The sequence below is a fragment of the Molossus molossus genome, unplaced genomic scaffold, assembly GCF_014108415.1.
Source record: "Molossus molossus isolate mMolMol1 unplaced genomic scaffold, mMolMol1.p scaffold_m16_p_2, whole genome shotgun sequence".
Classification (NCBI taxonomy): Eukaryota; Metazoa; Chordata; class Mammalia; order Chiroptera; family Molossidae; genus Molossus; species Molossus molossus.
The window spans coordinates 47246218-47390396 of record NW_023425355.1 but is presented as its reverse complement, the minus strand read 5'-3'; positions in this window follow the sequence as shown (position 1 = coordinate 47390396).

Sequence of the window (144179 nt, the reverse complement as noted above, 5' to 3'; positions counted from 1 at the left end):
AGCTCACAGATCTTAGAACACTTGGGATTTTCTAAGTGATGAAAATGATAAAAGTCTTTTGTGTTGAGGTGGCATTTGAAAAACACTTAAGTATGGAGGCTGGTTGCCAGGGAACCAACTATGTGATTAGATCTCTTCCTCTGACATCTGGGGAGGGTAGAGGGGCTGGACATTGAATCTGTCACCAATAGCCAATGATTTAATCAACCATATCTATGTAATGGAGCCTCCATAAGAAAACAAAAAATATGGCATTTGGAGAGCTTCCAGGTTGGTGAACATGTAGATATTTGAGAGTTGTACACCTGGAGAGGGCATGGAAGCTCTGCACCCTTTGAATCTCTTCCATTTGAATGTTTCCTTATAATATTATCCAGTAAACCGGTGAATGTAAGAAAATGTTTTTTTGAGCTCTGTGAGCCAGTCTAGAAAATTAATCAAACATAAGTAGGGGAGTCATTGGAACCTCTGCTCTATAGCCAGTTGGCCAAAAGCACAGGTGATAACCTAGACTTCAATCTGGCATCAAAAGTGTGTGTGGAGGAGGGGTAGTCTTATGGGACTGACCCCTTAGCTTGTAGAATCTGACACTATCTCCAGGTAGATAGTGTCCAAATTGAGTGAAATTGTAGAACAACACCCGGCTGTTGTCATAGATAATTGCTTGGTGTAGGGCAAAACCTTCACACATTTGGTGACCAGAGTGTTTTGTTTGAGTAGCAAAGAAGGCTCAGGTGAAAAAACTGAGTTTTTCTACTACAGCAACCTATAAAAGTAAACAAACTGTGCCACAAATATTTTCAAGAATATTTCAGTTAAACTTTAGGAATTTTCTGGCTATATGGAAACACCTGGGAGTCTTCAAACACTTACTGTTACCTGGGTCCCACTTCTAGAGATACAACTTTAATTGTGATTCTAATGTGCAGACTGGGTTAAGAATTATGAACTTGTAAATAAGCCAATCAGAGAAAGACAAATATCACATGATGTCATTTATTTATGGAATCTAATGAATGAAATGAAATGACCAACAAAATAAGTCTTGAGGCACAGAGGCATGGAGCAGACTGACATATCTTGGGGTTGGGGGAAATGAAAGGACATAAACCAAAGAACTTATATACTTACACACAGCCCATCTACAGACAATAGTGTGGTGAAGGTCTGGGAGGTAGGGGGTAAAGTGGGGGAAATGGAGGACATCTATATGTAAACAGAATTGTAGATGTGATGTCATATAGAATGTCATATGAAGTGGAATCACACACAAAAAAAGCATGAGCGTGAAGGTCAGGAATATTAATTCAGGAAGTAGACAAAGTAGGGTTCAAATGATCTCTCTCATTTATTAGCTGATATGATTTTGGGTAAGTTAATTTTTCTGAGCCTCAGCTTCCCCATTTGTAAAATGAAGGTAATCAATCTGATGGCAGTCTTGCAGGGATTAAATGAGATAAGGTTCATAAAGCATATAGCATTTTGCCTAAACCACATAAGCACTTGCTAAATAATAGCTGCTATTATCATTATTATTATTACTAGCAAGCCAAATAATATTTATTTATTTAAATAATAGTTATTTATGATTATGCTGAATAATGATTTTCCCCTCTGTATTTAAAAAATTGTGACTTTAAGAGTGTTGTAACCCAGGAGAGTCATCCTCACTCAGACATCAAGTAATTTTGAATATTAGGAGCTTTATTACCTGCGCAGAGACTGCAGCCAACCTACACAGAGGAGAACTGCAACCCCGAGCTCAGGGGGAGGGTTGCTTATATAGGACAGGGGTTACTCAAGAGTTTAGCAGAGCAAGCAAGCTGCGTGTACAGAAGCAGATATCAGCAGGTAGTAACTGCACAAGTTGTATATTTTATATTTCTTAACATTTACTAGACCCCAGCCTTGAATGTCTCATTGCCCTGTCTGGCATCCCCTGATTAGTTAAGCTCATGGTCAATACCCTTGTGGTCATGTCTGATGCATACCTTCTTCTTCAAGAATTATTGCAAAAACAACTCGGGTTCAAGGAACCCAGGAGAGGTTCCTTCTTCTAGCGGATGGAGAATTACTGGGTTATAACAAGAGTGTATAAGGATCTGTGAAATGGTACAAAGTGAAACTATGGGACCATCTTGATGCAGCTGTGTGTAGGATGACCTTTATAAAATGGATGAAGACTGACAAAAAAGTGAGATATTTAAAAGAAGCCTGCCAGGTGTGTTCAGTGCAGACCTGGTACCTCTTTTGTGAAGCAGCTGAGGAAACTCCGGTGCTCACCATGGCCCACCAAAAGCCCAGGGAAGGAGTCAAGACTCAGAACAATGATCATATTAATTTGAAGGTAGTGAGAAAGAATGGTTCTGTGGTGCAGTTTAAGATTAAGAGGCATGCCCTGGTCAGTTTGGCTCAGCGGTTGAGCATCGGCCTGCGGACCAGAGAGTCCTAGGTTCGGTTTCTGCTAGGGGCATGTACCACACACACAAAAAAAGATTAAGAGGCATACAGCACTTATTAAACTAATGAAAGCCTATTGTGAATGACAGGGTTTATTAATGAGGCAGATCAGATTCTAATTTGATGGGCAGCCAATCAACAAAACAGACACCCTGCACAGTTGGGAATGGAGGATGAAGATACAATTGATGTGTTCCATAGCAGACAGAGGGTGTCTACTAAAAGGAGAACCTGCTACTTTACTCTAGAACTGTGTTCCTCCAGAACAAGAAAACAGTCTCAATTAGAAAACCACAATTTGGTTCCACCACATCCTGTCTACCACAGTAGTTTTTTTCTATTTTTTCATTTTCCCCTATCCCATTCCTTTATTGTATATAAAACAACTGATGTATGTGCACGAGAATTTGCATTCTTAAAAATTAAATGGGGAATGATATCTTTTGATTGACATCAAATAGAGATGAGATGGGGAAAAACACTGGTTCTTGAAAATACCCCCTTTCTCAATTAGTGGCATGCTCATTCAGCTCTTATCCTTATATTCCAGTAAGTTATTTTGCTCCCACTGTCTAACCAAACCAAACCAAACAAACAACATTAAAAAATCCATACATACATTGTTCCATTGGAGAATTTTAATATTTTTCATTTATCATTGTAAAACCAAAGACAATTTTATAACCTTTTTATATGTAGCTATTAGATGTAGGGCAATCTGTCTACCAGTAGGAATAAATTACTCTAAAAGATATGAATCCTAGAGAGTTTTGCCTTCTAGTCAAGCATCTTGTTGTTTAAATAAATCTCTTGTTTTAAAAAATATATAAAATAAAACAAGCCTGCCATATAGTAATGTTATAGAAATCAGAACTGTGAATTGTGTGGGAAGCAAATTTGTATATTGCTTCCTGTGTTACATTCCATAACAGTTGAAAGTGAGGCAGTGATCAATGTTTATGTTGTCTCAGGACAGAGTTAAGGCAGCTCCACAGCCAGAACCAAGTCACTGAGAAGCAGCTGGGTACTGCCAGTCTGGAACATGGAGTAATGGAGCAGTTGCATCATTGTGGGGTAAGTTGGATAAGGTCAGACAGAATGTGAGGGGAGACTTTGAAAAATCCCTTTCTTTCTGCTTTCTCTCTTGTGAATGTTCTTGGAATATGAAAAAGAAAACAACAACAGAGAAACTTTCTGCATGATAAAAAGCAGTCATTTGACCATCAACAACCCAAATATTCTACCCATGGGAAGCCTGCTTTGCTTTGGAGCAAGAGAGCATTTAGGTAATATTTCTCTCTCTCTCTCTCTCTCTCTCTCTCTCTCTCTCTCTCTCTCTCTCTCCTCTCTCTCTCTCTCTCTCTCTCTCTCTCTCTCTCTCTCTCTCTCTCCAATTAGGGTAGCTTCAGACTCAAACAAGAGCTCTATGAAATGTGGGGCAAAACATTTTAGAATGTGCAATGACTCACAGTCTAAAATGTGCATTTCAATGAAGGCAATAATCTTAAATGTGAAAAGCAAGCACTGCCATACTTATTTGTATTTGATAAAGAATGCATGCACCAAGATCTCAAAAAGTTGGAGTTGGCTAATGAAGAGTGAAAAGCAACACAGGATATCTGTAGATACCTTTGTAAAAACAGATCCTTTATATGCATCAATTATTTAAAAAATAAATTTCAATTAACATTTTATTCTGTTTTTAAGAACACAATGTAGCAGAATCAAATTCTAAATGAGTGTATCATCTTAGTTTAAAAAATAATTTCTATTAAAATGACTTGAAATTTATTTTGCAAATTAAATTATGCAAATTATGCTTATTATGATATTAGACCTTTGCCTGCAGAAATGTTGAAAGAGTAGTCCTTCCTAGTCTAATGAAACCAATTTTCTTAACAGTGCCTCTCATAATTTCCCATAATTATCATTCAAAATGGACAAACGTATACACATTGCTGAAAGTAAGTCTCAAATAGGATGGAAAGGAGCTTATACATCTTCCATGTGGGTGAGCACATATTTTTCAGATGCCTTTGTGGAACTGAGACAGAAAACTTTGTGAGCCTGTTTTACCAGAGATAAGTTGGAAAGCTAACTAAGACCTTAGACACTCCTAGGGGGAGTATTATACGGCACAAAAAGCTTTTAATTGGGTCTTGCTTCACTTATAACAGATAATCATTTTCACTTCCATGTTCAGGTGATCATTTCTTCAGCTTCTTTAAAAATGGTGCTTCTTTGATCTTAGTTAAAAATGATACATGACAAAGAGTCTTTATGTGCCAAATAAAATTTAAAAGTTGGGAGAAGTTGACAGATCTTTTATTAAGTAAACACTCTAAATATGCATTAGTGGTTTATTTAAACCCAGCTACCAACGGCTGTATTGTTCATTGCTAACAACATCCTATGAGACCTTTAGCCCTCTTTCGATTTAAATATTTTTTTCTTTAATTTAATAATTTAATTTTTCTACAGATGTTTCTCCTTTTCCCCCACTGATACCACCTCCCCAACACTCCCACCCTGTCCCCAGCTTTGTTGTCCATGTCCATTGTTCATTCATACATGCATATAAGTCCTGTGCTTTATCTCTCCCCCTGACCCCCTCTTCTGAGGATTGTCAGTCTGTATGCCACTTCTGCATCTCTGGGACTACCCCATTCCTCAGACTGTTATATTTATTATATTCCACAAATAAGTGAGATCAAGTGATATTTGTTTTTCTCTGCTTGGCTTGTTTCTCTTAGAATAATACTCTCCAGGTCCCTCCATGTTGTCCCAAAGGATGAGATCTTTCTTTCTTAGAGCTTCATAGTACTCCATTGTGTACATATACCACAGCTTTTTTATCCATTTGTCTACTGATGGACACTTGGGCTGTTTCCAGATCTTACCTATTGTAAATACTGCTGCTATAAACATGGGGGTACATATATTGTTTCTGATTGGTGTTTCAGGTTTCTTAGGGTATATTCCTAGAAGTGGGATCACTGGGTCAAAAGGCAGTTCAATTTTTAATTTTTTGAGGTAACACCATATTGTTTTCCGTAGTGGCTGCATGAGTCTGCATTCCTACCAGCAGTGTACTAGAGTCCCCCTTTCTCCACACCCTCGCCAATACTTGTTGTTTGATGATTTGTTGATGGCGGGCATTCTGACAGGTGTGAGATGATACCTCATTGTTGTTTTAATTTGCACCTCTCTGATGATTAGTGATGTTGACTATTTTTTGATATATCTCTTAGCCATTTGTTTGTCCTGTTTGGAGAGGTGTCTATTTAGTTCCTCTGCCCATTTTTTAATTGGGTTCTTTGTCTTACTTTTGTTGAGTTGTATGAGCACTCACGTATATTGGAAATTAACCCCTTATCTGATGTATCATTGGCAATTATGCTCTCCCATACAGTGGGTAGCCTTTCCACTTTGATGATTGTATCTTTTGCTGTGCAGAAGCTTTTGAGTTTGATGTAGTCCCAGGTGTTCATTTTCTCCTTTGTTTCTATTGCCTTAGGTGAGGTATCAGTGAAAATTTTGCTGCGTATGATGTCTGAAATTTTGTTGACTACAGTTTCTTCTAGGATTTTTATGGATTCATGAGTCACATTTAAGTCTTTTATCCATTTTGAGTTTATTCTTGTAGGGTGTAAGTAGATGGTCTAGTTTCATTTTTTTGCATGTAGCTTTCCAATGTTCCCAGCACCATTTATTAAAGAGGCTGACTTTACTCCACTGTACGCTCTTGCCACCTTTGTCAAATATTAATTGACCATATTGTCTTGGGTCCATTTCTGGGTTCTCTGTTGTGTTCCAATGGTCTATATGCCTGTTCTTGTGCAAGTACCAGGCTGTTTTGATTATGGTGGCTTTGTAGTATAAACTGAAATATGCTAATGTGATCCCTCCTACTTTTGTCTTCTTTTTCAAGATTGCTGTGGCTATTCGGGGTCTTTTTTGGTTTTATATGAACTTTTGAAGTATTTGTTTTAGTTCTGTGAAGTATGTTGGTATTTTGATGAGGATTGCATTGAATCTGTAGATTGCTTTGGGTAGCATGGATATTTTAATGATGTTAATTCTTACAATCCATGAACAGGGTATGTGCTTCCACTTTTTTATATCTTCCTCTATTTCTTTTTTCAATGACCTGTAGTTTTCTGCGAATAGGTCCTTTATTTCTTTGGTCAAGTTTATTCCTAGGTATCTTAATTTCTTTGCCACAATGGTAAATGGGATTGTTTTCTTAGTTTCTCTTTCTGTGAGTTCATCATTGGTGTATAAGAATTCCATCGATTTCTTCACGTTAATTTTGTATCCTGCTACTTTTCCAAATTCATTTATTAAGTGTAGTAAATTTTTGATGGAGTCTTTGTGGTTTTCTACGTATAGTGCCATGTCATCTGCGAATAATGACAGTTTCCTTTATTCCTTTCCAGTTTGGATCCCTTTTATTTTTTCTTCCTGTCTAATTGCTGTGGCTAAGACTTCCAGTACTATGTTAAATAAGAGTGGCAAAAGTGGACATCCCTGTCTTGTTCCTGTTCTTAAGGGAAATGCTTTTAGTTTTTGCCCATTGAGTATGATGTTGGCTGTAGGTCTTTCATATATGGCTTTTATTAAGTCAAGATATGATCCCTGTATTCTCAGATTGCAGAGTGTTTCTATCAGAAATGGGTGCTGGATTTTGTTGAATGCTTTTCAGCATCTATTGATATGATCATATGGTTTTTATTCTTCATTTTGTTTATGTGGTGTATCACATTTATTGATTTGTGAATATTGTTCCAGCCTTGAACCCCTGGGATGAATCCCACTTGGTCATAATTATCCATGGTGGATAATTTTTTTTGATGTATTGCTAGATTTGATTTGCTAGTATTTTGTTCAGGATTTTGGTGTGTATGTTCATCATGGATATTGGCTTGTACGTTTATTTATTTGTAATGTCTTTTTCTGGTTTTGGAATTAGAATTTTGCTGGCCTCATAAAGTGAGTTTGGAAGTCTTCCTTCTTCTTCAATTTTGAAATAGTTTGAGAAGAATGCATGTTAGTTCTTTGAAAATTTGGTAAAACTTCCTCATGAAGCCATCCAGGCAAGGCTTTTGTTTGTTGAGAGAGTCTTGATTACATCTTCAATTTCCTTACTTGTTATTGGTCTGTTCAAGTTTTATGTCTCTTCCCAGTGCAGTTTTGGGAGACTATGTGTTTATAGAAATTTGTCCATTTCACTAGATTATCTAATTTTTTTTTGCCATAATATTGTTTATAGTAGTTGTTAATGATATTTTGTATTCCTGTGGTGTCAGTTGTTACTTCTCTTTCATTTCTGATCTTGTGTATTTGGATTCTCTCTCTTTGTTTCTTGGTGAGTATAGCTAAAGGTCCATCAATCTTGTTTATCTTTTCGAAAAACCAGCTCTTTGTGTCATTGATCCTTTGAACTGTTTTTTTGGACTCTATGTTGTTTATTTCTGCTCTAATCTTTACTATTTCGTTCCTTCTGCTTGCTCTGGGATTTTCTATTTGTTTACTTTCTAGTTCTTTGGGTTGTGAGGTTAGATAGTCTATTTGAGATTTTTCTTGTTTCTTGAGGTAGGCCTGTAGTGCTATGAACTTTCCTTTCAGAACTGCTTTTGCTGCATCCCATAGATTTTGTGTTGTCATGTCTTCATTTTCATTGGTTTCCAGGAAGTTTTTAACTTCTTCCTTGATCTCCTCGGTAACCCATTTGTTGTTTAATAAGATATTATTTAACCTCTATGTGTTCAAATGTCTTTGCATGTTCTTGTTGCAATTGATTTCTAGTTTCATGCCATTGTAATCTGAGAAGATGCTTGATATGATTTCAATCTTCTTGAACTTGTGGAGATTTAGTTTGTGCCCTAACATGCGGTCTATCTTTGAGAATGTCCCATGTGCACTTGAGAATGATGTAAATTCCGTAGTGTTGGGGTGTAATTTTCTGTAGATATTTATTAAATTCATTTGGTCTAGTGCTTCATTTAGACTGTTTCCTTGCTAACTTTTTGTCTAGATATTCTATCCAGTGATGTCAGCAGTGTGTTGTAATCCACTGCTATGATTGTATTTGTATCAATTTCTCCTTTGAATTCTTCCAGAAGATTTTTAGTATATGTTGGTGCTCCTATATTGGGTGCATATATTTTTATCAAGGTTATATCTTCCTGTTGGATAGACCTTTTTAATATTATGTAGTGGCCTTCTTTGTCTTTATTTATGGCCTTTATTTTGAAATCTATTTAATCAGGTATGAGTATTGCTACCTCAGTTTTTTTTTTTTTTTTTCATTTACTTGAAAAAAATTTTTTTTCATCCCTTCACATTCATCCTATGTTAGTCTTTTGTTGTGAGGTGGGTCTCTTGTTAATGACATATAGATGACTCATGATTTCTTATCCAATCAGCTTCTCTGTATCTTTTTATTGGCGTATTCAATCCCTTTACATTTAAGGTGATTAGTGATATGTACTTATTTATTGCCATTTTCTTTTTTTTTTAGTTTGGTTATATTTTTCTTCCTATTATTCCTGCTAATTACAGCAGTCCTTTACCATTTCTTGCAGTGCTGGTTTGGTGCTAATGGATTCCATTAGCCTTTTTTTTGGTCTGGGAAGCTCTTTATTTAACCGTCTATTTTGAATGACTGCTGTGCTGTGTATAGTATTCTTGGATTCATATCCTTGTTTTTTATTACCTTGATTACCTCATGCCAGTACCTTCTAGCCTGTAGTGTTTCTGTTGAGAAGTCAGCTGAGAGCCTTATGGGGTTTCCTTTGTAGGTAACCTGTTGCTTACCTCTTGCTGCCTTTAGGATTCTCTCTTTGTTTTTAGTTTTTGGCAATTTAATTACTATGTGTCTTGGTGTGGGCCTCTTTGGGTTCTTCTTACTTGAGGTTCTCTATGCTTCTTGAACTTGGATGCCTTATTCCTTCACCATGTTAGCTAAGTTATCTGTCAATATTTCTTCAAATATATTCTCTAACCCTTTCCCATTTTCTTCCTTTCAGGGACTCCTATGATGTGAATGTTATTATGTTTTCAGTTGTCCCAGTTCTCTTAAGCTCTCTTCCTGTTTTTTAATTGTTTTTTCCTTTTGGTTTTCTGATTTGTTGATTTTTTCTACCCTGTCTTCTAATTCACTGATCCGGTTCTCAGCTTCTTCTACTCTGCTGGTTTGTCTTTCCAGTGTGTTCTTAATTTCTGCTATGTCATTCTTCATGTCCACTTGGTTGGTTTTCAGTGTTTATATATTTTTACTCATGGTGCTTATGTCCTTACTCATGCTGTTGAGCTTCCTCAAGATTATGGCTCTGAACTCAATCTCTGATAATTTGCTTAACTGCATTTCATTTATCTCACCTTTGATAGAGTTTTCTTGTTCTTTCATTTGGAATTTGTTTCTTAGTTTTCCATTTTGGCTATCTTAGTGGGTTTTGTTGCCTACCCAATTTTCCCTGTGGGTGTTGGTGTTCTGCTGTTTGTGGCTCCCTCTACTGGGTTTAGATGGGCCTTGGTGGGCCCACGTTAAACCCCACTGTCAAGTCTTACTTTCCTGGGTAGATTTTGTAAACTCAGGAAAGGTTCAGTTATCCTCTAGCTTTTTCCTGGAGGCTAGTAGTCTCAGTTACTCAGTGCCTTGTATTGTAGCCCTGGTGTTCTGTGTAAGAGGATTTCCATAGGTTGGGATAGATGCTGATTGTTAATGAGCCTCAATTTGCATTTCTTTGCCTCATTGGGAAAAGCTGAATCTCTGAGCTGGGGGGTTGTCTGCTCTTCCCTACAGCTGTGGGAAGGAGCACACTGTCCACAGTTCTTTGTGGCTGCAAGTAAGCAAAAACTCTGAGTGCCCTCCAAATCCCTGTTTTCCTCCCAGAGTTCCATTCCAGTCTGCTCTCTTTCTGCCGTGGCCCCCAGGTGAGTGGCTGTGGCTCTTTTAGCACTCTATCTGGCTCTCTGAGCTGTGGAGCGGGCTTGGTCTTTATTGTCCAAGAGGGCTGCTCACAGCTAAGACTGCTACTTCCCATGGGCTCCCAGCTTGCCACCCTCTTGGGCCTCCACAAATCCTTCCATTGTCTATGGTTAAATGGTCTTGTCCTGCTGCCTTTCTGTTGCTTTTTTCAGAGGATTTGTCTTTATTTTAGTTGTAATTCCCGTTTGTTCCTGGGAGCTTGTCTGTGTAGCTTCTATTCACTCTGCCTCTATTTTCACATCCTCTATGCCTATTTTGCGTGCAGCGGGGTCGCACAGGCCTCTCTGGTACCTGGCATCCTGCAGGTCCCATGTATAACTGGATCATACTGTCCCTTCGGGGACTGGGCTCTATGCCTATGTTATTGGCTGCTGGGTCGCTCAGGCCTCTCTGGTGCTTCAGCACTGTGCAGGTCCCAAGGGTGACTGGATTGTGCAGTGCCTGCTGGGTCACACAGGTCTTTCTGGTGCTTCAGCACCCCCAAGGTCCTGCTGGTACCTAGATCACACAGTCCCTGCTGGGTCGCACAGGCCCCTCTGGTGTTTCAGCACCCGCAGGTTCCTCACATAACTAGATCATACAGTCCCTGCTGGGTTGCACAGGCCTTTCTGGTGCCCCCGCACCCTGCAGGCCCAATGGTGGGTAGCTGGATCGCACCAGTCTCTCAGGCTTCAGCTTCCCACTGCTCTTGTGGGCTACTGGACTGCACAGGTCTCTGTGGAGTCCCAGGTCCTGCAGCTGGAGGATGGGTAGTGCTGCTGCCCTGTGGGGCTCAACTCCTGCTCAGTTTTGCTGTAGTGTTGGGGGATGGGTCTCAGCTGCTGGTCTGTGCTTCGGTTGCCTGGGGATGGATGTCTGCTCTCTAGCACTGTTTCTGGGGGTATATCTTGACTCTGATTGGGCTGCTACTATTGGGGATGGTGCTGGGCTCCAGGCTGTCTGCAGCTTCAGGGACCAGCACTTTGGGAGCTCCACTACTGTGCATAGATCTGGGTTGACACTGAGTGTCCACTGGTCTGATGGTGCCAGGTGCGCTGGTGGGCTCGGGTTGCTGGGCCCTAGCTGCTCTACTGCTTCCTCCCAGGGAAGATCAGGGATCTTCCAAAATGGTGGGACCTCCCAGCGGTGCAGGGAGAAGTGCCCTAAAGAGCTGCTTACCGAGGTAGTTGGCTGCTCCTGTCCACACTACAGGAACCTTCTGCTTCGTGTCTCTGCACTGCAGGGGTTTGGTCGTCCACCTTCATGTCCACTGACACTCTCTCACACACTAGCTCACTCTCTCACACACTCACTCTCCCTCTGGTCCTGCCTGCTGCCTTCTCCTGAATATTTTCAATTATAAACCACTCAATGCCCTCATGCTCTGCTTCTCTCTCCATGACTTCAGTTGAGGATAAATATCTTTCCTTATATGGTGTCAATGAAACTTTGCAGGTTTGAGTTATGTTCAGCACTTACAATACTATAACTAACTCCTGTCATTTTCCAACACCCAGAAGAATACCTTGCATAGGCATAATCACTCTCAGCCCACTCAGTAACATGATTAATGATCTTTAATTGAAACGTATCAAGACTGTAAGGGCTTTGTATAATTTAGACGAGAAAATTGGAATAAGGGTGCATTTCTCTAACAAAAAAAAATATGTCACTCTGATTTCCTGCTTGGTGAGACTACACAATCTGTTAATGCAAAAATCTTCTCAGAGGGCTAGAAACTATTTTCCCCTACCAAGCCAGGGAGAGTGCATGCCTGTGTGCTTATGTGGTGTGTATTTTCTTGTGTGTGTGTGTGTGTGTGTGTGTGTGTGTACATATGTATATCTCCAGAGATTAGAATGGTAGACCAGCAGTTTGCTTTCAGAGTTATGAATAAAAAATACTGGACAGAGTAGCAAACATGATAATGTATCTGAGATGACTGTTCCTAGCCCGAAACAGCTTCTCAAATTAAAACCCTTTAGAATGAAGGATATTTGTTCTGCTACATTGATTGACAGCCTACTCAGCATCTCTGTGACAAAGGGAGGGAACTACATTTTTATTATTTTTATTTTACACTGAATCATTCTAGAATAAAATATTTCAAGCCCCAAAGAAAAAACCAGTAACAGAGGCAGAAGATCTTAATAAGAGGGGAACAAGAGAGAGAACATTAGTTATGTTCTTTTTTAAATCTTTATTGTTGACAGATGTCCCCCATTTTTTCCCATGGTCTCCCTCCACCATGTTCACATCTCTCCCCAGGCCTTCATCACACTATTGTCAGTGGATAACGATATGTGTGTATAAATTATTTGGTTAATCTCTGCCTGTCCCCTTTCCCCCACAAAATAATGTATGTGTACTCTGGTTTATTTTTTTACATTTTTTTGACCAAGAAGGACGAGACATTTAGTTTACCTCCATTACCTCATTCTTTTCCCTGATTTTTATTTCTTTATCAGTGTGTAGTAAGCAGTAATATTTCCAGACTTCCCTGTACTGAGCTGCAGTTTTCTCATCTGTAAAGTGACAGTTGGGTCAGATGCTCTCAAAGTTTCCTTTCAGCTCTTTTATGACTAATTAAGAATCAATGGGCACAGGCTCTGAATCATTTATACAGTATCTGGTTGCTTTTGCTACACAGTTATTACAATGGAACTATAAATGTCTGAATATGAATCAGTGAAGAGTTAATGCTTAAATTTGGACCTCATGGGAGCATTTGTGACTTGTGCAAGGGAGAACATTCAGGTTTCTTTGCTCAATGACCTGCATAAACACAAGTGATCCAGAAAGCTGCTGCTCATGCTACATTTTGATGGGACTGCCCATCACCAGTGATGCTAAGCCATCATGTTAATCACTGAAGGAAAAATAAAAGCACATTTGTCCCTTCTATCTATAATTGGCCTGATACTGATTCCCAGACACCATGCACATTATGTCTCTCTATTGGTAATAAATGCTGCATATGTCGTCATATCAGGTCATGATTAGGCTGATGGTTTTTTTTTTTGGTTTAGGATTATTTTAGTCATATTCACTTTCAACCTTTATTTCCAGGTTGGACAGATTGCATTGTACCTGGGCTGAGTTAACAAAGATTTGTTGTCCTTTACAAAAGCCGGATAGGCAAATATTCATTTGTTAGCCACTTGTATGCTTAAGACAAAAGAAAAAAGCCTTTTGGCTAATAGCCACATCATACATGGGTAGTGTGGTAGGATGGAAAAAGCATAAGTTTAGAGTCAGACATTCCTGGATTGAAATTCCAGCTCTGCCACTTACAAGTTACTTGACCTTAAGCAAGCTACTCAACCTCTCAGAGCTGTAGTTATCTCATACAAAAAATCATGATTTTCATTTGGTATGCTACAAAAAATTTTAAAACATGTAGTACCTGACTATTAGGTCAGGGGCACTGATGTCTTTTCCCTTAGATTGTCATATACAAAACTGACAACAGCCAACACCACAGACGTCTGGTGTGAATGAATAAAAATTATACCTATTTTTGTCTGATTAGCAAAACATATTTTTTGGTGTGCCACAGATTTTATTAATTAGTGTACGTGTGCTGTGACATGAAAAATGGTAAAAATTGCTATGTAAAATGAATATGATAATGACATTTTTAAAGGGATGTTATAATTTATGAAGAATTTCTAACACTGTACCTGCTATGAAATAGTGCTCAATAAGTGGGAGATATTTTATTCAGGGAGATAAAATGTTATCATGATAGTGTTTCTATTTATACATGGGTTTCAAAGGCTGGATATAAAAAGAAGCCCAGGGCTTGTTTTATTTCTGTTTCTTCTCATTGCCTAGCATCTGGGATATTAATATTGCAGAATATGGAATATATACAGCATTCAAGAATTATTAAACCATTGACTGATTAAATTAATGAATAAATGAGCAACAGAAATGGTAAATAACTGGCAGCAAAGTGATCAACTCCAAGAACTTGTGATTTGCTCAACTATTGAGTAAGTAGGTAAAGACAAGATGCACCCACAACTTCTCATTCCAAGGCAAGTGCTTGTCAGCAGTATTTATCTACCTTATTAATTATAACTGTTTTGTTCCTCCAGATTTAAGAATATTTGTGAGTTTCTAAAGTCTTGTTAATCATTTCTTTGCTCTATTATGTCCCTTTTCTAAGTATGGTAAGTAGGATACTACTATTCGTTTATTCATTCAACAGTTTTAAGTAGGAGAGCAGAAAGTTTAAGGAAAAGCACAGGTTGGAGGGGCCATAGCCTCTGCTAAGTGCCTTTATTCTATATGTTATACTAATCTATAGATACTTCTAGGATAGTTTACTGTATTACATACAATACTGAGGCATCTACCTTATATTCTTTGGTAAGCTCGCTCTCACCAAAAAGGACAAATAACATACATTCTCTCTCTCTCTCTCTCTAACCTCCTTGCTAAGATTCATGTTCTTTATTAACAAAGCTCACTTTTCCTACTGGTAGGAATAAAGAAAAGGGGTTCTTTTGGAGTACATGGAGTGGGTCCTCACTTTGGACTTCATATTGGATAATTTCTACTAGTTATTCTGTTTCCTCTGAGTATGAAAACAGGCAGGTCTTACCTACTGATGCCACCTTTGTTCTGACCATTGCTAACACTGCCATACTGTGCATCAAGGACCTTACACTACTTTCCATGGCCACTTGGTGAGTTAGCAACAAGGTCCAAATTAGAACTCAGAATTCCTGAGGCCTGATCTTGTACTTTCTGTAGTATTGTGAGTGATGACAGCTGAGAATAACAAGATTCATTGGAAGATTTTTGGCACTGAGCTTTCAGACCCTTAAGGTAAAAATAATCCATTAGATAAACTAGATTTATTAAGATAAAAAGTGGGAGTGACTTTTCTGTGTTGAATTCAGAAATACTTGATTTGGTTTCCTAAAACCAAATGCTTTTCAAGGTTTATTTTCCAGGCTAACCAGCCACTCTGAAACATTTTAGCCAGTTGGGTGACTTGCTATTCAAATAGATATTTTTCTAGTTAGTTTTCATATTTCAAGTACTTGTAGGCTTCAGAAATATAGAGACCCCATCACACACACACACACACACACACACACACACACACACACCCCATAACCACATAACTTATGTTTTAGAGTTTCTGCTCCACCTGTCTTGAGAAGAGAGAGATTTTGTCTGTACAAGCATGGAAAAGTTTTATTAGGTCAGAATTTATGAAGCTCTAAAGGACATATGACACCTCTTGATTGGAGGCTAAGAAGGTCCCTGGATTCCCATGTCTGTAAAAAAAAAACAAAAAACAAAAAAACTTTCAAGATTTCTTGAGGGGTTAGAGAGAAAAATGGTGGCAAAGTGAACAGAAGTTACACATACTGTCTCCCAGGATCAAACTGGAATTACAACTAAAATAAAGACAAATCATTGTGAAAAACCAACTGAAAAGCAGCTGGAGAGAACCCTTATAAACAGTGACATAATGAGGACAAAAAATCGCTAGAAACTGTGAATGCAGGAGAGGGCAGACTGGGAGCCCACAGACAGCAGCTGATGGCTGTTTTAGCTGTGAGCAGTCAGTTCCCTGAAGAGCCAATGCATTAAATTAGATACAGACACTCACCCTGAACTCCCACAGAGGGATAGTGAACAGGACTGGAACTGTGTGAAGAGAGTCCAGGGCTCCTGGCACAGGTGGGAGCTGTAAAGGACACTGGGAGTTTTATGAGGAATTACTCCCTCATACGACACCAGCCATATTACTCAAAGAGCCCATTCCCAGAGCCCTGGAGAGAATCAATGTTCTCTCACCCAAGATTTTAACACCACCATGGCAGGCCAGAGAAATGCAAATTGAGGCTCATTAACAGCTACAGATAGGCAGCAAGCAATTGCCCCACCCACTGGAAATCCTCTTATCTTGTACACCAGAAGGATTTTTCATTCAGCTGAGGGCTACCTGAGTTTCATCAAGTAACAGAGAATAAGAGCGTGCAGGCAAAAGTTAGAGGATAAAAAAGACCTTTGCATGGCCTGCAAATCATTGCAGGAAAGTAAGACTTGACAGTGGTGTTTAAAGTGGGTCCTGTCACACTTATCCAAATCCAGTAGAGGAAGCCAAAATCAGCAGAACACCAACACCCATAAGAAAAATTTGGCACGCTACAAAACACACTGAGAAAGCCAAAATGGTGAAACAAAGAAAAAATTCCCAAATGAAAGAACAAGGGAATGCTACAGAAGATGAGATAAATAAAATGGAATTAAGCAAGATATAAAACATAGTTCAGAATAATGATAATGAGGAAGCTGAACAGTGTGAATGAACATATAGAAACATTGAAAACCAACAAATTAAAAATGAAAAACCACCAAGCGAAAATGAAAAATCATATGACAGAAACAAAGAACACATTGGAAGGAATAACCAGCAAAGTAGAGGAGCTGAGGATCATATCAGTGAATTAGATGAGAGGGTAGAAAAAAAATCACCCAATGGAGAAAAAAAAGAAAAAAAGAAAACAACAAATAAAAAACAGGAAGACAGCCTAAGAGAACTGTGGGACAACATGAAAGGTAACAACATTTGCATCATAAGATTTCCAGGAGAAGAAGAACATGAGCCAGGGCTAGAGAATATATTTGAAGAAATAGTGACAGAAAATTTCCCTAGGTTAGTGAAGGAAGAAGGCATACAAGTTCAAGAAGCACAGAGAGCCCCAAGTAAGAACACAAGGAGGTCCACACCAAGACACATAATAACTAAAATGCCTAAAATTAGACAAAGAGAGAACCCTAAAGGCAGCAAGAGAAATGCAACAGGTTACATAAAAAGGAGCCCCCATAAAGGTATCAGCTGACTTCTCAACAGAAACAGGCCACAAGGGAATGGCATAAAGTGATCAAGGTAATGAAAAACAAGAATTTGAATCCAATACTCATCTAGCCAACAAGGGTATCATTCAAAGTAGAAGGTGAAATAAAAAGCTTCCCAGACAAAAAAAAAAAAAAAAAAAAAAGGCTAAAGAAATATGTTAGCACCATACCAGCACTCCAAGAAATGTTAGAAGGACTGCTGTAATAAGCAGAAGAAATAGGAAGAGAAACATAAACATAACAAACAAAAATAGCATTAATAATTACATATCAATGATAACCTTATATGTAAATGAATAAAATGCTCCGCTAAAATGAAACAAATAAGTTGAATGGATAAGAATGCATGACTCATATAAATGTTGTTTACAAGGCACCCATTCCAAAACAAAAGACTCACATAGGTTGAAAGTGAAAGGATAGAAAAAAAAATTCCAAGAAAATGGAAAGGAGAAAAAAAAAGCTGGTGTAGCAAACTCATATCCCAAAAAATTGACTTCCAAATGAAGGCCATAACTGGAAACAAAGAAGGCCACTACATAATATTGAAAGGTTCTATACAATAGGAGGATATAACCTTGGTAAACATATATGCACCCAATATAAGAGCACCAAAATACCCACTGTATGGGAGAGCATAATTGCCAAAGATATATCAGATAAGGGGTTAATTTCCAATATATATATAGAGTGCTCATACAGCTCAACAAAAGGAAGACAAAGAACCCAATTTAAAAATGGGCAGAGGAACTAAATAGATACCTCTCTACACAGGACATACAAATGGCTAAGAGACATATGAAGAAATGCTCAACATCACTAATTATCAGAGAGATGCAAATAAAAACAACAATGAGGTATCACCTCACACCTGTAAGAATGGCCGCCATCAAAAATTCATCAAACAGTCCTGGCCGGTTTGGCTCAGCGGTTAGAGCATTGGCCTGCGGTCTGGAGAGACCCGGGTTTGGTTCCCGTTAAGGGCACGTAACTTAGGTTACAGTTTGTCCCCGGCCCTGGTTGGGTCGTGTGAGTGGCAACCACTTGATGTGTCCCTTTCATGTTGATGTTTCTCACTCTCTCTCTCTCCCACTCCATCTGAATAAAATATTGGAAAAAAAAATGCATCAAACAACAAGTGTTAGTGAAGGCGTGGAGAAAAGGGAACTCTAGTTCACTGCTGGTGGGAATACAGATTGCTGCAGCCACTATGGAAAACATATGGTGTTACCTCAAAATATTAAAATTTGAACTCCTATTTGAGCCAGTGATCCCCCTTCTAGGAATATACTCTAAGAAGACTGAAACACCAATCAGAAAGAATATATGTACCCCCATGTTTATAGCAGCACTATTTACAAGAGCTAAGATCTGGAAACAGCCCAAGTGTCCATCCGTAGACAAATGGATAAAAAAGCTGTGGTACATATACACAATGGAGTACTATGCAGCTGTAAGAAGGAAAGATCTCTTATCCTTTGAGATTACATGGAGGGACCTGGAAAGTATTATCCTAAGTGAAACAAGCCAAACAGAGAAAGACAAGTATCATATGATATCACTTATTTGTGGAATAAAATGAACATATCAGTCTGAGGAATGGGGTAGTCCCAGAGACGTGGAAGTGGGGTACAGACTGACAATCCCCAGAAGAGGGGGTGGTGAGGGAGAGATAAACCACAGAACTTATATGCATGTATGCATGAACAATGGACATGGACAACAAAGCTGGGGACAGGGCAGGGAGGGAGGGGGAGTGGGGAATCAGTGAGGGGAAAAGGAGAAACATCTGTAACAAAAATTAATTAATTAATTAAAAATAAATAAATAAAAAAATAAAGGCAATGAAAAAAAAAGAAAAGAAAAGGAGGAATCACCAGAAAAGGAACTACAGTAAATGGAAGAGAACAATTTATCAAATAAAGAATTCAAAGCAAAGATTTTAAGGGTGCTCAAATAATTTATTGAGAACCACAAGCAACTTAATAAGAATTATGAAGAGCTCAGTGGTAACTACATCAGCTTAAAATAGGTAGAAGCTATGCATAAAACTTAAGAGGAAATAAAAAATGACATAGCTGTTATGCAAAATATCTTAGAAAGATTCAATAGTAGATTAGAAGAAGCTGAAGACTGAATCAGTGACTTAAAAGACAAGGTAAAAAAAACAAACAAACAAACACCCAAATAGAGCAGCAAATAGGAAAAAATAAATTAACAAACAAGAGGAGAGTTTGAGGGAGCTTTGGGACAATACAAAATGTAACAACATTTGGATTATAGGGGTACTGGAAGGAGAAGAATCAGATGAAAGAATAGAGACACTGTTTGAAGAAATAATGACAGCAAACTTCTGTAAAATGGTGAAGGAAATAGTCACATAAGTCCAGGAAACACAGAGTCCCAAGCAAGATGAACCCTGAAAGACCCACAGCTAGATATATCATAATAAAAATGGCAAACATTAAAGACTAAAAAGAATCTTAAAGGAAGCAAGAGAGAGACAGAAAGTTACGTACAAGGGAGCTCCCATTAGACTGTCTGCTAATTTCTCAGTAGAAACACTGCAGGCCAGAAGGGAATGGCATGAAGTGTACAAAGTAATGAATGGCAAGGGTCTAAATCCAAAACTACTCTATCCAGCAAGGCAATCATTCAAAACTGAAAGTGAAATAAAGAGCTTCACAGACAAAAAAAAAAAAAAAAAAAAAAAAAACCTAAAGGAATTTACCACCACCAAACCAGCACTGCAAGAATTTCTGAAGGGACTGTTGTAAGAAGACGGAAGAAGAAACAGAGAAAGAGAGAGAGAAACATAGGCATAAAATAAAAAAGGCAACTAATAACTATCTATCAATAATAACCTTAAATGTAAATTGCTTAAATGCCCCAATCAAAAGACATAGGGTAGCTGATTGGATAAGAAAACACAACCAATATATATGCTGTCTACAAGAGACCGACCTCACAACAAAAGACTCACACAAGATAAAAGTGAAGGGATGCAAAAATTTTTTCCAAGCAAATGGAAATTTTATTTTATTTTTTAAAGATTTCTTTTATCTTTATTGTTATCTTTATCTTTATTGTATTACATATATTCCCCCTTTTTTTCTCCCATTAATCCCCCCTCACCCCTCCTGCCTTCCTCACACTATTGTCTGTGTCCACTGGTTATGCATATATATGTATAAATTCATTGGTTTATCTCTTCTCACCGCCCCCCCCCCAACCCCCTACCCTCTGAGGTTTGTCAGTCTGCTTCAAACTTCCATGTCTCTGGATCTATTTTGATTATCAGCGTATTTTTTTTTAATTAAAATTTTTTTTTTTATTAATTTTTGTTACAGTTTTTTCTCCTTTTCCCCCACTGATTCCCCACTCCCCCTCCCTCCCTGCCCTGTCCCCAGCTTTGTTGTCCATGTCCATTGTTCATGCATACATGCATATAAGTTCTGTGGTTTATCTCTCCCCCATCACCCCCTCTTCTGAGGATTGTCAGTCTGTACCCCACTTCCACGTCTCTGGGACTACCCCATTCCTCAGACTGTTATGTTCATTATATTCCACAAATAAGTGAGATCATATGATACTTTTTAAAAAGCTGGTGTAGCAATAGTCACATTTGATAAGATAGACTTCAAAACGAGGGCCATGATAAGAGGGGAAAAGGTCACTACATAATATTAAAAGGCTCAATCTAGCAAGAGGATATAACCCTGGTAAACTTGTATGCACCAAATATGGGAGCACCAAAATATATTTTAAAACTTCAGTAGGACATCAAGGGAGAGATCAAGAGCAATATGATCATAGTGGGTAATTATAACACCCCACTGACATTAATGAATAGATCTTCTAGACAAAAAATTAACAAGGACACAGAGTCCTTAAATGATGAACTAGGTCAGTTGGACTTAATTGATATGGAACATTTCACCACAAAACTGCAGAATATACATGTTTCTCAAGTGCACACAGAAATTTCTCAAAGATAGACCACGTGTGAGGACACAAAGTTATGTCTGTACAAATTCAATAAGATTGAAATGGCATAAAGCATCTTCTCAGATCACAATGACATGAAACTAGAAAACAATTACAACATAAACATGCAAAAACTTTCAAATACTTGGAGGCTAAATAGCATGTTATTAAATAATGAATGGGTCACCAAGGAGATCAAGGAAGAAATTGACAACTTCCTGGAAAACAATGAAAACGATGACACAACACAAAATATATGGGACGGAGCAAACGCAGTCTTAAGAGGGAAGTTCATAGCAGCACTACAGGCACACCTCAAGAAAAAAGAAAAATTTTGAATTGATTTTCTAACACTACAACTTAAAGAATTAAAAAGTGAATAAAAAGAAAAACCCAGAGCAAGTAGAAGGAAAGAAATAGTAAAGGTCAGAGCAGAAATAAATGACATAGAGACAAAAAAATAATAATAATAATTCAAAAGATCAATAAAACAAAGAGCTGGTTCATTGAAAATATAAACAAGATTGATGGACCTTTAGGCAGACTCACCAAGAATCAAAAAAGAGGACCCAAATAAACAAAATCAGAAATGAAAGAGGAGCAATAACAACTGACACCACAGAAATACAAAGGATCATCAGAACATACTATGAATTGAACAATTATATGCCAACAAACTGGAGAATCTAGGAAAATGGACGAACATCTAGAAAAATACTGTCCCCCAAAATTGAACCAAGAAGACATGGAAAACTTGGACAGACCAATAACAACTAAGGAAATTGAAGATGTAATCAAGAAACTCCCAGCAAATGAAAGGCCAGGCCCGGACAGCTTCATGGGGAAATTTTACCAAACAAGCAAAGAAGATTTAACAACTATTCTCCTCAAACTATTCCAAAAAAAAAAAAAAAAATTCAAGAAAATGGAAGACTTCCAAATTTATTTTATGAGGCCAGCATAATTCTAATTCCAAAAAATGATAAAGACTGTACAAAGAAAGAAAACCACTGGCCAATATTCCTGATGAACACAGATGACAAAATCCTTAACAAAATAATAGCATATAAGATCTAGCAATGCATCAAAAAAATTATTCATTATGACCAACTGGGATTTATCTCATGGATGCAAGGATGGTACAATATTTGCGAATCAATAAATGAGATACAACACATAAACAAAATGAAAGGTAAAAACCATATGATTTTATCAATAGATGCTGAAAAAGCATTTGACAAAATCCAGCACCCATTTCTGATAAAAACACTCAGCAATGTGGGAACAGAGGGATCATAACTTGACATAATAAAGGCCATATATGAAAAATCTACAGCCAACATTATACTCAATGGGCAATAACTAAAAGCACTTCCCTTAAGAACAGAAATAAGACTGGGATGCCCACATTCGCCACTCTTATTGAACATAGTTCTGGAAGTCTTAGCCACAGCTATCAGACAGGAAGAAAAAATAAAATGTATCCAAACTGGAAAGGAGAAAGTGAAACTGTCATTATTTGCAGATGACATGATATTATACATAGAAATCTCTAAATACTCCATAAAAAATCCACCAGATTTAATAAATTAATTTGGCAAAGGAGCAGGATACAAAATTAACATCAAGAAATCAATGGCATTCTTATACACCAATGATGAACTCAAAAAAAGAGAAACTAAAAAAACAATCCTATTTACCATCACAGCAAAAAAATTAATATAACTAAGAATATTTAACCAAAGAAGTAAAAAACCTATTCACAGAAATCTACAGGACCCTGACAGAAGAAATAGAGGAAGATATAAAAAAGTGGAAGCATATACCTTGTCCATGGATTGGAAGAATTAACGTAATTAAAATGTCCATACTACTCAAAGCAATCTGTAGATTCAATGCAGTCCCCATCAAAACACCAATAACATATTTCACAGAACTGGAACAAATACTTCAAAAGTTCATATGAAACCAAATAATACTTTGAATAGCCACAGCAATCTTGAAAAGAAGAACAAAGTTGGAAGGATCACATTACCAGATTTCAGGTTATACTACAAAGCCACTGCAATCAAAACAGCCTGGTACTGGCACAAGAGCAGGCATATGGATCAATGGAACAAAACTGAGAACCCAGAAATGGACTCAAGACATTATGCTCATTTAATATTTGACAAAGGTGGCAATAACATAAAATTAATATTAGACAAATGTGGCAATAGGGCACAATAAAGAACACGTTTTTAAAAATGGTGTTGGGAAAATTGGACAGCTACATGCAAAACAATGAAACTAGACCACCAACTTACACCATACACAAGAATAAACTCAAAATGGTTAAAAGAATTAAATGTGACTCATGAATCCATAAAAATCCTAGAAGAAACTGTAGTCAACAAAATTTCGGACATCATACGCAGCAGAATTTTCATTGATACATCACTTAAGGAAACAAACAAAGGAGAAAATGAACACATGGGACTACATCAAACTAAAAAACGTCTGCACAGCAAAATAAACAACCATTAAAATGGAAAGGCAACCCACTGTTTGGGAGAGCATCAATGCCAATGATACATCAGATAAGGGGTTAATTTCCAAAATATATAGAGGACTCATACAACTCAACAAAAAGAAGACCACAAACCCAATAAAAAAATGGGAAGAGAAACTAAATAGACAACTCTCCAAACAGGACATACAAATGGCTAAGAGACATATGAAGAAATGCTCAACATTACTAATCATCAGAGAGATGCAAATTAAAACAACAATGAGTTATCACCTAACACCTGTCAGAATGGCTGCCATCAACAAGTCATCAAACCAAAAGTGTTGGCAAGGATGTGGAGAAAAGGGGACTCTAGGACATTGCTGGTGGGAATGCAGACTGGTGCAGGCACTATGGAAAACACTATGGTGTTACCTCAAAAATTTAAAAATTGAACTGCCATTTGACCCAGTGATCCCACTTCTAGGAATGTACCCTAAGAAGTCTGAAACACCAATCAGAAAGAATATAGGTACCCCCATGTTCATAGCAGCACTATTTACAATAGCTAAGATCTGAAAACATCCCAATTGTCCATCAGTAGATTATTGGATAAAAAAGGTGTGGTACATATACACAATGGAGTACTATACAGCTGTAAGAAAAAAAAGATCTCTTATCCTTTGAGACAACATGGAGGGACCTGGAGAGTATTATCCTAAGCAAAACAAGCCAAGCAGAGAAAGACAAATATCACATGATCTCACATTTTTGTCCAATAAAATGAACAAAATAAGCTGATGAAGAAAATTGACCCAGAGGCATGGAAGTAAGGTTTAGACTGACAATTATCAGAGGAGGTAGGTGGTGGGGTGGGAAGAAGAGATAAACCAAATAACTTATATGTATATATGCATAATCAATGGACATAGAGAACAATGGTGTGAGTGGGTTGGGATCGGGAAGAGGGTGTCAATGGGGGGAGAAGGAGAAACATCTGCAACAAAACTAAATTCATTAAAAAAAGAAGATTTATTGAGGGTAAAAGTCAATGTGTCCTGATGGTTGAGTGCCACTCCTGATTAAAACAAAGTAATGAAAAATGTAGGTTTCTAATGAAGACAAGATACTACCATATTTTTGTATGCAGTGGCTAGAAATTTGTTATGCAGAAAGTAGATAAACATGAGAACAAAAAAAAAATGTTATCCTTTCTCTTCTAGTTAATGATCATCCACCTCAGGAGAGGGGGTTGTAGATGAGCAGTGAGGGATCAGCATGAGAATTACAGAGAATGTGTAATGTAGAGTTAGAGAAAATTGAATTTGAGGAGAGCAGGAAACAAAACTGTGATTTTTCTGCAGCCCTATTGTTATAATCTATAAACAAACTTAATAGTAATCGAGAAAAGCAGCCTGGAGGACCATATAACGAGGGACACTGACTCCATCCCGGTAGGCTTGAGAAGGCACGAGAAGGGGGCTGGGAGCCCATGGTCGGCAGCTCGGCGGTGGCCTCGGCTGGGAGCAGCGCCCTCAAGTTACACTCCCAGGCGGCTCCACAGCGCAGCGCCCAGAAAGAGGCTGAAACAGCCACAGCCACTCACCTTGGGCTCCGGCGGAGGGAGGGCAGACTGGACTGGAACTGTGTCAGGACACTCGGGATCTGGAGGGCGCTTGGAGCTTTGGCTGAGTGCAGCCACTCAGGAGAGTGGCCACATTGCTCCTTCCCAGGGCTCTGAGAGAGGCAGCAGCCCCTCCCTCGGAGATCCAACCCCACCCTTTGGGCCATTGATGTGCTCATTGAGGCTCACTAACGACCAGCATCTGCCCCACCCTCAGGAAATCCCCTTGTGCTAAGCACCTGAGGGAGCTTTTCAATCAACTGACAACCCAAAACTCATCAAGTAACCTCTACTGCTAGCCTCCAGGCAAAAAGCTAGAGGATAACAGTCGCTTTCCTGGGCTGGCAACTTTAACCAGGAAAGTAAGACTTGACAGTGGTGTTTAACGTGGGTCCTCCCTCGCTCATCTAAACACAGGAGAGGGAGCCACAAACAGCAGAACACCAACACCCACAGGGAAAACTTGCAGGCTCCAAAGCTCACAGTGATAGCCAAAATGGTGAAACACAGAAACAGAAGCCAAATGAAACAGCAAGAGACCTCCACCGAAGATGAGATCAATGTGGAGCAATTAGGCATGTTAACAAAGTTAGAATTCAGAGCCATGATCTTGAGGAAGCTGAACAGCATGAGTAAGGACATGGAGACACTGAAAATAAGCCAATTGGAAATTAAAAACCAACAAGAAGAGATAAAAAATGACATATCAGAAATGAAAAACACATTGGAAGGTTTAAAAAGCAGAGTAGAGGAAGCTGATGACCGGATCAGTGAATTAGAAAAGAGGGTAGAAAAAATCAACCAATCAGAAAAACAAAAGGAAAAAACTATTAAAAAACAGGAAGACAGCTTAAGAGAACTATGGGACAACTGGAAACGTAATAATATTCGCATCATAGGAGTCCCTGAAGAAGAAGAAAATGAGCAAGGGATAGAGAATATATTCAAAAAAATAGTGACAGAAAACTTCCCTAATTTGGTGAAGGAAGAAGGCATTCAAGTTCAAGAAGCACAGAGAGTCCCAAGTAAGAAGAACCCAAACAGGCCCACACCAAGACACATAGTAATTAAAATGCCACAAATTAAAGACAAAGAGAGAATCCTAAAAGCAGCAAGAGATAAGCAACAGGTTACCTACAAAGGGAACCCCATAAGGCTCTCAGCTGACTTCTCACAAGAAACACTATAGGCCAGAAGAGAATGGCATGAAGTAATCAAAGTCATGAAAAACAAGAATCTGAATACAAGACTACTCTACCCAGCAAGGCTATCATTCAAAATAGAAGATCAAATAAAGAGCTTCCCAGACATAAAAAAAAAGGCTAAGGAAATACATTAGCACCAAACCAGCACTGCAAGAAATGTTAAAAGGACTGCTGTAATTAGCGGTAGAAATGGGAAGAAAAATAGAACCACACTAAACAAAAATGGCAATAAATAAGATAAATCCATTTACCTTAAACATAAATGGATTGAATGCTCCCATAAAAACACACAGAGTAGTTGATTGGATAAGAAAGCATGACTCATCTATATGTTGTTTACAAGAGACCCACCTCTCAACAAAAGACTCACATAGGTTGAAAGTGAAGGGATGGGAAAAAATTTTCCAAGCAAATGGAAAGCAAAAAAAAAGCTGGGGTAGCAATGCTCATATCTGATGAAATAGATTTCAAAATGAAGACCATAACTAGAAACAAAGACGGCCACTACATAATATTGAAAGGATCTATCCAACAGGAAGATATAACCTTGATAAACATATATGCACCCAATATAGGAGCACCAAAATATATTTAAAATCTTCTGGAGGACTTCCCAGGAGAAATCGACAACAATACAATCATCGCAGGGGACTTCAACACCCCGTTGACAGCACTGGATAAATCCTCTAGGCAAAAAATTAGCAAGGAAACAGAGACTCTAAATGAAGCACTAGACCAAATGGATTTAATAGATATCTACAGAGAATTATACCCCAAAACTGCAGAATACACATTCTTCTCAAGTGCACATGGGACATTCTCAAAGACAGAACACATGATAAGACACAAACTAAATCTCTACAAGTTCAAGAAGATTGAAATCATATCAAGCATCTTCTCAGATCACAATGGCATGAAACTAGATATCAATTGCAACAAGAACATGCAAAGACATTTCAACACATGGAGCCTAAATAGCATGTTATTAAACAATGAATGGGTCACCGAGGAGATCAAGGAAGAAATTAAAAACTTCCTGGAAACCAATGAAAATGAACACACAACAACACAAAATCTATGGGATGCAGTGAAAGCAGTTCTGAGAGGGAAGTTCATAGCACTACAGGCCTACCTCAAAAAACAAGAAACATTTCTAATTGACCGTCTAACCTCACAACTTAAAGAATTAGAAAGCAAACAAAAAGAAAACCCAAGAGCAATTAGAAGGAAGGAAATAGTAAAGATCAGAGCAGAAATAAATGACATGGAGACCAAAAAAACAATTCAAAGGATCAATGAAACAAAGAGCTGGTTTTCGAAAAGATAAACAAGATTGATGGACCCTTAGCTAGACTCACCAAGAAACAAAGAGAGAGAACCCAAATACACAAAATCAGAAATGAAAGAGGAGAGATAACAACTGACCCCACAGAAATACAAAAGATCATTAACAACTACTATGAATAACTATATGGCAACAAATTCAAAAATCTAAGCAAAATGGACAAATTTCTAGAAACACACAGTCTCCCAAAACTATTCCCGGAAGAGATAGAAAAGTTGAACAGACCAATAAAAACTAAGGAAATTGAAGAGGTAATCATGACTCTCCCAGCAAACAAAAGCCCAGGCTCAGATGGCTTCACGGGGGAGTTTTACCGAACATTCAAAAAAGAAATAATACCCATTGTCCTCAAACTATTTCAAAAAATTTAAGAAGAAGGAAGACTTCTAAACACGTTCTATGAGGCCAGCATAATTCTAATTTCAAAACCAGAAAAAGACACTACAAAAAAAAGAAAACTACAGGCCCATATCCCTGATGAACATAGACGCCAAAATCCTGAACAAAATATTAGCAAATCGGATCCAGCAATACATCAAAAAAATTATTCACCATGACCAAGTGGGATTCATTCCAGGCATGCAAGGATGGTGCAATATTCGCAAATCTATAAACGTGATACACCACATAAACAAAAGGTAGAATAAAAACCACATGATCTTATCAATAGATGCTGAAAATGCATTCGACAAAATCCAGCATCCATTTCTGATCAAAACGCTCAGCAATGTAGGAATAGAGGGATCATATCTCGCCATAATAAAGACCATATATGAAAGACCTACAGCCAACATCATACTCAATGGACAGAAACTAAAAACATTTCCATTAAGAACAGGAACAAGACAGGGATGTCCACTTTCGCCACTCTTATTTAACATTGTACTGGAAGTCTTAGCCACAGCAATCAGACATGAAGAAAAAATAAAAGGGATCCAAATTGGAAAGGAGGAAGTGAAACTGTCATTATTTGCAGATGACATGATATTATACATAGAAAACCCTAAAGTCTCCATCAAAAATCTACTAGACTTAATAAATGAATTTGGCAAAGTAGCAGGATACAAAATTAACATCAAGAAATCGATGGCATTCTTGTACACCAATGATGAACTCACAGAAAGAGAAACTGAAAAAACAATCCCATTTACCATCACACCAAAAAAATTATGATACCTAGGAATAAACTTAACCAAAGAAGTAAAGGACCTATTTGCAGAAAACTACAGGTCATTTAAAAAAGAAATAGAGGAAGATATAAAAAAGTGGAAGCACATACACTGTTCATGGATTGGAAGAATTAACATCAATAAAATGTCCATACTACCCAAAGCAATCTATAGATTCAGTGCAATCCCCATCAAAATATCAACGACATATTTCATAGAACTAGAACAAATACTTCAAAAGTTCATATGGAACCAAAAAAGACCCCGAATAGCCACAGCAATCTTGGAAAAAAAGAACAAAGTAGGTGGGATCACAATACCAGATATCAGGTTATACTACAAAGTGACTGTAACCAAAACAGCCTGGTACTGGCACAAGAACAGGCATATAGACTATTGGAACAGAACTGAAAACCCAGAAATGGACCCAAGGCAATATGCTCAATTAATATTTGACAAAGGTGGCAAGAGCATATAGTGGAGTAAAGACAGCCTCTTTAATAAATGGTGTTGGGAAAATTGGACAGCTACATGCAAAAAAAAATGAAACTAGACCATCAACTTACACCATACACAAAAAAAAAAACTCAAAATGGATAAAAGACTTAAATGTGACCCGTGAATCCATAAAAATTCTAGAAGAAAATGTAGGTAACAAAATTTTGGACATCATACGGAGCAGAATTTTCACTGATACATCACCTAAGGCAACAGAAATAATGGAGAAAATGAACACATGGGACTACATCAAACTCAAAAGCTTCTGCACAGCAAAACAAACAATCATCAAAATGGAAAGGCAACCCACTGTATGGGAGAACATCATTGCCAATGATGTATCAGATAAGGGGTTAATTTCCAATATATATAGAGTGCTCCTACAACTCAACAAAAGGAAGACAACCCAATTAAAAAATGGACAGAGGAGCTGCATAGACACCTCTCCAAACAGGACTTACAAATGGCCAAGAGACATATGAAGAAATGCTCAACATCACTAATCATCAGAAAGATGCAAATTAAAACAACAATGAGGTATCACCTCACACCTATCAGAATGGCCCCCATCAACAAATCAGCAAACAACAAGTGTTGGCAAGGGTGTGGAGAAAAGGGGACTCTAATACACTGCTGGTGGGAATGCAGACTGGTGCAGCCGCTATGGAAAACAATATGGTGCTACCTCAAAAAATTAAAAATTGAACTTCCATTTGACCCAGTGATCCCACTATTGGGAATATACCCTAAGAAGCCTGAAACACCAATCAGGAAGAATATATATACCCCCATGTTCATAGCAGCACTATTTACAATAGCTAAGATCTGGAAACAGCCCAAGTGTCCACCAGTAGACGAATGGATAAAAAAGCTGTGGTACATATACACAATGGAGTACTATGCAGTGGTAAGAAAGAAAGATCTCTTATCCTTTGAGATGACATGGAGGGACCTGGAAAGTATTATCCTAAGTGAAAGAAGCCAAGCAGAAAAAGACAAATACCACATGATCTCACTTATATACGGAATATAATGAACATAACAGTCTGAGGAATACAGTAGACCCAGAAACATGGAAGTAGGGCACAGACTGACATCCCTCAGAAGAGGGGGTGGGGGGTAGGGGGTGGGAAGAGATAAACCACAGAACTTATATGCATGTATGCATGACCAATGGACATGGACAACTAAGCCAGGGACGGGGCGGAGGTGGGGTGGGGTGGGGAGTACCAATGGGGTAAAAAAGTAAAATATCTGTAACCAAAAAATAAATAAATAATTCATTAAAAAATAAAAATAAAAACTTAATAGTAATCACCTTCACATTATTGATGTGAGAATTCAATATAACATATGTAAAATAGCCCAGCACTATCTCTGTCACATAATAGAAGCTCAATAAATGATATCTATTATTGCAATCTGGGCTGCATTATGGTTATTTTGCACCCTACACTACAATGGAGCAGTTTGAATGAATGTGAAGTGTCTGGAGAGGAGCCTGGTGCAGAGCCTGTGCTCAGAGGTTTCATGGGTTCTGAAGTCAAACTGACCACATATTTCTAAGTCATACCTATGCCACTTTTTAGCCACATAATTTTGGGCCAGTTTACTTTACTTCCTGAGCCTCGGCTCACTCAGATGTATAATGGAGATATCAGTACCCACCTCATAGAGTTGTTTGAGGATTTAGAAAGTCAATACAGCCCTCGCCCATGCAGTGCAGTGATTAGAGTGTTGGCCTGTACACTGAAGGGTTGCAGGTTTTATTCCAAGCCCAGTCTGGGTGCATGGGGGAGGCAACCAATCAACTGTCTCTCTCACATTGATGCTTGTTTCTCTCTCTCTCCCTCCCTACTTTCTACTCTCTAAAAATCAATGAAAAACATATCCTCAGTGATGATTAAAAAAATAATAGAAAGTCAATACATATTTTTAGAATAGTATAAGGCACTAAACATTCAATATGTATTAGCTATTATCTTATTGTTATAAAGTCTAAATAATCATCCATCATTTGTATCTCAAATATATATATTTTTATATATAAAGCATTTAAAACTCTCTAGTATGTAGTGGGCACTTGGTAAATGTTATTTGCATTTTTTGGTCACATATTTATCTCTTTTATTGGTGAAAAAATTTAAGTTCTACTTTTATCTTTATTAATTAAAATGTTATCTGATTTTATTTATTGAGTACATATTTACATCAGGCACTATGTTAAATGAAAACTACTCTTTGAAGCAGTTATTATCATTCTCAGTTTAGATGAAGAAATCAAGCACTTCTATGCCCATGGTCTTTATTTGGTTTCAATATCACAGCTTGTCTTGTCTTTTCTCGCTAGTTTGTGGCAGCTGGTATGTGGCAGAGTTAGGACCAGAACCTGGGTTTGTTGGACTACAAACCCCGTGTTCACTATACTACACTGCTTAGTACACTTCACTGAATGGAGAAATATAGGATTATCCAAGCTTGGATCAAAGTTTGAAGTGAAATGGAATTATTTTCTGAGTGCTAAGAATTGCCTTCCATGTTCTGTCAGTTGATAAAGAAAGAAGTAAAACTTTTGAAATCTCCAGATTGAGTCCTTGGTATGGTGGCACATTCTTCTTATCAAGTCTTCTATATACAGAACTGGGTAAACAGTAGATTTGTAAGGCTTTTGCAGTTGTTACTTCTTTTGAATCATCCTGAATTTGTACCATATTTGCTCTTTTATGTTTTATTCAGAGAACTAAAGAGAGCTACTAATTCTGTTTATCATTTACAAAAGAAAAATAGCTTGAATTTATGGACCTGAACAAGTACACTGCACACGTAATTGTGAAACGTTCACTCTGTTACTTTACTGTAATGATATTGGTTTATTCCTTAATGTGTCTCAATGGATTGGCTACATCTGAATAAAACCAAGGAAATCCTTTAGGATTTTGTCTGTAAAGAAGGTGGAGCTCTAAGGATTAAAGTAGATTGTACCAGTGTTAGTTCCTAAAGGAACCCTGACATTGGAAAATACTGACCTTGGAAGATACTAAATCTCTGACCTATACAATGATGGCATAGTTGTTGAAGGAAACTACATGTATGAGTCTCTAAGAGTGGCAGTGTCAAGGAGTTGCCTAGGTGATGGGGGAGCTTTCATCGTCACACTACCACAAACTATGCTATATGAAAATCCAAGCAATGCATAAACAGCATATAATCTCAGCTTCAAATCAATGTTCCTAACCTTCCCCTTTCAACCAGAATGTTACCTGTGAGCCTGTAGAAGATCTGGAGTGGCCACTGGTTCCCAACTATGTGCCAGGGCAGTGCCATGTGTTTTTCATATATTATATCCATTTGTTACTCATAAAACCCTATACTATGGCTAGAATCTTCATTATCTTTATTCTATAAAAAAAATTGAGATTCAGAGAGGTTGAGTGACTTGACCAGATCACATGGGTAAGACATAACAGAACTGGGATTTGAACCTGGACCCAGCTGACTTTCAAGTACATGCTTGTTCTACTGTACCGTGTTGGTGAAGGCTATCCAGGAGGCTAAAAGTCAGACCTACTTAAAAGTTTTGAGGATGATCACTTACTCTGTTGTGTCCGTGAAATGGCTATTATTGATAATAGACCACCATTTAGAATTCATCACCACACATGATCATTTTTAACTGGTTGATGTAATTGTGAAAAATAAAATAGTTTGTGTGATGGGTCCACTTTAGCATCCTGTCAAAAGATTACAGGTGTTCAAACCCTCTTGAATGTATCATTAGCCTATAAGTGATCATTAACAAACCAAATAGCTCTAATGTTATCACAAATGGATGACTATAGAATTTTAAGATCACCATGACTACTGTTTGGTCTGTGAGGTGGAGTGTCTTTCCTAACTCAGGAATCAAAGACCAGTGAGATTAACTTTCTATCCCCAAGATGGAACACTTAATTGAAGTATCAGATGTGTATATATGATATTTTGTTTGTTGTGGACAAGAGTAATTTTGTTCAAAATGGTCACCATTGGAAGTAACTTCTTTAGTCCTACAGAATCCATAGACTGTTGTAGACACTTCTGAGTTAGTAAACAAGCTCAACTGGAAAGAGAGAGGGTGTCTCGAAGCATAGCAGGAATTGCTAATGTCACCTCTTTCACCTATCTTATGGGTCCTTCCAGAGAAATCTAAAGTATGTCTTGAATATCTCATGTTTGAGAACACTGTTTGGCCACATTTATGGATCACAGTGCCAAGATTGGGAATTTGGGGTAGGACCCATGGGTGGATTGGAGATATTTTCCTTGGTGTACTAAGATAGGAAGTGGAAATAAGAACTGCATGAAGGTATACAGACAGTTATGAAAGTCATCGCCTGTCTACTTTTGTTAAAAGTTCCATTGAAGTTTCTTTCTTTTTTATCTCTACTTGATCACTTAGATTTCAAAGTAGAATAGGTTTTTTGAATATAGATAATCAATCCTCTGAAATTTTTATTTCTGTTTATTATTTAAGTTTACAGAATTTCCTTTTTTGCCTATGACTCTTATTTATTTTTTACTTTTCTTGTTTCTATTGTATTTTTCTCCTTGTATTATGACAAAGTGTTGTTTTTTGTTTGTTTGTTTGTTTGTTCGTTTTCAGTGCACAGTCACCCTACTACATACCTCAGATTTTACCAGTTCCTTTAGGTCTGTAAAAAATTCACTGCATAAAATTATATTTCATCTGTTGATGAAAAAGGAGCCTTGTTATACAGATGTTTTCTATGATGAAGTGGCTAAGCTCTGCTTTACATCAACATCATGCATTTCTACACTGTCTTTTCCTTTGAACACTGAGGTGTCTCCTTCTTAATAAATCTTATGCCAGAGCCATATTGAAGCAGAATTAGGGGCTTGACAAAGAAGAAAGAAATACTTGTGGTCATAGAGCCTGAAATAGACCAACTCACAAACTTCCTTTCCTTTGGAGTGAGGCCAATGCCCTCTTTTCACTGAGGGGTGGTTTACACAGAGAAGCTACAACTAAAGTCTTCACCGAGCTGTGAGCATAGTTTGCATAGTTTGCAGCCATGGGAAAAACCCCAGTCCCTTCTGAATTTTGTTTGCTCCTAAGTGGCAAATTTGTGGTATGTTTTTATTTTGCTCTCATCTTTCTTTAGAGCCTGTGTAACAGCTATCTAGCATAGTTTAAACTCTCTATCAATGTGGTGACCATATTTTCCAATTACAAGTCAGGACACATGGTCTGAAAAGTTCCAGTACTTAGTAAGATAATAGAATAACATATTTAAAGTCCAAACTGTTGCAGAATGTACAGACACCATTGATAGGGGAACAAGCACGTTCAAATTTTGTCAACATGGGAATGTTAGTTAAAGCTATTTGTGACAGAGAATGTTGAGTTTGACCTATTGATTTTTTTCTCCTTTGAGATACTGTAGTTGTCTTTGCTGAAATTTAGGTAAGATTAGACTAGTTTTAACCCTAATAAAGCCCTGCTGAGTTTTGGCTGTTTGTTGTTTCGGGTACCATAGCCACTTTGCTACAGGAACTGCACATTGTGGCAATAATGAGTTTGTGTGACGATAATGTGAATGAGATGCCTTATTGAATTACTATTCACATAACCATGAAGATCCTGGCATGTGGCTTGTGTAATCAGTGTCTTTACTTAATGCTCTTACTTCATACATGACATTTTGGAAGATATGTAACTTTTAAGAATTGTACAAACTCCTTCTAGACTGAGGGAACAAAGTGGCCAAAATTTGTGAGAATGTGGAATAAGGAGCTTATCTGTAAATCCAGGGAAAATGCTTTATTAGGGTAAAGACATTAATATTATAGAAAGAGCTCTTTTAGCCTCAGGATTGAGGTCACTCAGACCCTTAAGAGAGCCTTGAGTGCATAAGAGGTTTAACTGCATAGTTGGACCTTATATCAATGTTGTGAATGTGTCTTGGAAAGCAGTGTGATTATTTGAAAATTTTAATGTAGTCTGAACACCGAATGTAAAACAGATTTTTTTTTTTCTATTTAACAAAGTAAACTCTCTCACATCTCACTCCCAGGAACATTTCTTTGTCTCTTTTAAAACCAGGAACTGTGCCCTGGCCTGTTTGGCTCAGCGGTTGTAGCTTTGGTCCGCAGACCAAAGAGACCCAGGTTTGGTTACCGCAAAGGGCACGTACCCCGGACCCGGATGGGTTCCTGTGGGTGGCAACCAGTCGATGTGTCTCTCTCATATAGATGTTTCTCTCTCTCTCTCTCTCTTCCTCCCTCCCTCCCACTCTACCTAAAGATAAATGCAAAAATGTCCTTGGGTGAGAATAAAAAAAAAAGTCTTGCCGTAGTCCTCCTTTTATCCCTACTGATCCCCTCTTGCCTGCTCCCACCCCCCCCCCCCTGCTTTCCTCAACCTAATGCCTGTGATCCATTGGTTGCGCATCTATGCATATAAGTTCTTTGGTTTATCTCCCCCCCCCCCCCGCCCCCCGTCCCTCTGAGATTTGTTAGTCCGTTCACTACTTCCATGACTCTGGATCTATTTTGGTTGACAGCTTAAAAAGGCAGTTGTTGAGAGTACAGGACACAATGTGAGTGATATTCCTAGTATTTAAATGAATGTTATTTTTTTCTGTCATTTTGTTTCCTTCCTTCCTTCCCATCTCTGCAGTCCCACCCCATCCCCTTTTCCCAGTGTGTTCTAGTCAAACTGATTTATTTATATTTCTTTACGAATAATTTATTCTTTCTAATCTGCTTGTCTTGATCCCTTCACTTTTTTACCCATACCCTCAAGCCCCTCCCATCTGGCAACCATAAAAATGTTCTCTGTATCTGAGTGTGTTTCTATTTTGCTTATTTTGTTCTTTAGATTTTACATATATGTGAAATCATATGGCATTTGTCTTTCTTTTACTGACTTATTTCATTTAGCATAATACCTTCTAGGTCCATTCATGCTGTCACAATTTTTTTATGACCCAGCAATATTCCATTGTACACATGTACCACATCTTCTTTATCTACTTGTCTATTGAGGGACACTTGGGTTGCTTCCATAACTTGACTATTGTAGATAATGCTGCAATAACATAGGGGTGCATATATTTTTTTTGTATTAGTGTTTTTAATTTCTTCAGATAAATACATAGAAGTGAAATTGCTGGGTGATAAGGTAGTAAAACTTCTATTTTTCTGACAGACCTCCATACTGTTTTTATTTTTTTCTAGGTTAAACATTTTATTCTTTTTAAAAATTTATTTTATTATTGAGAGTATTACAGATGTCCTCCATTCCTCTGACTTTGCTCCCATACACCCATTTCCCATCCCACCCCAGGTCAATTGTTTCTGACCATGGGATACACATATATGCATATAACTTCATTGGTTAATATCATCTCACCCCTCACACCCTTCCCCTTTGAAATCTGTCAGTCTGTTCCATGACTCCATGTCTGTGGGCCTATTTTGTTTGTCAATTTATTTTGTTCTTAGATTCCACATAAAAAAATCATGTGATATTTCTCTTTCACTGCCGGGCTTATATCACAAATATATAAAAAACTCATACAACTCAACAAGAGGAAGACAAATAATCCAATTAAAAGGGGCAGGAGATCTGAATAGACACTTCTCCAAAGAGGACATACAAATGGCCAGGAGATATATAAAAAAAAGGTCAACGTCATTAATCATCAGAGAGATGCAAATTAAAACCACAATGAAGTATCACCTCACACCTGCCAGAATGGCTACCATTGATCAATCAATCAACAATCAACAAGTGTTGGCAAGGGTGTGGAGAAAAGGGGACTCTAGTACACTGCTGGTAGGAATGCAGACTGTGGCTGCCACTATGGAAAACAATATGGTGTTACCTCAAAAAATTAACAATTGAGCTGCCATTTGACCCAGTGATCCCACTTCTAGGAATATACCCTAAGAAGCCTAAAACACCAATCAGAAAGAATATATGTACCCCTATATTCATAGCAGCACTATTTATAATAGCTAACACCTGGAAACAGCCCAAGTGCCCATCAATAGATGAGTGGATAAAAAAGTTGTACATTTGCACAATGGACCACTGTGCAGTTGTAAAAAACAAGGATCTATTATCCTTTGAGAAAGCATGGATGGATCTCCACACTAAGTTTAAATGGGAGCATACTCTTATTCATTCAGTATATATCTCACTGTTGGTTTTTCCCTCACACCAAGACTCCTTTATGGTTTTTGCTGGGCTTCTAAAGGCATTTCAGTTAGAGTAATCCTCACCCCAGTTTTTTTTTTTTTTTTTTTTTTTTTTTTTTTTTTTTTTTTTTATCTGTAACTAATTCTTTAGATTTACTTTTTAAAACTTTTGAGCTTTTTCACTAACAGATAAAAAGGAATTGAAAAGGGAAATATATATATTTTTGAAACTTTTTGTTGAATGTATTACAGATGTCCCTCCCCCCACCAAACCTCCTTCTCCCCACTACTACCCCGCTCCTGCCTTCCCCACACTATTGTCTGTGACTATGGATTAAGTGTATATGTAAATAAGTTCTTTGGTTTCTCTCTTCTCACCCCTCCTTCCCCCTTCCCTTAGAGATTCTTCTTCTTCTTTTTTTCCTAGGTCAAATGCTTTTTTTTTTTAATTTATGTATTTTTTTATTAATTAGTTTTTGTTACAGATGTTTCTCCTTTTTCCTGCATTGATTTCCCTCTCCCCCACCCTCCCCGCCCTGTCCCCAGCTTTGTTGTCCATGTCCACTGTTCATGCATACATGCATATAAGTTCTATGGTTTTTCTCTCCCCCACCACCCCCCTCTTTAGGGGATTGACAGTCTGTATCCCACTTCCGCGTCTCTGGGACTACCCCATGTCTCAGAGGGCTATGTTCATTATACTCCACAAATAAGTGAGATCATATGAAACTTTTCTTTCTCTGTTTGGCTTGTTTCACTTAGGATGATACTTTCCAGGTCCCTCCATGTAGTCTCAAAGGATAAGAGATCTTTCTTTCAAACAGTTGTGTAGTACTACATTGTGTATATGTACCCAGCTTTTTTATCCATTCGTCTACTGATGGATACTTGGGCTGTTTCCAGATCTTAGAGATTGTAAATAGTGCTGATACAAACATGGGGGTACATATATTCTTTCTGATTGGTGTTTTAGGCTTCTTAGGGTATATTCCTAGAAGTGGGATCACTTGGTCAAATGGAAGTTCAATTTTTAATTTTTTGAGGTAACACCATACTGTTTTCCATAGTGGCTACACCAGTCTGCATTCCCACCAGCAGTGCACTAGAGTCCCCTTTTCTCCACACCCTCGCCAACACTTGTTGTTTGATGATTTGTTGATGGCGGCCATTGTGACATGTGTGAGGTGATACCTTATTGTTGTTTTAATTTGCATCTCTCTGATGATTAGTGATGATGAGCACTTCTTCATATGTTTCTTAGCCATTTGTGTGTCCTGTTTGGAGAGGTGTCTATTTAGTTCCTCTGCCCATTTTTAATTGGATTCTTTGTCTTCCTTTTGTGGAGTTGTATGAGCACTCTATATGTATTGGAAATTAACCCCTTATGTGATATATCATTGGCAATTATGCTCTATCATACAGTGGGTAGCCTATCCGTTTTGATGATTGTATCTTTCGCTGTGCAGAAGCTTTTGAGTTTGATGTAGTCCCATGTGTTCATTTTCTCCTTTGTTTCTATTGCCTTAGGTGATGTGTCAGTAAAAAATCTGCCGCATATGATGTCTGAAATTTTGTTGCCTACAGTCTCATCTAGGATTTTTATGGATTCATGAGTCACATTTAAGTCTTTTATCCATTTTGAGTTTATTCTTGTGTAGGGTGTAAGTTGATGGTCTAGTTTCATTTTTCGGCAAGTAGCTGTCCAATTTTCCCAGCACCATTTATTAAAGAGGCTGTCCTTACTCCACTGTATGCTCTTGCCACCTTTGTCAAATATTAATTGAGCATATTTCCTTGGGTTCATTTCTGGGTTCTTTGTTCTGTTCCACTGGTCTATGAGCCAGTTCTTGTGCCAGTACCAGGCTGTTTTGATTACAGTGGCTTTGTAGTACAACCTGAAATTTGGAATTGTGATCCCTCCAAATTTGTTCTTCCTTTTCAAGATTGCTGTGACTATTCGAGGCCTTTTTTGGTTCTATATGAACTTTTGAAGTACTTGCTCTAATTCTGTGAAGAATGCCATTGGTATATTGATGGGGATTGCGTTCAATCTATAGATTGCTTTGGGTAATATGGACATTTTAATGATGTTAATTCTCCCAATTCACGAACAGGGTGTGTGCTTTTTTATATCTTCCTCTATTTCTTTTTCAATGACCTGTAGTTTTCTGCGAATAGGTCCTTTATTTCTTTAGGTTTATTCCTAGGTATCTTAATTTTTTTTGCCGCAATGGTAAATGGGATTGTTTTCTTAGTTTCTCTTTCTGTGAGTTCATCATTGGTGTATAAGAATGCAATCGAATTCTTGACATTAATTTTGTATCCTGCTACCTTGCCAAATTCATTTATTAGGTCTAGTAAACTTTTGATGGAGTCTTTGTGGTTGTATATGTATAGTATCATGTGAACTGGAAATAATGACAATTTCACTTCCTTCTTTCCAATTTAGATCCCTTTATTTTTTCTTCCAGTCTTATTGCTGTGGCTAAGACGTCTAGTACTATGTTAAATAGGAGTGGCGAACGTGGGCATCCTTGCCTTGTTCCTGTTCTTAAGGGAAATGCTTTTAGTTTTTATCATTGAGTATGATGTTGGCTGTAGGTCTTTCATATATGGCATTTATTATGTCTAGATATGATCCTTCTATTCCCACATTGCTGAGCATTTTTCTCAGAAATGGATGCTGGATTTTGTCGAAGGCTTTTTTTAGCATCTATTGATATTATCATGTGGTTTTTATTCTTAAATTTATTTGTGTGATGTATCACATTTATGGATTTGTGAATATTGTACCAGCCTTGCATCGCTGGGATGAATCCCACTTGGTCATGTTGGATAATTTTTCTGGCGTATTGCTGGATTCGATTTGCTAGTATTTTGTTCAGGATTTTGGCATCTATGTTCATCAGGGATATTGGCCTGTAGTTTGCTTTCTTTGTTGTGTCTTTTTCTGGTTTTGGAATTAGAATTATGCTGGCTTCATAAAATGAGTTTGGAAGCCTTCCTTCTTCTTGAATTTTTTGAAATAGTTTGACAAGAATGGGTATTAGTTCTTCTTTGAATGTTCGGTAAAACTCTCCCGTGAAGCCATCCAGGCCTGGGCTTTTGTTTCCTGGGAGAGTCTTGATTATATCTTCAATTTCTTCTGTTGTTATTGGTCTGTTCAAGTTTTCTATCTCTTCCTGATCCAGTTTTGGGACACTATGTGTTTCAAGAAATTTGTCCATTTCGCTTAGATTTTCGAATTTGTTGCCATATAATTGTTCATAGTAGTTGTTAACGATCTTTTGTATTTCTGTGGTGTCAGTTGTTATCTCTCCTCTTTCATTTCTGATATTGTGTATTTGGGTTCTCTCTCTTTGTTTCTTGGTGAGTCTAGCTAAGGGTCCATCAATCTTTATCATTTTGAAAAACCAGCTCTTTGTTTTATTGATCCTTTGAATTGTTTTTTGGTCTCTATGTCATTTATTTCTGCTCTGATCTTTACTATTTTCTTCTTTCTACTTGATCTGGGGTTTTCTTTTTGTTTGCTCTCTAGTTCTTTAAGTTGTGAGATTAGATAGTCTATTAGAGATGTTTTCTTCTTTTTTGAGGTAGGCTTGTAGTGCTATGAACTTCCCTCTCAGAAGTGTTTTCGCTGCATCCCATATATTTTGTCCCACCCCAGTTTTAATCCGGCTCATTTTTCAATGACAATCTCAAATTCCTTGTCTCTCGTGAAAGTTTTCCATTATCTGAACATAATCTATAATTTCTTGCTCCCCACTTTTTCCTCCTGAATTGATGAAATGTACATCATCAGCTTTGTGTTGATGGTGTGTGCAAGTCTTACTTATGCATTCTCTAAAATCTAAGCTCCCTAAAGACAAAGGTTTTGTCTTTATATATTTTTTTTATCCTCACCCGAGGACATTTTTCAATTTTTTGTTCAGAGAGAGCAGGAGGGAGAGAGAAGAAGAGAGAGAGAGAGAAACATCAACGTGAAGGGGCACATCGAGTGGCTGCCATCCACACGACCAAACAGGGCCCGGGACAAACTGCAACCGAGGTACATGCCCTTAGCGGGAACCGTACCTGGGTCTCTCTGTACCGCAGGTCTACGCTCCAACCGCTGAGCCAAAACGGCCAGGGCTGGGATTTATTTTTTTAAAAATTAATTAATTTATTTTTGTTACAGATATTTTTTTTACCCCACATATTCCCCCTCCCCAACCCTCCCTGCCCTGTCCCAGCTTTGTTGTCTATGTCCATTGTTCATGCACACATGCATATAAGTTCTGTCGTTTACCTCTCCCCCACCACCCCTCTTCTGGGGATTGTCAGTCTGTATCCCACTTCCACATCTCTAAGACTACCCCATTCCTCAGACTTTTATGTTCATTATATTCCACAAATAAGTGAGATCATATGATACTTGTCTTTCTCTGATTTGCTTGTTTCACTGAGGATGATATTTTCCTGGTCCCTCCATGTCGTCTCAAAGGTTAAGAGATCTTTCTTTCTTACAGCTGCGTAGTACTCCATTGTGTACATGTACCACAGCTTTTTTATCCATTCGGGTACTGATGGACACTTGGGCTGTTTCCAGATCTTAGCTATTATAAATAGTGCTGCTACAAACATACGGGTATATGTATTCTTTCTGTTTAGTGTTTCAGGCTTCTTAGAGTATATTCGCAGACATGGGATCACTGGGTCAAATGGCAGTTCATTGTTAATTTTTTGAGTTAACACCATATTGTTTTCCATAGTGACTGGACCAGTCTGCATTCCCACCAGCACTATACTAGAGTCCCCTATTCTCCACACCCTCCGCAACACTTGTTGTTTGATGATTTATTGATGGCGGCCATTGTGACATGTGTGAGGTGATACCTTATTGTTGTTTTAATTTGCATCTCTCTGATGATTAGTGATGATGAGCACTTCTTCATATGTTTCTTAGCCATTTGTGTGTCCTGTTTGGAGAGGTGTCTATTTAGTTCCTCTGCCCATTTTTAATTGGATTCTTTGTCTTCCTTTTGTGGAGTTGTATGAGCACTCTATATGTATTGGAAATTAACCCCTTATGTGATATATCATTGGCAATTATGCTCTATCATACAGTGGGTAGCCTACCCGTTTTGATGATTGTATCTTTCGCTGTGCAGAAGCTTTTGAGTTTGATGTAGTCCCATGTGTTCATTTTCTCCTTTGTTTCTATTGCCTTAGGTGATGTGTCAGTAAAAAATCTGCCGCATATAATGTCTGAAATTTTGTTGCCTACAGTCTCCTCTAGGATTTTTATGGATTCATGAGTCACATTTAAGTCTTTTATCCATTTTGAGTTTATTCTTGTGTAGGGTGTAAGTTGATGGTCTAGTTTCATTTTTCGGCAAGTAGCTGTCCAATTTTCCCAGCACCATTTATTAAAGAGGCTGTCCTTACTCCACTGTATGCTCTTGCCACCTTTGTCAAATATTAATTGAGCATATTTCCTTGGGTTCATTTCTGGGTTCTTTGTTCTGTTCCACTGGTCTATGAGCCAGTTCTTGTGCCAGTACCAGGCTGTTTTGATTACAGTGGCTTTGTAGTACAACCTGAAATTTGGAATTGTGATCCCTCCAAATTTGTTCTTCCTTTTCAAGATTGCTGTGACTATTCGAGGCCTTTTTTGGTTCTATATGAACTTTTGAAGTACTTGCTCTAATTCTGTGAAGAATGCCATTGGTATATTGATGGGGATTGCGTTCAATCTATAGATTGCTTTGGGTAATATGGACATTTTAATGATGTTAATTCTCCCAATCCATGAACAGGGTATGTGCTTCCACTTTTTTATATCTTCCTCTATTTCTTTTTTCAATGACCTGTAGTTTTCTGCGAATAGGTCCTTTATTTCTTTGGTCAAGTTTATTCCTAGGTATCTTAATTTTTTTTGCCGCAATGGTAAATGGGATTGTTTTCTTAGTTTCTCTTTCTGTGAGTTCATCATTGGTGTATAAGAATGCAATCGAATTCTTGACATTAATTTTGTATCCTGCTACCTTGCCAAATTCATTTATTAGGTCTAGTAAACTTTTGATGGAGTCTTTGTGGTTGTATATGTATAGTATCATGTGAACTGGAAATAATGACAATTTCACTTCCTTCTTTCCAATTTAGATCCCTTTTATTTTTTCTTCCAGTCTTATTGCTGTGGCTAAGACGTCTAGTACTATGTTAAATAGGAGTGGCGAACGTGGGCATCCTTGCCTTGTTCCTGTTCTTAAGGGAAATGCTTTTAGTTTTTATCATTGAGTATGATGTTGGCTGTAGGTCTTTCATATATGGCATTTATTATGTCTAGATATGATCCTTCTATTCCCACATTGCTGAGCATTTTTCTCAGAAATGGATGCTGGATTTTGTCGAAGGCTTTTTTTAGCATCTATTGATATTATCATGTGGTTTTTATTCTTAAATTTATTTGTGTGATGTATCACATTTATGGATTTGTGAATATTGTACCAGCCTTGCATCGCTGGGATGAATCCCACTTGGTCATGTTGGATAATTTTTCTGGCGTATTGCTGGATTCGATTTGCTAGTATTTTGTTCAGGATTTTGGCATCTATGTTCATCAGGGATATTGGCCTGTAGTTTGCTTTCTTTGTTGTGTCTTTTTCTGGTTTTGGAATTAGAATTATGCTGGCTTCATAAAATGAGTTTGGAAGCCTTCCTTCTTCTTGAATTTTTTGAAATAGTTTGACAAGAATGGGTTTTATTTCTCCTTTGAATGTTTGGTGAACGTCACCTGAGAAAGCCATCTGGGCCTGGGCTTTTGTTGCTGAGAGAGTCTTCATTATATCTTCAATTTCATGTGTTGTTATTGATCGGTTCAAGCTTTCTGCCTCTTCCTGTTCCAGTTTTGGGAAACTATGGGTTTCCAGAAATTTGTCCATTTTACTTAGATTTTCGAATTTTTGCCATATCATTGTTCATAGTAGTTGTTAACGATCTTTTGTATTTCTGTGGTGTCAGTTGTTATCTCTCCTCTTTCATTTCTGATATTGTGTATTTGGGTTCTCTCTCTTTGTTTCTTGGTGAGTCTAGCTAAGGGTCCATCAATCTTTTTTATCTTTTTGAAAAACCAGCTCTTTGTTTTATTGATCCTTTGAATTGTATTTTTTGGTCTCTATGTCATTTATTTCTGCTCTGATCTTTACTATTTTCTTCTTTCTACTTGATCTGGGGTTTTCTTTTTGTTTGCTCTCTAGTTCTTTAAGTTGTGAGATTAGATAGTCTATTAGAGATGTTTTCTTCTTTTTTGAGGTAGGCTTGTAGTGCTATGAACTTCCCTCTCAGAAGTGTTTTCGCTGCATCCCATATATTTTGTCCCACCCCAGTTTTAATCCGGCTCATTTTTCAATGACAATCTCAAATTCCTTGTCTCTCGTGAAAGTTTTCCATTATCTGAACATAATCTATAATTTCTTGCTCCCCACTTTTTCCTCCTGAATTGATGAAATGTACATCATCAGCTTTGTGTTGATGGTGTGTGCAAGTCTTACTTATGCATTCTCTAAAATCTAAGCTCCCTAAAGACAAAGGTTTTGTCTTTATATATTTTTTTTATCCTCACCCGAGGACATTTTTCAATTTTTGTTCAGAGAGAGCAGGAGGGAGAGAGAAGAAGAGAGAGAGAGAGAAACATCAACGTGAAGGGGCACATCGAGTGGCTGCCATCCACACGACCAAACAGGGCCCGGGACAAACTGCAACCGAGGTACATGCCCTTAGCGGGAACCGTACCTGGGTCTCTCTGTACCGCAGGTCTACGCTCCAACCGCTGAGCCAAAACGGCCAGGGCTGGGATTTATTTTTTAAAAATTAATTAATTTATTTTTGTTACAGATATTTTTTTTACCCCACATATTCCCCCTCCCCAACCCTCCCTGCCCTGTCCCAGCTTTGTTGTCTATGTCCATTGTTCATGCACACATGCATATAAGTTCTGTCGTTTACCTCTCCCCCACCACCCCTCTTCTGGGGATTGTCAGTCTGTATCCCACTTCCACATCTCTAAGACTACCCCATTCCTCAGACTTTTATGTTCATTATATTCCACAAATAAGTGAGATCATATGATACTTGTCTTTCTCTGATTTGCTTGTTTCACTGAGGATGATATTTTCCTGGTCCCTCCATGTCGTCTCAAAGGTTAAGAGATCTTTCTTTCTTACAGCTGCGTAGTACTCCATTGTGTACATGTACCACAGCTTTTTATCCATTCGGGTACTGATGGACACTTGGGCTGTTTCCAGATCTTAGCTATTATAAATAGTGCTGCTACAAACATACGGGTATATGTATTCTTTCTGTTTAGTGTTTCAGGCTTCTTAGAGTATATTCGCAGACATGGGATCACTGGGTCAAATGGCAGTTCATTGTTAATTTTTTGAGTTAACACCATATTGTTTTCCATAGTGACTGGACCAGTCTGCATTCCCACCAGCACTATACTAGAGTCCCCTATTCTCCACACCCTCCGCAACACTTGTTGTTTGATGATTTGTTGATGGTGGCCATTCAGATAGGTGTGAGGAGATAACTCACTGTTGTTTTAATTTGCATCTCTCTGATGATTAGTGATGTTGAGCTTTTCTTCATATGTGTCTTAGCCATTTCTATGTCGTGTTTGGAGAGGTGTCTATATAGTTCCTCTGCCCATTTTTTAATTGGGTTCTTTGTCTTCTTTTTGTTGAGTTGTATGTGCACTCTATATATATTGGAAATTAACCCCTTATCTGATGTATCATTGGCAATTATGCTCTCCCATACAGTGGGTAGCCTATCGGTTTTGATGATTGTATCTTTTGAGTTTGATGTTGCCTCATGTGTTCATTTTCTCCTTTGTTTCTATTGCCTTAGGTGATTTATCACTGAAAATTCTGTTGTGTATGACGTCTGAAATTTTGTGGCCTACAGTTTCTTTTAGAATTTTTATGGATTCATGAGTCACATTTAAGTCTTTTATCCATTTTGAGTTTATTCTTGTGTAGGGTGTAAGTTGATGGACTAGTTTTATTTCTCTGCATGTAGCTGTCCAATTTTCCCAGCATCATTTATTAAAGAGGATGTCCTTACTCCACTGTATGCTCATACCACCTTTGTCAAATATTAATTGAGCATATTGGCTTCGGTCCATTTCTGGGTTCTCTATTCTGTTCCACTGGTCTATATGCCTATTCTTGTGCCTGTTCCATGCTGTTTTGATTGCAGTGGCTTTGTAGTATAACTTGAAATCTGGTAATGTGATCCCTCCAGGTTTGTTCTTCTTTTTCAAGATTGCTGTGGCAATTCGAGGTCGTTTTTGTTTCTATATGAATATTTGAAGTACTTGTTCTAATTCTGTGAAGTATGCCGTTGGTATTTTGATGGGGATTGTTTGAATCTATAGATTACTTTGGGTAATATGGACATATTAATGATGTTAATTCCTCCAATCTGTGAACAGGGTATGTGCTTCCACTTTTTTATATCTTTCTCTATATCTTTTTCCAAATGTCCTGTAGTTTTCTGCGAATAGGTCCTTTATTTCTTTGGTCAAGTTTATTCCTAGGTATCTTAATTTTTTTTACTGTAAGGGTAAATGGCATTGTTTTCTTAGCTTCTCTTTCTGTGAGTGCATCCTTGGTGTATAAGAATGCCATCGATTTCTTGACGTTAATTTTGTATCCTGCTACTTTGCCAAATTCATTTATTAAGTCTATGAAACTTTTGATGGAGACTTTGGGGTTGTCTATACATAGTATCATGTCATCTGCAAATAATGATAGTTTCTCTTTTTGCTTTCCGATTTGAATCCCTTTTATTTTTTCTTCCTGTCTGATTGCTTTGGCTTAGACTTTCAGTAGTAAGTTAAGTAAGAGTGGCAAAAGTTGGCATCCTTGCCTTGTTCCTGTTTTTAAGGAGAATGCTTTAATTTTTGCCCATTGAGTATGATGTTGGTTTTAGGTCTTTCATATATGGCCTTTTTTATGTCGAGATATGATCACTCTATTTCCACAATGCTGAGCATATTTATCAAAAATGGTTGCTGTATTTTGTCGAAGGCTTTTTCGGCATCTATTGATAGGATCATGTGTTTTTTATTCTTAATTTTATTTATGTGGTGTATCATGTTTATTGATTTGCAAATATTGTACCAGCCTTGGATCACTGGGATGAATTCCACTTAGATATGGTGGATAATTTTTTTGGAGTATTGCTGGGTATAATTTGGTAGTATTTTGTTGAGGATTTGGCGTCTATGTTCATCAGGGATATTGGACTGTAGTTTTCTCTCTTTGTAGTGTCTTTTTCTGGTTTTGGAATAAGAATTATGCCGGTTTCATTAAACGAGTTTGGAAGTCTTCCTTCTGGAATTTTTTGAAATAGTTTGAGGAAAATGGGTGTTAGTTCTTTCTGAATGTTCGGTAAAACTCCCCCATGAAGCCATCCGGGCCTGGGCTTTGTTTGCAGATAGAGTCTTGATTATATCTTCAATTTCTTCTGTTGTTATTGGTCTGTTCACATTTTCTATCTCTTCCTGGTCCAGTTTTGGGAGACTATGTGTTTCTAGAAATTTGTCCATTTCGCTTAGATTGTCGAATTTGTTGCCATTTAATTGTTCATAGTAATTGTTAACGATCTTTTGTATTTCTGTGGTGTCAGTTATTTCTTCTCCTCCTTCATTTCTGATTTTGTGTATTTGGCTTCTCTCTCTTTGTTCCTTGGTGAGTCTAGCTATGGGTTCATCAATCTTGTTTATTTTTTCAAAAATCCAGCTCTTTGTTTCATTGATCCTTTGAATTGTTTCTTTGGTCTCTATGTCATTTATTTCTCCTCTGATCTTTACTATTTCCCTGCTTTTACTTGCTTGGGGTTTTCCTTTTGTTTGCTCGCTAGTTCTTTACGTTGTGAGGTTAAATAGTCTATTTGAGATTTTTCTTGTTTTCTTTAAGGTAGGCCTGTAGTGCTATGAATTTCCCTCTCAGAACTGCTTTCGCTGCATCCCATAGATTTTGTGTTGTTGGGTCTTCTTTTTAATTGTTTTCCAGGAAGTTTTTAATTTCTTTCTTGATCTGGTTGGTAACCCGTTCATTGTTTAATTCCATGGTATTTTGCTTCCATGTGTTCAAATGTATTTGTATGTTCTTCTTGCATTTGATTTCTAGTTTCATGCCATAGTGATCTGAGAAGATTCTTGATATTACTTTAGTCTTCTTGAACTTGTAGAGACTTAGTTTGTACTCTAACTTGTGGTCTATCTTTGAGAATATCCCATGTGTACTTGAGAAGAATGTGATTTCTGTAGTTTTGGGGTGTAATACTCTGTAGATATCTATTAAATCCATTTGGTCGAGTGCTTCATTTAGAGTCTCTGTTTTCTTGCTAATTTTTTCTCTAGAGAGTCTTTCTAGTGATGTCATCGGAGTGTTGAAGTCCCCTGCTATGATTGTATTGATATCAATTTCTCCTTTGAAGTCCTCCAGAAGATTTAAAATATATTTTGGTGCTCCTATATTGGGCACATATTTGTTTATGAAGGTTATATCTTCCTTCTGGATAGATCCTTTCAATATTATGTAGTGGCCTTCTTTGTCTCTAGTTATGGCCTTCATTTTGAAATCTATTTCATCAGATATGAGTATTGCTACCCCAGTTTTTTTTTTTTTTTTTTTTCTGATTGCTTAGAAGATTTTTTTCCATCCTTTCACTTTCAACCTATGTGAGTCTTATGTTGTGAGGTGGGTCTCTTGTAAACAACATATAGATGAGTCATGCTTTTGTAACTAATCAGCTACTCTGTGTCTTTTTCTGGGAGCTTTCAATACATTTACATTTAAGGTGTAAATGTACTTATTTATTGTCATTTTTGTTTAGTGTGGTTCTATTTTTCTTCCCATATCTCCTGCTAATTACAGCTCTCCTTTGAACATTTCTTGCACTGCTGGTTTGGTGCTAATATGTTCCCTTAGCCTTTTTTTTTGTCTGCAGAGGTCTTTATTTAACCTCGTATTTTGAATGATAGCCTTGATGGGTAAAGTAGTCTTGGATACAGATCCTTGTTTTTTATGACCTTGATTACCTCATGCCATTCCCTTCTGGCCTGTAGTGTTTCTTGTGAGAAGTCCGCTGAGAGCCTCATGGGGTAACCTGTTGCTTATCTGTTGCTCCCTTAAGGATTCTGTCTTTGTCTTCAATTTTTGGGAGTTTGATTACTATGTGTCTTGGTGTGGGCCTGTTTGAGTTCTTCTTACTTGGGGCTCTCTGTGCTTCTTGAACTTGAATGCCTTCTTCTTTCACTAAATTAAGGAAGTTTTCTGTCACTGTTTCTTTGAATATATTCTCTAACCCTTGCTCATTTTCTTCTTCTTCAGGGACTCCTATGATGCAAATATTATTGCGTTCCATTTGTCCCACAGTTCTCTTAATCTGTCTTCCTGTTTTTTAATCATTTTTTTCCTTTTGGTTTTCTGATTGTTTTTTTTTCTACCCTGTCTTCTAATTCACTGATCCAGTCCTCCGCTTCCTCTACACTGCTGTTTATACCTTCCAATGTGTTTTTCATTGTTATATGTTATTCTTCCTTTTTTGTCTGTGGTTTTTAATTTCTAACTGGTTCATTTTCAACATTTCTATGCCTTTACTCAGGGTGCTCGTGTCCTTACACATGCTGTTGAGCTTCCTCAAGATCATGGCTCTAAATTCTAGTTCTGTTTCTTTGCTTAACTGCACCTCATTAATCTCATCTTTGGTAGAGGTCTCTTGTTCTTTCCTTTGGCTTTTGTTTCTGTGGTTCCATTTTTCTGTAACTGTTTTGGCTATCACAGTGGGCTTTGGAGCTTGCCAAATTTTCCATGTGAGTGTTGGTGTTCTGCTGTTTGTAGCTCCCTCTCATGGGTTTGGATGGGGGAGTGAGGACCCACATTTAACACCATTGCCAAGTCTTATTTTCTTGGTTAGAGTTGCTAGCCCAGGAATGGTACAGTTATCCTCTAGCTTTTTGTCTGGAGGCTATCAGTAGTGGTTACTTGAAGAGCCTTGGGTTCCCAGTTAAATGAAAAACTCCCTCAGGTGCTTGTTGTAAGAGGATTTCCCAAGGGTGGGGCAGATGCTGGTTGTTAATGGGCCTCAATTTGCATCTCAATGGCCACCAGATGGGGTTCAATCTCCGAGGGAGGGGTTGCTGCCTCTCCCCAGAGACCTGGGAAAGAGGAAGATGACCACTGTCCTGCTTGGCCGAAACTCAGCAAAAGCTCTGAGTACTCTACAAATCCTAAGTGTCCCCAGTCAGTTCCAGTCCAGTCTGCCCTACCTCTGCCGGAGCCCAAGGTGACTGGCTGTGGCTATTTTAGTATCTGTCCTGGCTCTGTGCTGTGGAGCTGCTTGGGAGTTGAAGCCGAGGGTGCTCCTGTTTGTGGGATTCCAGTCCTCCTCTTGTGCCTCACAGTTCTACCAGGATTGAGTCAGTGTCCCTGGTTATATGGTCCTCCAAGCTGCTTTTCTGTTGCTTTTTCCTGATGATTTGTCTTTATTTTTGTTGTAATTCCAGTTTGGTCCTGGAAGATTGTCTGTGTAGATTCCATTTACTCTGCCACCATTTTGGAATCTCCTCATGTTAGGCATTTAGGTGCTTATAATTCCTCAGTGGAATCACCCTCATTGCAAAGCTGACTCTCAGTATTTTACTGAACAAAAGTATTTTGTAGAAATATATTTTAGAAATGGAAACTACCACATTTTGGTAATAATTCAAGAATTGTCCAACCCGGTCATTCTCTGGAAAAGACAGAAATTAAACTTTTCACTCAGTCTGCATTGCTGGTATGGGGTCTGTATTTCTTTAATTTTGCTTCCAAATTTGTATTGATGTCAGTCACTGAGAAGTCTTCGCTTTTGCTAAATTTCATTTTCAAAAGAATGAGCTTTGAAAAGTAAATGGAGTGAAAACCCAGTAAGTGGGAAGCTCTAAAATCAGTGTGCATGGTTAGTATAATCAGTGACCAATTAAGGTGAAGTTTTTGCCTATTTTACTCTTTCACCCCAAAGAAATTTTAATGCTGGTTATGTGCCACTTCCTGTTGACGAGTAAGAGGCCAAAGTGTCAGAAACTCAAAATTACTGAGAGATCTAGTTCTATCATAGATAGGTTGATAGATGGGCTTCAGGCTTGAATAATAATTATTTTCAGCAGGTAATTTAGTTTCCTTTGGTGATCCAGAAAGGCTGGAATGGATTCCATAGAGGCAATACATACTTTTGAGAATAGTGGGAAAGCATTGATGGATTTCTAAGCAGTGTGCTTATAAAAACTGGCTAAGACTTTTGCAGGGATAAAAAGAATCATTTAGAGCATCACACCAAAAGGGTAAAGAGACCAATGCTGAATTCTGGTGCCCCAGTCTCCTGTCCTTTGTGGCTGTAATGCTGATGGTTATTTTCATCACAAGTGAACAGGGCCCTCATATTCTCCACTCCCAATCTCAATGAACAGATAGGTTGAAAAGATCTATATTTCAGCAGTGTTTGTAACAGCAAGCAAAGTAGACACATGGAAAGGTCCATCAGTAATGATCAGATAATTTGTATAAGCTGCATCCAGAATCTAAGCAGCTCTTTAAAAAGATAGGTCTATTTGTTTGTTCATAGACTTTGAGCTATATCATTGAATGATGAGAAGGAATTATAGAATACACTTTTCTAAAACAAAGTTTATGTACACAGACACACAAACACGCGCATACACTTGTATATGTCTATGTATTCACAGAAGTCTGGAAGGATGTTTAGGAAAAATCATCAGTAAATAATCTGGTGGCATGTATGGGTGGTGTTTTAAGGGGAAAGTTTTCTTTTTATTTTATATTTTCCTTCTTTATATTTTTTATAAAAAGTACACATTACTTTTGTGTGGATAAAAATAGTAAATAGATATTCTTTTCTTTTAAATTTTGTTTCTTTATTGATTTTAGAGAGAGGAAGGGAGAGGGAGAGATAAAACCATTGATGTGAGAGAACACTGAATGGTCACCTCCTGCATGACCCCCAACAGGGATTGGGCCCACAACCTGGGCATGTGCCCTGACTGGGAATCTAACTGGCGACCCTTTACTGCATGAGTAGACATTCAACCACTGAGCCACACTGGCCGGGCAGATATTCTTTTCTTAAAATGGAAACAAAAAGAGTCCTTTTTGATACCTTCTATTCACACAGAAATGTGAATTATTGACAAGAGCTCTGAATACCACCCTTTCGAGGGAGGTGTGGCTTGGGAGGTATTTCGTTATGCATCAAAGCCTTACCCTGGTGAGAAATGGCTTTAATGGTGGGATTTCAGCTAACTGGTAAACTGAAACCAGAGATTCCATTTCCTGACTCATTCTCTTGGAGAGAATGGGTCTCTCTGATGAGTCAAGTGATTTTCAAACCACTTTCTACCAGGCCGATTAGGGAGAGTGGGGGCCCAGTAAGTGTGATCCCAGGTGCTCCTGGGCTGCTTTTACCACAGCAGCTCCATGTCTGCCTGCTTCTCTGGTATCAGAGTTTCAACTATGATTTTATTTGTGGAAAAATAAGATTCTTCTGATTAATAAAAGTTTGTAAGCCACTGTTTTATATCATGCTTAAGTATAAAATAGGTAGAAAAAATTCCTCTTTTATAGATGAGGCATTGAGGGTCAGAGAGTTAAGTGAGTTGCTTCAGGATAGACATGGAGAACATAGTAGAGTTGAGACTTAAACCCAAGTCTTTAGTTTAGTGATATTTTTACCAGATCATATTGTCTCCCATTAGTGGCCAGAAGGAGCTGTTTTTAGCAAACTCAGTGATACAACTGAATTAAGAAACATTGTGAAATACCCAGGTGGTTTTGAAAGGCATAGTCTAACTTATCACTTCACTGCCTAGGTTTACCACTTCTTCACCAGCCTGGCCTGGCAGTAGGAAGGGCCCAGGAGCCCAGCAAAGAACACTTGCTTTGGGTGCATGCATGTACTCTCATTAACAAGGAAAGCTAACAGGAAGCTCTTATTGTGCATTGTAACCTAGACTGGGATGTAATTCCCTTCTCCTTATTCTATAGCACTGGGCCACTTTTGCCCTGGGTGCACTAAAATGCAATGTGTCCTATCGCTGCACTTTATAGACACCTTTTTTCTGGGTGGTATATGCCTTCATCCTAAATTTCTCAACCAGCACCTAAAATCCTTTATGTCTTGAATCATTGTTAAGGCATAAAGAAAACTACAGGGATAGAAAAAAATGGCAGCAGAGTGAATGGAGCTACACAGACCATCTCCCAGGACCAAACTGAATTTATGACAAAAATAAAGGTAAATATTCAGGAAGGGGCAACCAAAAGACACCTTGGAGGACCACATAACCAGGGACATTGACTCAATCCTGGTAGGCTTGCGAGGACGTGAGAGGGGGCTGGGAGCCCACGGTTTGCAGAGGCCTGGGCGGGGACCAGAGGGCTCGGTGGGAAGTTGCTGCTGCCGCCTCGGCTGAGACCGCGAATGAGTGCTGCACACTCTGCTGCCTGATAAGCCCTCAGCTGGTGCCGCACAGACTGGCACGAGCTGATTGCGACCAGGGTACTCGGGGGGACGCTGCTACCGAGGCAGAGTCCTGAAACTCTGCGTGCAAAGCCCGTGGCTGGTGCCGGACGGACTCAAGGGGACCAGGGCACTCTGCTGGAAGCTGCTGCCACCTCGGCAGAGTCGTGCTACTTTGGCTTTGTCCTGGGGTTTCTGTTGAGTGCAATACCCTCAGCTGGTGCCACAGCTGCGGCAGCCCTTGGCTAGAAGCAGCGTCCTCGGGTTAAAAGTCCCAGGAGGCTCCATGATGCAGAGTCTAGACAGAGGCTAAATTGGCAGCTGCCACTCACCTTGGACTCCAGCAGAGGGAAGGCAGACAGTACTGGAACAGTGTGGGGACACTCAGGTTTTGGAGGGTGCTAAGAGCTTTTGCTGAGTGCAGCCACGCAGGGCTGTGGTCATTTTACTCCTTCCCAGGGACCTGGGGAGAGGCAGAGACCCCTCCCTCAAAGATTCAACCCCACCTGGTGGCCATTGAAATGCTAATTCAGGCCCAATAACAACCAGCAGCTGCCCCACCCTCAGGAAATCCTCTTACACTGAGCACATGAGGGAGTTTTTCAGGCAAATCAGAAACCAAGGGTCTTCAGATGACCTCTACTAACAACCTCCAGGCAAAAAAAGCTAGAGGATAACTACCATTTCCTGGGCTACCAACACTAACCAGAAAGGCTAAGACTTGACAGTGGTGTTTAAAGTGGGTACTCCCTGGCTCATCCAAACCCAGGAGAGGGAGCCACAAACAGCAGAACACCAACACCCATAGGGAAAATTTGACAGATTCCAAAGCTCATTGTGAGAGCCAAAATGGTGAAAAACAGAAACAAAAGCCAAATGAAAGAACAAGAGACCTCTAAGGAAGATGAGAAAAATGAGGTGCAGTTAAGCAAGTTAACAGAACTAAAATTTAAAGCCATGATGTTGAGGAAGCTCAGCAGCATGTGTAAGGATATGAGCACCATGAGTAAAGACATAGAAATGTTGAAAATCAACCAGTTGGAAATTAAAAACCAACAGGAAGAAATGAAGAATGACATATCAGAAATGAAAAACACATTGGAAGGTCTAAAGAGCAGAGTAGGGGAACCTGAGCCCCGGATCAGTGAATTAGAAGACAGGGTAGAAAAAAGCAACCAATCAGAAAACCAAAAGGAGAAAATAATTTAAAAAAAGGAAGACAGCTTAAGAGAACTGTGGGACAACTGGAAACAGAATAATATTAGCATCATAGGAGTCCCTGAAGAAGAAGAAAACAAGCAAGTATTAGAGAATATATTCAAAGAAATAGTGACAGAAAACTTCCCTTATTTGGTGAGGGAAGAAGGCATTCAAGTTCAAGAAGCACAGAGAGCAACAAATAAGAAGAACTCAAACAGGCTGACACTAAGACAAATACTAATCAAACTCCCAAAAATTAAAGACAAAGAGAGAATCAGAAAATGAGCAAGAGATAAGCAACAGGTTACCTACAAAGAAAACCCCATAAGGCTCTCAGCAGACTTCTCACAAGAAACACTACAGGCCAGAAGGGAATGGCATGAGGTAATCAAGGTCAAGAAAAACAAGGATATGAATCCCAGACTACTCTACCCAGCAAGGCTATCATTCATAATAGAATCTCAAATAAAGAGCTTCCCAGACAAAAAAAAAAAGGATAAGGGCATACATTAGCACCAAAGTAGCAGTGCAAAAAATGTTAAGAGGACTGCTGTAATTACCAGTAGAAATGGGAAGAAAAATAGAACCACACTAAACAAAAAAGGCAATAATTAAGTATATATCAATAATCACCTTAAATGTAAATGTACTGAATGCTCCCATACAAAGACACAGAGTAGCTGATAGGATAAGAAAGCATGACTCATGTATATGTTGTTTACAAGAGACCCACCTCACAACAAAAGACTCACACAAATTGAAAGTGAAGGGATGGAAAAAAATCTTCCAACCAAACTGAAAAGAAAAAAAATCTGGAACTCCTGAGGAAAATGGCGGCGAAGTGAATGGAGCGACACAGACCATCTCCCACAACCTAACTGGATTTACAACGAAAATAAAGGCAAACCGTCAGGAAAGGGCATCCAAAAGACATCTTGGAGGACCACTTAACCAGAAACACCCACTCAATCCTGGTAGGATTGTGAGGACGGGAGAGGGGACTGAGAGCCCAGGGTCCGCAGCGGCCTGGGCAGGAGCCAGGGAACTCGGCGGGAAGTTAATCCTACCATCTCCCTTGCCACCTGCACAGGCCCTGGAAACTCTGTAGCCGGATAAACTCTCCGCTGGAGCCACACAGACTCTCGGGCCCCAGGGAACTCGGCGGGACCAGGGAACTCGGTGGGAAGTTAATCCTACCGTCTCTCCTGCCACCCTGCACGGGCCCTGGAAACTCTGTAGCCGGCTAAACTCTCCGCTGGAGCCACACAGACTCTCGGGCCCCAGGGAACTCGGCGGGACCAGGGAACTCGGCGGGAAGTTAATTCTACAGTCTCTCTTGCCACCCTGCATGGGCCCTGGGAACCCTGTAGCTGGCTAAAATCTCCGCTGGAGCCACACAGACTCGCAGAAACCAGGGAACTCAGCGGGACCAGGGAACTCGGCAGGAAATTAATCCTACCACCTCCCTTGCGACAATGCATGGGCCCTGGGAACTCTGTAGCCTGCTAAGCTCTTGGCTGGAGCCGCACAGTCTCCTGAAGACCAGGGGACTCGTCGGGGACAGGGAACTGGCCTGAAGACAACCCTACCGCGTCCCTTGCCACCCTGCATGGGCCCAGGGAACTCTGTAGACTGCTAAACTCTCGGCTGAGGCCCACAGACTCGCGGGCACCGGGGGACTTGGCTGTACCAGGGAACTCAGCGGTAAATTACTCCCACGGCCTCCCTTGCCACCCTGCACAGGCCCTGGGAACGCTGTAGCCTGCTAAGCTTTCGGCTGGAGCCAAACAGACTCCCGGAGAACAGGGGACTTGGCGGAATTAAACTGGGTCCTCCCTGGTGCATGCAAACCCAGGAGAGGGAGCCACAAACAGCAGAAAACCAACACCCACTGGGAAAACTTGGCAGACTCCAAAGCCCACTGTGTTTCTGTGATAAACAGAAACAAAAGCCAAATGAAAGATCAAGAGACATCTACAGAAGATGAAATAAATGAGGTGCAGTTAAGCAAGTTAACAGAACTAGAATTTAGAGTCATGATGTTGCGGAAGCTCAACAGCATGTGTAAGGACATGAGCAACATGAGTAAAGACATAGAAATGCTGAAAATAAACCAGCTGGAAATGTAAAAACAACAGGAAGAAATGAAGAATGACATATCAGAAATGAAAAATACACTGGAAGGCCTAAAGAGCAGAGTAGGGGAAGCTGAGGACCGGATCAGTGAATTAGAAGACAGGCTAGAAGAAATCAACCAATCAGAAAACCAAAAGGAAAAAACTATTAAAAAACAGGAAGAGAGCTTAAGAGAATTGTGGGACAACTGGAAACGGAATAATATTTGTATCATAGGAGTCCCTGAAGAAGAAGAAAGTAAGCGAGGGCTAGAGAATATATTCAAAGAAATAGTGACAGAAAACTTCCCTATTTTGGTGAAGGAAGGAGGCATTCAAGTTCAAGAAGCTCAGAGAGCCCCAAGTAAGAAGAACCCAAACAGGCCCACACCAAGACACATAGTAATCAAACTGCCAAAAATTAAAGACAAAGAGAGAATCCTAAAAGCAGCAAGAGATAAGCAACAGGTTACCTACAAAGGAAACCCCATAAGGCTCTCAGCTGACTTTTCACAAGAAACTCTACAGGCTAGAAGGGAATGGCATGAAGTAATCAAGGTCATGAAAAACAAGGATCTGAATCCAAGACAACTCTACCCAGCAAGGCTATCATTCAAAATAGAAGGTCAAATAAAGAGCTTCCGAGACAAAAAAAGGCTAAGGGAATACATTAGCACCAAACCAGCACTGCAAGAAATGTTAAAGGACTGCTGTAATTAGCAGGAGAAATGGGAAGGAAAATAAAACCACACTAAATAAAAATGGCAATAAATAAGTACATATCAATAATCACCTTAAATGTAAATGGACTGAATGCTCCCATAAAAAGACACAGAGTAGCTGATTGGATAAGAAAGCATGACTCATCTATATGCTGTTTACAAGAGACCCACCTCACAACAAAAGACTCACATAGATTGAAAGTAAAGGGATGGAAAAAAATCTTTCACGCAAATGGAAAAGAAAAAAAAGCTGGGGTAGCATTACTTATATCTGATAAAATAGACTTCAGATTGAAGGCCATAACTAGAGACAAAGAAGGCCACTACATAATATTGAAAGGATCTATCCAACAGGAAGATATAACCTTGATAAACATATATGTACCACATATAGGAGCACCAAAATATATTTAAAAACTATTGGAGGACTCCAAAGGAGAAATCGATAGCAATACAATCATAGCGGGGTACTTCAACACCTCGCTCACATCACTGGATAGATCCTCTAGACAAAAAATTAGCAAGGAAACAGAGACTCTAAATGAAGCACTAGACCAAATGGATTTAATAGATATCTACAGAGAACTACACCCCAAAACTATAGAATTCACATTCTTCTCAAGTGCACATGGTACATTCTCAAAGATAGACCACATGTTAGGGCACAAACTAAGTCTCTACAAGTTCAAGAAGGTTGAAATTATAACAAGCATCTTCTCAGACCACAATGGTATGAAACTAGAAATCAATTGCAAGAAGCACATACAAAGACATTTTAACACATGGAAGCTAAATAGCATGTTATTAAACAATGACTGGGTCACAGAGGAGATCAAGGAAGAAATCAAAAACTTCCTGGAAACCAATTAAAATGAAGACACAACAACACAAAATCTATGGAAAGCAGCGAAAGTAGATTTGAGAGGGAAGTTCATAGCACTACAGGCCTACCTCAAAAAACAAGAGAAATCTATAATAGACTATCTAACCTCACAACGTAAAGAACTAGAGAGCAAACAAAAAGAAAACCCCAGAGCAAGTAGAAGGAAGGAAATAGTAAAAATAAGAGCAGAAATAAATGACATAGAGACCAAAAAAACAATTCAAAGGATCAATAAAATGAAGAGCTGGTTTTTCGAAAAGATAAACAAGACTGATGGACCCTTAGCTAGACTCACGAAGAAACAAAGAGAGAGAACCCAAATACACAAAATCAGAAATGAAAGAGGAGAGATTACAACTGACACCACAGAAATACAAAAGATTGTTAACAACTACTATGAACAAATATAAGGCAACAAATTCGAAAATCTACGCGAAATGGACAAATTTCTAGAAACACATAGTCTCCCAAAACTGGATCAGGAAGAGATTGAAAACTTGAACAGAACAATAACAACAGAAGAAATTGAAGATGTAATCAAGACTCTTCCAGCAAACAAAAGCCCAGGCCCGGATGGCTTCACGGGGCAGTTTTACTGAACATTCAAAGAAGAACTACTACCCATTCTTGTCAAACTATTTCAAAAAATTCAAGAAGAAGGAAGACTTCCAAACTCGTTTTATGAAGCCAGCATAATTCTAATTCCAAAACCAGAAAAAGACACAACAAAGAAAGCAAACTACAGGCCAATATCCCTGATGAACATAGATGCCAAAATCCTGAACAAAATACTAGCAAATTGAATCCAGCAATACGCCAGAAAAATTATCCAACATGACCAAGTGGGATTCATCCCAGGGATGCAAGGCTGGTACAATATTCACAAATCCATAAATGTGATACACCACACAAATAAATTTAAGAATAAAAACCACATGATAATATCAATAGATGCTGAAAAAGCCTTCGACAAAATCCAGCATCCATTTCTGATAAAAACGCTCAGCAGTGTGGGAATAGAGGGATCATATCTAGACATATTAAAGGCTATATATGAAAGACCTACAGCCAACATCATTCTCAATGGGCAAAAACTAAAATCATTTCCCTTAAGAACAGGAACAAGGCAAGGATGCCCACTTTCGCCACTCCTATTTAACATAGTACTGGAAGTCTTAGCCACAGAAATCAGACATGAAGAAAAAATCCAAGGGATCTTAATTGGAAAGGAGGAAGTGAAATTGTCATTATTTGCAGATGACATGATACTGTACATTTACAACCCCAAAGACGCCACCAAAAGCTTACTAGACTTAATAAATGAATTTGGCAAAGTAACAGGATACAAAACGAACGTCAAGAAATTGATGGCATTCTTATACACCAATGATGAACTCACAGAAAGAGAAACTAAGCAAACAATCCCCTTTACCATTGCGGCAAAAAAATTAAGATACCTAGGAATAAACTTAACCAAAGAAATAAAGGACCTATTCACAGCAAACTACAGGTCATTGAAAGAAGAAATAGAGGAAGATATAAAAAGTGGAAGCCCATACCCTGCTCATGGATTGGGAGAATTAACATCATTAAAATGTCCATATTACCCAAAGCAATCTATAGATTCAACGCAATCCCCATCAAAATACCAACGGCATTCTTCACAGAATTAGAACAATTACTTCAAAAGTTCATATGGAACCAAAAAAGGCCTCGAATAGCCACAGCAATCTTGAAAATGAAGAACAAAGTTGGAGGGATCACAATACCAGATTTCAGGTTATACTACAAAGCCACCATAATCAAAACAGCTTGGTACTGGCACAAGAACAGGTATATAGACCAGTGGAACAGAATAGAGAACCCAGAAATGGACCCAAGGCAATTTACTCAATTAATATTTGACAAAGGTGGCAAGAGCATACAGTGGAGTAAGGACAGCCTCTTTAATAAATGGTGCTGGGAAAATTGGACAGCTACTTGCCGAAAAATGAAACTAGACCAATAATTTACACTCTACACCAAAATAAACTCAAAATGGATAAAAGACTTAAATGTAACTCATGAATCCATAAAAATCCTAGAGGAGACTCTGGGCAACAAAATCTCAGACATCATACCAGCAGAATTTTTACTGACACATCACCTAAGGCAATAGAAACAAAGGAGAAAATGAACACATGGGACTATATCAAACTCAAAAGCTTCTGCACAGCTAAAGATACAATCATCAAAATGGAAAGGCTACCCACTCTATGGGAGAGCATAATTGCCAATGATATATCAGATAAGGGGTTAATTTCCAATACATATAGAGTGCTCATACAACTCCACAAAAGGAAGACAAAGAGTCCAATTAAAAAATGGGCAGAGGAACTAAATAGACACCTCTCCAAACAGGACATACAAATGGCTAAGAGACATATGAAGAAATGCTCATCATCACTAATCATCAGAGAGATGCAAATCAAAACAACAATAAGGTATCACCTCACACCTGTCAGAATGGCCGCCATCAATAAATCATCAAACAACAAGTGCTGGCGAGGGTGTGGAGAAAAGGGGACTCTAATACACTGCTGGTGGGAATGCAGACTGGTGCAGCCACTATGGAAAACAATATGGTGTCACCTCAAAAAATTAAAAATTGATCTTCCATTTGACCCAGTGATCCCACTTCTAGGAATATACCCTAAGAAGCATAAAACACTAATAAGAAAGAATATATGTACCCCCATCTTTGTAGGAGCACTATTTACAATCGCTAAGATCTGGAAACAGCCTAAGTGCCCATCAGTAGATGAATGGATCAAAAAGCTTGGTACATATACACAATGGAGTACTACACAGCAGTAAGAAAGAAAGAAAGATCTCTTATCCTTTGAGACTACATGGAGGGACCTGGAAAGTATCATCCTAAGTGAAACTAGCCAAACAGAGAAAGACAAATTTCATATGATCTCACTGATTTGTGGAATATAATGTACATAACAGTTTGAGGAATGGGGTAGTCCCAGAGACACAGAAGCGGGGTACAGAATGACAATCCCCTAACGAGTGGCTAGGTGGGGGAAGGATGAACCATAGAACTTATATGCATGTATGCATGAACAGTGGACATGGACAACAATCTGGGGACGGGGCAGGGTGGGGAGGGGGAGGGGGGACTCAGTGGGGGAAAAAAGGAGAATCATCTGTAACAAAAATTAATCTATAAAAAAAAAAAAGCTGGGGTAGCAATACTCATATCTGATAAAATAGATTTCAGAATGAAGGCCATAATTAGAGACAAAGAAGGCCACTACATAATATTGAAAGGATCTATCTAACAGGAAGATATAACCTTGATAAACACATATGCACCCAATATAGGAGCACCAAAATATATTATAAACTTCGGGAGGAATTCAAAGGAGAAATCGATAGCAATACAATCATAGCAGGGGACTGCACCACCCTGTTGACATCACTGGATAAATCCTCTAGACAAAAAATTAGCCAGGAAACAGAGACTCTAAATGAAGCACTATACCAAATGGATTTAATAGATATCTACAGAGAACTACACCCCAAAACTACAGAACTCACATTCTTCTCAAGTGCACATGGGACGTTCTTAAAGATAGACCACATGTTAGGGCACAAACTATATCTCTATAAGTTCAAGAAGATTGAAATCATATCAAGCATCTTCTCAGATCACAATGGCATGAAACTAGAAATCAATTGCAAGAAGAATTTACAAAGACATTTGACACATGGAGGCTAAATAGCATGTTATTAAACAATGAATTGGTCACCGAGGCGATCAAGAAGAAATAAAAAACTTCCTGGAAACCAATTAAAATGAAGACACAACAACACAAAATCTATGGAAAGCAGCGAAAGCAGATTTGAGAGGGAAGTTCATAGTACTACAGGCCTACGTCAAAAAATAAGAGAAATCTATAATAGACTATCTAACCTCACAACGTAAAGAACTAGAGAGCAAACAAAAAGAAAACCCCAGAGCAAGTAGAAGGAAGGAAATAGTAAAGATCAGAGCAGAAATAAATGACATAGAGTCCAAAAAAACAATTCAAAGGATCAATAAAATGAAGAGCTGGTTTTTCGAAAAGATAAACAAGATTGATGGACCCTTAGCTAGACTCACGAAGGAACAAAGAGAGAGAACCCAAATACACAAAATCAGAAATGAAAGAGGAGAGATTACAACTGACACCACAGAAATACAAAAGATCGTTAACAACTACTATGAACAATTATATGGCAACATTCGACAATATAATCGAAATGGACAAATTTCAAGAAACACAATGTCTCCCAAAACTGGATCAGGAAGAGATAGAAAACTTGAACAGACCAATAACAACAGAAGAAATTGAAGATGTAATCAAGACTCTCCCAGGAAACAAAAGCCCAGGCACGGATGGCTTCACGGGGCAGTTTTACTGAACATTCAAAGAAGAACTAATACCCATTCTTCTCAAACTATTTCAAAAAATTCAAGAAGAAGGAAGACTTCCAAACTCGTTTTATGAAACCAGCTTAAATCTAATTCCCAAACCAGAAAAAGACACAACAAAGAAAGAAAACTACAGGCCAATATCCTTGATGAACATAGATGCCAAATCCTGAACAAAATACTAGCATATTATATCCAGCAATATACCAAAAATATTATCCACCATGACCAAGTGGGATTCATCCCAGGGATACAAGGCTGGTACAATATTCACAAATCCATAATTGTGATACACCACATAAATAAAATGAAGACTAAAACCACATGATAATATCAATAGATGCTGAAAAAGCCTTCGACAAAATCCAGCATCAATTTCTGATAAAAACGCTCAGCAGTGTGGGAATGGAGGGATCATATCTCGACATAATAAAGGCCATATATGAAAGACCTACAGCCAACATCATTCTCAATGGGCAAATACTAAAAGTATTTCCCTTAAGAACAGGAACAAGGCAAGGATTCCCACTTTCGCCACTCTTATTTATCACAGTACTAGACATCTTAGCCACAGCAATCAGAGAGGAAGAAAAAAAAAGGGGGGGGGGATCCAAATTGGAAAGGAGGAAGTGAAATTGTCATTATATGCAGTTCACATGATACTATACATATACAACCCCAAAGACTCTATCAAAAGTTTCCTAGACTTAATAAATGAATTTGGCAAAGTAGCAGGATACAAAACGAACGTCAAGAAATTGATGGCATTCTTATACACCAAGGATGAACTCACATAAAGAGAAACTAAGAAAACAATCCCATTTACCATTGCGGCAAAAAAATTAAGATACCTAGGAATAAACTTAACCAAAGAAATAAAGGACCTATTCACAGCAAACTACAGGTCATTGAAAGAAGAAATAGAGGAAGATATAAAAAAGTGGAAGCATATACCCTGTTCATGGATTGGGAGAATTAACATCATTAAAATGTCTGTATTACCCAAAGCAATCTATAGATTCAACGCAATCCCCATCAAAATACCAACGGCATACTTCACAGAATTAGAACCATTATTTCAAAAGTTCATATGGAATCAAAAAAGGTCTCGAATAGTCACAGCAATCTTGAAAAAAAGAACAAAGTTGGAGGGATCACAATACCAGATTTCAGGTAATACTACAAAGCCACTATAATCAAAACAGCTTGGTACTGGCACAAGAACAGGCATATAGACCAGTGGAACAGAACAGAGAACCCAGAAATGGACCAAGGCAATATCCTCAATTAATATTTGACAAAGGTGGCAAGAGCATACAGTGGAGTAAGGACAGCCTCTTTAATAAATGGTGCTGGGAAAATTGGACAGCTACGTGCAGAAAAATAAAACTAGACCATCAACTTATACCCTACACGAGAATAAACTCAAAATGGATAAAGGACTTAAATGTAACTCATGAATCCATAAAAATCCTAGAAGAGACTGTAGGCAACAAAATTTCAGACATCATACGCAGCAGAATTTTTACTGACACATCACCTAAGGCAATAGAAACAAAGGAGAAAATGAACACATGGGACTACATCAAACTCAAAAGTTTCTGCACAGCAAAAGATACAATCATCAAAACGGGTAGGATACCCACTGTATGATAGAGCATAATTGCCAATGATATATCAGATAAGGAGTTAATTTCCAATACATATAGAGGGCTCATACAACTCCACAAATGGAAGACAGAGAATCCAATTAAAAAATAGGCAGAGGAAATAGACACCTCTCCAAACAGGGCATACAAATAGCTAAGAAACATATGAAGAAATGCTCATCATCACTAAACATCAGAGAGATGCAAATTAAATCAACAATGAGGTATCACCTCACACCTGTCAGAATGCCAGCCATCAACAAATCATCAAACAACAAGTGTTGGCGAGGGTGTGGAGAAAAGGGGACTCTAGTGCACTGCTGGTGGGAATGCAGACTGGTGCAGCCACTATGGAAAACAATATGGTGTTACCTCAAAAAATTTAAAATTGAACTTGCATTTGACCCAGTGATCCCACTTCTAGAAATATACCCTAAGAACCCTAAAACACCAATCAGAAAGAATATATGTACCCCCATGTTTGTAGCAGCACTATTTACAATAGCTAAGATCTGGAAACAGCCCAAGTGTCCATCAATACACGAATGGATGAAAAAGATGTGGTACATATGCACAATGGAGTACTATGCAGCTGTAAGACAGAAAGATCTCTTATCCTTTGAGATTACATGGAGGGACCTGGAAAGTATCATCCTGAGTGAAAAAACCAAACAGAGAAAGAAAAGTTTTATATGTTCTCACTTATTTGTGGAATATAATGAACATAACAGTCTGAGGAATGGGGTAGTCCCAGAGACACGGAAGTGGGGTACAGACTGACAATCCCCTAAAGAGGGGGTTGGTGGGGGAGAGATAATCCACTGAACTTATATGCATTTATGCATGAACAGTGGACATTGACAACAAAGCTGGGGAAAGGGCAGGGAGGGACAGGTAGGGAGAATTATTGGGGAAAAAAGAGAAATATCTGTAACAAAAATTAATTAATAAAATAAAGGCAAAAAAAAAAAAGAAAACTACAGGAACAGTTTTTTGGTTATAAGAGTGGAGTTATTTATGGCACAGATCTGTGTGGCTCCTTTAAGACATTAGGAGTTCAAAAGCTGACTGTTTATAGGAGGAAAAAGCACTGAATTAATGGACTTATCCATAACCCATGTTGCTGTGCCATCATTCCTAACTGAACTATGTGATTTTTATTTTAGTCTCAGTTTCCTTCCCACAATATGGCCTTCAGAACATTCTCAAAGGTCTCTTGGTACATTCTTGAGAGCTCTTCTACCAGCCTTTGCTACTGCCCTTTATTTTGCCCTCATCTGGGGACTGTTGCTGTCTTCTGCTTGGCGTTGATCTAGTAGGTCCCTCTGTGTTCATTTACGCTAGTTCTGAGGACCAGGCTGTGTTTGGCAGTGAGGCACAACATTGCTTTTTATTTAGAAGCAATTTTATTTACACCAGATAGATTTCTTTTTAAGTTTTCATTTTATTTCTAGTAGAAATCCTCAGAATCAATAGTTGACAAAAGAGCTACCATTTGTTCAAATATTAGTACTGGCTTCCCTTACTACATTGGTCCAGTAACCACTCACGTTGTGGGGAGGCTGAGTGAATGATTCCCTTCTTTTAGTGTATTTTTTACAGAGAGTAATATGACTCATGTGAGATAAAAGTGCTATGAAGAATGGCTCACCTTGAGCGGGAGCTGTTTTTAAGATAGAGAACTAGCTAATGAAAGTTAGTCTGTCATGAGCAATTTATAGTCAGCAAACAAGAGCAATGTTTTTATAAGAAACTTCATTTACCACAGCAAAGAGAAGTATTCTTATTGGCAGAAGGTTGCACAAAACCTGTAGTAGAAGTATAGGAATGTGGATGTAAAGGGAATGGTTGCCAGGAGGCCTGGATACCTGCCTTGACCCTATGATTAATTTTATTTAAATTGATACCAACCTCTTATAATTTTGAATGCCTGGTTATATTTCCTTATCTAGAAAACAGAAAAGAAAATACCTATGTTATCTACTTCATGAGGTGGTTTCAAGGATCAAGGAAATAGTACATGCTCTGTCTAATTCGTTGAAAATCTTTAAATGTTGGACACACACACACACACACACACACACGCCATCACTCACCAACTCTCATCTCTAGAATAATTATGAAACTATGTTCTTTTTCTAGCTGCACTTTTCTGCTACAACCAGAGTTTATCTATACCCTTTTTGTGGACTATTGCACATGCTTCCAAACCTTTCTTTCTGCCTCCAGTCTCTCTCTTTTACAGTCTATTTTCTATTGTACTTCCAGATTAATCTTTCTAAATCTACTTTCAATTATGTCCTCCTTGCTTTGAAATCTTAAATAGCTCCCTATTACCTATAAAATCAAGTCTGGACTTTTTGGCCTGGTATTCAAAAGTCTTTGTGATTAGACTCCTACCAAGATTTCCATGCTCATACCCCACTCCTCCACTGTGTTTTTTAGCACTCCGTTGAGCCTGTAACCTTAATGCTCTGCAAATGCTCTATAGTTTTGTACAGCCTTTAAGATTTTGTCATTTTTTATTGTTACTTTTTGTTTTCAAGCATCAAAATTCAATGTTCTGAGGGCCAAATGTAAATCCAGTTTTCTCTCATAAACTTTTTGATATCTCCCTTGGGGGCTTCTGTCATGTTTGGCAAGGGTATTTTGAAGGGAACTCAAGCATTACATAGTGGTTGAGTGAGATGATTTCTCAGATCTCTTCCAATTCTGTTCATTTTTCTCAGCAGTGCTTCTTGGATAAAAAGTGAGGCATGAATACTCCTATTTTGATGAATCAAATATGTTTCCCACCTCCTATTCTTCCTACCATCTCCTCCCTCCTCCCACCTTGAGTGACTGCTCTCTCAGTTCATACTGGCAGAGTACTGTGTTGTTTCCACCAAAGAGACAGTCAAGCTGGGGACTTTTATTGAAGCAGACAGGATGTGTTTCAACATTGCTCTGAAAAAAGTGGTGCCAGTCTGTTGGCCTGGCACATTATCACAAAACAATTTGTAATCACTGTAATTGCTCTCTCCAGTATTTTGTGCCACTCTTCAACCACTTTTTTGTCTTCCTGACTCATTCATGTACATATCTTCCTCTCTAGACTTTAAGTTTGTTGAGAACAGTGGCCTTTCTTGTTAATTATTTTGTCCCCCATAGTACTTATGGGTGCCCAGTCAATGTCTGGTGACTTGAGTTGACAGTGAATGCTGGAGATTTTGAGAATATTTTCATTTTTCTTATTATAAGGCAGAAGGTACAAAATAAAGGGCTCTTTGACCCCTACACATCCTCTGTGACATCAGCCTTTGTGAAGCTTCCCTTTGTGACTGAGCAATAACCAGTCTCCTACTATGAGAGAAGGACTTGATTTCTGGCAGAGCAGCTCTTGGCTTTGTGTAGCAATTCCACTGAGTTCCTAGGAGAGGGAACAATTTTAAAAAGAATAATTTATTTGTTTGGTTTTCATTTAATTCAGGGAAAACAAATAGCAATAAAGCATAGCATAGTCATGGCCATTTCACTGGGATTCCTATTGCCATATGAAACACAAGTTCAACAAAATGCCATGAGTATGGATGGGGTGCAAGCAGTAGCCACCACAGAGGTCTGAGAGAATAGTCAACCTGACAGTCTAGAGAAGGAGAGCATCAGAATGAGCAAGCCTGCTTTAGAAATGCACTTTGCAGGACAGTCTCGGAGAGTGTAGCTGGAAGAATAGCTACACAAAATATGAAAACCAAGGGCAGTCTCTATGAAGAAAGCTGGAAGCCAAGTTCATTGGGTAACCAAGGTATTTTTATTTCACCTGTAGCTCTAATCACAAGTGTCAGGTCTCTTCCCAGTGCCCGCCCGCCCCTCATCCTTTAAAAAAAATCCTTCTCTCTTTCTCTGGATTCTGGAGTGTAGTAAAGGATATGGCCAAGAAAGCAATTACTGAGATCTAAGTATTCTTTCTCATATGTGCGTATGTGTGTGTGTGTGTGTGTGTGTGTGTGTATACACAAAGGCATACCTTATTTTATTGCACTTCGCTGTATTGCACTTCTCAGATGTTGCATTATTTTTACAAGTTAAAGACAAGACCTTCTACAAGCAAAAAGATTATGACTTGCTTTATTGTGATAGTCTGGAATTGAACCCACAATATCTCTGAGGGGTGGTGTGTGTGTGTGTGGGTGGCTCAACAAACACCATTTTAAAATACTAAATTTCAAAATTGGGTTCAAGCACTCAATGGAAGTGATAGTAGAGAAATCTCAGGTTGTTAAAATATTGCCTCATATATACAGCATATAATACAGACAATATTATGGGGTCAGACTAGAACTAAAGAGAAAAGACTTGGCTCTAGTATAATCAGTGGCATTAATGGAAGGAAAAAATAGGCCAACAGAAAAAGGATAGTCAACATGGAAGCCTAGAGTGGTCAGGGCCAGAGGAACTCTAACAGATTCTGAGAATCATACATTCCCAACATTCAGAAGGCCTTTTTCTTAGTCTAAGGGTTGGCCTTACTGTGGTCTGCATAAAATATCCTTGATGAACAGCATCTTTTCCTCTGAGCTTTGAGTTCATGCACATTGTACAGCCTTCTGATGATAAATTTGAGTCTGTGGTATCTTAATATCAGGAAAAAGTGCTTAATATTAGAACACCACACACACACGCACACGCGCGCGCACACACACACACACACACCATTTTGGTCTCTGTGAAGGAATGCCCCCTAAATGAATACATAAGTATTCTAGTTTGCACAGGAGTCTTTTGTGAATTTGGTAGCATGAGTCAATCTTCCTGAATCTGGCCCACTTGAAGTACATAGAAGACTGAGTTTTTGGACATGCAAGGCTAAGAATAAGCTCTGAACTATGGTGTTTTTGCTCCCTAAAAAGTATTTTGGCTGGCTGTCTTGTCATCTTGCCCCTTGAACACCCCTCATCTCATTGCCTCCCTTCTTGAATCACAGAAAGGGAAAGTGATTAACTTTGCACCACCTTGATGGCGGACTGTCATATCTTCAGATTCCAGAAAATGTTTCCTCGGCATTCTCCAACCGCTTCCATTGCTGTTGGGGGTGCTCATCTTGTTTGCCCATTTCCTTGCAGTTTTCAAATGCTGCAGCTGTGTTTGCGTCTTTTCCTTCTTTCAGTTCAAAGCAATCTGTTCATTTTGAAGAGCCAGCAGCTTCTACAACATGCAAGGAAATAGGGCATGAGTAACCAGAGACTTGTTTATTCTCCTGTGTTTTGTTCTGCTAAAATGTCATTGTCTTCTTTTTATCCCTCTGATCTATTGTTACATTAAAAAAAACACTACTTTGCATTCAAATTCTGTCCCCCTTTTTTTTGACGATTCTTACTACAATAAAGCAGTTTTTCTTTCATTATGCCATTTGAAAATGTTTGATACATTATCTAATGTAATTTGTATTATCTATCAAATGAAAAATTGCACTTGAATAAACTCATTGAGAATATTTTTATGAAAGTCAGTGGAGAAACAAAAATAAGTTTTCTCTTTAGATACTTGATGTTATGTGTTGAATTGTGTCCTCCCAAAATTCAAGTCCTAACACTCAGTACCTCAGAATGTGAATTTATTTGGAAAGAGGGTCATTGCAAATGTAAGTAATTAAGATGAGGTCATATTAAAGTAGGGTGGACCCAAAACCAATATGACTGGTGTCCTAAAAAGGGGAAATTTGGAGACAGACACATACAGGAAGAATGCCATGTGAAGATGGAGGAAAAATCAGGGTGCTGTTTCTACAAGCCAAGGAACACCAAAGATTGACAGAAAACCACCAGAAGCTAGGAGAAAGGCATGGATCAGATTCTCTTTTGCAGACTTCAGGAGAAAGCAACCCTGGTGACACCTTGATCTCAGACTTCCAGCCTTCAGAACTGTGAGACAATACATGTCAGGTGTTTAAGCCACTCAGTCTGTGGTACCTCATTATAGCAGCCCTGGAAAACTTATATACTTGATCTACTGAAAACCAGCTAAGATTGTATTTTGTAGCATGAGGAACAAATGAATTGTAAACTAAAAAATATTATACACTTTGGAAGAATACTGATAGTCTGAAGGTTGCTGGAGAATAGAAATTGTAGATCTCAAGAGCAAGCCCCAACCAGCCAAATCCAGGGGCTGGCTGAGAAAGTAGAGATGGTGAGGAGACCTTGGAGCTTCCCTAAAAGACATGTAAAATAACTTTTTTACATATTTATAAAGTCAAGTCACAGATGCTCACTTCTCCCCTTATTCACAAGGTTGTGTGTGTGTGTGTGTGTGTGTGTGTGTGTGTGTGTGTGTTTGGAGGTGTCTGGTTAATAAATGGGCTAAAGAGCATATTCGTGCACAGGTCTATACATTGGAAGTTACCCAGACTTCCAATGTGGGGCCTGAAAACTTAACTTGCCATGTTCTCAGCTCTATCAAATGAGTCATCCTGAGAAAGGCCTACCCAGATTAATTCAATTTTTTAATGTTAGGACTCTGCCAGGTGCTTTAGGATAAAAGAACTCAGCAGAGCTCTGGTAAGGGTTAGCAAGACCTACCTAAGAGCCACTGGTTCTGCCAAGAACCTCCTCTTTGGCAGATGTGTGAGAGCAAAGCCTTGTTTTCTCCCTGCCACTCCTGCCTCAGTCCCCTGAACTCCTGCCTTCAGGAGGCATCCTGATTCCAGGTATCTGAGTATTATTCTCCCCTTTGCTTTCTACCCCAGCTGTGAGTATCCATGGCAGCAGCTGCCAAAAAGAAATAAGCTCCGGAGCCTTTCTTAGGTCAGCCTGGTCTTTTCAGAGGCCAGGAAAACAAAACAAAACAAAACAAAACAAAACAACACAACACAACACAAAACAAAACAAAACAAAAAACACTGAAAACCAGAAGTTCTCCAGAAAATTTTCTAGAGACTAGAAATTGTATCTGGCTTGCATGATTTTAAGCAACTTACTTTTTCAAAGCTAATTTGTTGGTCAAAATTCAGTGAGTATGCATTTTAAGTGGTACAACCATGTTTACTAAACCAAACCTTGGCTTAACCACTGGTTTTGGAGGAAGGGATTTATTTATGGGAATAGTCTTATAAAGGTAAAAGAATGAAGCGACATGTAGTTACCAAACTTGACAAATCACCTCTATTGACAAGAATAGCTATATGAGGTCATATGAAATTAGAACAGGCCAGAATAATTCAAACACAGCCCAGCCAGTGTGGCTCAGTGGATGAGTGTCAAGCCATGCAACAAGAGGTCTCCAGCTCGATTCCCAGTCAAGACACATGCCCAGAATGTAGGCCCAATCCCCAATGGGGGGCATGCAGGAGGCAGCCAATTGATGTTCTCTCTCATCAATGTTTCTATCTCTCTCTCCCTCTCACTTCCTCTCTAAGATCGATAAAGAAAAAAACTTTTTTTTTTTTTATTATTGAGCATCAGTTACATACCACGCACTGTTTATAGTCCTTGAAATATACCAGGGTAAAAAATAAAAACTAGTAACTTTGTCCTTGTGGAGTTACCTTCCAGAATTAAGGAGGTGTATGACCAAACTTTCAAAGGGTCTTCCTGGGATGGTTTTAAAATGTCTTTTCAGGTATCAGTCTTTAGTGAATAAACTCTGAAGTCAAATCGGCTGTTATGGGAGTATTTATCTATGCTACCTGGGAGATGTTGGAAAGGCCATCTGGCATTTGGCTCTGGCTGGCACTTGGCTCTGTAATGTAGAATTGAATTTTAGACTTTGGGTGACTTTATCTCATGCTCCAGGCACACCAGTGTTGGGACACAGTAATTAAAACAACAGTGTGTTCTGGTTGTGTGGTTATATTTCTTAGAGGATTTTATTACTTGAGTCTTTTCAAGTGATGTAAGCATTGCTTGTATCAAGTTATAGCCTTTTTGCTTTTCTAAATCCTCACTGAAGGATATATTCTTATTCTTATCAGAGAGAGAGGAGAGAGAAAATAGAGAGAGAGAGAGAGACAGACAGAGAGAGACAGAGAGAAACTGATGTTGAGAGAGAAGCACAGAAACATCAACCCCAACCAGGGATCAAACCTGAAATCTGGGTATGTGCCCTGATTGGGAATTGAACTCAGTGACCTTCAGGTGTACAGAACAATGCTCCAACCAACTGAACCACAGTTTATGGCCTTTAAATTGGTCAGTGCTCCCACCACATCTCAAAGTCCAGTCCCATATGTGGTATGATTTCTTGTACATGGTTGTTTTTATGTTCTTAAATACCCAAGGAATGAGTGGATGAATAAATGAGTAAATGAGCTAATGGATACCAAGATGATAGTTTCACTTATTAGTAAGGGAAGTTTTTGTCAGTTCTTATTGCACTTGTGGAAAAAGTATCCTTTAAAATAAGAAAAGGGACTGTTTTTTTAGTTACTCTTTCAGAGAGTTCATCATTGGTGTATAAGAATGCTGTATATTTCTTGACATTAATTTTGTATCTTGCTACTTTGCCATATTCATTTATTAAGTCTAGTAAATTTTTGATGGAGTCTTTGGGGTTTTCTATGTATAGTATTATGTCATCTGTGAATAATAACAGTTTTACTTCCTCCTTTCCAATTTGCATCCCTTTTATTCTTTCTTCCTGTCTGATTGCTGTGGCTAAGACTTTCAGTACTATGTTAAATAAGAGTGGTGAAAGTAGACATCCTTGTCTTGTTCCTGTTCTTAAGGGAAATGCTTTTAGTTTTGCCCCCATTGAGTATGATGTTGGCTGTAGGTCTTTCCTATATGGCCTTTATTATGTCTAGTTATGATCCCTCTATTCCTACATTGCTGAGCGTTTTTATCAGAAATGGATGCTGGATTTTGTTGAATGATTTTTCAGTGTCTATTGATATGATCATAGATTTTTATCTTTCATTTTGTTTATGTGGTGTATCACATTTATTGATTTGCGAATATTGTACCAGCCTTGCATCCCTGGGATGAATCCCACTTGGTCATGGTGAATAATTTTTATGATGTATTTCTGGATTTGATTTGCTAGTATTTTGTTCAGGATTTTGACATTATGTTTATCAAGGATATTGGCCTGTAGTTTACTTTCTTTGCAGTGTCTTTTTCTGGTTTATGTAATTAGAATTATGCTGGCCTCATAAAACAAGTTTGGAAGTCTTCCTTCTTCTTGAATGTTTTGAAATAGTTTGAGGAGAATGGGTATTAGTTCTTTCTTGAAAGTTTGGTAAAATTCTCCCATGAAGCCGTCCTGGCCTGGGCTTTTGTATGCTGGGAGAGTCTTGATTACATCTTCAGTTTCTTTTGTTGTTATTGGTCTGTTCTGGGAATATACTTAACCAAAGAAATAAAGGACCTATTCACAGAAAACTATAGGTCATTGAAAAATGAAATAGAGAAAGATATAAAAAAGTGGAAGCATGTACCTTGCTCATAAATTGGAAGAATTAACATTAGTAAAATGTCCATACTACCCAAAGCAATCTATAGATTCAATGCAATCCTCATTAAAATACCAATGACATACTTCACAGAACTAGAACAAATACTTCAGAAGTTCATATGGAACCCAAAAAGACCCCGAATTGCCACACCAATCTGGAAAAAAAAGAATAAAGTTGGAGGGATAACATTACAAGATTTCAGGTTATACTACAAAGCTACTGTAACCAAAAGAGCCTGGTACTGGCACAAGAACAGGCATATAGACCAGTGGAACAGAATAGAGAACCCAGAAATGGACCCAAGGCAACATGCTCAATTAATATTTGACAAAGGTAGCAAGAGCATACAGTGGAGTAAAGAAAGAGTCTTCAATAAATGGTGTTGGGAGAATTGGATAGTTACATACAAAAATATGAAAGTAGACCATCAACTTATGCCCTACACAAGAATAAACTCAAAATGGATAAAGTATTTAAATGTGACTCATGAATCCATAAAAATTCTAGAAGAAAATGTAGGCAACAAAATTTCAGATATCATATGCAGCAGAATTTTCACTGATACATCACCTAAGGCAGCAGAAACAAAGAAGAAAATGAACACATGGGACCACATCAAACTCAAAAGTTTATGCATAGCAAAACATACAATCATCAAAATGAAAAGACAACCCACTGAATGGATGAGCATAATTGCCAATGATATACCAGATAAGGGGTTAATTTCCAATATATATAGAGTGATCATACAACTCAACAAAAGTAAGACAAAGAACCCAATTAACAAATGGGCAGAGGAACTAAATATAGACTTCTCCAAACAGGACATAAAAATGGCTAAGAGACATATAAGGAAATGCTCAACATCACTAATCATCAGAGAGATGCAAATTAAGACAGCAATGAGGTATCACCTCACACCTGTCAGAATGGCCGCCATCAACAAATCATCAAACAACAAGTGTTGGCAAGGGTGTGGAGAAAAGGGGACTCTAGTCACTGCTGATGGAAATGCAGACTGGTGCAGCCACTGTGGAAAACAATATAGTGTTACCTCAAAAAATTAAAAATTGAACTTCCATTAGACCCAGTGATACCACTTCTAGGAATATACCCTAAGAAGCCTGAAACACTAATCAGAAAGAATATATGTACCCCCATGTTTATAGCAGCACTGTTTACAATAGCTAAGATCTGGTAACAGCCCAAGTGTCTATCAGTAGACAAATGGATAAAAAAGCTGTGGTACATATACACAATGTAGTGCTATGCAGCTGTAAGAAATAAAGATCTCTTATCCTTTGAGCCAATATGGAGGGACCTGGAGCGTATTATCCTAAGCGAAAAAAAAGCCAAACAGAGAAAGACAAATACCACACGATCTCACTTATTTGTGAAATATAATGAACATAACAGTCTGAGGAATGGGGTAGTCCCAGAGACGTGGAAGTGGGGTACAGTCTGACAATCCCCAGAAGAGGGTTTAGGGGGGAGAGATAAACCAGAGATCTTATATGCATGTATGCATAAACAATGGACATGGACAACAAAGCTGGGGACAGGGAGGAGAGTGAAGGGGATGGGGGTATCTGTGGGTGAAAAAGGACAAACATCTGTAACAAACATAAATAAATTGATTAAATAAAAAGAAAAGAAATAAGAAAAGGTGTAGACCTGTAGTGACAATGGGCTTTGAGATTACACTTATCCCATGGGGAGCTGTGCTGACTAGTCAATTAATTGAATCAATTTTTACGGTACATAAAGTTCCATAGCCATTTCTCTAATTCAGCACTTCTCAAAATTTAGTGTGCATTGGAAGCACCTGGAGGACTGTTCAAACACATTTTTTTGGCCCTCATCTGAGTTTTGATTCATTACATCTGGGATAGGTTCTAAATATTAAAATTTCTGCCTCAGCTCCCTGAGCTTCTGCCCTGAGGTGTCAACCTCATCCCAGGCATCTGATATTCTGCCCTTTACTTTATAACTGTGAGTACCCATGGCAGTAGATGCCAAAAAAGAAATAAGCACCAAAGCCTTTCTTAGGTCAGCCTCAGGACCACTTTTAAGAACCACAAATCTGTAACCAGTGGTAATAGAATTGACAGTACTGTGATTAAGCATGTGAGCTCTGACTAGTCATCAAATCCCTTTTCTACCCTTTACTGAGTGGCTCTGGACATGTTTCTTCACCTTCCTGATATGTAAATGACATATTAGTAATCACTTCCTTGAATTGTTGTGCACAGAAGATAAGGCATATAGAGAGCTCAGCACAGCACTTTGAACTGAATAAATGTTAAGGACTATTATTGCTTTGTATCTCAATATCTTAGTACATAGTAGACTATCAAATGACTAAATGATGAAACAGGTGTTAGTTGGTGGCCTAGAAAAAAACAGTAGTTTGAGTTTAAAAAATATTTTAAAAAGTCTGGTCTTTAATATTTAACTGAAGGTTGAGGCAGATATATGGGTGCTACTGCAGGTGACATGTTGATGCTAAAACCACACAAATCATTTGCTGTATTTTTCCAGACCCAGATATGTCTTAACAGGTATACAGTGGATTGGAATTTGCAAAAGAACCAAATGTCAAGAGTTGGTAGGGCTGTTTCAGTTTGTGTATGAGACCTTTAACCCAGATGTCAAATGCCCTTAGTTTAACATTGTATGTCATCCCTAGGCCAGTGGTCAAGCCCAATCCAGTGTTTAAAATACCTGTGTTTTAAAATGCACAGTCTTCAGAAAGACACAATGGGTTCAAATGTCTCTTTCTTGAACAAAGATGGCAGCAGGAAGGACCTGATAGAGGGTAAGTGTGTGAGAAAGTGAGCTAGTGTGTGAGAGAGTGTGAGTGGACATGAAGGTGGACAACCAAACCCCAGCAGTGCAGAGACATGGAGCAGAAGGTTCCTGTGCTATGAACTGGAGTAGCAGGTTACTGTTGTAAGTGGCTTTTCAGGGTGCTTCTTTCTGCACTGTGGGGAGGTCCCACCATTTTGGAAGATCTCAGGTATTCCCTGGAAGGAGGCAGTGGGTGTGGTAAGGGCCCAGCAAATTGAGCCCACCGACACACCTGGCACTATCGGACCAGTGGACCCTCTGTCAACACAGACCAGTACACAGTAGTGGAGCTCCCAAGGTGCTGGTCACAGAAGCTGTGGACAGCTTGGAGCACAGCACCATCCCCCATAGTAGCAGCCTGATCAGAGTCCATATATAAACACCAGGAACAGAGGCTGGGGAGCAGACATCCATCCCAAGGAAACAGAAGAACAGACCACCAGCTGAGATCCATCCCCAAAAACTACAGAAAAAGCTGAGCAAGAGCTGAGCCCCACCAGGCAACAGTACTCCCCAGCCTCCAGTATTGAGACCTGGGGCTCCAGAGAGGCCTTTGTGGTACAGCAGCTCCATCCCCAAAATCTATAGCAAAAGCTGAGCAGGAGTTGAGCCCCACAGGGCAGCAACACCACCCAGCCACCAGATTCGGGACCAGGGGCTCAACAGATCTGGTGTGGTGCAGTACCTCACAGGAGCAGTGAAAAGCCTGAGCCCTAGAGTGACTGTGTGATCCAGTTGCCTGCCCGCTGGACCTGCAGGGTGCAGGGGCACCAGAGAGGCCTGTGCAAACCAGCAGGGACTGTGCTGGAAGAACAAACCAACAGAATACAGGACGTTGAGGACTAGACCAGTGAATTAGAAAACAGGGTAGAAAAAATCAACAAATCAGAAAACCAAAAGGAAAAAAACAAGTAAGAAACAGGAAGAAGCTTAAGAGAACTGTGGGACAACGGGAAACATAATAACATTTGCATCATAGGAGTCCCTGAAAAGGAAGAAAATTCACAAGGGGTAGATAATATATTTGAAGAAATAGTGACAGAAAACTTTCCTAACTTGGTGAAGGAAGAAGGCATTTAAGTTCAAGAAGCACACAGAGCCGCAAATAAGAAGAACCCAAACAGGCCCACACCAAGCACACAGAGCCACAAATAAGAAGAACCCAAACAGGCCCACACCAAGACACATAGTAATCAAAATGCCAAAAATTAAAGACAAAGAGAGAATGCTAAAGGCAGCAAGAGATGAGCAACATGTTACCTACAAAGAAAACCCCATAAGGCTCTCAGCTGACTTCTCAACAGAAACTCTACAGGCCAGAAGGGAGTGGCATGAAGTAATCACGGTCATAAAAAACAAGAATCTGAATCCAAGGCCACTCTATCCAGCAAGGCTATCATTCAAAACAGAAGGTCAAATAAAGAGCTTTCCAGACAATAAGAAAAGGCTAAGGGAATATATTAACACCAAACCAGCACTGCAAGATATGCTAAAAGGACAGCTGTACTTGGTTGAAGAAATAGGAAGAAAAATAGAACAACACTAAAAAAAAAATGTCAATAAATAAATACATAACAATTATCACTCTAAATGTGAATGGTTTGAATGCTCCAATACAAAGACACAGAGTATCTTACTGGGGAAGAAAGCATGACTCAGATATATGTTGTTTACAAGAGACCCACCTAACAACAAAACACTCACATAGGTTGAAAGTAAAAGGATGGAAAAAAATCTTCCAAGAAAATGGCTATGAAAATAAAGCTGGGGTAGCAAAACTCAAATCTGATAAAGTAGATTTCAAAATGAAGACCATGACTAGAGACAAAGAAGGCCACTACATAATATTGAAAGGATCTATCGAACAAGAAGATATATAATGTTGGTAACCATATATGCACCCAATATAGGAGCACCAACATATATTAAAAATCTTCCGGAGAACGTTAAAGGAGAAATCAACAGCAATACACTCATAGCAGGGGACTTCAACACCCCGCTGACATCACTGGAAAGATCATCTAGACAAAAAATTAAAAGGAAACGGAGACTCTAAATGAAGCACTAGATCAAATGGGTTTAATAGATATCTACAGAGAATTACACCCCGAAACCGAAGAATTCACATTCTTCCGAAGAGCACATGGGACATTCTCAAAGATAGACAACATGTTAGAACACAAACTAAGTCTCTACGAGTTCAAGAAGATTGAAATCATGTCAAGCAACTTCTAAGATCACAATGGCATAAAACCAGATATCTATTGCAACAATAACATGCAAAGACATTTGAAAACATGGAGGCCAAATAGCATGTTATTGAACAATGAATGGATGACCATGGAGATAAGGGAAGAAATTAAAAACTTCCTGGAAACCAATGAAAATGAACACACAACAACACAAAATCTATAGGATGCAATGAAAACAGTTCTGTGAGGGAAGTTTATAGCACTACAGGTCTACCTCAAAAAACAAGAAAAATTTCTAATAGACTATTTAATCTCACAACTTAAAGAACTAGAAAGCAAACAAAAAGAAAATCCCAGAGCAAGTAGAAGGAAGAAAATAATAAAGATCAGAGTAGAAATAAATGACATGGAGACCAAAAAAAAAAAATTCAAAGGATCAATAAAACAAAGATCTGGTTCTTTGAAAAGATTAACTAAATCAATGGATCCTTAGCTAGACTCTCCAAGAAACAAAGAGAGAGAACCCAAATACACAAAATCAGAAATGAAAGAGGAGAAATAATAACTGACACCACAGAAGTACAAAGGATCATTAACAAATATTATGAACAATTATATGGCAATACATTAGGAATCTAAGCAAATGGACACATTTCTAGAAACACAGAGTCTCCCAAAATTGAACCAGGAAGAGAGAGAAAACTTGAACAGACCAATAACAACAAAAGAAATTAAAGATGTAATCAAGACTCTCCCAGCAAACAAAAGCCCAGGCCCAGACCGCTTCATGGGGGAATTTAATCAATCATTCAAAGAAGAACTAATACCCAATCTCCTCAAACTATTTCAAAAAATTCAAGAAGAAGAAAGACCCCCAAACTCGATTTATGAGGCCAGCATAATTCTAATTCCAAATCAGAAAAACACTACAAAGAAAGAAAAGTGCAGGCCAATATTCCTGATGAACATAGATGCCAAAGTCCTGAACAAAATACTAGCAAATGGAATTTAGCAATACATCAAAAAAAAAATTATCCACCATGACCAAGTGGGGTGCATCCCAGGGATGCAAGGCTGGTACAATATTCACAAATCAATAAATGTGATACACCACATAAAAAAATGAAAGATAAAAATCATGTGATTATATCACTATCCCCTGAAAAAGCATTAGACAAAATCCAGCATCCATTTCTGAAAAAATCACTCAGCCATCTGGAAATAGAGGAATCATACCTTGACATAATAAAGGCCATATATTAAACTACAGCCAACATCCTCCTCAATGGGGAAAAATTAAAAGCATTTTCCTTAAAAACAGGAACAAGAAAAGGATGCCCATTTTCACCACTCTTATTTAACATAGTACTGGAAGTCTTAGCCACAGTAATCTGACAGGAAGAAAAAAATAAAAGGGATCCAAATGGGAAAGGAGGAAGTGAAACTGTCATTATTCACAGATGACATGATACTATATGTAAAAAAACCCCAAAGACTCAATCAAAAATTTACTAGACTTAATAAATGAATTTGGCAAAGTAGCAGGATACAAAATTAATGCCATGAAATTGACATCATTCTTATACACTAATGATGAACTCACAGAAAGAGAAACTAAAAAAAGAATCTCATTCACCACTGTGGAAAAAAAAAAAAAAACTTAAGGTACTTAGGAATAAACTTCACAAAGAAGTAAAGGACTTATTTGCAGAAAACTACAGGGCATTGAAAAAAGAAACAGAGGAAGATATAAAGTATTGGAAACACATACCTTGTTCATGGATTGGAAGTATTAACATCATTAAAATGTCCATACTACCCAAAGCAATATATAGATTCAATGCAGTCCCCATCAAAATACCAATGACATACTTCTCAGTAGTAGAAGAAATACTTCAAAAGTTTATGAGGAACCAAAAAAGACCTCGAATAGCCACAGCAATCTTGAAAAAGAACAAAGTTGGAGGAATCACATTACCAGATTTCTGGCTATACTACAAAGCCACTGTAATCAAATCATCCTGGCACTGCCACAAGAATAGACAGATAAATCCATGCAACAGAATAGAGAGCCCTGAACAATATGCTCAACTAATATTTGACAAAGGGGAAGAGCATACAGTGGAGTAAAGACAGACTCTTTCATAAATGGTGTTGGCAGAGAACTGGGCTGGGACTTGGGGCAACCTCGGCGGGGACCTGCGGAGGCCTCAGCTGGGACTTGCAGTCTGGGCTGGGAAATGCACCCTTGGCTGGGACCTGAGGCGACCTCGTCTGGGAGCTGCAGCGGCCTTGGCCGGGAGCTGTCCCCTCGGCTGAGAGCTGCAGCAGCCTAGGCCTCGCTTTGGCCTGAAGCAACAGCCTTATCTGGAGGTGGAGCCCTTATCTGGGAGCCACTCCCACAGGTTACATTCCAAAGCAACTCCACAGTGCAGAGCCAGGAAAGAGGCTAAAATAGCAGCAGCCACCCAACTTGGGCTCTGGCAGAGGGAGGGCAGACTGAACTGGAACTGTGTGCGGACACTCGGCATTTGGAGGGCGCTCAGAGCTTTTGCTGAGTTGCAGCCATGCAGAACTGTGGTCATCTTACTCCTTCCCAGGGCCCTGGGAGAGGCAGTGGTCCCTCCCTTGGAGATTCAACCCCACCTGGTGGCCATTGAAATGCTAATTGAGGACCATTAGCAACCAGCATCTGCCCCACCCTCCAGAACTGCTCTTACACTGAGCACCTGAGGGAGTTTTTTACTCAACTGAAAAAGCAAGGTTCTTCAGGTGGCCACTACTAATAGCCTCCAGGGAAAAAACCAGAGGATAACTGGACCATTTCCTGGACTAGCAACTCTAACCAGGAAAGTTAAGACTTGACAGTGGTGATTAACTTGGGTACTCCCTGCCTCATCCAAACCCAGGAGAGAGAGCCACAATCAGCATAACACCAACACCCACAGGGAAAATTAGGCAGGCTCCAAAGCCCACTGTGATAACCAAAATGGTGAAACACAGAAAAAAAAAGCCAAATGAAAGACAAGAGACCTCTACCAAAGATGAGATAAATGAGGCACAATTAAGCAAGTTAACAAAACTAGAATTCAGAGCCATGATCTTGAGGAAGCCCAACAGCATGTGTAAGGACATGAGTACCATGAGTAAAGACATAGAAATGTTGAAAATCAACCAGTTGCAAATTAAAAACGACCAAGTAGAAATGAAGAATGACATATCAGAAATGAAAAACACATTGGAAAGTCTAAATAGCAGAGCAGAGGAAGCTGAGAACCGGATCAGTGAATTAGAAGATAGGGTAGAAAAAAATCAACCAATCAGAAAACCAAAAGGAACAAATAATTAAAAAACAGGAAAACAGCTTAAGAGAACTGCGGGAAAACTGGAAACTTAATAACATTCGCATCATAGGAGTCCCTGAAGAAGAAGAAAATGAGCAATGGTTAGAGAATATATTTGAAGAAATAGTGACAGAAAACTTCCCTAATTTGGTGAAAAGAGAAGGCATTCAAGTTCAATAAGGACAGAGAGCCCCAAGTAAGAAGAACACAAACAGACCTACACCAAGACACATAGTAATCAAAGTGCCCAAAATTAAAGACAAAGAGAGAATCCTAAACGCAGCAAGAGAGAAGCAACATGTTACCTACAAAGAAAACCCCATAAAGCTCTCAGCTGACTTCTCACAAGAAACACTACAGTCCAGAAGGGAATGGCATGAGGTAATCAAGGTCATGAAAAACAAGGATCTGAATCCAAGACTACTCTACCCAGCAAGGCTATCATTCAAAATAGAAGGTCAAATAAAGAGCTTCCCAGACAAAGAAAAAAGGCTAAGGGAATACATTAGCAACAAACCAGCACTGCAAGAAATGTTAAAAGGATGGCTGTAATTAGTAGGAGAAATAGGAAGAAAAATACAACCACACTTAACAAAAATCTCAATAAATAAGTACATATCAATAATTACTTTAAATGTAAATGGATTGAATGCTCCCATACAAAGACACAGAGTAGCTGATTGGATAAGAAAGCATGACTCATCTATATGTTCTTTACAAGAGACCCACCTCACAATAAAAGAATCATATAGGTTGAAAGTGAAGGAATGGTTAAAAAAAAAAATCCAAGCAAATGGAAAGGAAAAAAAAGCTGGGGTAGCAATACTCATATCTGATAAAATAGATTTCAAAATGAAGACTATAACTAGAGACAAAGAAGGCCACTACATAATATTAAAATGATCTATCCAACAGGAAGATATAACCTTGAAAAACATATATGCACCCAATATAGGAGCACCAACATATATTAAAAATCTTCTGGAGGACTTCAAAAGAGAAATCCATAGCAATACAATCATAGCAGGGGACTTCAACAAGCCACTGACATCACTGGATAGCATCTCTAGACAAAAAATTAGCAAGGAAACAGAGACTCTAAATGAAGCACTCGACCAAATGGATCTAATAGATATCTATATAGAATTCCACCACAAAACTACAAAAATCACATTCTTCTCAAGTGCACATGGGACATTATCAAAGATAGACCACATGTTAGAACATGAACTAAGTCTCTACAAGTGCATGAAGATTGAAATCATATCAAGCATCTTCTCAGATCAAAATGGCATGAAACTAGAAATCAATTGCAACAAGAACTTACAAAGACATTGGAACACATGGAAGATAAATAGAGTGTTATTAAACAATGAATGGGTCACCGAAGAGATCAAGGAAGAAATCAAAAACTTCCTAGAAATCAATGAAAATGAAGACACAAAAACAGAAAAATTATGTGATGCAGCAAAAGCAGTTCTGAGAGGGAAGTTCAGAGCACTACAGGCCTACCGGAAGAAGCAAGAAAAATCTCTAATAGACTGTCTAACCCCACAACTTAAAGAACTAGAGAGCAAACCAAAAGAAAACCCCAGAGCAAGTAGAAGGAAGGAAATAGTAAAGGTCAGAACAAAAATAAATGACATAGAGTCCAAAAAAAAAAAAAAAAAAAACAATTCAGAGGATCAATGAAACTAGGAGCTGGTTTTTCAAAAAGATAAACAAGATTGATGGAACCTTATCTAGACTCACCAAGAAACAAAGTGAGAGAACCCAAATACACAAAATCAGAAATAAAAGAGGAGACATAACAACTGACACCAGAGGAATAAAAAAGATCATTAACAACTACTATGAAAATTAATGGCAACAAATTTGACAATCTAAACGAAATGGACAAATTTCTAGAAACACATAGTTTCCCAAAATGGGCCAGGAAGAGATAGCAAACTTGCACAGACCAATAACAACTAAGGAAATTGAAGACGTAATCAAGAATCTGCCAGCAAACAGAAACCCAGGCCCGGATGGCTTCACTGGGGAGTTTTACTGAACATTCAAGAAGAACTAACACCGATTTTCCTCAAACTATTTCAAAAAAGTCAAAAATAAGGAAGACTTCCAAACTCATTTTATGAGGCCAGCATACTTTTAATTACAAAACCAGAAAAAGACACTACAAAAAAAGAAAATTACAGGCCAATATTTCTGATGAACATAGATGCCAACATCCTGAACAATGTACTAGCAAATCGGATCCAGCTATACACCAAAAAATGTTTCACCATGACCAAATGGGATTCATCCCAGGGATGCAAGGTTGGTACAATATTTGCAAATCAATAAACATGATACACCACATTAATAAAATAAAGAATAAAAACCACATGATCATATCAATAGATGCCAAAAAAGCCTTCGTCAAAATCCAGCATCCATTTCCGATAAAAACGCTCAGCAATGTGTGAATAGAGGGATCATATCTTGACATAATAAAGGCCATATAGGAAAGACCTATAGCCAACATCATACTAAAAAGGTAAAAACTAAAAGTCTTTCTTTAAGAACAAGAAGAAGGCAAGGATGCCCACTTTCACCACTCTTATTTCACATAGTACTGGAAGTCTTAGGCACAGCAATCAGACAGGAAGAAAAAATAAAAGGGATCCAAATTGGAAAGCAGGAATTGAAACTGTCATTATTTGCAGATGAATGATACTATATGTAGAAAACCCCAAAGACTCCATCAAAAATTTACTAGACTTAATAAATGAATTTGGAAAAGTAGCAGGATACAAAATTCACGTCAAGAAATTTATAGCATTCTTATACACCAACATGAACTCACAGAAATAGAAACTAAGAAAACAATTTCGTATACCATTGTAGCAAAAAATTAAGATACCTAGGAATAAAATTAACCAAAGAAATAAAGGACCTCTCCACAGAAAACTACAGGTCATTGAAAAATGAAATAGAGAAAATATAAAAAAGTGGAAGCATATACCCTATTCATGGATTGGAAGAATTAACATCATTAAAATGTCTATACCACCCAAAGCAATCTATAGAATCAATGCAATCCCCATCAAAATACCAATGACATACTTCACAGAATTAGCACAAATATTTCAAAAGTTTATATGGAACCAAAAAAGCTCCTGAATAGCCACAGCAATCTTGAAATAGAAGAACAAAGTAGGAGCGATCATATTACCAGATTTCTGATTATACTACAAAGCCACTGTAATTAAAACAGACTGGTACTGGCACAAGAATAGGCATATAGAAAGCAGTGGAACAGAACAGAGAACTCAGAAATGGACCCAAGGCAATATGCTCAATTAATATTTGACAAAGGTGGCAAAAGCATACAGTGGAGTAAGGATAGCATCTTTAATTAATGGTGTTGAGAAAATTGGACAGCTACATGCAAAAAAAAAACTATAAAACTAGACCATCAACTTACACCCTACACTAGAATAAACTCAAAATGAATAAAAGACTTAAATGTGACTCATGAATCCATAAAAATTCTAGAAGAAATGTAGGCAACAAAATTTCTGACATCATACACAGCAGAACTTTCACTGATACATCACCTAAGGCAATAGAAACAAAGGAGAAAATGAACACATGGGACTACATCAAACTCAAAAGCTTCTGCACAGCAAGAGATACAATTATCAAAACAGAAAGGCTCCCCACTGTATGGGAGAGCATAATGACCAATGATATATCAGGTTAGGGGTCAATTTTTAATATATATCTGTAGAGTGCTCATACAACTCAACAAAAGGAAGACAACCCAATTAAAAAATGGGAAGAGGAACTAAATAGGAACCTCTTCAATCAGGACATACAAATGGCTAAGAGACATATGAAGAAATGCTCAACATCACTAATCATCAGAGAGATTTAAATTAAGACAGCAATGAGGTATCACCTCACACGTGTCAGAATGGCCGCCATCAACAAATCATTAAACAACAAGTCTTGGCGAGAGTGTGGAGAAAAGGGGACTCTAGTACACTGCTGGTAGGAATGTAGACTGGTGCAGACACTATGGAAAACAATATGGTGTTACCTCAAAAAATTAAAAATTGAACTTCCATTTGAGCCAGTGATCCCACTTCTAGGATTATACCCTAAGAAGCCTGAAACACCAATCAGGAAGAATATATGTACCCCCATGTTTATAGCAGCACTATTTACAATAGCTAAGATCTGGAAACAGCCCAAGTATGTCCATCAGTAGACGAATGGATAAAAAAGCAGTAGTACATATACACAATGGAGTACTATGCAGCTGTAAGAAAATAAGAACTCTTATCCTTTAAGATGTCATGGAGGTACCTGGAAAGTAGTATCCTAAGTGAAACAAGCCAAGCAGAGAAAGACAAATATCACATATCAAATGATCTCACTTATTTATGGAATATAACGAACATAACCATCTGAGGAATCGGGTAGTCCCAGAGATGTGAAAGTGGGGTACCGCCTGACAATCCCCAGAAGAGAGGGTGGTGAGCAAGAGATAAACCACAGAATTTATATGCATGTGTGCATGAACAATGGACATGAACAACAAAGCTGGGGACAGGGTATGGAGGGAGGTGGAGGGGGGAATCAGTGGGGAGAAACATCTGTAACAAAAATAAATAAATTAATTTAAAAAATAAATTGTGTTGGGGAATTTGGACAGCTACATGCAATAAACATGAAACTAGACCATCAACTTATACTGTACACAAGAATAAATTCAAAATGGATAAAAGACTTACATGTGACTCATAAATCCATAAAAATCCTAGAAGAAAATATAGGCAAACAAATTTCAGACATCATAAGCAGCAGAATTTTCACTGATACCTCACCTAAGGCAACAGAAACAAAGGAGAAAATGAACACATGGGACTACATCAAACCCAAAAGCTTCTGCACAGCAAAAGATAACAACCACCAAAATGGAAAGGAAACCCACTCTATGGGAGAGCATAACTGCAAATTATACATCAGATAAGGGGTTTATTTCCAATATATATAGAGTGCTCATACAGCTCAACAAAAGGAAGACAAAAAACCCAATTAAAAAATGGGCAGAGGAACTAAATAGACACCTCTCCAAACAGGACATACAAATGGCTAAGAGACATATGAAGAAATGCTCAACATCACTAATCATCAGAGAGATACAAATTAAAACATCAATAAGGTATTATCTCACACCTGTCAGAATGGCCGCCATCAACAAATCATCAAACAACATTTGTTGGCAAGGTTATTGAGAAAAGGGGACTCTAGTACACTGCTGGTGGGAATGCAGACTGGTGTTGGCACTATGGAAAACAATATGGTGTTGCCTCAAAAAATAAAAAATTGAACTGCCATTTGACCCAGTGATCCTGCTTCTAGGAATATACCCTAAGAAGCCTGAAACACCAATCAGAAAGAATATATGTACCCCCATGTTTGTAGCAGCACTATTTACAATAGCTAAGATTTGGAAACAGCCCAAGTGTCCATCAGTAGATGAATGAATAAAAAAGCTGTAGTACATATACACAATGGAGTACTATGCACTTATAATAAAGAAAGATCTCTTATACCTTGTGATGACATGGAGGGACTTGGAAAGTATCATCCTAAATGAAACAACCCAAACAGAAAAAGACAAGTATCATATGATCTCACTTATTTGTGGGATATAATGAATATAACAGTCTGAGGAATGGGGTAATCCCTGAGACGTGGAAGTGGGGTACAGACTGACACTCCCCTAAAGAGGGGGTGGGGGGGAGAGATAAACCATAGAACTTCTATGCATTTATGCATGCACAATGGACATGGACAGCAAAGCTGGAGACAGTGTCGGGAGGAATGGGGAGGAAGGTATCGGTGAGGGGAAAAAAGAGAAACATGTGTAATAAAAATAAGTTAATTAATTAAATAAAAAAAATAAGGAAAAAAAATTTTCTCTTTCTCTCTTTGCATACACATTCTAGTATTTTCCAAAAATGTGATCCATATACCATTTGCATCAATTCAGGATGCTTGGTGAACTTCGAGATTTCTGATCTAGACCTAATGGATGAGAATCTTTAGTTGTGGGGTCAGAATATCCATATTTCAAAAAGAATCCTGCTGTTCTGGTGAATCTTAAAGCTTAGGAAACACCACCAGAAAAGTCTATCCATCCTATATGACAGTAAGAATGGTTATATTTGTCAATTGTAAATCATTAGAGGAGTTCATGATATTGACTACAGGATCCCCAGGAGCTTCATTAAGTTCATTTTAAGGCCACACATATTTTGGAGCTTGGCTTATGCCACCCAACCCCAGTATTTAGCCTGTGTATAATAAAGAACAACTAGGAATAAAATGCAATTAAACAACAATTTATAAATAATTATCACTAGTTGTTTTGATGTATGCAGAGCTGAATGCTTTGAGGATATAAATTGGAAAACGATATGATTTTTTATTCTAGATGACTCCCATTGTGGCAAATTGGCTTAACCATGAGCCTCACTCCTGTGTGTCTTTTGGCAAAATTGAATGAGTATTTCTGGAGTATATTCTCAGGGTTAAAGAAAATCATCCTGTTCCACTTTGTTTTCTCATTGATTCAAACTCCACATCTGGTAATACCAGATGTACTTCATCAATTGGAAGAGACAAGAATTAATAGTTTAAATTCAAATCAGCCATGATCAGTGCCCAACCTATGAGGATATCAATGGCAAGGAGCAGTTAAGATTCTGTGCTAGGTGTCTATATGGCTGTTCAGTGTTAGCCAACTCATTGGGGCTGAGAGCTTCTCCCTACTCTGCCTGTCTCTGAGCTGTTCTGGCCAAATGATCAAGGTTTCTGCTTTTGATCTTTCTTTGTATCTTTCCTCTGTAATCTCCTGTTTCTGATCCTAACCTGGTAACCTATGCTCACCTAGAATCCTTTAGTGAATCTGCCATCTTTTTGCCAACTCTGTTTATCCACAAAGGATAGATGACTTCAGGGACTGTGTAAAGAAAGAATTCTCTCTGTGCCTCATAAGTCTATAAATAGCACACACATTGCACCCATCTGCCTTGTATGATAATTTGCTATTGAAATACTACAAGCATTTTTTACTCATGTGGTCATCCATTTAGTCCAGCTCCTTGAGGAGCATGTTAAAGAAGAAACACTAATATCTGCATCATGAAGAAAAATCAGCAAATCCTTCAAAGAGAAGTTAATCTATAACTTTATAAAGGATAACAAATAAAACAATATGATTTGATTTTTGGTGTCAGAACACAGAAATTTTGCACTGCTATGAAGGGGAATAAAGAAAGCTCACATTTATTGAGCACCTACAATCCGAAATTTACATAGGTTGCAAGAAACCCAGATGGGATTTGAACTGAGGTCTGTCTGATGTTATGCTAAATTTTAGTAATTCACATATTTTTTCTTTTTTTCCTGGCCACAAATGGCCTCCTCCAAGAAAAACCCTCTTACTTTAACAATTATCTAGGGCAACAGGAGATAAAATATCTTATGTTTTGGGATTTTCTCTACTGGGGATTTAACTCACTTCAATTTCATTTACTCATTATAGTTTTTTTTTTTTCTTATAAATAAATATATTTTTATTCAGTCTCTATTTTATAATAATTCCTTTACTGACAGGCAGTTGGTTTAGTTACAGCTGGCAAATATTAGATTCCTTTCATCAGTGAAAGCCCAGAGCTGAGGTAAAATTTCTGTGTGAGGCTTTCAAAATGTATGTAAGAATTATAACATAACTTGAATGACAGATGCCATTGGTGGTAGGCCTTAAATGACCATGCAATTGCAGCCTTTGTGCTTGAGGTCTGACTTTAACTCTGTTCTGGGGTTCCACTATTGGCAAGCTGTTTCAAAACCTCACTTCCCTCACCATGGGTGTAGAATATAAAGACCCATCAAATGTATATTACATTTCTTACTTTCTCCAAACTATTGGACTTGTCACTCTGTCACAGGAGGAAGTTAGGTTTGTCTGACATCCTATTCTTCATTGATAGAGTTTGATAGAGTGCCCTGTGTACCTTAAAATCTTGGTCAATTGATTATTTTCCTTTTTTTTTCCCCAGGATTTTTCTAGGTATGAAACTTAAGAAGTCTCTAATTTCTGACCATTGTTTCTTGTATTTTAAATTCTGCTTTATGTTCACTCTTTTTCCTTCATCAGTCTTCTAGTAATATTTTACTAGCAGGATTCATATGCAGCAAACCTAGAAGTCAGCCAAGTTGATATTGATGCCTTCCCGCTCCTCATTCCTCTACCCTCTGGAGGAATTCTTATCTCCATGGGGAATTGAAATTATGTCCCCACCCCATGGGGGGCTTATATTCTTGCCTGGAAATCAACTAATTATGCTTCCCACCCACCTTCAAGTTTAAGGTATTATCCATCCATAGATGTTTTTAACCATTTTAATAGAGATCTCTTTAAAAAACTTAACCTTTTCAAAGGCCCAAAGACTGAGTCTCTATTAGTGGAAAGTCATAGAAAAGTGTACATGTAGGTTGGGAGCTTGCTTAGATCTCAGCATCTCTTCATTCAGAGGTAACTACATACTCTAGCAGTATTCAGTGGAAAAAAAGACACTTGTAATGATATTAGCCTCAGTTCCCAGGGTTTTAATTTTTTTTTCTCAAACCAGAAATCTGTTTCAAATCAGGTGCTTCACCAATCTCCTGATTCTATGAAAGGGCTAAGGTTTTACAAGGATGCAAAAGTGTTTGAGCTCATTTTACTAAGAATTAATTGTTCAAGGTCTCCAACAAAAATGTGAACAGCCTTAAAAAAAAAAAAAGAATGTCATGGTAAAACAAAGGGGCAGGGCTTGTGAGGACTATTCAGTTAGTTATGTATTTGGTAACCCTAGCCACATGAATATGAGGATCCTAAAATACCTGAACATCAGACTTGGAAGGGACTTTAAAGGTCCTCTAGTTTATCTAAGTCACTCTAGAATAATGGGTGGGCACCTGCTTTGGAGTCAAAGGGGCCTGGGTTTGAATCCCACTTTTAGTGGGTGACCTTGGGAAAATGAAGACCTTTTTGGAACTTAGTTTTCACCTCTACAAAATAAATATGATAAAACCTTCTAATAAGTGCTGTCATGAGGTTTGGAGATCATGCATATCTGAAGTACTGGGAATAATGTCTGGCCCATTGTAGGTATTCAACAAATGGTAACTGCTGCTATTGTTTTCATCATCATTTAGTTACAAATGAAGAAACTGAAAAGCAAAGGGTAAGTACTTAAGGTAATTTAGCATTTTATTTAAGAACAGGGACTAGAACCCAGGTCTCCTAAGTCTCTGACTCCTTGGCCTGCCACAGCACACTGCACTGCTCCATCAACTGTCACCTATAGTATATGGCCCTTTATAAGAAAATGCCAAATTGGGGTAGGAATTTAAAACGCATCCTAATAATCTGAAAGCATGAGTTAATTGTTCTTACTCTTTGTACTTTTCAAAATGTTTGCAAGACTAACAGGAGTCTCCTGGAAGTCACCTTTCAGAAAGAGAATGCTAAATGCTGAATGGCTACGGGACTTGTTTTAAAGAAAGAAACATTATTTTTATGAAGTGACACAATCATCATTTTACCTCGAATGATTTGGAGTTCTTTGATTCTAAGTATCTTTGATATCTCCTATCTACAAGTATTCACTCCATTTGACAGCAAAGCTAATTGAGGTCTACAGAGGTGAGGAACTTGGCCCAAGGTCACAAAGCTTGTAAGTGGCAGAATCATAATGAGAAACTAGGTCTCCTGACTCAGTTCAGATCACTTTTTATTCCCTATTGATTCCCCAGATTAACAAACCTTTTTTTTTCCCCTCTTAGTGTTTTACATTCTATGGGTTTTGAAAACTATGCAATGGCATATACTCATCATTATAATGTCATACAGACTATTTTCACTGCTCTAAAAATTCTGTGCTCTGCCTATTCATCCCTCAACCTTTTTAAGGCAACCACTGATCTTTTTATTGTCTCCACTGTTCAGACTTTTCCAGGATGTCACATAGTTGAAACCACAGAGTATGTAGTATTTTAATATTGCCTTTTTTTTTCTTTCTTAGAAATATGCATTTAAGCCTGCTTCATGTCTTTTTATGGCTTGATTGCTCTTTTTTTTTTTTTTTTAGATCTGAATAACATTCCATTGTCTGGATATACCACAGTTTATCCATTCACCCACTGAAGGATATTGATATTTTGGTTGCTTCCAAATTTTGGCAATGAAATAATGTGCTGTAAACATCTATGTGCAGGTTGTGTGTGTGTGTGTGTGTGTGTGTGTGTATGTTTTCAACTCCTTTGAGTAAATACCAAGGAACATGATTACTGGATCATACAGTAAGAAGAGTACATAGTTTTGTAAGAATCCACCAAACTGTCCTCCAAAATGGCTGTACCATTTTGTACTCCCACCAGCAATAAATGAGAGTTTCTCTTGATCTGAATCCTTATCAGTATTTACTGTTGTCACTGTTCTGGATTTTTAGCATTGTAATAGGTAACCTTTTGTTTTTTTCTTGCACTTTCAGATATTAAATTTTTTAATAATAATGAAACAGTCCCTTAGAACTATCTTAATCCTCTGTTACCATGATATCTTTAATGCTAGCAAATGGCACCATCAACTTGATTTTTTTTTAAAAATGGATTCTGTAGGATTTTTAATATAATTGGCTGGTGACCCAGATTCCTTCCTCTGTATTTCACTCTGGCTCAATTTAAGTTCCTATTTTGGTCTCCTCACTCTGTCTCTTCATCTTACTGTGAACATATTTCAGCCCACAAGAAAGTTTAACCTTCACCTAACCCTTGAGATCATGAAATTGGTCCTATTTGATAAGACACTGAAACTCATTACAGCCCTTTTCCCCATCTGGTGGGTTTTCCTTTATGCTCAGTTCCTGACTGACCCTAGGCTAGTTCCTTAGGACCTGGATCCTCTGCTTCCTATTTCTAGTGTTGGAAACTTACTGGTGATTTCTAGAACTTCTTATCATAGTAACTAATCCTGTTATGCTCCCGATAAAAATTCTTAGAGACTATCAGAGAAACTTGATGCTATACCAGGGCCAGCCTGACAATTGTAGAACTGTGCTGAGGGTCATAATAGAATAGATATGTTTCCCCGTAACAACCAAAGGCTTGCTGAAACCATAAGATTGACTAGTAGAGGTGTTACGACCCATATAACTTATAGAATCTTTCAGAAAAGCTTTACAAATGATTTTATTATTACTTGGCGGCAACCCCCCAAAAAATACCAGTAATAGTACTTGTCTAAGCTGAGCAAGGTCCAACAATATTTTATAATCTGATTCTTAGAAGTAGTATATCTTTTATTTAAATTAAATATTATTACAAAAGGAGGCATTGTTAAACCTCTTGCCCTGGTATCTTTTCTTCCCAGCACCTGGAAGGTGAGAATTCATGGGGAGGGGCTCTGTGTCTGGCCACTACTCTCTGACCTTGTGTTGAAAGGGGTTGAGATGAGAGGGAGTAGAAATAAAGAAGGGTCTCCTGGAACTTCTTAGTCCCATCTATATGCAAATCACTTAATATACAAATCATTTCGATGAAATTCAGACTACCAAGAGTAAACAGTTTCCTCTACCACCAATGTACTTTCTGCTTCTTGATTCTTATTTGTAAAAGGAAAAGAGCTATGGTATAATATGTCCTACTCGAGAACAGGAATGGGATAAACAACAAAAAAACTCTTATTGAGGCAAAACAAACAAACAAACAAACAAAAACAACAACAAAACAATTCTGGACAACCATGTTGTGAATCACTGCTGGATATGGCTTGGGAAATCTGAAAGGAACAAACACTGACAGGAATTAATGAGGAACAAAAGTTTACATTGAGCTATATTCACACTGAGTTACAAACCTCCAGGCATACGTAACACTTTGCATACTGCTTTCTCTGGATTCCATATTCCTTATGGTTTTAGGGGGCCTGTATTTTAGGTATAAGGAAAATGACTGTAAATACTTTCTAAACCAAAGGCCTACAGTTCTGTTCTCCGACCTCTAACACACACACACACACACACACACACACACACATTTAGGACCCTCAGATCTTATTTCCTTAAAGTTTCTATTTATCTGTGCCTGTTCCTCTTAGTATGAAATGGATCATGGAGAGCTGGGACAAGGATTATTCATTCATTGATCCATTCATTCACTAATCCACTGATCAACAAATATTTGAATGCTTACAGTTTTCTGGACACTTTATTTGGCATTGAGGGAGAATACAAAAATATCTTAGGAGCTAAAAAGAAATGTAATGCATTATGAGAAGTTAGGATATAGGAACCTAATGTAAGATAGGGTGGCTGGGTTATGGATATCTTCTCTTGGACATGCATAATAATTGAAGTTAGCCATGTGAAAAGGGGTAAAACATGTTTTTTTCAGAAGGAAGGCATGTGGGAAGGTTCCGACTATAAAGGAGAATAACTTTTGTCATGAGAAGAAGTGAGAATGGGGTAATATTAAGTGCAGAACTTGGCCGGGTCCATACTATGCAAGGCCTTATAAACCAGAGTATTTGCCTCCACTGACTCATTCTCCCCAAACTTCATGCTTTGATTCCTTTTTTTTTTTTGTCCAGGCTTTGAGGTTCTTCTACCCTATACTAGCTTCCTAGTACCCAAGTCTTGGTTAAATTAAGAGGAGACTATCAGTATCCCAGAACCAAAGGTGGCTGTGTTGATGGTGAGCACAAGCTTTTGTCTGTTTTCTTAATGGGGAACCTCTTAGAACTGGTTCTTTTAGGACAGGCAAACCAAAGTATTATGATCATCAGAAATAAACTTAGAGACTGTTACTTGCTGTCAAGAAATAGTATATTTAAATAATTCTATGAGGTGGGCCTAATTCTATAAAATCAAGGAGGGATAAAAACCACATGATCATATCAATAGACGCTGAAAAAGCATTCAACAAAATCCAGCATCCATTTCTGATAAAAACGCTCCGCAATGTAGGAATAGAGGGATCATATCTCGACATAATAAAGGCCATATATGAAAGACCTACAGCCAACATCATACTCAATGGACAGAAACGAAAAACATTTCCATTAAGAACAGGAACAAGACAGGGATGTCCACTTTCGCCACTCTTATTTAACATTGTACTGGAAGTCTTAGCCACAGCAATCAGACATGAAGAAAAAATAAAAGGGATCCAAATTGGAAAGGAGGAAGTGAAACTGTCATTATTTGCAGATGACATGATACTATACATAGAAAACCCTAAAGACTCCATCAAAAATCTATTAGACTTAATAAATGAATTTGGCAAAGTAGCAGGATACAAAATTAACATCAAGAAATCGATGGCATTCTTGTACACCAATGATGAACTCACAGAAAAAGAAACTGAAAAAACAATCTCATTTACCATCGCACCAAAAAAATTATGATACCTAGGAATAAACTTAACCAAAGAAGTAAAGGACCTATTTGCAGAAAACTACAGGTCATTGAAAAAAGAAATAGAGGAAGATATAAAAAAGTGGAAGCACATACCCTGTTCAAGGATTGGAAGAATTAACATCATTAAAATGTCCATACTACCCAAAGCAATCTATAGATTCAATGCAATCCCCATCAAAATACCAACGACATATTTCATAGAACTAGAACAAATACTTCAAAAGTTCATATGGAACCGAAAAAGACCCCGAATAGCCACAGCAATCTTGAAAAAAAAAGAACAAAGTAGGTGGGATCACAATACCAGATATCAGGTTATACTACAAAGTGACTGTAACCAAAACAGCCTGGTACTGGCACAAGAACAGGCATATAGACCAGTGGAAAAAAACTGAAAACCCAGAAATGGACCCAAGGCAAAACGCTCAATTAATATTTGACAAAGGTGGCAAGAGCATACAGTGGAGTAAAGACAGCTTCTTTAATAAATGATGTTGGGAAAATTGGACAGCTACATGCAAAAAAAATGAAACTAGACCATCAACTTAACCATACACAAAAATAAACTCAAAATGGATAAAAGACTTAAATGTGACCCGTGAATCCATAAAAATTCTAGAAGAAAATGTAGGCAACAAAATTTCGGACATCATACGGAGCAGAATTTTCACTGATACATCACCTAAGGCAACAGAAAGAAAGGAGAAAATGAACACATGGGACTACATCAAACTAAAAAGCTTCTGCACAGCAAAAGAAACAATCATCAAAATGGAAAGGCAACCCACTGTATGGGAGAACATCATTACCAATGATGTATCAGATAAGGGGTTAATTTCCAATATATATAGAGTGCTCATACAACTCAACAAAAGGAAGACAAAGAACCCAATTAAAAAACGGGCAGAGGAGCTGAATAGACACCTCTCCAAACAGGACATACAAATGGCCAAAAGACATATGAAGAAATGCTCAACATCACTAATCATCAGAGAGATGCAAATTAAAACAACAATGAGGTATCACCTCACACCTGTCAGAATGGCCGCCATCAACAAATCATCAAACAAAAAGTGTTGGCGAGGGTGTGGAGAAAAGGGGACTGTAATACACTGCTGGTGGGAATGCAGACTGGTGCAGCCTGTGGGAGACATTTTGCATGGCATCAATTTTGTTATAATCTGCTCTGCCATCACCTGCCCCAAGGCAGGATATCTCTGCATTCTGCATTTATTTATCTCTGTATTTTGCATTTCTTTAAGTAACCATTTACTCATCAGCCAGTCTTTACTGACCTTTTGTTCCTTTTGTAGTATTTCCTAGAATTGCTTCGGGCAAGCCTGGTGCTTGGCAACAGGCGCTTCTTGCCCTATATATTGTATGAATTACCCCTGAATAAACGAGACTTGATCAGAATCCTGTCTTGTCTCCATTTATTGTGTCTCTTGTCCCTTCTCATCCTCACTCCCCTTCTAGAGTCCTCGTTGCTCGACCTGCGGGACGGGTCAAGTGGCGCCCAACGTGGGGCTCCAGCACGGGGGATCCAGTGAAGGACGCCGTTCGAGTGGCCGGCAGAAAGGAAAGCAAAGGAAAAGAAAGTAAAAGAAAAGAGGGAACGACGTGGGAACCTGCTACGTCTGCACCCCTCGGGTAAGTGAACGGCGATTACGGGTCAAGCATTGAGCCAAGATAAGATGTTCGTTGAAGGACTAAAAAAGGCTATCAAGGCACGAGGAGTAAAGGTGAAAATTAAGCATTTGTGTCAGTATTTTGATTATATTAAAGAAGTTTGTCCTTGGTTTGGTACAGAGGGAATTATAGATCAAAAACGATGGAAAATAGTTGGTGATGCTCTTAGAGATTACTATAAGACTTATGGACCAGAGAAGGTCCCGGTAACTGCTTTTTCTTATTGGTATTTAATAGATGAGATTTTATCTCAGAGACATTCTGATCCTCTTGTTGCCAATGTAGAAGAATATGGCGAGGGTATATTACAGAAAGAAAAAAAGGGGAATGAAAATGAAAGTAAAGAATGTGAGGACTTCATGTCATTCGATAGTGATAATGAGGAAAAAGAAACTGAGCCCACTCGGAATAAAATTATGCCTAAAAGCTCTATTTATCCCGACCTGTCAGAATATTTGGAGACTGTTCCTGACAGAGGGGAGGTTAATTGGGATGAATTGGTGGATGAAGCTGGCAGATCTGATTGGCCTCTTGTTTCTCAACGCCCCCCACCTTATAATAATAATCCTAGTACTCCCCCACTGGCCTGTCCATTCCTTGACCCTAGAAAAGAACTTAGAGATAAAATTGAACACCTCAAAGAACAAATAAAACTGGAAAAAGAGCACCAAGATCTCATAGCCCAATTAGAAGGACTAAAAGTAGGAAAATCTAAAAAGGAGAGTGAAGTAATATCAGAAGTCCTCGGTAATCAAAAGCCACCCATGAGGGGAGCTGTCCCAAAGATCCCTCCCCGCTTGCAACTTACACCAGAACTAGATGATATAGAGGCTTTTCCAGTAACAGAAACAGTGGACGCGCAAGGACAGGCTTGGCGCCACCATAGCGGGTTTGATTTTAAATTAATAAAGGAGTTAAAAACCGCTGTAGCACAATACGGAACCACAGCCCCGTATACTACGGCAATTTTAGAATCAGTAGCCGAGAATTGGCTTACGCCTGGGGATTGGCAAACATTAGCCCGAGCGACACTTGCTGGAGGAGACTATCTCCTATGGAAATCAGAATATGTAGAGAACTGCAGGGACATTGCTAAACGCAATGTGCAGGCTGGTAATGGATGGAATTTCGATACGCTAATAGGAGAAGGAAATTATGCCAATAGTGATGCCCAAATGCAATATGATGCAGGCCTTTTTGCCCAAGTTCAGGCTGAAGGCACTAGAGCATGGAGGAAACTGCCCACCAAGGGCGACATGAGCTCCTCCCTTACTATCATTAAACAAGGACCTGATGAGCCTTTTGCAGATTTTGTTCACCACTTAATTACTGCAGTAGGCAGAATTTTCAGTAATGCAGACGCCGGTACAGATTTTGTTAAACAATTGGCTTTTGAAAATGCTAATGCTGCCTGTCAAGCCGCTATTAGATCTTATAAGAAAAAGACTGATTTAACTGGCTATATTCCCCTATGCTCTGATATTGGGACTGCCTATCAACAGGGCCTTGCCATGGCTGCCACCTTGCAAGGGTATACAGTCAGACACTTCTTATCCCAACAAAACAATAGTAAATGTTTTAACTGTGGGGAAACTGGCCATTTCGCAAGGAATTGTAAAGGAAATCCCACTAATAACTCAAAAACTCAGACTCCAGGAGTTTGCCCTAGATGTAAAAGGGGGAAACATTGGGCTAATGAATGTAGGTCTAAAAAGGATGTTCAGGGTAACAAACTATCCCCGATGCAGGGAAATGGGTACAGGGGCCAGCCCCAGACCCCCAAACCCAAACAAATCTTTGGGGCAGTCAGTTTTGTTCCAGCAAACAACAATCCATTTCAAACCTCCTCAGAGCCACCACAGGAAGCGCAGGATTGGACCTCAGTTCCACCACCTATACAGTATTAACTCCTGAAATGGGAGTTCAGGCCCTTCCTACTGGAATTTTTGGCCTCTGCCTGAAAACACATTTGGACTAATAATAGGACGTAGCAGCTCAACAATGAATGGACTACAAGTCCTTCCAGGAGTCATAGACAATGATTACTCCGGAGAAATTAAGGTTATGGTGTCATCCCCCCAAAATATTAATACTGTCATCACAGGACAAAGATTCACTCAATTGCTGCTCCTGCCTTTGATGCCCACCACAAATAGGGCAGTATCAGGACAAAGAGGTGATCAAGGCTTTGGGTCATCAGACGTTTAGTGGGCAGAGGTCATATCAGCACAAAAACCCATTACAGTGATACCTGGGTTCTCGAACATAATTCGTTCCAGGAGGACGGTCAAGAACCAAATTGTTCGAGAACCGAAGCAATGAAACCCAATAGGAAATAATGGAAACTGGATTAATTCGTTCCAAGCCCCAGAAAATGCCTATTTACTGGCCTAATTTGTATATAATATGTAGAAAAACATAAGTCTCAACAAGAAATAAAAGTGTACAGTATGTCTAAGGGTTAAATTCAGTGTAAAGCGTGACTCTCTCCACAAAGCATGACTCTCTCCACAAAGCATGACTCTCTCTCTGCACTCACACTGATGAAGCAAGCAAGGCGCGCTGCGCCGAATGAACGCCATTCGGCTCAACTCGGCTCATCTCAGAAGTTCGAGTTCCAAATATTTGTTCGGATTCCAAGACAAAAGTTTCTCGAATCTCCTGGTCGAATACCGATTTGGTCGAAATCCGAGGCGTTCGAGAACCGAGGTATCACTGTATGTCTCTCTGGTTAGATGGTAAGAAATTTTCAGGGCTTATAGATACAGGGGCTGATGTCACAATAATTAAAAAGGAAGACTGGCCTACAGCCTGGCCCTTAGACGCTACTCTGACTCACCTAAAAGGAATAGGGCAAAGTCAAAACCCAGAGAGAAGTTCAAAGCTATTAACTTGGAAAGATCAGGAAGGTAACCAGGGCACCATACAACCATATGTTATAGCTGGATTGCCTATAAATCTTATCCCAATTAGGATTAATAATGGGAAGCCCGAATGCTGTTATTACTACCCAAATGTTGAAAACCAGATATCTACAAGGCCAAGGGCTGGGAAAAAATAATATGGGTATAACAGAACCCATAGAGCCCTCCCCAAAGACTGATAGGGCAGGATTAGGCCATTTTCCATAGGGGTCATTGACACTCCTGTGACCCATGCAGAAAAGATCATGTGGCTATCTGAGGAGCCGGTGTGGGTTGATCAATGTCCTCTAACAGTAGAAAAACTGATGGCTGCACAACAGCTGGTACAGGAGCAGCTTGATGCTGGCCACATTGTCCCTAGTAACTCCCCTTGGAACACTCCTATTTTTGTCATTAAAAAGAAATCTGGTAAATGGCGGCTATTGCAAGACTTAAGAGCTGTAAATAAGACTATGGCACTAATGGGAGCCTTACAGCCAGGACTTCCCTCATCTGTTGCCATACCTTTGGGTTATTTCAAAGTTATTGTTGATCTAAAGGATTGTTTTTTCACGATTCCTCTGCACCCAGATGATCAGAGGCGATTTGCATTCAGCTTACCAGCTATAAATTTCAAAGCACCTATGAAAAGATTCCAATGGCGTGTTCTGCAACAGAGAATGTCTAATAGCCCTACCCTATGCCAATCCTTTGTGGCCTCAGCCTTACAATCAGTTAGAGACATTTGGCCAAATATGTACATTATACATTACATGGAAGATATCCTCATAGCCGGAAAAGAGGGGAGTGAGGTTTTGAAATGCTATGAGATGATGCATGTTGCCTTACGAGACAAAGGCCTGGAAATAGCCCCTGACAAGGTCCAACTCGCAGACCCTTATACATATCTTGGTTTTCAAATGCGAGGGTCCCTAATTTCCTGTCAAAAATTAGAACTAGAACACAAAAAATGGCAGCAGAGTGAACGGAGCTACACAGACCGTCTCCCAGAACCAAACTGGATTTACAACTATAACACAGACAATTCGACGGGAAAAAGCAACAGAAAAGCAGCTTGGGAGGACCATACAACGAGGGACACTGATTCCATCCCGGTAGGCTTGCGAAGGCGCGAGACAGGGGCTGGGAGCCCACGGTTGGCAGCTCTGCAGCGGCCTTAGCTGGGAGCAGCTCCCTCGGGTTACACTCCCAGGTGGCTCCACAGCGCAGAGCCGGGACAGAGGGTGAAACAGCCACAGCCACTCACCTTGGGCTCCGGCGGAGGAAGGGCAGACAGGACTGGAACTGTGTCGGGACACTCGGGGTTTGGAAGGCGCTCAGAGCTTTGGCTGAGTGCAGCCACTCAGGAAGGTGGCCACATTGCTCCTTCCCAGGGCTCTGAGGAGAGGCAGAAGCCCCTCCCTCGGAGATCCAACCCCACCCTGTGGGCCATTGAAGTGCTAATTGAGGCTCACTAACAACCAGCATCTGCCCCACCTCCTGAAAGCCCCTTGGCTGAGCACCAGAGGGAGTTTTTCAATCAACTGACAACCCAAAACTCATCAAGTAACCTAGACTGCTAGCCTCCAGGCAAAAAGCTAGAGGATAACAGTACCTTTCCAGGGCTGGCAACTTTAACCAGGAAAGTAAGACTTGACAGTGGTATTCAACGTGGGTCCTCCCTCACTCATCTAAACACAGGAGAGGGAGCCACAAACAGCAGAACACCAACACCCACAGGGAGAACTTGACAGGCTCCAAAGCCCACAGTGATAGCCAAAATGGTGAAACACAGAAACAGAAGCCAAATGAAAGAGCAAGACACCTCCACCGAAGATGAGATCAATGTGGAGCAATTAGGCATGTTAACAGAGCTAGAATTCAGAGCCATGATCTTGAGGAAGCTGAACAGCATGAGTAAGGACATAGAGACACTGAAAATAAGCCAATTGGAAATTAAAAACCAACAAGAAGAGATAAAAAAATGACATATCAGAAACGAAAAACACATTGGAAGGTTTAAAAAACAGAGTAGGGGAAGCTGAGGACCGGATCAGTGAATTAGAAGACAGGGTAAAAAAAATCAATCAATCAGAAAAACAGAAGAAAAAAACTATTAAAAAATAGGAAGACAGCTAAAGAGAACTATGGGACAACTGGAAACGTAATAATATTCGTATCATAGGAGTCCCTGAAGAAGAAGAAAATGAGCAAGGGATAGAGAATATATTCAAAAAAATAGTGAGAGAAAACTTCCCTAATTTGGTAAAGGAAGAAGGCATTCAAGTTCAAGAAGCACAGAGAGTCCCAAGTAAGAAGAACCCAAACAGGCCCACACCAAGACACATAGTAATTAAAATGCCACAAATTAAAGACAAAGACAGAATCCTAAAAGCAGCAAGAGATAAGCAACAGGTTACCTACAAAGGAAACCCCATAAGGCTCTCAGCTGACTTCTCACAAGAAACACTACAGGCCAGAAGAGAATGGCATGAAGTAATCAAAGTCATGAAAAACAAGAATCTGAATCCAAGACGACTCTACCCAGCAAGGCTATCATTCAAAATAGAAGATCAAATAAAGAGCTTCCCAGACAAAAAAAGGCTAAGGGAATACATTAGCACCAAACCAGCACTGCAAGAAATGTTAAAAGGACTGCTGTAATTAGCAGTAGAAATGAGAAGAAAAATAGAACCACACTAAACAAAAATGGCAATAAATAAATACATATCAATAATCACCTTAAACGTAAATGGATTGAATGCTGCCATTAAAAGACACAGAGTAGATGTTTGGATAAGAAAGCATGACTCATCTATATGTTGTTTACAAGAGACCCACCTCTCAACAAAAGACTCACATACGTTGAAAGTGATGGGATGGAAAAAAATTTTCCAAGCAAATGGAAAGCAAAAAAAAGCTGGGGTAGCAATTCTCATATCTGATAAAATAGATTTCAAAATGAAGACCATAACTAGAGACAAAGACGGCCACTATATAATATTGAAAAGATCTATCCAACAGGAAGATATAACCTTGATAAACATATATGCACCCAATATAGGAGCACCAAAATATATTAAAAATCTTCTGGAGGACTTCCAAGAAGAAATCGACAACAATACAATCATAGCAGGGGACTTCAACACCCCATTGACAGGACTGGATAGATCCTCTAGGCAAAAAATTAGCAAGGAAACAGAGACTCTAAATGAAGCACTAGACCAAATGGATTTAATAGATATCTACAGAGAATTACACCCCAAAACTACAGAATACACATTCTTCTCAAGTGCACATGGGACATTCTCAAAGATAGACCACATGATAGGACACAAACTAAATCTCTACAAGTTCAAGAAGATTGAAATCATATCAAGCATCATCTCAGATCACAATGGCATGAAACTAGAAATCAATTGCAACAAGAACATGCAAAGGCATTTCAACACATGGAGGCTAAATATCATGTTATTAAACAATGAATGGGTCACCGAGGAGGTCAAGGAAGAAATTAAAAACTTCCTGGAAACCAATGAAAATGAACACACAACAACACAAAATCTATGGGATGCAGTGAAAGCAGTTCTGAGAGGGAAGTTCATAGCACTACAGGCCTACCTCAAAAAACAAGGAAAATTTCTAATTGACTGCTTAACCTCACAACTTAAAGAATTAGAAAGCAAACAAAAAGAAAGCCCCAGAGTAAGTAGAAGGAAGGAAATAGTAAAGATCAGAGCAGAAATAAATGACATAGAGACCAAAAAAAAAACAATTCAAAGGATCAATGAAACAAAGAGCTGGTTTTTTGAAAAGATAAACAAGATTGATGGACCCTTAGCTAGACTCACCAAGAAACAAAGAGAGAGAACCCAAATACACAAAATCAGAAATGAAAGAGGAGAAGTAACAACCAACACCACGGAAATACAAAAGATTGTCAACAACTACTATGAACAACTATATGGCAACAAATTCGATAATCTAAGCAAAATGGACAAATTTCTAGAAACACACAGTCTCCCAAAACTATCCCCGGAAGAGATAGAAAACTTGAACAGACCAATAACAACTAAGGAAATTGAAGAGGTAATCAAGACTCTCTCAGCAAACAAAAGCCCAGGCCCAGATGGCTTCACGGGGGAGTTTTACTGAACATTCAAAAAAGAACTAACACCCATTCTCCTCAAACTATTTGAAAATTTCAAGAAGAAGGAAGACTTCCAAACACGTTCTATGAGGCCAGCATAATTCTAATTCCAAAACCAGAAAAAGACACTACAAAGAAAGAAAACTACAGGCCAATATCCCTGATGAACATAGACGCTAAAATCCTGAACAAAATATTAGCAAATCGGATCCAGAAATATATCAAAAAGATTATTCACCATGACCAAGTGGGATTCATTCCAGAGATGCAAGGCTGGTACAATATTCACAAATCAATAAATGTGATACACCACATAAACAAAATAAAGAATAAAAACCACATGATCATATCAATAGATGCTGAAAAAGCATTCGACAAAATCCAGCATCCATTTCTGATAAAAACGCTCAGCAATGTAGGAATAGAGGGATCATATCTCGACATAATAAAGGCCATATATGAAAGACCTACAGCCAACATCATACTCAATGGACAGAAACGAAAAACATTTCCATTAAGAACAGGAACAAGACAGGGATGTCCACTTTCGCCACTCTTATTTAACATTGTACTGAAAGTCTTAGCCACAGCAATCAGACATGAAGAAAAAATAAAAGGGATCCAAATTGGAAAGGAGGAAGTGAAACTGTCATTATTTGCAGATGACATGATATTGTACATAGAAAACCCTAAAGACTCCATCAAAAATCTATTAGACTTAATAAATGAATTTGGGAAAGTAGCAGGATACAAAATTAACATAAATAAATCGACGGCATTCTTGTACATCAATGATGAACTCACAGAAAGAGAAACTGAAAAAACAATCCCATTTACCATCGCGACAAAAAAATTATGATACCTAGGAATAAACTTAACCAAAGAAGTAAAGAACCTATTTGCAGAAAACTGCAGGTCATTGAAAAAAGAAATAGAGGAAGATATAAAAAAGTGGAAGCACATACCCTGTTCATGGATTGGAAGAATTAACATAATTAAAATGTCCATACTACTCAAAGCAATCTATAGATTCAATGTAATCCCCATCAAAATACCAACGACATATTTCATAGAACTAGAACAAATACTTCAAAAGTTCATATGGAACCAAAAAAGACCCCGAATAGCCACAGCAATCTTGAAAAAGAAGAACAAAGTAGGTGGGATCACAATACCAGATATCAGGTTATACTACAAAGCGACTGTAACCAAAACAGCCTGGGACTGGCACAAGAACAGGCATATAGACCAGTGGAACAGAACTGAAAACCCAGTAATGGACCCAAGGCAATACGCTCAATTAATATTTGACAAAGGTGGCAAGTCCATACAGTGGGGTAAAGACAGTGTCTTTAATAAATGGTGTTGGGAAAATTGGACAGCTACATGCAAAAAAATGAAACTGGACTTTCAACTTACACCATACTTAAAAATATACTCAAAATGGATAAAAGACTTAAATGTGACCCGTGAATCCATAAAAATTCTAGAAGAAAATGTAGGCAACAAAATTTCGGACATCATACGGAGCAGAATTTTCACTGATACATCACCTAAGGCAACAGAAAGAAAGGAGAAAATGAACACATGGGACTACATCAAACTAAAAAGCTTCTGCACAGCAAAAGAAACAATCATCAAAATGGAAAGGCAACCCACTGTATGGGAGAACATCATTACCAATGATGTATCAGATAAGGGGTTAATTTCCAATATATATAGAGTGCTCATACAACTCAACAAAAGGAAGACAAAGAACCCAATTAAAAAACGGGCAGAGGAGGTGAATAGACACCTCTCCAAACAGGACATACAAATGACCAAAAGACATATGAAGAAATGCTCAACATCACTAATCATCAGAGAGATGCAAATTAAAACAACAATGAGGTATCACCTCACACCTGTCAGAATGGCCGCCATCAACAAATCATCAAACAACAAGTGTTGGCGAGGGTGTGGAGAAAAGGGGACTGTAATACACTGCTGGTGGGAATGCAGCCTGGTGCAGCCGCTATGGAAAACAATATGATGCTACCTCAAAAAATTAAAAATTGAACTTCCATTTGACCCAGTGATCCCACTGCTGGGAATATACCCTAGGAAGCCTGAAACACCAATCAGGAAGAATATATGTACCCCCATGTTCATAGCAGCACTATTTACAATAGCTAAGATCTGGAAACAGCCCAAGTATCCACCAGTAGACGAATGGATAAAAAAGCTGTGGTACATATACACAATGGAGTACTATGCAGCGGTATGAAAGAAAGATCTCTTATCCTTTGAGATGGCATGGAGGGATCTGGAAAGTATTATCCTAAGTGAAAGAAGCCAAGCAGAAAAAGACAAATACCACATGATCTCACTTATATATGGAATATAATGAACATAACAGTCTGAGGAATACAGTAGACCCAGAAACATGGAAGTAGGGCACAGACTGACATCCCTCAGAAGAGGGGATGGTGGAGTGGGGGGGTGGGAAGAGATAAACCACCGAAGTTATATGCATGTATGCATGACCAGTGGACATGGACAACTAAGCTGGGGATGGGGTGGAGGTGGGGTGGGTGGGGGGTGCCAATGGGGTAAAAAGATAAAATATCTGTAACAAAAAAATAAATAAAAATTCATAAAAAAATAAAAAAAATAAAAATAAATAAAAAAAAATTAGAACTAAAATTGGACAAGCTTAAAACCCTAAATGATTTCCAAAAATTGCTAGGGGACATTAATTGGCTTATGCCCTATTTAAAAATCAGTAAAGGAGAACTTAAACCCCTGTATGATATATTGCAGGGAAATGCCAACCCTACATCTCCCCGTGAACTTACCTTGGAAGGAAAACAGGCTATATGCAAAGTTGAACTGGCTATCCATTCTCAAGCAACCACCATAATGGATTACACTAAACCTTTAAAGTTTATTATTTGTAAGACTGCTCTCTCCCCTACCGCTGTTTTCTGGCAGACAGCGCCCTTAATGTGGATTCACTTGCCTGCCACACCTAAGAGGGTCATTGAGCCATATTATCAGGCAGTTTCCAATCTCATTATGATGGGCAGAAAACAAGGGAAATGTTATTTTGGTAAGGAGCCAGATATTATTATACAACCCTATACCGTGGACCAAATTAGCTGGCTCATGCAAAATACTGAATTTTGGCTCATTTCCCTAGCCTCTTATGCGGGGATTCTAGACAATCATTATCCACCAGACAAACTTATTGATTTTGCCAACAAGCATGAGTTTAGCTTTCCTATACTCACAGCATCTAAGCCTCTGAGAAATGCTTTACTAGTATTTACTGATGGGTCCTCGATGGGTAGAGCTGCTTACACTTATCTGGACCAAACAGTGTCATTTATGACCAGCAGCACATCTGCTCAACTAACAGAACTGCAAGCCATTGTTGCTGTTTTTTCTGCCTTCCCAGATCAATCTCTTAATATTTACACAGATAGTGCATACATCGCACATTCTATACCTCTATTAGAAACAGCTGGGCAGATAAAAAACATATCCAATGCAGGAAATTTGTTTAGGCAGTTACAGAAGCTAATTACAAAAAGAGTCCACCCATTTTATGTAGGCCACTTACGCGCCCATTCTGGGCTGCCAGGACCTCTTGCTGAGGGAAACCAAAAAGCTGACCTAGCTACTTGCCTCCAGGATTCTAATCAAGTGTTTACAGCCATTGATAACAGCTCTGATAAAATCACCCTAGCGCAGAACAGTCATCGATTACATCATCTGAATGCTAAAACGCTTCGCCTCATGCATCAGATTACTAGGGAACAAGCTAGGCAAATTGTTAAAAACTGCCCCTCATGTGCCACTCATTTGCCGGTCCCCCACCTTGGAGTAAACCCAAGGGGACTAATTCCTAATACATTATGGCAAATGGATGTTACTCACATCTCTGAATTTGGAAATCTTAAATATGTACATGTTATCATAGATACCTTTAGTGGGTTCATTTATGCCTCCCTCCAAACTGGTGAAGCCACAAAACATGTGATCAGTCACATGCTAACCACATTTACAGTTCTGGGATGCCCACAGCAATTGAAAACTGATAACAGCCCAGGCTATACAAGTTCAGCCTTCTCCCAATTTTGCAAACGCCTCAATATTCAACATATAACAGGTATACCTTCCAACCCTCAGGGCCAAGGGATTGTAGAGAGAGCACATCTGTCTTTAAAGATCACCATTAATAAAATAAAAAAGGGGGGATGGTACCCCATGAGGGGGTCACCCAGAAATATTCTCTCTCATGCCTTATTTATCCTCATGAGAAAATCAGAAGTGACGATATAGTCAGTTAATAACCTCATAATTTATTCTTTGTGAACTTTTAGAATAGGATGTGAAGTATGGGTAAGTCTATGTAGTGTGGAGTAAGCTGATTTTCCCAAGCAGCCCTTAGGTCTTGGGTTTACATCTGTAACTCTAGAAGAACTTTAATATCTGCTAAGATCTCCTACGGGACCTCCATGGACCCCTGTTCCTATAGCTACTTTTTTTATTTAACTTAATTTTTGCTACAGATGTTTCCCTTTTCCACCCACTGATTCCCCCTCCGCCTCCCTCCCTGCCCTGTCCCCAGCTTTGTTGTCCATGTCCACTGTTCACGCACACATGCATATAAGTGCTCTGGATTATCTCTCCCCCCCACCCCCTCTTCGGGGAATTGTCAATCTGTACACCACCTCTACGTCTCTGGGACTACTCCATTCCTCAGACTGTTATGTTCATTATATTCTACCAATAAGTGAGATCATATGATACTTGTCTTTCTCTGTTTGGATTGTTTCATGTAGGATGATACTTTCCAGGTCCATCCATGTAGTCTCAATAATAAGAAATCTTTCTTTCTTACAGCTGTGTAGTACTCCATTGTGTATATGTACCACAGCTTTTTTATCCATTCGTCTGCTGATGGACACTTGGGCTGTTTCCAGATCTTAGCTATTGGAAATGGTGCTGCTTCAAACATGGGGGTACATATATTCTTTCTGATTAGTGTTTCAGGCTTCTTAGGGTATATTCCTAGAAGTGGGATAACTGGGTCAAATGGCAGTTCAACTTTTACTTTTTTTGAGGGAACACCATATTGTTTTCTATAGTGGCTGCACAAGCCTGCATTCCCACCAGCAGTGTACTAGAGTCCCCTTTACTTCACACCCTCGCCAACACTTGTTTGATGATTTGTTGATGGCAGCCATTTTAACAGGTGTGAGGTGATACCTCATTGTTGTTTTAATTTGCATCTCTCTGATGATTAGTGATGTTGAGCATTTCTTCATATGTCTCTTAGCCATTTGTATGTCCTGATTGGAGAGGTGTCTATTTAGTTCCACTGCCCATTTTTTAATTGAGTACTTTGTCTTCCTTTTTTGAGTTGTATGAGCACTCATGTATATTGGAAATTAACCCCTTATCTGATGTATCATAGGCAATTATGCTCTCCCATACAGTGGGTAGCCTTTCCACTTTGATGATTATATCTTTTGCTGTGCAGAAGCTTTTGAGTTTGATGTAGTCCCATGTGCTCATTTTCTCCTTTGTTTCTATTGCCTTAGGTGATGTATCAGTGAAAATTCTGCTCCGTATGATGTCTGAAATTTTGTTTCCTACAGTTTCTTCGAGGATTTTTATGGATTAATGAGTTACATTTAAGTCTTTTATCCATTTTGAGTTTATTCTTTTGTAGGGTGTAAGTTGATGGTCTAGTTTCATTTTTCTGCATGTAGCTGTCCAATTTTCCCAGCACCATTTATTAAAGAGGCTATCCTTATTCCACTGTATGCTCTTGCCACCTTTATCAAATATTAATTGAGCATATTGCCTTGGGTCCATTTCTGGGTTCTCTGTTCTGTTCCACTGGTCTATATGCCTGTTCTCGTGCCAGTCCCAGGCTGTTTTGATTACAGTGGATTTGTAGTATAACCTGAAATCTGGTAATGTGATCTCTCCAACTTTGTTCTTTTTTCAAGATTGCTGTAGCTATTTGAGTCTTTTTGGTTTCATATGAAGTTTCGAAGTACTTGTTCTATTTCTGTGAAATATGCCGTTGGTGTTTTGATTGGGATTGCATTGAATCTACAGAGCGCTTTGGGTAATATGGACATTTTAATGATGTTAATTCTTCCAATCCATAAACAGGGTATGTGCTTCCACATTTTTATATCTTCCTCTATTTCTGTTTTCAATGACCTGTAGTTTGCTGTGAATAGGTCCTTTATTTCTTTGGTTAAGTTTATTCCTAGGTATCTTAATTTTTTTTCCTGCAATGGTAAATGGGATTGTTTTCTTAGTTTCTCTTAATGTAGGTTCATCATTGGTGTATACGAATGCCATAAATTTCTCAACGTTAATTTTGTATCCTGCTACTTTGCCAAATTCATTTATTAAGTCTAGTAAATTTTTGATTGAGTCTTCGGGGTTTTCTACCTATAGTATCATGTCATCTGCAAATAATGACAGCCTCACTTCCTCCTTTCCAATTTGGATTCATTTTATTTTTTCTTTCTGTCTGATTGCTGTGGCTAAGACTTTCAGTACTACGTTAAATAGGAGTGGTGAAAGTGGGAATCCTTGCCTTGTCCCTTTTCTTAAGGGAAATGCTTTTAGTTTTTGCTTATTGAGTATGATGTTGGCTGTAGGTCTTTCATATATGGCCTTTATTATGTCTAGATATGATCCCTCTATTCCCACATTGCTGAGCACTTTTATCAGAAATGGATGGTGGATTTTGGAGAAGACTTTTTCGGCATCTAATGGTATGACCATGTGGTTTTTATTGTTTATTTTAGTTATGTGGTGTATCACGTTTATTGATTTGCGAATATTGTACCATGCTTGCATGCCTGGGATGAATCCCACTTGGTCATGGGGGATAATTTTTTTGGTGTATTGCTGGATCCAATTTGCTAGTATTTTGTTCAGGATTTTGGCATCTAAGTTCATCAAGGATATTCGCCTGTAGTTTTCTTTCTTTGTAGTGTCTTTTTCTGGTTTTGGAATTAGAATTATGCTGGCCTCATAAAAGAGTTTGGAAGTCTTCCTTTTCTTCAATTTTTTGAAATAGTTTGAGGAGAATGGGTGTTAGTTCTTCTTTGAATGTTTGGTGAAACTCCCTTGTGAAGCCATCCGGGCCTGGGCTTTTGTTTGCTGGGAGTGTCTTTATTACATCTTCAATTTCTTCTGTTTCTATTGGTCTGTTCAAGTTTTCTAGCTCTTCTTGGTCCGGTTATAGGAAACTATGTTTTTCTAGAAATTTTTCCATTTCGCTTAAATTGTCGAATTTGTTGCCACATAATTGTTCATACTAGTTGTTAACGATCTTTTGTATTTCTTTGGTGTCAGTTGTTTCTTCTTTACTTTCATTTCTGATTTTGTGTATTTGGGTTTTCTTTTTGTTTCTTGGTGAGTCTATCTAATGGTCCATCAATCTTTTTTTATCTTTTTGAAAAAACAGGTCTTTGTTTCATTGATCCTTTGAATTGTTTTTTGTTTTTTTTGGTCTCTGTGTCGTTTATTTCTGCTTAGATCTTTACCATTTCCTTTTTTCTACTTGCTCTGGGGTTTTCTCTTTGTTTGCTCTCTAGTTCTTGAAGTTGTGAGGTTAGATAATCTATTTGAGATTTTTCTTATTTTTTGAGTTAGGCCTGTAGTGCTATGAACTTCCCACTCAGAACTGCTTTTGCTGCAACCCATAGATTTTGTGTTGTTTTGTCTTCATTTTCATTAGTTTCCAGGAAGTTTTAAATTTCTTCCTTGATCCCCTCCGTAACCCATTCATTGTTTAATAACATGATATTTAACTTCCATGTGTTCAAATGTCTTTGTATGTTCTTCTTGCAATTGATTTCTAGTTTCATGCCATTGTGATCTGAGAACGTGCTTGATATGATTTCAATTTTCTTAAATTTGTAGAGACTTTGTGTCCTGACATGTGGTCTATCTTTGAGAATGTTGCATTTGCACTTAAGAAGAATGTGAATTCTGTAGTTTTGGGGTGTAATTCTCTGTAGATATCTATTAAATCCATTAGGTCTAGTGCTTCATTTAGAGTCTCCGTTTTCTTGCTAATTCTTTGTCTAGAGGATATATCCAGTGATGTCAGCAGGGTGTTGAAGTCCCCTGCTATGATTGTATTGCTATTGATTTCTCCTTTGAAGTCCTCCAGAAGATTTTTAATATATTTTGATGCTCCTATATTGGCTGCATATATGTTTACCAAGGTTATATCTTCCTGTTGGATAGATGCTTTCAATATTATGTAGTGGCCTTCTTTGTCTTTAGTTATGGCCTTCATTTTGAAATGTATTCTATCAGATATGAATATTGCTACCCCAGCTTTTTTTCCCCTTACGTTTGCTTGGAAAATTTTTTTCCTTTTCTTCACTTTTTCCTGTGTGAGTCTTTTGTTGTGACATTGGTCTCTTGTAAACAACATATAAATGAGTCATCCTTTTGTATTCAATCACCTACTCTGTGTCTTTTTATGGGAGCATTCAGTCTATTTACATTTAAGGTGATTGTTGATATGTACTTATTTATTGCCATTTTTTTTTATTGTGGTTCTATTTTTCTTCCTATTTCTCCTGCTAATTACAGCAGTCCTTTTAACATTTCTTGCAGTGCTGGTTTGGTGTTAATGTATGCCCTTAGCCTTTTTTTTGTCTAGGAAGCTCTTTATTTGACCTTCCATTTTGAATGATAGCCTTGCTGGGTAGAGTTATCTTGGATTCAGATCCTTGTTTTTCATGACCTTGATTACTTCATGCCATTCCCTTCTGGCCTGTAGTTTTTCTTGTGAGAAGTCAGCTGAGAGCCTTGTGGTGTTTCCTTTGTAGGTAACCTGTTGCTTCTCTCAAGCTGCTTTTAGGATTCTCTCTTTGTCTTTAATTTTTGGCAGTTTGATTACTATGTATCTTGGTGTGGGCCTGTTTGGGTTCTTCTTACTTGGGGCTCTCAGTGCTTCTTGAACTTGAATGCCTTCTTCCTTCAACAAATTAGGGACGTTTTCTGTCACTATTTCTTCAAATATATTCTGTAACCCTTGCTCATTTTCTTCTTCTTCGGGGACTCCTATGATGCAAATATTATTACGTTTGCAGTTGTCCCACAGTTCTCTTAAGGTGTCTTCCTGTTTTTTTATCATTTTTTCCTTTTGGTTTTCTAATTGGTTGATTTTTTTTTTTTTTACCCTGTGTTCTAATTCACTGTTCCAGTTCTCTGCTTCCTCTATTCTGCTTTTTAGATCTTCTAATGTGTTTTTTCATTTCTGATATGTCATTCTTCATTTCTTCTTGTTGGTTTTTAATTTCCAACTGGTTGATTTTCAACATTTCTATATCTTTACTCATGGTGCTCATGTCCTTACACATGCTTTTGAGCTTCCTCAAGTCATGGCTGTGAATTCTAGTTCTGTTAACTTGCTTAACTGCACCTCATTTATCTCATGTTTGGTAGAGGTCTCTTGTTTTTTCATTTGGCTTTTGTTTCTGTTTTTCACCATTTTGGCTATCACAGTTGGCTTTGAAGTCTCCCCAATTTTCCGTGTGGGTGTTGGTGTTCTGCTGTTTGTGGCTCCCTCTCCTGGGTTTGTATAAGGCAGAGAGGACCCGCTTTAAGCACCACTGTCAGTTCTTAACTTTCCTGGTTAGAGTTGCTAGCCCAGAGAATGGTAGTTATCCTCTAGCTTTTTTTCCTGGAGACTATTAGTAGTGGTCACCTGAAGAACCTTGGTTTCTGAGTTGACTAAAAAACTCCCTCAGGTGCTATCTATAAGAGAATTTCCTCAGGGTGGGGCAGATGGTGGTTGTTAATGGGCCTGAATTAGCACTTCAATCACCACCGGGTGGTGTTGAATCTCTGAGGGAGGGTCTGCTGCCTCTCTCCAGGGCCCTGGGTAGAAGTAAGATGACCACAGTCCTGCGTGCCTGCACCCTCCCAATCCAGAGTGTCCCCACACAGTTCCAGTCCAGTGTTCCTTCCCTCTGCCTGAGCCCAAGGTGAGTGGCTGCTGTCAATTTAGCCTCTGTCCGGGCTCTGCGTCCTGAAGCTGCCTGGGACTTTAACCCGAAGTTGCTGCTCTCAGCTAAGGCCGGCCGAGGCTGCGGGCACCAGCCAAGGGCGTAGCACCCAGCCGAGGTCGCAGGACACAGCCGAGGCACCTGCTTGTGCCAGAGGAGGCCACAGGGCCCAGGAGAGTGTGCAGTTTCCAGCTGAGGCGGCTGGTCCCAGCTGACGGCGTAGCACCCAGCCGAGGTCTCAGGACCCAGCCGAGGTCTCAGGACCCAGCCAAGGGCGTAGCACCCAGCCGAGGTGGCTGCAGGACCCATCCGAGGCAGCTGCTGGTCCCAGCCGAGGCCACAGGACCCAGCTGTGGGCACAGCTTCCAGCTGAGTCTGCTGGTCCCAACCCAGGCCTCTCGTGTCCTCGCAAGCCTACCAGGATTGAGTCAGTGTCCCTTGTTATGTGGTCCTCCAAGCTGCCTTTCGGTTGCCCCTTCCTGACAATTTGTCTTTATTTTCTATGTAATTCCAGTTTGGTCCTGAGAGATGGTCTGTGTAGCTTCCATTCACTCCACTGCCATTTTTTTCTCTCCTCTATAGCTACTTTTTAGAGATTCAGTTCTCCCCTAGATTTTGGAACCAACATATTTTTGTGCTTTTGAGATTTAGATCAGCAGCTTGCAGACTCAGCATCTTTAACCTAGTTGCTAACCATTATCTGACTTTGTACCAGAGATACTACTTATGACTAAGCCCTCCCTTATACTCCATTCTATACTTGGGCTCATTTCATGTTTCCCCAGTTTCTCTAGGACTGAGGTTCCTTACCTTAAGCAACTGCATCCAACTCCCCACTCCCGTCTTTTAAAGGATTCACTCATTCATTCAAAAAGGATTACTTTTTATAATTATTTATATTTCCCATGGGTTATATACTTTGCTAGATGCTGCCCAGTCATGATGGATCTTATCTTTCTAAGAAGAGAAACAGAATAAGGAAATAGAAAATTTCTAATACAGTGCAAATATATTATGATCACACATTATAAGAGTGAGCACAGGATATTATGTATTGGAACACAAAGTATGGTCGGTTAATTCAATGGGGCAAGGCCTTTATAGAAGAGGTGATGGTCAATCCAAGGTTTAAAAAAATGAGTATGGTAGTTAACCAGGCAGAATAAGTTAGAAGAGTGTGGATGAAATTTCTTTAACTTAGATATTCTGCTGTCCAGGTTGAATCTTCCCAATCCTAACATCTTGGTGCCTGTTACTTAGTGCCATAATAATGAGTTGTGTCCCTTTCTCTCAAGGTATCCACTTGTTGTGAACTTTTTCCAAGTATGTGCCCCGTGGGTCTCTCTGGTATTTCGGCTTTAACCAACCTCACTTTGACTCTATATTGCTAGTTAGGACAGCATGGAAGAGATATATCTTGTACTCTGGGCAAAGGGGCATTATACGCTCTTGAGAAACCTCATTCATTAAGTGTCATTTAAGGGTGTGGCAACCAAGGCAATCTTCAGTGGTGTCAAATGATGATGGTGTGAGAAATTATTATAGTTGCTGCCTGCACCAGAGCCAGGTAAAAGGGGATACTTACAGCTATAGATGGATTTGAGATGGATGTGACGGTAGAAGGTCATGGATTTTGGCCTGGGAATTTGTTTGATAGGATGTTGGAAAGATGCAAGGCAAAGGCCAACTGATGCTCACAGGTGTGGATCGGAATGCCCAAAACAGAGAAAGGAAAGATTTAGGTTAGTGGCCAAAGCAGAAACATTGACAGGATTCAAGTTCAAATTATTTCCTGGAGCCAGCAGCCCAACTTGAAATGTTTTAAATCATGAACTGTAACGACAAATAATAAACAGGCAGCCAAGTAGACTAGAAGCCAAGGTTGGTTGTCACCAGGGAAACAGAAGAAGTGAGAAGAGGTGACCTGTTTGGATGCAATAGTAAGGGGTTCTGCTCAGGAGTTGTTTTGGCAGGGCTTTTGAAGTGTTTCTTTGTACAGAGATAATTCAGGGTTTCCCAGATAATGTTAAAGGCTTGAGGGGAGATAGTGCCCCTGTGAAGGATTAACTTCACCCTTATTCCTTTTTGTCCAGCCTGAAGTTCTGCTTTCAAAGGAAGGTGGACTTGATCATAATAAAGTTGTCAAAGTATTCTTCCTGGAAGTGTCTATTTATAAAACATCCGGCCTGGCTCTTTTCATGTGCACAGATTCATGTTGAGAGTTCTAAGGACAAAATTACAAAATAGTAATTTATAGTAAGTTGATTGATGCCATCTGTAGTCAAGTCTTCACCAGTCTTCACAAATCTTGGAAAATGAGAACAATGTATAGTGAGGGTTTTTTTTTTGGGGGGGGGTGTAAGGGTAAGATTCATCCACATAGATATAATATAGTATATTAATTATGTTTTTACTTTGAAATATTATGTTTATATAATAAAGCATATTAGTGAAGTTTAAAGAAGAAAAATATTACCCTAGATAAAGAAATAGAATATTGCCAGTACCTTAAGAAGCCACTTCATAGCACGTTCATCTCCCCTCCATCCCATTCTGGAGGAAACTACTGTACTGACTTGTGATAATCATTCCTGGCTTTCTATTATCATTATAGCAACTGGGTATGTATTTTCTAAATATGTACTATATTGTTTAGTTTGGCTGTTTTTTAAGCTTTATATAAATAGAATCATACTCTATATATTCCTCTTTGACTTTCTTCTTTGACACAACAGTATGCTAGAGAAATTTATACACGTTAATTCTTGTTGCTGTAGTTTGTTTCTATTCCTGTGTTGTATATAACACAATTTATTTACCCAACTTATTATTAGTAGATATTTTATTTTTTTATATACATTATAAGCAAATACCATTATAGACATTATTTTTACTGTGTCTTACTACATATGTGTGAGGATTTTCTTGGATAAATACATAGGAGTACAAATTTCTGGGTTAAAGAATATGTGTATGTTCCACAAGTAATGCCATTCTGATTTCTAAAGTATCTAGAATTTTCTGAGGTATCTAAGATTTCCAAAACATTGCATACTCATTAACAGTTGGTATTTTGTCAGACTTATTTTGTGTGTAATGCCAGTTGCATGGGTATTTGTAGATATATAACTAGGGTTTTATTTTACATTATTCTAATCATGAAATTTCAATTAAGATTTCCTCTTTTTTTTAAAGAACCTATTCAAGCCTTTTGCTCAATTTTCCATGCAGGGTAGGTAGTTTCTTTCATATTTATTTTTAGAAATATGTATAAACACACACACACACACACACACACACACACACACGTGTTATATGTGCTGTAAATAACTCTTTTCGTATTGCGGCTTGCTTTCCATTTGATTTATGTTCTTTTTTAATTTTTTTATTTTCACCCGAGGACATTTGTCCAGTTTTTGTTTAGATAGTGTGGGAGGGAGGGAAGGAGAGAGAGAAACATCGACGTGAAAGGGACACATCAAATGGTTGCCACCCGCACAACCCAACCAGGGCCAGGGACAAACTGCAAACTAGGCACGTGCCCTTAAAGGGAACTGAACCTGGGTCTCTCCGGACCCCAGGCCGACGCTCCAACGGCTGATCCAAACTGGCCAGGGGTGATTTAAACTCTTTTGATGAATGGTATTCTTAATTTAATTTTATTTTATTTTAATTCTTTTTTTTTTATTGGCTTTATTTTTATTTACTTAAAATGTTAGTTGGTTACACTTAATGAATCTACATACATTTCATCTGGCTTTGTACCAGAAACGATCATTGTCATAGTTAGTTTGGGTTTTGCATAAAATTATACAACATATACTGAGTATTTTGTATGGATCTAGGAATTGAATGCAGAGTATCAGCTATAGAAATTATTTATTTATTTATTTATTTATTTATTTATTTTTTATTTATTTTTTATTTAATTAATTATTTTTATTACAGATGTTTCTCCTTATTCCTCCACTGATTCCCCCTCCCTCCCCCTCTCCCGCCCTGTCCCCACCTTTGTTGTCCATGTCCATTGTCCATGCATACATGCATATAAGTTCTGTGGTTTATCTCTCCCCCACCACACCCTCTTCTGGGGATTGTCAGTCTGTACCCCATTTCCATGTCTCTGGGACTATTCCATGCCTCAGACTATTATGTTCATTATATTCTACCAATAAGTGAGATCATATGATACTTGTCTTTTACTGTTTGGCTTGTTTTGCTTAAGACGACACTTTCCAAGTACTTCCATGTATTCTCAAAGGAAAAGAGATCTTTCTTTCTTACAGCAGCATAGTACTCCATTGTGTATATGTACCACAGCTTTTTCATCCATTCATGTACTGATGGACACTTGGGCTGTTTCCAGATCTTACCTATTGTAAATAGTGCTGCTACAAACATGGCGATACATATAGTCTTTCTGACATTGGTGTTTCAGGCTTCTTAGGGTATATTCCTAGAAGTGGGGTCACTGGCTCAAATGGAAGTTCAAATTTTAATTTTTTGAGGTAACACCATAATGTTTTCCATAGTGGCTGCACCAGTCTGCATACCCGCCAGCACTGTACTAGAGTCCCCTTTTCTCCACACCCTCGCCAACACTTGTTGTTTGATGATTTGTTGATGGCGGCCATTCTGACAGGAGTGAGGTGATACCTCATTGTTGTTTTAATTTGCATCTGTCTGATGATTAGTGATGTTGAGCATTTCTTCATATGTCTCTTAGCCATTTATATGTCCTGTTTGGAGAGGTGTCTATTTAGTTCTTCTGCCATTTTTAATTGGGTTCTTTGTCTTCTTTTTCTTGAGTTATATGAGAACTCTATATATATTGAAAATTAACCCCTTATCTGATGTATCATTGGCAATTATGCTCTCCCATACAGTGGGTTGCCTTTTCATTTTGATGATTGTATCTTTTGCTGTGCAGAAGATTTTGAGTTTGATGTAGTCCCTTGTGTTCATTTTCTCCTTTGTTTCTGTTGCCTTAGCGGATGTGTCGGTGAAAATTCTGTTGCGTATGAGGTCTGAAAAAATTTTTTTTAATTTTTATTTCTTTTTTTTATTAATTAATTTATGTTACAGATGTTTCACCTTTTTTCCCCACTGATTCCCGCCTTCCCCTCCCTCCCGGCCCTGTCCCCAGTTTGTTGTCCATGTCCACTGTTCATACATACATGCATATAAGTTCTGTGGTTTATCTCTCCCCCGCCATCTCCTCTTCTGGAGCTTGTCAGTCTGTACCCCACCTCTATGTCTCTGGGACTACCCCATTCCTCAGACTGTTATGTACATTATATTCCACAAATAAGTGAGATCATATGATACTTGTCCTTCTCTGTTTGGCTTGCCTCATTCAGGATGATACTCTCCAGATCCCTCCATGTAGTATGAAAGGACAAGAGACCTTTCTTTCTTATAGCTGCGTAGTACTCCATTGTGTATATGTACCACAGCTTTTTTATGCATTCGTCTACTGATGGACATTTGGGCTGTTTCCAGATCTTAGCTATTGTAAATAGAGCTGCTACAAACATGGGGGTACATATATTCTTTCTTTTTGGTGTTTCAGGCTTCTTAGGGTATATTCCTAGAAGTGAGATCACTGGGTCAAATGGAAGTTCAATATTTAATTATTTGAGGTAACACCATATTGTTTTGCATAGTGGCTGCACCAGTCTGCATTCCCACCAGCAGTGTACAAGAGTCCCCATTTCTCCACACCCTCGCCAACACTTTTTGTTTAATGATTTGTTGATGGTGGCCATTCTGACAGGTGTGAGGTGATACCTCATTGTTGTTTTAATTTCCATCTCTCTGATGATTAGTGATGATGAGCATTTCTTCATATGTCTCTTAGCCATTTGTATGTCCTGTTTGGAGAGGTGTCTATTTAATTCCTCTGCCCATTTTTTAATTGGATTCTTTGTCTTCCTTTTGTGGAGTTGTATGAGCACTCTATATGTATTGGAAATTAACGCCTTATCTGATATATCATTGACCTTTCTGTTTTGATGATTGTATCTCTTGCTGTGCAGAAGCTTTTGAGTTTGATATAGTCCCATATGTTCATTTGCTCCTTTGTTTCTATTGCCTTAGGTGCTGTATCAGTGAAAATTCTGCTGCGTATGATGTCTGAAATTTTGTTGCCTACAATTTTTTCTAGGATTTTTATGGATTCATGAATCATATTTAACTCTTTTATCCATTTTTAATTTATTCTTGTGTAGGGTGTATGTTGATGGTCTAGTTTTATTTTTGTGCATGTAGCTTTCCAATTTTCCAGGCTGATATCTGAAATTTTGTTGCCTACAGTTCTTCTAGAACATTTATGGATTCATGAGTCACATTTAAGTCTTTTATTCATTTTGAGTTTATTCTTGTGTATAGTGTAAGTTGGTGGTCTAGTTTCATTTTTTTTTTTTTTGCATGGAGCTGTCCAATTTTCCCAACACCATTTATTAAAGAGGCTATCTTTATTCCACTGTATGCTCTTGCCACCTTTGTCAAATATTAATTGAGGATATTGCCTTGTGTTCTTTTCTGGGTTCTCTGTTCTGTGCAACTGGTCTATATGCCTGTTCATGTGCCAGTACCAGGCTCTTTTAATTACAGTGGCTTTGTAGTATAACCTGAAATCTGGTAATGTGATCTCTCCTACTTTGTTCTTCTTCTTCAAGATTGCTGTGGCTATTTGAGGTCCTTTTTGGTGCCATATAAACTTTTGAAGTATTTGTTCTAGTTCTGTGAAGTATGTCGTTGGTATTTTGATGGGGATTGCATTGAATCTATAGATTGCTTTGGGTAAAATGGACATTTTACTGATTTTAATTCTTCCACTTCACGACCATGGTATATGCTTCCACTGTTTTCTATCTTCCTCTATTTCTTTTTTTAATGACCTGTAGTATTCTGTGAATAGTTCCTTTATTTCTTTGCTTAAGTTTATTCCTTAGTATCTTAATTTTTTGCTGCAATGGTAAATGGGATTGTTTTTTTAGTTTTCCTTTTTGTCAGACCATCATTGGTGTATAAGAATGACATCAATTTCTGACGTTAACTTTGGATCCTGCTACCTTGCCAAATTCATTTATTAAATCTAGTAAACTTTTTGATGGAGTCTTTGGGGTTTCCTATGTATAGTATCATGTCATCTGTGAATAACGACAGTTTAACTTCCTCCTTTCCAATTTGGATCCCTTTTATTTTTTCTTCCTGACTGATTGCTGTGGCTAAGACTTCCAGTACTATGTTAAATAAAAGTGGCAAAATTGGTCATCCTTGTCTTGATCCTGTTCTTAAGGGAAGTGCTTTTAATATTTGCTCATTGAGTATGATGTTGACTGTAGGTTTTTCATATATGGCCTTTAATATGTCGAGATATGATCCCTCTATTCTCACATTGTTGAGCATTCTTTACAGAAATGGACACTGGATTTTGTTGAAGGCTTTTTGACATCTATTGATATAATCATGTAGGTTTTATTGTTCATTTTATTTATGTGGTGTATCACATTTTTTGATTTAGGAGTATTGTACCAGCCTTGCATGCCTGGGATGAATCCCACTTGGTCATGATGAATAATTGTTTTGATGTATTGCTGGATCTGATTTGCTAGTATTTTCTTCAGGATTTTGGCATCTACGTTTATCAAGGATATTGGCCTGTAGTTTTCTATCTTTGTAATGTCTTTTTCTCATTTTGGAATTAGAATTTTGATGGCTTCATAAAAAGAGTTTGGAAGTCTTCCTTCTTAAATTTTTTGAAATAGTTTGAGGAGAATGGGTGTGTATTCTTCTTTGAATGTTCAATAAAACTCGCCCGTGAAGCCATCCAAGCTACGGCTTTTGTTTGCTGGGAGAGTCTTGATTACTTCTTCAATTTCCTTAGTTGTTATTGGTCTGTTCAAGTTTTCTCTCTCTTCCCAGTCCAGTTTAGGGACAGTAGGTGTTTCTAGAAATTTGACCATTTCGCTTAGATTGTCGAATTTGTTGCCATATAGTTGTTCATAGTAGCTGTTTATGATCTTTTGTATTTCTTCTTTTTTTTTAAATTAATTTTTGATACAGAAGTTACTCCTTTTTCCCCCACTGATTTCCCCCTCCCCCGCCCTCCTTGCCCTGTACCCAGTTTGGTGTCCATGTCCACTGTTCATGCACACATGCATATAAGTTCAGTGGTTTATCTCTCCCCCACCACCCCCTCTTTTGGGGATTGTCAGTCTGTATCCCACTTCCACATCTCTGGGACTACCCCATTCCTCAGACTGTAATGTTCATTATATTCCACAAATAAGTGAGATCACAAGAAAATAGTCTTTCTCTGTTTGGCTTGTTTCACTTAGGATGATACTTTGTAGGTCCCTCCATGTAGTCTCAAAGGATAAGAATTCTTTCTTTCTTACAGCTGCGTAGTACTCCACTGTGTATATGTACCACACTTTTTTATCCAATTGTCTACAGAAGGACACTTGGGCTGTTTCCAGATCTTACCTATTATAAATAGTGCTGCTACAAAAATGGGGGTACATATATTCTTTCTGCTTTGTGTTTTAGGCTTCTTAGGGTATATTCTTGAAGTGGGATCACTGGTCAAATGGAAGTTCAATTTCTAATTTTTTGAGGTATCACCATATTGTTTTCCATTGTGGTGCACCAGTTTACATTCCAACCAGCAGTGCACTAGAGTCCCCTTTTCTCCACACTCTTGCCAACAGTTGTTGTTTGATGATTTGTTGATGGAGGCCATTCTGACAGGTGTGAGGTGATACCTCATTGTTGTTTTAATTTCCATCTCTCTGATGATTAGTGATGATGCGCATTTCTTCATATGTCTCTTAGCCATTTGTATGTCTTGTTTGGAGAGGTGTCTATTTAATTCCTCTGCCCATTTTCTAATTGGGTTCTTTGTCTTTCTTTTGTGGAGTTGTATGTGCACTCCATATATATTGGAAATTAACCCCTTATCTGATATATCATTGGCAATTATGCTCTCCCATACAGTCGGTAGCATTTCCATTTTTATAATTGTATCTTTCACTGTGCAGAAGCTTTTGAGTTTGATGTATTCCCACGTGTTCATTTTCTCCTTTGTTTTTATTGCCTTAGGTGATGTATCAGTAAAAATTCTGTTGCGTATGATGTCTGAAATTTGTTGCCTACAGTATCTTCTAGGATTTTTATGGATTCATGGGTCAAATTTAAGTCTTTTATCCATTTTGAGTTTATTCTTGTGTAGGGAGTAAGTTGATGGTCTAGTTTCATTTTTCTGCATGTAGCTGTCCAATTTTCCCAGGACCATTTATTTTAAAGAGGCTGTCCTTACTCCACTGTATGCTCTTGCCACCTTTGTCCAATATTAATTGAGCATGTTGCCTTGGGACATTTCTGGGTCTCTGTTCTGTTCCACTAGTCTATATGCCTGTTCTCATGCCAGTACCAGGCTGTTTTGATTACAGTGGCTTTGTAGTATAACCTGAAATCTGGTAATGTGATCCCTCCAACTTTGTTCTTCTTTTTCAAGATTGCTGTGAGTATTCGAGGTCTCTTTTGGTTCCATATGAACTTTTGAAGTACTTGTTCTAATACTGTGAAATATGCCATTGGTATTTTGATGGCAATTGCGTTGAATTTATAGATTACGTTGGGTAATATGGATTTTTTTTTTTTTCATCCTCACCCGAGGACATTTTCTCATTTTTTTGTTCAGGTAGAGTGGGAGGGAGGGAGAGGAACAGAGAGAGAGAGAGAGACATCGACGTGAAAGGAACACATCGAGTGGCTGCCACCGCAAGACCGACCAGGGCCGGGGACAAACTGCAACCGAGGTACGTGCCCTTAGTAGAAACTGAACCCGGGTCTCTCAGGACCGCAGGTCGATGCTCTAACCACTGAGCCAAACCGGCCAGGGCTAATATGGACATTTTAATGATGTTAATTCTCCCAATCCATGAACAGGGTATGTGCTTCCTCTTTTTTATATCTTCCTCTGTTTCTTTTTTCAATGACCTGTACTTTTCTATGTATAGGTCCTTTATTTCTTTGCTTAAGTTTATTCCTAGGTATGTTAATTTTTTTGTCGCAATGGAAAATGGGATTGTTTTCTTAGTTTCTCTTTCTGTGAGTTCATCATTGGTGTATAGGAAAGCCATAGATTTCTTGATGTTAATTTTGTGTCCTTCTACTTTTAAAAATTCATGTATTAAATCTCATAAATTTTTGATGCAGTCTTTGGCGTTTTCTACATCTCTAATTAATGACAGTTTCATTAACTCCTTTTCAATTTGGATTCATTTTATTTTTTCTTTCTGTCTGATTCCTGTGGCTAAGACTTACAGTACTATGTTAAATAAGAGTGGTGAAAGTGGGCATCATTGCCTTGTTCCTGTTCCTAAGGGAAATGCTTTTATTTTTTGCCCATTGAGTATGATGTTGGTTGTAGGTCTTTCATATATGACCTTTATTATGTCGAGATATGATCCCTCTATTCCCACATTGCTGAGCGTTTTTATCAGAAATGGATGGTAGATTTTCTGGAAGACTTTTTCAGCATCTATTGATATGATCATGTGGTTTTATTGTTCATCATTTTTATGTGTTGTGTCACGTTTATTGATTTGCGAATATTGTACCAGGCTTGCATGCCTGGGATGAATCCCACTTGGTCATTGGGGATAATTTTTTTGGTGTATTGCTTTATCCGATTTGCTAGTATTTTGTTCATGATTTTGGCATCTATGTTCATCAGGAACTTTGGCGGGTAGTTTTTTTTCTTTGTAGTGTCTTTATTTAGTTTTGATATTAGAAGTATGGGGGCTTCATAAAACGAGTTTGGAAGCCTTCCTTCTTCTTGAAATTTTTGAAATAGTTTGAGGAGAATGGGTATTAGTTCTTCTTTGAATGTTCAGTAAAACTCCCCCGTGAAGCCATCCCAGCCTGGGCTTTTGATTGCTGGGAGAGTCTTGATTACATCTTCAATTTCTTCTGTTGTTAATGGTCCGTTCAAGTTTTCTATCTCTTCCAGGTCCAGTTTTGGGAGACTATGTGTTTCTAGAAATTTTTCCATTTTGCTTAGATTGTCGAATTTGTTGCCATATAATTGTTCATAGTAGTTGTTAATCTTTTGTATTTCTGTGGTGTCAGTTGTTACCTCTTCTCTTTCATTTCTAATTTTACGTATTTGGGTTCTCTCTCTTTGTTTCTTGGTGAGTCTAGCTAAGGGTCCATCAATGTTTTTTGTCTTTTCGAAAAACCAGCTCTTTGTTTTATTGATTTTTTTCAGTTGTTTTTTTGGTCTCTATGTCATTTATTTCTGCTCTGATATTTACTATTTCCTTCCTTCTACTTGTTCTGGGGTTTTCTTTTTGTTTGCTCTCTAGTTCTTTAAGTTGTGTGGTGAGATATTCTATTAGAGATTTTCCTTGTTTTGTTTTTTTTTTTTTGTTCAATTAGGGATGTATTTTTTTTTTAAATTTTTTTCTTTTAATTAATTTATTTTTTACTACTTATTTTCTGTTACAGATGTTTCTCCTTTTCCCCCCACTGATTCCCTCTCCCCATCCCTCCCTGCCCTTTCCCCAGTTTGTTGTCCATGTCCACTGTTCATGCATACATGCATATAAATTCCGTGGTTTATCTCTTCCCCACCACCCCCCTATTTAGGGGATTGTCAGTCTGTATCCCACTTCTGCGTCTCTGGGAGTACCCACTTCCTCAGACTGTTATGTTCATTATATTCCACAAATAAGTGATATCATATGAAACTTGTCTTTCTTTTTTTGGCTTCTTTCACTTAGGATGGTACTTTCCAGATACCTCCATGTAGTCTCAAATGATAAGAGATCTTTCTTTCTTACACCTGCGTAGTACTCCATTGTGAATATGTACAACAGCTTTTTTATCCATTCGTCTACTGATGGACACTTGGGCTGTTTCCAGATCTTAGCTATTGTAAATAGTCTGCTACATACATGGGGTACATGTATTCTTACTAGTTGGTGTTTCAGGCTTCGTAGAATATATTCCTAGAAGTGGGATCACTGGGTCAAATGGAAGTTCAATTTTTAATTTTTTGAGATAGAACCATATTGTTTTCCACAATGGCTGCATGAGTCTGCATTCCCACCAGCAGTGTACTAGTGTCCCCTTTTCTCCACACCCTCGCAAACACTTGTTGTTTGATGATTTATTGATGGCGGCCATTCTGACAGGTGTGAGGTGATACCTCATTGTTGTTTTAATTTGCATCTCTCTGATGATTAGTGATGTTGAGCATTTCTTCATATGTTTCTTAGCCATTTGTATGTCCTCTTTAGAGAGGTGTCTATTCAGTTACTCTGCCCATTTTTTAATTGGGTTCTTTGTCTTCCTTTTGTGGAGTTGTATGAGCACTCTATATGTATTGGAAATTAACCCCTTGTCTGATATATCATTGGCAATTATGCTCTCCCATACAGTGGGTAGCCTTTCTATTTTGATGATTGTATCATTCGCTGTGCAGAAGCTTTTGAGTTTGATGGAGTCCCATGTGTTCATTTTCTCCTTTGTTTCTATTGCCTTAGGTGATGTGTCAGTAAAAATTCTGCTGCGTATGATGTCTGAAATTTTGTTGCCAAAGTCTCTTCTAGAATTTTTATGGATTCATGAGTTACATTTAAGACTTTTATCCATTTTGAGTTTATTCTCGTGTAGGGTGTAAGTTGATGGTGTAGTTTCATTTTTTTGCAAGTAGCTGTCCAATTTTCCCAACACCATTTATTAAAGAGGCTGTCTTTACTCCACTGTATGGTCTTGCCACCTTTGTCAAATATTAATTGAGCATATTACCTTGGGTCCATTTCTGGGTTCTCTGTTCTGTTCCACTGGTCTATATGCCTGTTCTTGTGGCAGTACCAGGCTGTTTTGATTACAGTGGCTTTGTAGTATAACCTGAAATCTGGTATGGTGATCCCTCCAACTTTGTTCTTTTTTTCAAGATTGTCGTGGCTATTCGAGGCCTTTTTTGGTTTCATATGAACTTTTAAAATAATTGTTCTAATTCTGTGAAGTATGCCATTGGTATTTTGATGGGGATTGCATTGAATCTATAGATTGCTTTGAGTAATATGGACATTTTAATGATGTTAATTCTCCCAATCCATGAACAAGGTATGTGCTTCCACTTTTTTATATCCCCCTCTATTTCTTTTTTGTATGACCTATAGTTTGCTGCAAATAGGTCCTTGATTTCTTTGGTTAAGTTTATTCCTAGGTATCTTAATTTTTTTGTCGCAATGGAAAATGGGATTTTTTGCTTAGTTTCTCGTTCTGTGAGTTCATCATTGTGGTATAAGAATGCCATTGATTTCTTGACGTTCATTTTTTATCCTGCTACTTTGCTAAATTCATTTTTTAAGTCTAGTAAACTATTGATGGAGTCTTTGGGGTCTTCTATGTACAGTATAATGTCATCTGCAAACAATGACAGTTTCACTTCATGCTTTCCAATTTGGATCCCTTTTATTTTTTCTTCCTGTCTGATTGCTGTGGCTAAGACTTCCAGTACTATGTTAAATAAGAGTGGCGAAAGTGGGCATCCTTGCCTTGTTCCTGTTCTTAAGGAAAATGCTTTTAGTTTTTGCCCATTGAGAATGATGTTGGCTGTAGGTCTTTCATATATGGCCTTTATTATGTTTATATATGATCCCTCTATTCCCACACTGCTGAGCATTTTTATCAGAAATGGATGGTGGATTTTGTCAAAGGGTTTTTCAGCATATATTCATATTATCATGTGGTTTTTATTCTTTATTTTATTTATGTGGTGTATCACATTTATGGATTTGCAAATATTGTACCACCCTTGCATCCCTGGGATGAATCCCACATGGTCATGGTCGATAATTTTTTTGGTGTATTGCTGGATCTGATTTGATCTTATTTTGTTCAGGATTTTGGCATCTATGTTCATCAGGGATATTGTCCTGTAGTTTTCTTTCGTTGTAGTGTCTTTTTCTGGTTTTGGAATTAGAATTGTGCTGGCTTCATAAAAGGAGTTTGGAAGTCTTCCTTCTTCTTGAATTTTTTGAAATAATTTGAGGAGAATGGGTATTAGTTCTTTTTTGAATGTTCGGTAAAACTCCCCCGTGAAGCCATCTGGGCCTGGGCTTTTATTTGCTGGGAGAGTCTTGATTACATCTTCAATTTCTTCTGTTGTTATTGGTCTGTTCAAGTTTTCTATCTCTTCCTGATCTAGTTTTGGGAGACTATGTGTTTCTAGAAATTAGTCCATTTCGCTTAGATTGTCGAATTTGTTGCCATATAATTCTTCATAGTAGTTTTTAATACTCTTTTGTATTTCTGTGGTGTCACTTGTTATCTCTCCTCTTTCATTCCTGATTCTGTGTATTTGGGTTCTCTCTCTTTGTTTCTTGGTGAGTCTAGCTAAGGGTCCATGATCTTGTTTATCTTTTCGAAAAACCAGCTCTTTGTTTTATTGATCCTTTCAATTGTTTTTTTGGTCTCGATGTCATTTATTTCTGGTCTCATCTTTACTATTTCCTTCCTTCTACTTGCTCTGGGGTTTTCTTTTTGTTTGCTCTCTAGTTCTTTAAGTTGTGAAGTTAGATAGTCTATTAGAGATTTTTTCTTTTTTGAGGTAGGCTTGTAGTGCTATGAACTTCCCTCTCAGTACTGCTTTCACTGCATCCTATAGATTTTGTGTTGTTTTGTCTTCATTTTCATTGGTTTCCAGGAAGTTTTTGATTTCTTCCTTGATCTCCTTGGTGACCCATTCATTGTTTAATAACATGCTATTTAGCTTCCATGTGTTCGAATGTCTTTGTATGTTCTTCTTGCAATTGATTTCTAGTTTCATGCCGTTGTGATCTAAGAAAATGCTTGATATAATTTCAATCTTCTTGACCTTGGAGAGATTTAGTTTGTGTCCTATCATGTGGTCTATCTTTGAGAATGTCCCATGTGCACTTGAGAAAAATGTGAATTCTGTAGTTTTGGGGTGTAGTTCTCTGTAGATATCTATTAAATCCATTTGGTCTAGTGCTTCATTTAGTGTCTCTGTTTCCTTGCTAATTTCTTGTCTAGAGGATCTATCCAGCGATGTCAATGGGCTGTTGAAGTCCCCTGCTATGATTATATTGCTATCCATTTCTCCTTTGAAGTCCTTCAGAAGATTTTTAATATACGTTGATGCTCCTATATTGTGTGCATATATGTTAATCAAGGTTATAGCTTCTGTTGGATAGATCCTTTCAGTATTATGTAGTGGCCTTCTTTGTCTCTAATTATGGCCTTTATTCTGAAATCTATTTTATCAGATATGAGTATTGCTACCCCAGCTTTTTTTTCTTTTCCGTTTGCTTGGATGATTTTTTTCCATAGCTTCACTTTCAATCTATGTGAGTCTTTTGTGGTGAGGTGGGTCTCTTTTAAACAACATATATGTGAGTCATGCTTTCTTATCCAATCAGCTACTCTGTTTGTTTTTATGGGAGCATTCAGTCCATTTACATTTAAGGTGATTATTGATATGTACTTATTTATTGCCATTTTTGTTTGGTGTGGTTCTAGTTTTCTTCCTATGTCTCCTGGTAATTACAGCAGTCCTTTTAACATTTCTTGCAGTGCTGGTTTGGTGCTAGTGTATTCCCTTAGCCTTTTTTTTTTGTCTGGGAAGCTCTTTATTTGATCTTCTATTTTGAATGATAGCCTTGCTGGGTAGAATAGTCTTGGATTCATATCCTTGTTTTTCATGACCTTGATTACTTCTTGCCATTCCCTTCTTGCCTGTAGTGTTTCTTGTGAGAAGTCAGCTGCAAGCCTTATGGGGTTTCCTTTGTAGGTAACCTGTTGCTTATCTCTTGCTGCTTTTAGGATTCTCTCCTTTTCTTTAATTTTTGGCAGTTTGATTACTATGTGTCTTGGTGTAGGCCTGTTTGGGTTCTTCTTAGTTGGGGCTCTCTGTGCTTCTTGAACTTGAATGCCTCCTTCCTTGACCAAATTAGGGAAGTTTTCTGTCAGTATTCCTTGACTATAGTCTCTAACCCTTGCTTATTTTCTTCTTCTTCAGGGACTCCTATGATGCAAATATTATTCCGTTTCCAGTTGTCTCACAGTTCTCTTAAACTGTCTTCCTGTTTTTTAATCGTTTTTTCCTTTTGGTTTTCTGATTGGTTGATTTTTTTCTAGCCTGTCTTCTAATTCATTGATCTGGTCCTCAACTTCCCCTCCTCTGCTTTTTAGGCCTTCCAAGTGTTTTTCATTTCTGATATGTCATTCTTCATTTCTTCCTGGTGGTTTTTAATATCCATCTGGTTGATTTTCAACATTTCTATGTCTTTACTCATGGTGCTCATATCCTAACACTTGCTGTTGAGCTTCTGCAACATCATGGCTCTGAATTCTAGTTCTGTTAACTTGCTTAACTACACCTCATTTATCTCATGTTCTGTAGAGGTCATGTTCTTTAATTTGTCTTTTGTTTCTGTTTTTCACCATTTTGGCTATCACTGTGGGCTCTTGAGTCTGCCAAATTTACCCTGTGGGTTTTGGTGTTCTGCTGTTTGTGGTTCCCTCTCCTGGGTTTGGATGAGCCAGGGAGGACCCACTTTAAACACCACCTTCAAGTCTTAGCTTTTCTGGTTAGTGTTGCTAGTCCAGGGAATGGTAGTTATCCTCTAAGGTTTTGGTTTTTTTTTTGCCTTGAGGCTATTAGTAGAAGTCACCTGAAGACCCTTGGTTTCTGAGTTGCCTGAAAAACTCCCTCAGGGGCTCAGTGTAAGAGGATTTCCCAAGGTTGGGGCAGCTGCTGATTGTTAATAGGCCTCAAGTAGCATTTCAATGGCCACCAGGTGGGGTTGAATCTTTGAGGGAGGGGCCTCTCCCAAGGGCCCTGGGAAAGAGCAAAATGACCACAGTCCTGTGTGTCTGCACTCAGCGAATGCTCTTAGCACCCTCCAAAACCCTAGTGTCCCCACACAGTTCCAGTCCAGTCTGGCTTCCCTCTGCTGGAGCTCAAGGTGAGTGGCTGCTGCCAATTTAGCCTCTGTCTAGACTCTGTGTTGTGGTGTCGCGTGGGACTTTTAACCCAAGAGCGCTGCTTCCTGCCAAGGGTGGCCAAGGCTGTGGCACCAGCCGAGGTTTTTGCACTCAGCAGAATCCCCAGGACAGAGCCACGGTAGCGGGATACTGCTGGGGTGGCTGCAGCTTCCAGCAGAGTCCCCAGGTCCCCGCGAGTCTGTGCAGCACCAGTCGAGGGCTTAGCACGCAGAGCATCCAGTTGAGTCCCCTGGTCAGAGACAGTCGTGCCAGCCCTTGCAGCAGAGTTCACAGGACTGGGTGGGGTCGTAACAGAGGCTTTAGCAGCAACTTCCTGCAGTGCTGCCGCTGCCTCAAAGTTTCCTGGCCTCAGGGAGTGTGTGCCGCACCAGCCAAGGGCTTGGGAGGAAGCAGAGTTCACAGGACTGGGCGGGGTCTCAACAGAGGCTTTAGCAGCAACTTCCTGCCGCCGCTGCCCACCTCCGAGTTCCCTGACCCCAGCGAGTCCGTGGGGCCCCAGCCAAGGGTTTGGGAGGCAGGAGAGTTCCCACAGGAGAGTTTGCAGGACTGGGGCGGTGTGGCAGCGGAGGTTTTAGTAGCAACTTACCGCCTCGGAGTTTCCCGTCCCCACGCTGGCCGCGGAGGGTTTAGCATCCATTTCCTGTTGTGAAATCCCCTGGTCCCTGCCCAGGCCTCTTTGGACCATGGGCTCCAAGCCCCCTCTCACGTCCTCACAAGTCTACCAGGATTGAGTCAGTGACCCTGGTTAAGTGGTCCTCCAAGGTGTCTTTCGGTTGCCCCTTCCTGACGATTTGCCTTTATTTTCCTTGTGAATCCAGTTTGGTCCTGGGAGATGGTCTGTGTAGCTCCATTCACTCCAACGCCATTTTTCCTGTTCAAGATTTTCCTTGTTTTTTGAGGTAAGCCTGTAGTGTTATGAAGTTTCCTCTCAGAAGTGCTTTCTCTGCATCCCATAGTTTTTGTGTTGTTGTGTCTTCATTTTCATTGGTTTTCAGGAAGTTTTTGATTTCTTTCTTGATCTCCTCCGTGACCCATTCATTGTTTAATAACATGATATTTAGCTTCCATGTGTTCAAATGTCTTTGTGTGTTCTTGCAATTGATTTTTTGTTTCATGCCATTGTGATCTCAGAAGATGCTTGATATGATTTGTCTTCTTGAACTTGTAGAGACTTAGTTTATGTCCTAATATGTGGTCTATCTTTGAGAATGTCCCATGTGCACTTGAGAAGAATGTGAATTCTGTAGTTTTCGGGTCTAATTCTCTGTAGATGTCTAGTAAGTCCATTTCATCCAGTGCCTCATTTAGAGTCTCTGTTTCCTTGCTAATTTTTTGTCTAGAGGATCTATCCAGTGATGTCCGCGAGGTGTTGAAGTCCCCTGCTATGATTGTATTTCTATCGATTTCTCCTTTGAGGACCTCCAGAAGATTTTTAATATATTTAGATACTCCTATATGGGGGACATATATGTTTATCAAGGTTATATCTTCCTGTTGGAGAGATGCTTTCAATATTATGTAGTGGCCTTCTTTGTCTCTAGTTATGGCCTTCATTTTGAAATGTATTCTGTCAGATATGAGTATTTCTACCCCCGGTTTTTTTCCTTTAGTTTTGATTGGAATTTTTTTTCCATTTCTTCCCTTTTAACCTATGTGAGTCTTTTGTTGTGACATGGGTCTTTTGTAAACAACATATAAATGAGTCATGCTTTTGTATCCAATCAGCTATTCTGTGTGTTTTTATGGGAGCATTCAGTCCATTTACATTTAAGGTGATTATTGATATGTACTTATTTATTGCCATTTTTTTTTATTGTGGTTCTATTTTTCTTCCTATTTCTCCTGCTAATTACAGCAGTCCTTTTAACATTTCTTGCAGTGCTGGTTTGGTGCTATTTTATGCCCTTAGCCTTTTGTTGTCTAGGAACCTCTTTATTTGACCTTCTATTTTGAATGATAGCCTTGCTGGTTAGAGTAGTCTTGGATTCAGATCCTTGTTTTTCATTACCTTGATTCCTTCAAGCCATTTCCTTCTGGCTGTAGTGTTTCTTTCAGAAGTCATCTGAGAGCCTTATGGAGTTTCTTTTGTAGGTAACTGTTGCTGCTTTTAGGATTCTCTGTTTGTTTTTAATTTTTGGCATTTTAATTACTATGTGTCTTGGTGTGGTCCTGTTTGTGTTCTTTTTAATTGGGGCTCTCTGTGCTTCTTGATCTTGAATGCCTTCTTCCTTCACCAAATTAGGGAAGTTTTCTATCACTATTTCTTTGAATAAATTATCTAACACTTGCTCATTTTCTTCTTCTTCTGGGACTCCTATGATGCCAATATTATTACGTTTTCAGTTGTCCCACAGTTCTCTTAAGCTGTCTTCCTGTTTTTCAATTGTTTTTTTCTTTTGTTTTTCTGATTGGTTGATTTTTTCTACCCTGTCTTCTAATTCACTGATCCTGTCCTCAGCTTCCTCTATTCTGATATTTAGACCTTCCAATGTGTTTTTCATTTCTGATATGTCATCCTTCATTTCTTCTTGTTGGTTTTTAATTTCCAAGTGGTTGATTTTCAGCATTTCTATGTTTTTACTCATGGTGCTCATGTCCTTACACATGCTGTGGAGCTTCCTCAAGGTCATAGCTCTGAATTCTAGTTCTGTTAACTTACTTTATTGCACCTCATTTATCTCATCTTCGGTAGAGGCCTCTTGTTCTTTAATTTGGCTTTTGTTTCTGTTTTTCACCATTTTGGTTATCACAGTGGGCTTTGGAGTCTGCCCAATTTTCCCTGTGGGTATTGGTGTTCTGCTGTTTGTGGCTCCCTATCCTGTGTTTGGATGTGGCTAGGAGGGCCCACTTTAAACACCACTTTCAAATCTTAGCTTTCCTGGTTAGTGTTGCTAGCCCAGGGAGAGGTAGTTATCCTCTAGTTTTTTTTGCCTGGAGGCAATTAGTAAAGGTCACCTGAAGAACCTTGGTTTCTGAGTTGACTGAAAAACTCCCTCAGGTGCTCACTGTAAGAGGTTTTCCTGAGGTTGGGGCAGCTGTTGGTTGTTAATGGGCCTCAATTAGCATTTCAATGGCCACCAGGTGGGGTTGAATCTCTGAGGGAGGGTCTGCCTCCTCTCCCCACGGCCCTGGGAAGGAGTAAGATGATGACAGTCCTGTGTGGATGCACTCAGCAAAATCTCTGAGCACTCTCCGAATCCAGAGTGTCTTCACACAGTTCCGGTCCAGTCTGTCTTCCCTCTGCCAGAGCCGAAGTTGAGTGGCTGCTGCCAATTTAGCCTCTGTCCAGACTCTGCATCGTGGAGCCGCTTGGGACTTTTAACACAAAGGCGCTGCTTCCAGCCAAGGGTGGCTGAGGCTGTGGCACCAGCCGATGGTGTAGCACCCAGCCGATTTAGCAGGACTCAGCCGAGGGTGTAGCACTCAGCTGAAGCTACAGGACTCAGCTGCGGTCGCCGGACGCAGCTGATTCAGCAGCAGCTTCCAGCCAAGTATCCCTGGTCCCAGCCGAGTCTGTGAGGCAGCAGCCGAGGGTGTAGCACCCAGCTGAGTTCGCAGGACTCAGCCACGGTAGCTGGACGCAGCTGAAGCTGTAGCAGCTTCCAGCCGAGTCCCCTGGTCCCATATGAGTCCGCTGGTACCAGCTCAGGCCGCTGCAAACCGTGGGCTCCCGGTCCCCTCTCGCGTCCTCTGCAGTCCTGCCAGGACTGAGTCAGTGTCCTTGGTTCTGTGGTCCTCCAGGCTGCCTTTCAGTTGCCCCTTCATGACAATTTGTCTATTTTCATTGTAAATCCAATTTGGTCCTGGGAGATGGTCTGTGTAGCTTACATTCACTCCGTCGCCATTTTTTCAATCTCCATAGAGGAGAGGTGATCCAAGCGGGTTTCCCCCGATCTTTTGTATTTCTGTGGTGTCAATTACTTCTTCTCTTTCAGATTTTGTGCATTTTGGTTCTCTCTCTTTGTTTCTTGGTGAGTCTAGCTAAGGGTTCATTAATCTTGTTTATCTTTTCAAAAAATCAGCTGTTTGTTTCATTGATCCTTTGAATATTTTTTTTTTTTTTTTTGGACTTTATGCCATTTATTTCTGCTCTGATATTTTCTATTTCCTTCCTTTTACTTGCTCTGGGGTTTTCTTTTTCTTTGGTTTTTACTTCTGTAAGTTGTGAGGTTAGATAATCTATTAGAGATTTTTCTTGTTTCTTGAGGTAGGCCTGTAGTGGTATGAACTTCCCTCTCAGAACTGCTTTCGCTGCATCCCATAGATTTTGTGTTGTTGTGTGATCATTTCCATTGGTTTCCAGGAAGTTTTTAATTTCTTCCTTGATCTTCTTGGTAACCCATTCATTGTTTAATAACATGCTATTTAGCTTATATGTTTTCAAATGTCATTGCATGCTCTTGTAGCAATTGATTTCTAGTTTCATGCCATTGTGTTTTCAGAAGATGCTTGATGTAATTTCAATAGTCTTGAAATTGTAGTGATTTAGTTTCTGTCCTGTCATGTGGTCTATCTTTGAGAATGTCCCTTGTGCACTTGAGAAGATTGTGATTCTGTAGTTATGGGGTGTAAGTCTCTGTAGATATATATGAAAACCATTTGGTCTAGTGCTTCATTTAGAGTCTGTGTTTTCTTGTTAATTTTATGTCTAGAGGATCAATCCAGTGATGTCAGTGGGGTGTTGATGTCCCCTGCTATAATTGTATATTTGTCAATTTCTCCTTTGAAGTCCTCCATAAGATTTTTAATAGATATTGGTGCTCTTATATTGGGTGCATAAATGTTTATGAAGATATCTCTTCCTGTTGCATAGATACTTTCAATGTTATGTAGTGGCCTTCTTTGTCTCTAGTTATGGCATTTATTTTGAAATCTATTTTATCAGATAGGAGTATTGCTGCCACAGTTTTTTTTTTTTTCCTTTTCATTTGCCTAAAAGATTTTTTTCCATCCCTTCACTTTCAACCTATGAGAGTATTTTGTTGTGAAGTGGGCCTGTTGTTAACAACATATAGATGACTCATGCTTTGTTATCCAATCAACTACTCTGTTCCTTTTTATGGGAGCATTCAATCTATTTACATTTAAGGTGATTATTGATATGTACTTATTTATTGCCATTTTGGTTTAGTGTGGTTATATTTTTCTTTATATTTTTTCTACTAAATACAGCTGTCCTTTTAACATTTCTTACAGTGCTGGTTTGGTGCTAACGTATTCCCTTAGCCTTTTTTTTTCTGGAAAGCTCTTTATTTGACCTTTGATTTTGAATGATATCCTTGATGGGTAGAGTAGTCTTGGATTCAGATCTTTGTTTTTCATGACCTTGATTACTTCATGTCATTCCCTTCTGGCCTGTAATGTTTCTGTTCAGAACTCAGCTGATAGCCTTACGTGGGTTCCTTTGTAGTTAACCTGTTGCTTATCTCTTGCTGCTTTTAGGATTCTGTCTTTGTCTTTAATTTTTGGCATTTTAATTACTATGTGTCTTGCTGTGGGCTTGTTTCAGTTCTTCTTACTTGGGTCTCTCTGTGATTCTTGAACTTGAACGCTCTCTTCCTTCACCAAATTAGGAAAGTTTTTTGTCACTATTTCTTTGAATATATTCTCTAACCCTTGCTCATTTTCTTCTTTTTTCAGACTTTTATGACTCGAATATTATTACGTTTTCAGTTGTCTAACCGTTCTCTTAAGCTGTCTTCCTGTTTTTTAATTGTTTTTTCTTTTTCGTTTTCTGATTGGTTGATTTTTTTTTTTTTTTTACCCTGTTTTCTAATTTATTGTTCTGGTCCCCAGCTTCCTCTACTCTGCTGTTTCAACCTCCAATGTGTTCTTTATTTCTGATATGTCATTCTTGATTTTTTCTTGATGATTTTTAATTTTCAATTGTTTGATTTTTAACATTTCTTTGTCTTTACTTATGGTGTTGATGTCCTTACTGTAGCTGTTGAGCTTCCTCAAGATAATGGGTCTGAATTCTAGTCTGTTAACTTGCTTAACTGCTCCACTTTTATCTCATCTTTGGTAGAGGTCTGTTGTTCTTTCATTTGGCTTTTCTTTCTTTGTTTCACCATTTTGGCTATCACAGTTAGCTTTGGAGCCTGTCAAATTTTTGCTGTTGGTGTTGGTGTTCTGCTGTTTGTGACTCCCTCTCCTGGGTTTAGATGAGCACGGGACGACCCATGTTAAACACCACTGTGAAGTCTTCCTTTTCTGGTTAGAGTTGCTATCCCAGGAATGGTTCCGGTATCCTCTAGCTTTTTGCCTGGAGGCTATCAGTAGCAGTTCCTTAAAGAGCCTTGTGTTCTCAGTTGAATGAAAAACTCCCTCAGGTGCTCAGCATCAGGGAATTTTATGAGGGTGGGTCAGATGCTGGTTGTTAATGAGCCTCAATTCCATTTCAATAGCCCCCTGGTTGGGGTTAAATGTCTGAGGGAGGGGCCCCAGTCTCTTTCCAGAACCCTGGGAAGGAGTAAGATGGCCATGGTCCTGCATGGCTGCAACTCAACAAAAGCTTTGCGCACCCTTCAAATCCCATGTGTCCCAACATATTTCCAGTTTAGTCTGCCCTTCCTCTTCAGAGCCCAAGATGAGTGGCTGTGGCTATTTTAACCTGAGGGTGCTGCTCTGAGCTAAGGCTGCTGCTGTCTGTGGGCTCCCAGCCTCTCTCTCATGCCTCCACAATCCTACCAGGATTAAGTCAGTGTCGCAAGTTGCTTTTCTGTTGCTCTTTCCTGACGATTTGTCTTTATTTTAGTTGTAAATTCAGTTTGTTCCATGAGATTGTTTGTGTAGCTTCCATTTACTCCACCACCATTTTGGAATTTTCTGGGACCCAAAATCTGTTGCACAAGAGTGGGTAAATGGGCCAGAGATAGAAGCAAAGTTTCTAGGATTCCTTGATATGGAATTACTGTGAACTGTGGTACCAATACCTGTTGGTGAAGACTTGAGTCAGGCTATAGTGTAATTGAGATTACATTAAAAGGTAATAGTCAATAGAATTATGAAAGTTAAAATGTTTAAGCAGGCATTTTATAAAGAAGTTGTTTCTTCTTTACCTGAATATTTTATGGAAAAGAATTTTAAGTGTGGTGTTGGAATACTTCCCCTACCCAGTATTATAAAACCCAAAAGTGTTGGTGAAGTCCTAATAAAAGCTACAGCTAGAAACAGGGTTGATAGAATTATGGTAAAAATTGAAACTGTCATTATGTGAATTGGTTTCATCTGATTTCCTTAAATATATTTTGGGGATAGAAATTGTAGCTCATTGGGAACATTTCCCCTACCTAGTATTGTAAACAGAATGAATGTACATCTACTGTTCAAGCAATATTAATTGAACATGCTTCATGGGAATCAGCAGGATTGCCTTAATCCATACAGTATGGAGTAGAAACTGAAATATTGGTAGGGACAGATTTACTGTTCTATAACCCTTTGTGGGGCATAAATTGGGGTTTATAGCAAGCGATGACTTCTGAGAATTTGTACTAGAGAATTTCCACTTGAGGGGCATTTAATATTTTTCTATCTGACACTACTCTGATGGCTGAATTTTATAAAGTGGTCTTGAAACCTGAAAAACCCACAATATCTTGGGTGATGTCAGGGAAACATTCTAGCGGGAATGGCCAGGCCCAGAAATATTCCATAATAAAATGGACATGGTTTATGCATGACCATGGGCTCTGGGGGAATACAAGGAGGAGGTACAGGAGAAGCAGGAACTTCTTTCCTTAGGACTTAATGTGAGGAACTGTGTGAGGAGATGCTGGATTCTACTGTCACTCAGACAGTGCCTTGTGAATAGCTCTTGAACAACTGACAGAGATTTTTTTTTGTAGATGGTAGTTCCAAAGTAACGGACAACATCCTGTTAGAAAGCTGCTGTAGCCAAAAAGTAAAAACAACCCAAATGTCCATTAACAGAAGAATGGATAAACAAAATGTGGTCTAACAATGGAATATCATTCAGCAATAAAAAGGAAGTAACTGCCCAAACATGCTATGACATGAATAATCCTTGAAAACATCATGCTAAATAAAAGAAGTCAGTAAAAGAAAGACCACATATTGTGTGATTTCACTTATATAAAATGTCCAGAATAGACAAATCTATGGAGACTGAGAACAGATTGTATTTTACACTAGTGGTTGCCTAGGGCTGAGGAAGAGTAAGGGGTTCTTTATGGGAAGATAAAAATGTTCTAAAATTGACTGCGGTGATGGTTGCACAACTGTGAATGTAGTAAAATTATTTAATTGTATACTTTGTTTTTTTATTTTAGTTTATTTTGTTACAATTTTTTCTCCTTTTTTCCCCATTGACACCCTCCTCCAAATCCAGCTCCCCTCGTATTGTTGTCTATGTCCATTGGTTATGCATATATGCATACATATAACTTCTTTAGTTTATCTCTTCCCTTTCCCCATGTCACTCTTCTGAGGTTTGTCCATCTGTACCCTACTTCTATGTCTCTGGGTCTATTTTGTTCATCAGCTTGTTTTGTTCTTTATATTCCACAAATAAGTGAGATTATGTAATATTTGTCTTTCACTGATTGGCTTATTTCGCTCAGCATAATACTCTTCAGGTCCCTCCATGTTGTCTCAAAGAATAAGAGATCTTTCTTTCTTACAGCTGCATAATATTCCATTGTGTAAATGTACCATTGCTTTTTATCCACTCATTTATTGATGGAGACTTGGGCTGTTTCCAGATATTAGGAATTGTAAATAGTGCTGCTATGAACATAAGGGCATATGTATTCTTTCTGATTGGTGTTTCAGGCTTCTTAGGATAAATTCCAAGAATTAAGGTCACTGGGTCAAATCACAGTTCAACTGTAATTTTTTAAAGAAACACCATATTGTTTTCCATAGTGGCTGCACCACTCTGTATTCCCACCAGCAGTGTACTAGAGTCCCCTTTTCTCCAAACCCTCAACAACACTTGTTTGAGGATTTGTTGTGGCAGCTATTTTGATAGGTGGAAGGTGATACCTCATCATCATTTTAATTTTCATCTCTCTGATGATTAGTGACTTTGAGCATTTTTTCTTATGTCTCTTGGCCATTTGTATGTCCTGTTCGGAGAGGTGTCTATTTAGATCCTCTGCCCATACTTTAATTGGATTCTCTGTCTTTCTTTTGTTGAGTTATATGAGTACCTTATATATTTTAAAAATCAATCCCTTATCAGATATGTCATTGGCAAATATGGACTCCCAAACAATGAGTTTCCTCTTCATTTTGATGTTGGTTTCTATTGCTGTGCAAAAGATTTTCAGTTTGATGTAGTCCATTTTGCTTATTGTTTTCTTTGTATCTCTTGCCTTAGGTGTTGTATCAGTGAAAATTCTGCTGCATATGATGTTTGAAATTTTGTTGTTTATTCTTGTGTATGGTGTAAGTTGGTGCTCCAGTTTTATTTATTTATTTTTTGCATGTAACTGTTCAATTTTGCCAACACCATTTAAAAAGAAGCAGTCTTTACTCTAATGTATACTATTGCCACATTTGTAAAATATTAATTGAGCATATTGTCTTGAGTCCAATTCTGGGTTCGCTGTTCTGTTCCATTGATCTATCTGCCTGTTCTTGTGCCAGTACCAGGCTGGTTTGATTACAGTGGCTTTGTAGTATAACCTGAAATCTGGTAATGTGATCTTTCCTACTTTGTTCTTCCTTTTCAAGATTGCTGTGGCTATTCAAGGTCCTCTTTTTGGTTTCAAATAAACTTTTGGAGTGTTTATTCTAGTTCTGTGAAGTATGTCATTGGTATTTTGATGGGGATTGCATTGAATCTATAGATTGCTTTGGGTAGTATGGACATTTTAATGATGTTAATTCTTCCAAACCATGAACAGGGTATGTGCTTCTACTTTTAAATATCTTCCTTTATTTATTTTTTCAATGTCCTGTTGTTTTCTGCAAAGAGGTCCTTTACTTCTTTGGTTAAGTTTATTCCTAGGTACCTTAGTTTTTTTTTTTTTTTTTCTGTAATGGTAAATGTGATATTTTGTTTTAAGTTTCTCTTTCTGTGAGTTCATTAATGAAGTAAAAGAATGCCATCAACTTCTTCATGTTAATTTTTATTCCCGCTACCTTGCCAAAATCATTTATTAAATTTAATATGTTTTTTATGGAGTTGTTAGTGTTTTCTAAGTACAATATCATGTCATCTGCAAATAATGACAGTTTCTCTTTCTTCTTTCCAATTTGGATCTCTTTTATTTTTTCTTAATGTCTAATTGCTGTCACTAAGGCTTCCAGAACCATGTTAAATAAGAGTGGCAAAAGTGGGCATCCCTGCCTTGTACCTATTGTTAAGGGAAATGCTTTTATTTTTTCCCATTGAATATTATGTTGGCTGTGAGTTTTTCATGTATGGTCTTAATTATGTCTACATATGGTCCCTTTATTTCACATTGCTGAGTGTTTTTATCAGAAATGGGTGCTGAATTTTGTTGAATGCTTCTTTAGCATCAATAGATATCATCATATGGTTTTAATCTTTCAATTTGTTTATGTGGTGTACTACAATTATTGATTTGGGAATATTGTACCAGCCTTGCTTCCCTGAGATGAATCCCACTTGGTAATAGTGTTTAATTATTTAAATGTGTTTTTATTTATTTTTATTTTTTTTGGTATGTACCCCTAGCCATTAGGGCCTAGCAGAAAACAAACCCAGAACTCTCTGGTCCGCAGGCCAATGCTCTAACCGCTGAGGCAACCCGGCCAAGGCAAATTTTTAAATGTTTTGCTGGATTGAATTTACTAATACTTTCTTAAGGATTTTGACATTGATCTACATCTGGGATATTGGCCTGTAGTTTTCTTCCATTGTGGTGTCTTTATCTAGTTTGGGAATTAGAATTATGCTGGCCATATAAAATGAGTTTGGAAGTCTTTCTTCTTGAATTTTTTGGAGTAGTTTGAGGAGAATGGGTGTTAGTTCTTTGAATGTTTGGTAAAACTCCTCCATGAAGATATTAGTCCTGGGTTTTTGTTTGCTGGGAGTTTCTTGATTACATCTTCAGTTTCCTTTGTTGTTATTGGTCTGTTCAAGTTTTCTGTCTCTCCCTGGTTTCGTTTTGGGAGACTGTGTGATTCTAATATTTGTCCATTTTGCCTAGATTGTTCAAATTGTTGGCATATATTTGTTCATAGTATTTTTAAAATATTCTTTGAATTTCTGTAGTTTCAGTTGTTATTTCTCTTTTGTTTTGGATTTTCTTTGTGTCCTCTTTATTTTGTTTCCTGGTGATTCTAGCAAACTGTCCATCAGTCTTGTTTATCTTTTCAAAGAACCAGTTATTTGTTTCATTACTCTTTGGAATTGTTTTTTAGTCTCTATGTCGTTTACTTTTGCTCTGATCTTTACTGTTTATTTCATTCTACTTGCTCTAGGTGTTTCCTTTTGTTTACCCTTTAGTTCTTTAAGTTGTAGGGTTAGAAAGTCAATTAGATATTGTTCCTGTTTCTTTTTTTTTTCATTAATTAATTTATTTTTGTTACAGATATTTTCCCTTTT